The following is a 144,179-nucleotide window of genomic DNA, read 5'->3' on the forward strand; positions in this document are numbered from 1 at the left end:
GTGCCCCCTTCAGTGACTTGCTCTGAAATCTGCTTTAAGGGATGAGCAAACAAAACTTGCTGTGAAGCAGTGTTGGAGCTGTACCTCACTAGTTGCTCCACAGAAGATGCCTGTGGCATAGGTGAGTCTGTGGTAAACAGAAGGTGACTTATATGCCCTTGAAACCCTCCCTGGGGATGCACAGACTGAAAATCAAGCCGCAAATCTGTTGTATTTCTCTTGCCTGATGATGGTCACCAGAGCTGAAGAACCGTAGAAGGGGCTTTCAGCCTTCTCAGCCCCTGGGAAGAATGATACAAAGGTTTATCTCTGGCTTGACAAGCAGTCAAGCTGTGACACCAAAAGTTGCATCCTCACACACAGTACTTTGTCCGGAGCTTGGTCTTACCTAAAGTGATAAGCAGTAACCAAAGCTTGCTCTTCAGATAACTCCCTGTTGGAGAGCATCTGCTGCTGGGGTCAGGCCAGTTCTGATGTTGTGCCCATCCACAGTTCTTGGCAAAGAGCAAACTGAAAGCAGCAGAGAGCATGTTTCAATGGCCCTCAGGGGCAGCCTTGCACTGATCACTATTTGGACCTCTCGGTTTTGTCCACATCCTGGTGGAGGTCCCTGTGTTATTGGGTTGTACCCATAGGCGCTGTTTCTGTTAATGTATTCACAGATGTACACATATATCTCAGTATATAGATATTTAAAAGCATGATCTAACTAAATGCTGTGGATGTTGCACACCTTGACTTTAGTAAGGCATTTGACACTGCTTCCCACAGCGTTCTCTCAAACTGTCTGCTCTTGTCTTGGATGGGTATACACTTTCCTGGGTGAAAAACTTGGTTAGATGGTCAGGTCCCAATTGTGTCCTCCAGGGCTCAGTACTGGGGCCACTACTGTTTATTAATGGTGTGGATGAGGGGATAGAGTGCACTCTTAGTAAGTTTGCAGATGACACCAAGCTGAGCGGAAGTGTCGATCTGCTTGAGGCTAGGGAAGCTTTACAGAGAGATCTGGATAGGCTGGATGGCTGGGCCAAGGCCAATGCCATGAGGTTCAACAAGGCCAAGTGCTGAGTCCTGCACTTGGGCCACAACCCCCAGCAGCGCTACAGGCTTGGGGAAGAGTGGCTGGAAAGCTGCCAGGCAGAGAAGGATCTGGCAGTGTTGGTTGGTAGCAGCTGAACATGAGCCAGCAGTGTGCCCAGGTGGCCAAGAAGGCCAATGGCATCCTGGCCTGGATCAGGAACAGTGCTGTCAGCAGGAGCAGGGAGGTGATCATTTCCCTGCACTCAGCTTTGGTGAGGCCACATCTCGAATACTGTGTCCAGTTTTGGGCTTCTCTCTACAAGGAGATGAAGCTGCTGGAGAGGATCCAGAAGTGTGCTGTCAAGCTAGGAAAGGATTTGGAGCACATCTCATATACGGAACGGCTGAGGGATCTGGGGCTGTTTAGCCTGGAGAAAAGAAGGCTCAGGGGAGACCTTATCACTCTCTACGACTACCTGAAAGGAAGCTGTAGTGAGGTGAGGGTTGTCAGTTAGTTGCCCCTAATAACAAGCAAGAGGAAACAGCCTCAACTTGTGCCAGGGGAGGTTTAGGCTGGATATGAGGAGGCATTTCCTTACTGAAAGGGTTGTCAGGCATTGGAATGGGCTGCCCAGGGAGGTGGTAGAGTCAGCATGTGGAAGTGTTTAAGAGACAGGTGGATGTTGTACTTAGGGAAATAGTCTAGTGGTTGACAGGGTTAGGTCAAAAGCTGGACTCGATGATCTTCAAGGTCTCTTCCAGGCAAAACCATTCTATGAATCTAAATAAGGCTTCCACAGATTGCTTGCCCAAGGCTGACCCCTACTGAGCTACTCGCAGTAGTGCCCAGCGTTTCACAGTATGGCCACCTCCTTAGCCACTAAAAGGCTTAACGCTTGCATGCCAAGGGAGTCCTGGAAAACAACAGGCAGAGCTCTCTGTGACAACCAACACAAACCACATCACCTTCCAAGGAGACAGGCTCTGAGGCATAGGCCCTAGGCAGAAAAACACCTAATGGCTACTTTTCCCTGGGGGACCAGTACCTCCTCTGTTTGCTTCAACATATGATGAAGCACTTCTGGCCCAGGGACAGGGGACATCTGATTCTGTTTTGCACAAGCAGCAGTCACTTCAGAGCAGCAGGTGCAAAATACAGAAAATAACCCACTTAATCCTCACTCACTGAAATAATTTTGAAAGCAGCAAGGCAGTGGAAAGTCAATTTCCGGCTCCCTCCCCCCCTTTTTTTTTTGCCCCACAGCAGTTACAACACTTGGTCTGAATGAATCAAAGAAATAAGATTTTGGTGGAAGTTGCTGGGGCTGGGGTTTGGTGCAACTGAATTCACAATGGGTTCAACTGCTGATGCAATGTCACCATCAACTCGGAGAAAGATGAGTGAGAAAAGGCTAGATGAAATACTTCTACCCATATAACAAAGGAAACAGTGAGACAGGAAGGTTTTCAAAAGCCAGGGTGGCTCAAAACTGTCCTCAAATTTGTCTGATCTTTGTTAAGGCTGTAGGAATGGCTTTCCTCTTAAATGAATAGTTATCAACCTTTGGAAACTGTTACAGTCAGTCAAGAAAAAACCAAAAAGAACCAAACCCAAAAACCCTCAGACCATGCTTTTATTTTTTTTTTGTCAGTAATAGATGTTTGCCTCTTGACAGACAGATGTGCAAAAATCAAACAAAGTCAAACCCAAAACCAACTGATAAAGTCCCTCAACTGAGACACAGAGGAGCCACTAATAGAGCATGGGGTGCCTCAGACTAGAGGCTTGGGAAGGAGCATTCCACTGAAGAGGACTATAACTAGTAAATCGAAAACCAGCATCTGTCTTAAGAAAAAAAATCGTTATCTTTTTCATTTCAGCACTCTCTTGTTTCTGCTGTGACATCCACAGCGCTACTGAAAGGGCAGCTTGGGGATATGAACAGAAACGTGCTCTGTTCGTACAAATCCTGGCTTTCTTGCTGCTTCTCTGCCCCTGCCATGTACTACCTCTTCCAGTCTTATCCCCTTTTTATAGCTATGACCTTACATGTACAGCTGGCACATTTGAGATACCTGTCTTTGGGAAAGGTCATTGCTAGCACTGGATGGCAGCTCCATGTTCAGTGGCAGACCGCCTCACATTGTGAGAGTTAGAAGTGAGAGCCAAGACATCCCCAGAGGCACCACTGGTATGGGAACTGCTCAAGAGTCAACATATTCAACTGGTGTATGATGAGCATACAAGATCGCAAGGTATCACTCTCCTTGCTAAAGGAGAGACTCCAAAAGCTGCTGCAGCACATGGTTACTATGTGGTTTCTTAAGCCTGAGGTATTTTGTTTAACTTTCATGAAAAACATTTGTTGCCAAGATGTATTTTGTTCTTAATAGGGTAGTCAGAATCCTTTGGGTATCCCCGATCAACATTTCCGTTTTCCCTTGCAACCACAGAAAGCCATTTCATCTTGCTTCATCTATCATTAGCCACAGGCCAGGAAATTTTACTTCAAGGTTTGTGAAAAACTGAGTTTTACAAAAAAGAGACATTTCTGACTACAGGAAAAATCACTGCTAAAATGAGCAGGAGCTCCAATGGGATATACATTTCCAAACAGGTTCTGCACAAAACTCTGTGGTTAACTGATTCAGGAAAACTAGAATTGTTTTTTATGCTAGGTGGAGCAAATTGTGTTAAAACTCCTCTTCAGCTTGTCTGGAGCGAGAGCATTTCAGCTCCAGCAGTCTCTCCACGGTGTCTGCAATCGTACGCTCACCATGCACCTTGTTGTCCCGGGTGCGGATGTTGACTGTTCCACTTGCCTTCTCCTTCTCACCAACAACTAGAAACAAACAAGATGCAAAGGAATTAACATTTGGCAAGCTCTTCTCACTCCCATCCCATTCTCCTAAAACTTTGGCATATTAAACAAAAATCCCAAAAAGGTTACCAACTGTTGAACCAAATCCTTCTTTGCCCTCCTCCCAGCTTTTCCCCTTAGATGTCTAACAGGTAATACCTTTATTGAATCTCATTTAATAGGTTTGTGTATGTTACAAACAGTAATCCAGCAAAAAATAGGCCAAGAGAAAAGTAAACTTAATAAATCAGCTTGACTTCTTACTGGAGAGAATCCAGTCAAAATGAGAAATAAACATGGGTACTCCACAGGCAAAGATTAGGAAGACAACTTGATTGTAAACAACCACTAGCTATTTGTTTTCTTCATAGAGACAGAAAGTTTATTGGAAAATGGCAAAGCTATTTTACTTCAAGACTGAGATACCAAGATAATGCATGTGTGTCTCATGACTAACACAGATTTTATACAATATACTTCAAGGTAGCTTCAAAGATTGGATTTCTCTGTTACCCAATCCACATTCAGTGGTACAAACTTTAAACATATCTTTTTCTCCCCTGATGTGCCGATCATTTGTTTGTGTTGTTGAAGGTAAAATGTGCTTGTATCTTATCTGTATCATATCCTTACAGTTTTAAAGAACATCATTATTAATATTTCCACCAATTACAATAAGGGTAGAGTTTATCCATCTAAGGCTTCTTCTATTCCAGTGTATCCCAGATAAGTCTTATGGTCAATGCTAGAGCCTCAGGGTCAGTTTCTGATTTCAGGGTTGGTTTCTAATTGTCTCTGCATCACTCTCATGGAAGAGTCTTCTCAGGTGCATGCACGTACAGCTCAGCAGCTCACCAAAGCCGAAGACAGTGAAACATGGTACTTTCATTACCAGAAACTTTTGTTACCCTTGAAACCAGAGCATGAATTATTGGGGAAAAAAAATATCACTCAACTGACTGACAAAGGGCAGTCTCTCCACATTGCTGACCTGAAGCAGCAAAAACTTTTTCCTAAAGTAGCAGTAATGCTCCGGGCCACAGCTACCTCCTTTCAGTGACAATCACTCAAACCAAGAATGCCTGTCACACTGGCAGGGGAGGCTCTCTAGATGAGATATCCTTCAGAGTGACCTGAAACACAGGCTACCACTCTCTACCTTGCTCACCACCAAAGGAAGACTAAATCCTACAAAGAACCCAAGAAAAGCCAACCACGATAAGGTAAAAAATGCACTATACATTACCTAAAATGAAGTTATACTGCGCAAGCTGAGCATTTCTGATCTTCTTGTTCAGCGTGCACCCAGGATCTACATCAACATCTGCCATTAATCCAGCATCGTGGAAGTGCTGCCTGACCTAGAAGAAACATTTAAACTCTTATTATAGGACATTTGTAACAATTAACTATTTATGACTGGTAGATTTAAGCCAGTCAAGCTTATCTAACACCTAAAGGAAAGACACTGTCGTCAGCTCAGGAGTTGGAAGCAAGTTCAAGTCAAGAAATGCAAACAGGTCAGCTATCATGGAAGGACGTACACACTAAATCACTAAGCAGTGACGTGAGCATTTAATGTTTTAGACTCAACAGTGATTTGGGTTTGGCATGGTGAAAGATGTCAGGATGCTGGAGCTCTCCGATTAGAAGATTTTTTTTTTTTACATTTTGCTGACTGCAGTGGTTTTGCCTGGGCCAGGTTTTGGTAGCAGGGGGAGCTACAGGGGAAAGAGCTACCAGAAGCTTCCCCTGTAGCTGACAGGGCTAATGCCGGTCAATTCTAAGATGGACCTGCAGCTGACCCAGGCCTGGCCAATTAGACTGAGGTAACACCTCTGTGAATAACGTGGTGGAGAAGGGGAAGAAGTTGCTGGGCAGTTGCTGAACTGCAGTAGCAGCAGAAGGAAGTGAGAATGTGAAAACATCTCTGCAGACACCAAGGTCTGTGGAAAAGAAGAAGGGTGCTTTGGCTCTGAAAGAAAGACTACTCTGGGACCTGTGGTGAAGACCATGGTGAGACAGTGGAGGAGAGATCCACTCACAGCCCATGGAAGAGGCTGTGACTCCATGGAAGCCCACACTGGAGCAAGTTGCTGGGCAGGACCTGGGAGTCCATGGGGAGAGAGAAGCCCAAGCCAGAGCAGGTTTGCTGTCAGGATTTGTGATCCTGCGAGGGACTCAGGCTGGAGCAGTTGGTACCTGAAGGATTGTTCTCCCCGTGGATGACCCAGGGGAGGGTGTGAAGAGCTGCCCCTGTGGGAGGCCCCATGCTGGAGCAATTCATGAGGAGCTGCAGCCCATGGGAAGAACCCACACTGGAGAGGTTAGTGAGAGGCTGTCTCCTGTGGGGAGGGACCCCACAATGTAGCAGTGGGAAGTGTGAGGAGGCCTCCCCCTGAGAAGCAGCAGTGGCAAAGTCCATCTGTAATGAACCGACCACAACCCCCATCCCCTGTGCCACTGGCAGGGGAAGGAGGGAGAGTCCTGGAAAGACAGAGGGGTGCAGGAAGGTGTTTTAAGATTCCGTTTTATTTCTCATCTCCCTGTTCTGGTGGTTTATTAATAAATCATGCCTTTTAATTTTTATCTCCCCCAGTTGAACCTGTTTAGCCCGTGACACTAATCATTGAGTGATCTCTCCGTCCTTATTTCGACTCACAAACTGCTCGTTACATTTCTCTCTCCCCTGTCCACTTTATCAGGAGTAATAGAACAACTTGGTGGGCACCTGATACCCAGCCAGGGCTAAACCATCAGTTTTATTTAGGTATAACGTGCCTGAAGGAAATATAGGAGAAGGTTTGCTGCATGCTAAATATGTAAAGACCCATTTTTGTCTTTCTCACTGCTTTTGCATAGGAACACGGGAGACTAGAACCTGAAAAGTAAGATAGCTTTTGAGCCAGAGAGAAAAACTATAAAGTTTTCAAAAAATAAAAAGCCTCAAGAGGTCAGCACTTGTTTCAAATGTGTTTTAAGACACATCTACAACTTCAGCAGGTAACTGTCATTGCAATATAAAAATTACACTATGTAATAGGCAAATAGTAAAAACATTTATCTGGGATAAATACTGTTAATCATTAATAACCAAATATCTCAACTAAATAAATTATATTGATGATATATAAATTATATCAATGAAAAAGCCCCAAAACCATATACATCACCTTTTGAGCATAGTCATCACAGGTGGGTCCCACTGGTACCACCATTACTTGCTGTGGGGACAGCCATAATGGCCTTCAATAAAGAAAAAAAAAAGTTTATACAGCATTCAGTATATTTTAGTATGACAAATCCTAACAGATAAGGCTAAAATTTACACAAGAGATTCATAAAGACAGTTGTTTAGACTGATTCTATGGGTTCAGAGGTGATGTCAGACTTACACCCACTACAAGTTGTCTCCCCAAAAGAACTGTCAAAAAGAATTGCTAGTGTGGATAACATGTGGATAGAAATGTAGATAATGACCTGAAGATTCAAGCTGCGTTTTGCAACAGGCAACAAGCTAAAACTGAATTTTTGAGCTTAACTAATAACTAGTCATGGGAAAACATTTACTTCTGAGTTATAATCAGAGGGGTTATCCCCATCATGTATTACACTGCAGCAGGTAAAGGAGATGTCCCACATAAACGACTCTCAAGTCTGCCCAGCTACAAAGGCAAAGTTGAGAGAATCACACCTTGGGCAGACAAGCTGATGCTGTACCTGCACAACTGCCATCCATACATGTACAGCCTCCCATATCTAGAATATTTAGTATCCAAAGGAAAGCAGTTCAGAAGGAACTGCCCTGTGGTACACCTATGGCATATTTCTGTAGCAAGAACAAACTCCTGATTTTTGCATGCTGGGGCTAGTTTCTCTTGTACATAAAGCATTTGCTTAAACTGGAGTAGTAAATCTACTTTTCACCATTACCATTTGCCTCCGTAGTTTTCGGTTAGAATGGCGATCATTCTCTCCACTGATCCCAAAATGGCCCGGTGAATGATAACTGGTCTGGTCTTGTCGTTACCATCATGGCTGAGAAGAAAGGTGGGCATTTAAATGTAATATGTTTTTTTTCTTCTGGATGAAAACTTCCACGACTGATAGGAAAGTTTGATTATATAGCAATTAGAACCACCATCCTCTGTGCTTACCTGACAAAGGTGAGGTTAAATCTGACTGGCAGCTGGAAGTCAAGCTGGATTGTAGCACATTGATGGTAGCGGCCAATGGCATCCTTAATCTGAATGTCAATCTTACAAACCAAGAGACACAAGCTTTTACAACCAGTTTTAATATACAAGCATGCCTCTCTGAAATCAAAACCAATGTTTTAAAGATGGAAGGTTTCACTCAATGCACAGAAACTACGCGTGCTTTTAGACAATACACATTTACTTCAACCTACATTAGGACTTGAATGATTTGCAGGTTCTGATGCAGAAATAATTAAGAGCTAGAAACAAGGTGAGCCAAGTAGACATACATTGCTTCAGGAGGGAACTGTTTTTAATAGCTCAGACATTTTTGTGTTTCAATCTGTGCCTTTTCACTGAATGAATTCAGCAGCACAGGTCACACCAAAAATGACTTTTCTTCATCCTCAGTCTGGCAAACTCAAGCTCCTTTATTATGCAGTATTTGAACACCGTAACTTATGTTACAAATTCAGGTCATGAAGATAGGATGAGAACCCTGCTGCTAAATAGTCCACTTACCAGGAGGGATTATATTAATCAATGATACTTGCTCTGACTTTGAGTAGTTACAAATCAAGCCTATTAAAATATTAAAATATTGCATCTTACACTTCAATCCTGAGTACACTTATGATACAGGTTAGACAGAGACTTGTTCAACACCTTCATCAACGACCTGGATGAGGGGACAGAGTGTACCCTCAGCAAGTTGGCTGATGACACCAAACTGGGAGGACTGGCTGATTCCCCAGAGGCTGTGCTGCCATTCAGTAGGACCTCGACCGGCTTGAGAGTTGGGCAGAGAGGAACCTCTTGAGGTTCAACAAGGACAAGTGCAAGAGTCCTGCACCTGGGAAGGAACAACCCCACGCACAAGCACAGGCTGGGGGTCGAACTGCTGGAGAGTAGCTCTGCAGAGAGAGACCTGGGAGTGCTGATTGATAATAAGCTAACCATGAGCCAGCAATGTGCCCTGTGGCCAAGAAGGCCTATGACAGCCTGGGATGCATCAAGAGTGTGGCCAGCAGGTCGAGGGAGGTTCTGCTCCCCCTCTCCTTTGCCCTGGTGAGGCTTCATCTGGAGTCCTGTGTCCAGTTCTGGGCTCCCCAGCTCAAAAGGGACAGAGAACTGCTGGAGAGAGTCCAGTGCAGGGCCACCAAGATGATCAGGGGACCAGAGCATCTTCCTTATGAGGAAAGGCTGCGGGAACTGGGGCTGTTTAGTCTAGAAAAGAAGAGACTGAGGGTGGATCTTAATATTTACAAATGTCTAAATGGTAGGTGTCAGGAGGTTGGGACATCCCTTTTCTCTGTTGTATCTAGCAACAGGACAAGGGGTAATGTGATGAAGCTGGAACACAAAAAGTTCCATTTAAATATTAGAAAAAACTATTTCACTGTTCAGGTGAGGGAGCCCTGGCACAGGCTGCCCAGAGGGGCTGTAGAGGCTCCTTCCTTGGAGGTCTTCAAGACCTGCCTGGACATATTCCTATGCAACCTGATCTAGAGGGGCCTGCTTCTGCAGGAGGTTTGGACTAGATGATCTCCAAAGGTCCCTTCTAACCCCTCCGATTCTATGATTCTATTTATTAATCATATTGTTCTCTTTTTCACTTTTACCAGCAGCCTACATGTTCGGGCTAAGTGTCTTGTTTTAACTTATATGTCAAACACAGAGATGAGTGGTTTATTACCTAAAGTTATGTCTTCCAATTTTCTACCAAAAGAAGTAATTTACAACCTTCTTTCATTTCAAATCCCTCAGTAACAGAACTAAAAAGTAATCCAAGTAGTTTAAAGGTACTCTAGACATAGAGCTTAAAACGTAACTTCAACTAGTTTCCATGAGCATCAGTGCAAAATGCTACATGTTTGCTCACATTACTTGGCTAGAGTGTATTAGGAGCAAGTATGAGGTTAATTAAGATTAACAAAGGTTCCTGTAGATATTTGCCTTCTTTCAAATCAAATGACGAAATTACTAAATCTTGTTTGCATTTCACATGATGAATGATTACTGGCTATTACACATTTCACCTGCAACCCATAAAACCAAATTGATTCAATTACTACACAAAGAGAGAAATCAGAACCAGTTTAGTAGGTGACTGAATATAGACATAAACGTAGCATAGGTTTATTAGGAAAAGATTTACAAGTAATTCTGTAAGACCCTCTGTCCTTATGCTCATAGATGTGAGAAATTTCCAGAAAGCCCTACTTAATCTGTACAAGCTGAAGAGACAGATTTTAAAAAACCCTACAGACCACAAAATCAAAACAAGGTGTTTTAAAATACCCACATCCACCATCAACTCAATGCAGCTACAGAATTGTGCCAGTAAAAGTAGTATTTATCCCAACTTTGGTTTTTCTCATGACTTACCACCCAAAGGTGTATTTCTATTGCAGCAACTGCTGTGGTAATACAGATCTTAGAGTGCCACCTTCTGTTCATGTCTCCCACTAAACCAATCAGCTTTATTTAAGCAGAGTTTATACACGTAAACTAGGTTTAATTAATGAAATGAGTGCTAAAAGCTGTACGAAAACCAGGCTCACAGAGTACCATGGTGCTTAGGGACACAGTTTGGTGGCAGACATGGCAGTGCTGGGCTAGATTTAATTTAAAGGGCTTTTCCAACCTAAATGGTTTTATGATTATTTCTCAAGTATGTCAGAGTTTATATATCTGCAAATCCACAAAACTTCAGACATATAACATTTTTAAATGGTATTAGATAACTACAAACAAAAAAAATCCCCTCTTTCTAATTCCAGCTCTTAAGAATCTCAGCTTGTACCAGGTTGTCAAATTTAACAATAATTTTTTTTCTATGTCCTCCAACCAAACATAAACAGCACCAGTAGTTTAGAAATACACAGTGATACTGAAAAATCTAGTTATGTTACACTGGAAGGGAATGTGTAGGATAACAAGTGAAAAATAAAAGTTGTGTTTACCAAGATCATGAATAAACCCAAAGAGCATCAGCATACTACTTTTTCCCTCCCTGCTCATAAGATGATATAAACTCTATTATTTATGTATTAACAGCACTCAGCATCCATCTGTATGTGTTCAATTTAACTTAGAGCAGAATGTCAACTAGATGGAGACTTAAGTCTTGGTCAGGTATATAGCTGAAGTCATTTGGCAAACATTTTGCACAAACAGATGCCCAACACTTGTCTTTCTGGGCAAAGTGACACTTAGCATCATTTTGTAAACTCATGAAGACTTTCATGTCTTTTCCTGCTTATCTGCTACACTGCAAAGAACAGTATTTGCATGCTAGCCCTAGTGCCCAGATTACAGTAGTAGGGAGGAACTGTGTAACTTCCATCTGCCTCACTCAAAAGAATTAAAAGCCTAATCCAGACAGATAAATTATTAACATACTAACCTTAGGTCCATAGAAAGCTCCATCACCAGGGTTTAACTCCCACTTCTCACCAAAGTCATTGAGGCTGTTCTCAAGTTGCTGGAGATAAAGGACACAAACACTCAGTTCTTCTCAATAATTTGCTATCTTTCCATGTTACAACATCAAATTGTTACAGGTATGTAACACTATCAGTTCTCAGAACTTCCCAGTTACTGCTGAAACTCATTTATTTTCTGAAGAAGGAAAGTTTCAGAAGAGCTGCAGATAAAAATAACTTAGTACAAATTTAAACAAAATGAATGCATTCGTTTTGGAAGAGGCCAAACAAGCAGCAATAGCTAAGATGCAAGAAAGTTTTTGCAAGATTCAAAGTCTGTAGGTAGTATCAAGAGGGGGGACACCTAATCCCTATTCCTTCTCTATTCTCTCCCCAGCACTGCACCTGCAGGGGCTAACCCCATTCCTTCAACCACGAAGGCAACCTGGCTTTTGGAAGATGGCTCTAAGTCTTAATACAGAGGTAGCTAGAATTGGTTCTTTTCCCTTTTTTGTTCTTTTTTTTTTTTAATTATGAAAACAATACAAGGAGGGAGAGGAGACAGAATTAATTCAACTCTGACATGGAGATGGCTTTTGTATGGACAGTAAGCTATTTACACTAGTCAGACTAAATTGAAGACAGTTATTAAAAGTTTTATTGGTCATGTCCAGCTGTCACTGTAGCTCCCAGAAGGCTGTACGTTCTTACGGGACTTCCAGTTGCAGCCTTACTTTCATATAAACAAGTAATAAAGCTACTCGTTACCTTTTCAGCTTGATTCCACACTTCAATATCTCCCAGGTACTTTTCAGGACGAGTAGAGAGATTCAGTTTAAAGGAAAATCCAAAGACATCATATACAGTACGTAAGAACTGCAGGCAACTCTTTATCTCCTCTTCAATCTTTATGAGAATAGAAATAAGGTCTCAAATATGAATAAAACCACAATTAACCTGATTTTGAAGCCCAGCTTCATTTAACAGTGGTACATACCTGCTCCATAGCACAGAATATGTGAGCATCATCCTGCTGGAACCGACGGACTCGCGTGAGTCCTGTAAGAGCTCCTGACAGCTCATTGCGATGCAGAACACCAAAATCAGCCAGCCGCAATGGCAGCTCACGCCATGACCTCGGACGATGGTCAAACATAAGGCTGAGAAAAAATTTTATTAGTTGAAGAATCAAAATTCTGCAAAGAACAGCCAATAAAAAGCAGCCAGTATCTAAGCAGAAGCCCATAATGCAAATGATGTAATCTCAATACAATCATTCACCTCTAGTTTTATCAGGAAAACAAATGCAGATATGCTTTTATAGCTGGTTGGCTTCCCTCATCTCACAGAGAGAAGATAAAACAGCTTCTGAAACTGAATTAGCATTAAAATCTGAATGCTTAACTTGCCACAAAATTGACAATGCCCCACTATCTACTTTGGATATCCAGCTTCAGGTCTAAACACAGTCACTGTAACAATGGAAAAATGACACCTTGCAGTGTCTAAGAGAAGAGAGAATGTAAACAACAAGATGCATAGTTATATCACTCCTGACAGCATGTCACATCTAGACACCTGAAGATAGCCATCTTTACATTTAATTGGTCAAAAGAAACAGGGATAGTTTACTTGTTTCAAATCAGCACCATCTTTGGTAAACTGGATTTGCTATGTATTTACCAGTGTCCTGGGCAGTTCATGGGCTTCAGAGCAAAGACTTCTTTCTCCACTTCAAAGGAAAACATGTTGTCACTGTAATGCTGCCAATGCCCTGAAGTCATCCATAGTTTGCTGTTGAAAACATTTGGAGTGACAACCTCCTGGAATCCACGTTTTCTGTACTCACTCTAAAACAACAGAGCCAGCACACAAAGTAACTAATGAAGCAAAGTAAAGTAATAGTACCCAGCTTTCTATCTGCAGCTGTAAAGATAAGACAAATGCTGCCCTTAAAAAAACAAAACAAACCCACAACTCAAGGAGAGAAGAGAAACAAGAGAGAAAAACTGAAGCTGGACATGCCAGGATACATCCCTTCCACCAACACCACCCTTCCCCCAGACAATTTTTCTGCAGTGAGCAAGAAGAACGAGTTTCCTCCCTGCAAGCAAAGCAGTAGTCTGTAATTATTCAATGACACTTGATAGTACATTGCAGCCCAAATGGACAATAATAAGACAGACTTTAAATATTACAACAGGAAGACCTAGATTTTTTTCCTACTTGTAACTTCATAACAAATAGTTCTAAAAGGCCAATTATAGTAAGTCTATTAAAACAAAATCATATGCTCAGTTGAAGAACCAGTAGTGTGAGCTTAGTTGTACTACTGGATGTCAAAAAATTCATATTATAAAGCACCAGATATAAATCATTAATAAAAATGTAACTTAGCAGTGATTGTGACAAGACCAATTCAAAGGAATCAGGTTTCTTCAGTTCTGTGACTTACAGAACTAAGAGCCTAAACTAACTTGAAATTAAGGTCTGTTAATACTGTTAGACGTAGCACATTGTTATGCATTTTTTTTCAAAATTATGCCATTTCTTCTATATGATTTCCAAAAGACATTACTTACTCGGATGAATTCAATTAATGTGTTATAAATGTAAGCTCCTTTTGGCAAGAAAAAACAGCTACCAGGGCTGAGCTCATGAAAGAAAAACAACTCTTGGTCCTGAAGAAAAATAGTATGTGAGAGATTTATTATCATTATACCAGGTTTTTCTGTTAACATTTACAAATGAATTACTACTAACTGTGCATCACTAACAAAAGTTTTTAAAAGAAACTATAATTACAAAATCAGTACCAACAGAACAGATACATTTTCACTAGTATTTATTATCTCCATCCATACTTATAGGGGAAGGATTTGTTCAGTTTCCCGTTTCATCACTGACACTCCAAAACTTCATGTTTATGTGTAACTCCCCCTCTGCACAGTTACAAACAATGCTTAGCTCTGCTTCTGTGGCTCTCCAATTATTTGCACATTAACTGAATGTATGAAACGTAGTTGTGACAAACTGTGCATACGGTTGAGGATAGCATATAGTGAATTCCACTGCGTATTTTCCTCGTGTCCTAGCAGCAGACCTTCAGAGTCCTGAACACCGTTACAATTTTCTGACCAAAACCCAACCAACCAAAAAACCACAGAAATGCATTAAGGATTCTGAAATCACGCAGGAGAAAAGAATGGCAAGTGAATGGGCTGCACCAAACTGTGTAGGAATGAGCATTGCCTGCAGACTGAAGTATTTGTGTCTTCAGACCAATGTGTTCCTGTTCTGTTCTGACTGATCCATGGGATAGGGATGTCATCATGTTTAGAACCACTTCTCTTCAGACTTTTTGCTATCTGCTTTAGGACTTTAGAAGCTCTTCAAGAGAGAAGTACCTGACTTCGCAACTTGACTGAAAATACAGTTGTGTCATGACTTGGTTGTAGCAGCAAGTGTAAACAGAAAGTATACACTGTCTTCAAGATGCTCCTAGTTAAGGGTTTACATCCACACAGTGTTTGTAAAATACACATTGTGAGAAACTGTCTTACCCGCCCGATTTTTCTGTGATCTCTGTTTTTAGCCTCCTCCTGGAATTTCTCCCATTCCTTCAGCATTTTTGCATCTGGGAATGAAATTCCATAAATCCGCTGGAGGGACTCCATATCAGCCTTGCCTTCCCAATAGGTAGAAGAATTCTGCACACAAAAAATAAATGAAACACTGAAGAAAAGGAAAAATCTCCAAATTTTATCACTACTGTGTGCTATGAAGTGCATACAGTTAATGTAGAACAACTTAGACATAAGGAGTTTGAATCTTAAATTCAGAGCACTGATTGGAAAAATTCAGAAAGAGCAGGTGAATAGGGTATGTAAAAATGGTTTCCAGCTTTCTCATCTCTTTTTAAGCCAATTTGCTCTCTTTGCAGTGTATTCTAATGGTTTATTCACACTCAGCTATAACGATCAGCTGAAAAAAACCTATAAACTCATAACCGATGTGGCCTTAAGCCACATTCACATTCCTACCTGTGCTCGAAGTGCAGGCCCTGGGGACATCTAGTAGAGCTTCACACTGTTTGAGTATCATTCTTGCAAGCAACACTTTCCCAACTTGTTACACTGAAGTTTTGGGACAAGTTGCCCACTTCATGGTACATTCTTGTATAAGCCACACTTGTATTGCCCAAAGACAGTGACATATTTTCAGTGAAAACATTTGTCTAAGGCAATTTCAGCACTCACCTTATGAATTTTTATGGTCTTTATCTTGCCAGTATGTCTGACATGAGGTCCCCTGCATAAATCTATCAAGGGACCACACCTAAGAATAGGAAAACAGTATTTTTATTATACTTGGTCCTAGAAAGATATATCCAGTAATATTATGATGCATGCATAATTACCTGTATACTGTTGTAGTTGGAGTATTGACTTTTTCATTCAGGATGCGACATTTGAACTTATTGTACTGAGAAGAAAAGCAGCACACGTATTTGTTAACTTCCTTGTTAAGCAAAAGAACTGATCAGGAGTTTAAATTACTTGCAAACCTGATGCTATGCTACATCAAAAGAAAATTTTATAAAAAACAGAGAGAAAGATAGTAAATTAGCAGAGCAAGCTGCCTAGAGAGCAAGTTGTACAATCTCAGTCCTTAGAGGTTTTGAAGGCTCAATTGGACAAGCTGTCAGAACTTTACTTCAGTGCTGACAACATGCCTTCTGCATTAGACTGGACTGGAGAGCCCTGCTTCCAACCTGAATGACACTATGATTCTCCTGGTGTATTGACAGTGAAAACTGAGTAAGCTCTATCTCAGGAATGCCAGAAAATTATCTGCAGCCAGGCATCAAAGAGAAATGATCAGCTTTCAGTGTTACTTGGACTTAAAAGTCCTCAATCTAAAAAATGCTTTATGAAGCTTCCTGAATCATCATCACATGCAGTTACAGAACCACCACAGCGTTTTACTAATGGACAATATAAATATAGGCATATAACATAACTGCCTTACACTGTGAATTTACATCTGTAAGTTTACATTTTCAACAAATGAAGAATGTGGCTTCAAAGATTTTGCCAGGATCATCCAGGGGAAGAATGAGACAACATATCACCTTAAAAAGTTAATTTGATAGATCTTCCTCTAATGCTAATAGAACATGCAGATAAAGTGACAAATACTTTAGTATTTGAAGAGTAAGTTTACAGAGCTAGAAACAATCTTCCAAAACATCTTACTTTAAACATTTCAAGTAGGGTTTCCTTCTTGACTTCCAGTCTTTCAAAGGGTTGTTTTTCCTTCATTATTTTTTTGCATAACGTTTCCAAAGCAGAGAAGTCATTACTTGATACACCCCTAAAATAAACACACACGAGAAGGTGAATCATTCTTGCTTTCACTTGCAATTTCTGATCCAGTTGCACTGCATTAGCCCATGGACAGGACACACTGTAAAGAACAAAGGGATCTGCAGTAGTGCAGATGACTTTGTCCTGGGAACAAGCAGGTAACAGAAATTTTGCTGTGACAGCCACCCCTCACACCTAAAAAAAGAAAAATAAGAAGCCTACCCTTCCTCGAGGAACATGTCATAATAAAATCCATTTTCTATCGGTGGGCCATAGCACAAACAGCCACCATAGACTCGTTCCATAGCTTCACCCATTATGTGAGCACTTGAGTGCCAGTATACCTAATGGGAATCAAAAAAGAGGAGATTGGTCCAAATACACACAATGTATTTCTGAGTATTTTAACTAAAACCTTTACTGAAATGCTTGCTTTCAAGGATACTTGATGTAGAACTTATATTACAGAAGCCTGTAGAAGCACCCACCAATGCTCTCATCTTAAGAATCAGTATTTCCAAAAGTTGACACTGAAAAACTGATAGCAAGTGATTCTTATTTCCAGCTATTACCAAAATGATTCAATCACTGTGAATATCTCAGGAAACTTGTTTATTCTAAAAACTTCAATCAGATCTGCACAAAGACCAAAAAGTATGCCTTCATCATAATAAAGCTCTGGTCCTAATCCAAAGAAATCCCGCACTGAAGTAGAACAGCTCATCAAGTTAAAAATTATACTCCATCTTGTAGTACACCTGAAGATTTGACAAATTAAAACCAAGCCTTTAATGCTTTAGTCTGCTTTTACATGAACAGACTAGAAAACATAAATTTCACAGGAGTCACCATTTAGCCAGTGTGAAAACCCTACATTTGAATGAAACATCTCTGTGATGTGTTTGACAGCTTCTGGTATCAAATGTATTTTACTAAAGACAGTATTTACAAATTTACTGGTTATTCACATTTTTTCTGACTAAGGAGCCAAAATAGAGTACATTTGCATATAAAACGTTAAAGAGCTGCCTACTCAGTACTTTTGTGATTGTGCTTAGATGGTATTTTTGTACTCACTACTGTTTCCAAAGTCAGCATGGAGACGTCTTTTGAATTGACCTACTTTACACTAACATGAAGGTTACAAATACAAAATTTTCATGAAAACAGACTTGACAGAAAATGCAACAACTGCTAGCAGACTTGGCTGCATATACACAGCAGAAGGTACATTACCTGAAGCACTGAAACACCCTGGTAAGGAACTACTAGAAAATGCAGATGTATCTACACAGCAAACCTGTTCGCTTCTCCTTATCTCTGAGCGCAGTAAAGATGCAAATAAATACTCGAGACTGAATTTAATGCAAATCCAAGAGCAAACAAATTTTGGTAGAAGATACTCACTGCTTGAGCCTCTTCATCGTCAAACTTGAGCAGTTCCAGGGTACAATCCTCCTCCAAAGGACGATCGAGATCCCAAACCATCTTGTTCACTTTAGCAATGACAGTGTTGTCAGCTAAACCCTGACTGCAAAATAAATAGACAATATATCATCTTTCAAAATCCACAAGTTTCTCAAATTTGCCTTCCATGTTGAATGGAAGTGGGTACATCATCTTAATTAAATTCCAAATAAAAAAGCAGTTTAGCTGGTCTTGACTGTTCATGAAAATCTAATTAAAGACATCTGTGCTGTATACTCAACATTCACCTATTCATTAACACATGTGACCTAGAGGCAGGCACCTAAAACTACTAATCTGACTTCAAAATCCTGTTGTAATAAAAGATAAAGAGTTTGTCTTTTAAAAATTATCAAATACCATTTCAGATATAGTAACTCTAGTCTTGCTTCTGCTAGTCATAAATCCCTTTCCTGAGTCCAAATCACAAAAGCAAAGAAGGTTCCAATGACAAGTCAATTAAGCACAAAAAATTAAAAAAAAGGGCATTTCACCTCTAGGAAACAGTTTTTGTAATGTTAACTGCCAGTGTCAAAATTATTCAGATATACTCTGCTGCAAGTTTGAGCAACATAGAGATGTGCAATGCTCTTTTTGATGGATATATCCTATGTAAGTAAAACAGTAGGTAAGTGAAATATACTCAGACTGTTAACTCTCTCTGAAATCAAGTGAAACATCACTCAGCGGCCATCTTCCACAGGTCAATCCAGCTGGCTTGAATGTGCTAACATGCAATTTAATAGAGCAACTTTATTAGAAAATAAGTTCCTAATGCAACAATAGTACTTGCATGGAAAAAACACGAGTAATATGTGCCTAAAAGATCTCAGTTTCACCCTTATTTAATTTTAGAAACTGTATCTTCTTAAGGCAAAGAAAGAGTACACTACAAAAGTTAAAACCCTACTGGCTAGATCCAGTTTGTCAAGTAAAAAAATTACTTGAGAAGAGCTGATATAAATATAAGAAATTATACGTTACCCCCTCACAGCCACAACCTGCAGACATAGTGGTGTCTGAAAATTACTGTGTGTGTCACAGAACAGAATTGTACCTAATTCCACAAGCAATTTGATAAGGAGTAGTCTTCCAAGATTCAGCATCAACTTGCTTGCCATCGGGTAATGTAACTTTAATAGCTTTGCTGTCATTTGCAGCTCTTTCTGCAAGGAGTGCATCATGTTCAGCTTTAAGTTTATTGTACATCTCCAAACGCTCATTGATAAATGCAGGCCAGGGATTCAGCTACATGTAATCAATGAAGACAAAGGAAAAAAAAATCAATAGAGTAATCTAGAATGACATTATGTCAAGAATGCAAACAGAATGGACATACTTCTCACAGGCAGCTATGTGACATATAGCTATGTGCTGTAACAAATAATCACAGTTACTACTGATTATATAAAATCTATATAGTAATAGGATTTCAACTTAATCACAATTGTTTCTTTGAAATGTACCATTGTAAACCTGTTTAATAAGCTACACATTAATAAGCTACTACATAGTTTACTGAGCACCTGTTTAATAAACTATAAAAGGTAAAAAATGAATTTAAAAAATGAATTTGAAAGACTGTAGAAGTTCAACATAAACTCTTTTTTGCTTATTAGGTCAAAAAACCCTATGGGAACAGCTCTACTCTGAGCCACCTGCACAGGAACCGACTCCAGCCTACACGTTATACAATGATGTCAGGACTATTAGCTTGGGCATAACCAAGGTTATATAGCTATGCATTTGGCTCAAGATGAGTGCTGGCTAGCAGCTGTCTCTCTCTGTGCAGGTTCAGAGGGATCTGCTTTTACCCACTGTGAAGACTGAAAAGACAGAGCACCTTTTACAGGTTTCTCTCATTCCAGAGATCCACTGCCCCCCTCCTGGTGCAAACAGGAGCAGAGTAACTATGGAAAAACGAGATGCTCTCCCACTACACCAGATCATGAAATGAATGAAAGATCTCTGTGATGAGTTAGTAAATAACAAAGCCAGTTCACGACAAGCTTTGGGAAACGAGAGAGAGTGGGAAAACGAGTCAACTGTAATTCCAGATAATGTACTTCAGAGGGGTGAACTGCAGTAATGTCAGCAATAACTCAAGACAGCAAATAGGAAACTGTAGCTTTCAACCCCCCGCGGCCCAAGGGCTGCTCACCTCCGTCCGCCCTCCGTCGCCAGCCCCTTCCTTCAGTTTCTTCTTTCCGCAGTCTGATTTTTTTTCTTCTACAGCATTTCCCTGAGAAGGACACGCGCCGTTTCCTCATTACCCAGCAGACACTCACACCCACAGGGCTTTAATCCCCCTCAGCCCCACACACAAGGGAAGAGACGCGACTTCTTCGCCCTGGGAAACCCCGACCCAGCTCCCTGGTAAATCCCACCGCCTTCCGACCCTTCTCCCTCGGAACGCGGGACAGCGGCCTAGGTCTCTCCTGCTGCCAGCACCCGTTCTCCTGGGAGAGCCACCTGCCCCGCGTCAGGCCTGAGGCGAGGGGAAGGTACCGGCCCACCTCAGGACACCCCCGCCGGGCGGTGCGGTGGGGGCCGACCCTGGGGAGCAAGCCGGTGCTGACAGCGCGAGCCGCGCCGCCGTGCCGAGCCCACCTGGCTGTCAGCGCCCGCCATGGCCGCAACGCGGAGCGCCCCGGCGCAGACGGGAAGGGGCGGGAACGGCACGGCGCAGGCGCCTCTCGGCCGCCGCAGCTGATGCAACCGGGCGCGGCCGCAACGCGGCGGCCCGGTCCAACCCGATGGGAGTGGCTGCGGCGGGGACGGTGAGACCGGTGGCCACGAGGTGGCGGCGCGGTGGAAGTGGAGGCGGCCCGTGAGGGTTCTCGGTAACTCAAGTGGCCAAGGATGCCTGTGAGGGCGTGAAGCTGGGGTACTGAGCTTGTCTTCCCACCCACCTCCTCCCCTCGCTCCTGCGAGGAGAAGCATAACCAGCCGTCCCACGTCAGTACGGCCGTAAGGCCCCACGAGAGTGGGAAAGGGCTGAGGGACGGGGTGGCACTCGGGGAGACCTATAGTTAACGAAAAAGTCCATTCTTTATAAAGAACCCTCTAACGCTTTAGTTTTTACGGCGACTTTTTTCTATTTGTAGAGTTCTCATGGTTCTTATCTTGATCTTTCTGAGTTTCCCCCTGAAGACGTCCCAGATACGTTTGCAATTTTACCTGAGTTTCCTTGTAACAACTATGAATTAATCCACATGGCTTGTTTCTTACCCACCTGTGCATACAAAACCTGTGCATACAAAACCGTTCCAAAAATCACCACGAAAGACCTAGCAGATTTTGCAATCTTTCAGCCTTTGTTCAAGGCATTGAACCATTCCTCTGAGGCAGAGATTAATTAAAAATCAACTACTGTGAGCGCTCTTTACAAAGGAGGCTAAAATAAAATAAAATGTGGTTTGACTGTTGTCTGATTTCCTGGTGGAAATGATGTGAAAGTGATTCCCCGGGGCTTTCCTTGGACCTGGACTGTGGGTGTGCAGCAGTTTTGCTTAGCCTTGCCCTAACTGGAGGCTCAGCGTTGACATCTCTAAGTAAAAAATCTGATACTCTGACAGAGGTTTTTGCTTTTTAACCTTTCTCTCCTTCTCTCCCTACTGTTGTTTTTATAAAATAGTAATATTTTCATTTAAGAAAGTTAATTTCTTTCTACACATTCTCACGGTGGCTGTGGACTCCCAGAATGGTCAATCCCAAGGCCTTAGCTGTGTTTGGTGAACTCATTCAGTAGCAGAGTTTAAGAAATGTGTTTATTACAAGTTCTCATGTTTTCAAGAAATCCTAGCAAAGCATCTTTACTTTGAAGAGTCTTAAGTGAGGGTTCAGGGTTATGGCTTGGCTTGGACTTCTGTGGCTTGCAGAGCACATGACACAACTTCGGCTTCCTATCATGGCTGCTTCCTCTTCATCTGCAGCATTGGTCTGGGATTTTACTATTTCAGTCAGATAAAATATGCTCAGATGGACACTGGAGCACCTCAGATTCCTTGGTCTTAAGTGCTATAAGAAAAAAGTTCAGGAAAAATAAGCATCACCACATTATTTCACCATGAAGTCAGCAGCCTAAAGAATAATGGAAACATTTTTCTATTTAAATAAAAAATATATGTATATTTAAATGGGAACCTTTACTCTAAATATGACCTTAAAGAGAGAATGAGGCCTAGACCTGAATAATTTTTTCTTTTTTGTCTAAAAGTACAACATAAGCAGCCTAAATATTGACAGAAGCACTTCTTAAACAGCAACATTTAATGATATATGTCTGGTGGTAGGTAGCAATACCATGCTTACTAATACAAAATCCCAAATCTCTTTGTGTGCACGAATTGCAGCTTGCTAAGAGGCATCCCATGGCAAATTTTATAAATTACCTAATGCCAAAATTAACTGTATTGATACTATTAAAGCGAAAAGAGAACTTAAGTTCAAAAGCAATCCGGACAAGTGCAGGAGAACCGTCCCCTTTGCCAGGAGATGGCAGCAGCGAAACATGCTGTGCTAGTGAGAAACTAATTCTGCAGGAGAACCTGCTCGCCGCTGTTGGCTTTAGGTGACAGGTTGCGTTGGGTTAAATACAAAACTAAACGGCAGTTTTGCCAGCTTCACTCTTAAGCAGCTTAATTAAAGACGTGTGATTGAATAAACTGGACTCTACGCCAATGCAAATTTATTTCAGTGTACTTTAGTGATTGTCACCGAGTGAATGAATGGATCTTTTTGCTTCATTTGAAGTTTGCTAAAAAACTGTGGTTGGAAAGCGCAGTTGGAATTGCAATGTCATTTAGGAAAATGAATAATCAAAACGGAATTAAAAGGAAATTTTTTAAAAATAAATCAAAATTGAAGACAAAATATTTGTAAAAAGCTAATAAAAGTTTTTAAAAGGAAAAGAGTAAGAAAGGATGAGAAACAAAAGGTAAATGAACATACAAGGAACTGAGATGATATTTTAAGACAAATATTTCACAACCTGTAACACATCTGGACTGTTTACTTGCTCCTGCTGCTGTAGAGAAACTTCCTGAACTTGTGATACAGCTCTGGCCTTACTGTGAAGTGTCTGGCTTTGTTCATCTTTGGTGTACATTAAGTCAACTCTGTTCACTTAAGAGTATTTACTAACTTGACAAACTCCCAGTGAATTTGAATATCAAATTGTATGAAAGACACCCACTTATTTCCAGGGTTCAAAACAGATGATTTGAATTCAAGGCCTAAAGGATTTCCATAAGCCCACATAAATGAAGTGCTGTGAACTCCCATTACAAAATCTTGCAAATACGGGAATCTCAGCATTGAGAACTGAAATATTTTTGTGCAGTTTTCCACTGTAATAATTTCACCTGGGCTGATACACTAAAGCAGTACACTTCTTAGAAGTCCACTGTAGTAAGCTTAGAAATGTACAGAAATTGAACAACACATGAAGTTAAATAAAAAATTAAGTTGGTAATGAATTAAAATACCGGTGAAAATAACTGAAGTCCTGATTCAAATTGGAACTAGGAAAGTGGTATCTAAGTCTCGGCTTTTGGTATTTTCTAAACTTTTGTAGCCTGATTATCTTTTAGGAGGATAAGAAGAATAATCGGTACTTGATAAAAAGAAGGAGACCAAGTTTATTTTTACACTCACGATGGCTGCATGTGTAGTCCAGTCATCTTCATGGTGCCAAGAGGTTTTCCACATCTACCAGGCTTTTTTTTTTGCTTCTTCCAGGAGTGATGTGTGCTTATGCTTGCTAGGTAGAGGATCCTTACTAAAAGCAGAAATCTTACTGGCCTTTTGTAGACTGGAAGCAAGCTGCACAGGAACAGCCTTGTCCCACCTATATCCAGTGGGCAGGTCCTCTGCAATTGTCCCTCTTGTCAACATTTCTTCATACCTACAACTATGGAGATGCTGCATTCAGGTTACTCAGGTTCATTTTGTTCTCTACCACCAGGCGGGTTTTTTTAGTAAGACACAGTACAGTTATGTTTGGTCAAATGTAGTTTCAATGCTCATAGTTACAGACAGTAGAAATTACAAGTCACAAATTCTAGGTGAAACTTAAAAGTAGATTCACTCTTTGACATCACACAAGCATCAGACTCTTACTTGGGCCTTCTAAAGAAGCGAGGTGCTGGGTGAGTTTTTTGTGTAATAAAATTAGGTTTTGCTTTCTGCTTCCTTGTAGCAAAGATACCAATGATAACTTATTTCTCGTATTTATCACAGAATCACAGGGTATCAAGGCTTGTATCCTCCATCTCAGATTCATCCCTGCGTCGCTTGGCTAAAAAGTTTTAGCATACTTATAATCATGTCAATAGTATTTTGTCATCTCACATCATGAAAACTAGTAGATGTGCACACATTCAATTAAACTCAGATCTTTCCCTTGTTATTTTCATAGAGCTCATACATGTAATTTTGAAGGGCATGTTATTAAACCAAATGATATATCTAGGATTAAGATATTTTCCAAACCTTAGCCTTTAGGATAAACTGCATTTCCCACCATCCCCCTTGGCATGTCATGTCATCCCTTGCCCACCCCTAACCCGCTTCCCCTACCAGTGTCTATTTTCCAACATAATTTGCATTTAAAAACATAAAGCCATTGTTTGTTTTTCATTTAGAATCTGGTTTGGTCTCATAAGATGTGCTGTGCTGCAGTTGTGTAGATCTGTGACTCCCACTTTGGTCTGCACTCTCAGTCTCCTGACTTGGGTGTGAGGTGGAGATTCAGAGCTCCTGCCCTCCGTTTCTTGTTCTTTGGTTAAGATAAAACAAGGTGGCAGCAGTCATTTGAAAAGGCAAATCAAATGTTAGCAAATTCATATGCTGTGGAGGAGGGGTGAAAAAGCTGAAAAAATTAAAATCACATGTCCTGAACTGTCCTTAATCACAACTTAAACTGCTACAACGAACTAATGTTAAAAATTCAACTGATACAACGTTTTTTCCAAACTTCTGTCTCTTAGGCACACCCTTGGATTTTGTACCTAAATTTAAACTGGCTTTTACTATAACTGAGCATCATCAAACTAGTCTACTACATAAAACTTTTTTCCTCATATAAGGTATTTTCCAGAACTCAAAATAGTTTTGTGGTAACCTTTTTTTTTTCCCTAACAAAAAACTATTACGGCTTGTTTTAGTGTGTATTTCAGAATATGAAGTCTGTGAGTGTGGCTTGTTTCAGATATTTTAGTAATAATGGAATTTCAAATTCTGAATAGCTCTTTCTCAGTATAGATTTTTTCCCCCTGAAATAGTCTTTTCTATGCCTACGACAGCAGACCACACATATATTTACCTAATGCATAATCAATAAAGAGTTAAATTTTGTAATTTAGGAAATTACAAAGATAATTAGCATAAAAGATAATTGGCCTGATAAGACACCGTTCCTAATACTCTTACCAGAAAAAGAAAGTAGTGATTTCCACACTGCAGAGACGAAACTGTTCCTTCATATTCCTTGTGAGCAGAGTCCTGCATGTGACGGCACGATGTAGCACATGCAGAAATTTCCTACACAATGCAATTAGAAGCAAGAAATGCATTTCTGAGTCTTTCTCTTGGTACAGCCTATAACCATCAGTTTTCCAACTTCAGTTCCTTACTCCATCATACTCCATAATACTGGAAATTATCTCCAAATACCAAATACCACAGGACAAAAAGTTATAGCATTAGTTTCACCTGCAAATGCTCCATCAGACAATTTTTTTTGGAAATGGCAAATAACACAGAGAAAGCAGATGTTGCATTCAGAGGTTTTGTTTCCTTTGACCGTATTTTGCACTGCAGTTATGACTTTATTTCACACATCTCCAGTGAATTTGATTTTATTTGAAAAGTGTGTTCTCAGTTTCTCTTTTTAGCCATGACTCAAATGTTCTGTTGATCTTTTCATTAACATCCCTTTTTAATGATGTTTCATGGACAAAATCCACTAACATTGCTTCAAATAAAGAAACACATGAAAGCTGATGAAAACAGGAACATCTTAACTGTGAATTTTGTCAGACCTCTTGTGACAAGTTCTATAAAGACTTTTTTCTTTGTGTCCTTTTCACTGGGAAGTATTTGGCATCTTACTACAAATAACACTGAACTAGTAAATCATTTCAAGGTATTATAACTACAGAAATAGAGGACAGAAAAGTCTCCTTAGTTAGCAGTAGCTGCCAGCAGATGGATTCCTGAGGGACTCCATTGTTAGATGCTGATGAGAGGAAACAGCTATTCCAAAGAGAGATACAAAGTTTTATTTATTCAGTTTACCTGGAAAAATGGGACTGGAGTCTTGGCACAGACAAAAATCAAGTGATCACTATCTTTAAAACATGTGCTCCATATGGAAGGACCACAACATCTCTTTTCAGTCTTTTCTAGACTAAGCAAACTTAACTTTTGAACCTGTCTCAGAGGGATGTGCTTCCAGACTCATTCTTACCTTCTGAACTCTCCAGTTTGTCTGTGTTTCATTCAAAACAATATTGCTCAAAGCAAACATAATCCTGGAGACTGGAGAGGACTATTGCTCAGATTTGACATACAGCACTTCAGCTAATATAACTGCCTTGTATTGTTCACTCACCAGATATCCTGCTTTTTTGTACACTTTCCTGAAGGGCAAAGCATTGGAAATTATTAAATTGATTGTTTGACTTCAAACCACCTCTCCAATTTGTGATGATCATGCAAATTTTGAAATATTTGTCCACCCTCTCTCACCTTCACTTATGTACTCTTTCCTCCTTCATTACACTTTTTGGACAAGAACCAAACACAATAGAATTGCCTTGAAAGATCCTTCTGGTTTAAGCACAGTTTCATCGAATTATGCAACGGGTCAGTAAGTAATGCAATCTATATTAATACAGACTTTGTTTCATTAAGGCAATTATTGTCATGAGTAGCTGCATGTCTGATGTCTCTCCGTTTGTTTGACATGATTCTGGCTCTGGTTTCACACAGTTCTCCCAGACATGAAAAGCACTGCAGTGTTGTGTAGAAGATACTCAGCCTGTGCTACTAGGCTCTGAATGTAAAGCCTTCCTTTCACAACCATCAATCACCCCTTTAAACAATGATATTGTTTAGTAGTGCCACCAGGGCTAAACCACAGGAGAACGAAAGATGGTAAATTAAAAAAATGAAAAAAAAATTGTCCAAATGTATGTTTATTTTATCTTCTAGATCACCTGAGCCAAATATGCCATGTTGGGTGCAGCTGCCCTGGGGTAAGAAATTTGTTGTTGTAGCTTACCTGGGGCTGTTTTCTCCACCACACCAGAAATTATCACCCCCTCCCAGTCTGTTGGCATTCCTTCATGTGGAGCCACTCCCTAGCCCAGTTCTGTCAAATGACCTAGTTTTGCAGAAACACCTTTTACACTCAAATCATACTGACAGAATGAGGGTAAGTAGCAATTACACATGCAGTTGTCCTGGCACATCTGGAAGGTCAGTTAACTCTGGCAGCAGGACCCAACCAGCTAGACAGCAGCTGGAGATCCATCCCCAAAGTCTCTTCTTTCAGATGAGTTACTGCCCAAAGGAGTGTGACCTCAAGTCAATTAAACCCCCCACCCCATTTATTTTTTTTGTTTCACGGCAGTCTAATTTATTTCAGCATGAACAGTTGTACACAAAAAACAGAACAGTCTCATTTCAGCCACAAATTACATTGAGGTCTTGCTCTACTCTGCCCTACCTTGGACTAGCTCCCAGCTGCTTATGAGAGAACAAAGATGGCCAAACTCATCTTCTTACGAAGATCCGTCTGGTATTAAAAAGAATGGTATGACAAAGTTGAACAAGAAAACAATTAAAACCTGATATTTTCTGTGTTTGTTTTCTTATGTGAAAGCTGACTAGAAAATAAAGAGGAGAAGTGTAAAACCGCTTAGTTTGTCAGAAAGAAGTCTAATTCCTGCTAATATTTCCACAATTGCACATGTTTGCTCTTTCTGTCTGCTTTGGCAGCAAAAGACATGGAGGAAGTATTTTTTTTAAAATACAAATATAAGGAATGTTTCTGTCCTTTTCACCTTAGTCTACAAGTGCATATACAAGAGAATGAGTTAAAGGGGTTTTTTTTTGGGAGGCAGTGGGAAGGGAATATGTATGTCACAAAAACATTTACTTGTACCGTCAGCAAAAGCAAAATACATAACTAAAGGAAAGAACAAGTAGAGTCTTAGGAAATTCATGGTAAAGTTCATGTAAAGAAGATGTTGATTTCTACAAGTCTCTGTTGGACTGTCTCTCTTTGCAGAGAGGATGACAACACCTCTATTTTCTCCTCTTCTGCTTCTGGTAGCTTGAAGGAGTGATCTATTCTGCACTCCTGAGTTCCTGTCTTCTAGCAGGAACCTGTGAATCTCTGTGCATTTTGTTTGTTGTTGACTTGTTATCCATCTCCATCAAATCAAATGACATTAACTATTGTATGAAATGGCCAGTTCCTCATTAAGTGTAAGATCTCTTCTTTTGACTTGCTTTGGTTCTTCTTACTTGCTTCCCTACTCCTACCTCACTCTTCTCAGTGTTTTCATTATTCTGACATGTCTTCCTCTATTCACCCATCTGTTGTTGGAGTCTTTGTTTTTCTCAGTAATCTTGATGTCCTTTATGTACAGAAGGACAAGCCCTTCCCTAGTACTGCTGGCTATACTACTTCTGATATAAGCCAGCATGCTGTTGGTCTTCTTGGCCACCTGGGCACACTGCTGGCTCATGTTCAGCTGTCTATCGATTAATACCCCCAGGTCCTTTTCCTCTGGGCAGCTTTCCAGCCACTCATCCCCAAGGCTGTAGCTTTGCCTGGGGTTCTTGTGGCCCAAGCGCAGGACCTGGCACTTGGCCTTGTTGAACCTCATACAATTGTCCATTGATCCAGCCCATGCAGGTCCCTCTGAAGGGCCTTCCTGCCCTCCAGCAGATGGACACTGGTACCCAGCTTGGTGTTGTCTGCAAACTTACTGGGGTCTATCTCCAGGGAGCAGGAAAAAGAAGGAGTCATGAGGCACCCTGGGGCACAAGTGGCCCAACCCAGACTAGCCATTGCACTCCAACCCTAAACTCAGCACACACAAAATAGTAATTTTGATGGCTGCTCAGCTCACACACACACCACACATACAGCCTGTGCTTTTGCAAGTCCAACTCTGGTGGTGATGGAATTAATGTCTAGGCTATAGCAACATTCATAGAATCATAGAATCACAGAATGGTAGGGGTTGGAAGGGACCTTTAGAGATCATCTAGTGCAACCCCCCTGCAGAAGCAGGATCACCTAGATCAGGTCACATAGGAACATGTCCTCTGAAAGCACTTGGAAAAACAGGAGTGTGGGGACACTTTGTTGTATTTGAAAATAGATACAAAACCATTCTCCTTCTTAGAAGTAAAAGTTATCTTGAAGAGTTTATTGTCAAATGACAATCAATATATTCTTCTATAGGCTTCAGTGGAATGATGCGTGTGCTGTAGAGGACTAACGACTTATTTAAATAACATTTGCTGTGTATAAATCTGCATTTTGTTACAGTTGTATGTTGTCTGAAGTGGTAGGCAGCAGGCAAGAAATATTATTTCTCTTTGACAGCCATGGAAAGAAGTTTAATCTTTACTATTTATGAACAGGAAAGATAACTTTCACTCTGTGAAAACTGAACACTTTAAGGAGGAGGAATAACCTTGTAGAGCTCAAATAAGTGTCTCTGTGGTTTCTGGGAAATGTATCTGTGGAGATATAGTTTGTACACCAGAGGCACCTCCTTCCAGTTTTTAAGGATATTGGTCCCTTTTTGCACAGAATGACCGTATGCGTCCTGCTGCACACTGCATTTTGCTGTTGTTTAGGGATTTTTTAGAGGAGAAGATAAAGCATATACTTTTTCACCTAGCAATAGGAACTAGACAAGATTTCATTAGAAATGTAAAGCGGTAATTCATCATTGCTCTCAAACTTTGAGGCATAGCTCTTAGTCAGTGGTCCCATAAACAAGGAGCTTTTTTCACAAAGATTTTCAAGATATTTTTCATCTTTTGGATTTGATGTTTTTTTTTAAATTTTAATATTGCTGAAAAAAGTTGGAACTCCACCATATTGAGTGTTTTTGGAATGAGTTTCCTTTCTTCCTTAACTTCAGCTGATGAAAAATCACTTCATCAGGCATAGTTTTCCAGTGGTAGTAGTACGTTAAGTATTTTCAAGAGATAAAGCAAACCAAAATCCTGAACTTTATTACTGGTTGTACTTGGATTACACTTACTGCTTTTACTATTTTCACAAGTAATTCCCATATAAATACAGAAGAATACTCTATTGATCAACATCTGGGAGTGTCTCAAAAGAACTCCGTTTTACAGACCCTGATAAATGTTTTCAACACCACTGCAAAACAACATTCACAGTACAGCATTGTGTTACTCATAGGTGTGCAATAAACCCAAAAGAGCACTGGTTCTTCTTTGTATGTGGTACAGAAATGACACCTGCACCACATCAATAACTGTGCTAAACAACCAGTACACCTTTCCATATGTGGATTTATGAGTAACACCATACTCCATTGCATGTGAGACCCAACCTTCTCATTTCCACATGTGACCTAAGTTTTGCTCAGCTTGATAGTCATTTACTCTTTTGTCTTTCAGGTAAAGTCACAAGCAATGCACTGCTCCTGAGTGTTTGTCCACATTGTCTGGCTCCATGTTTGGCACTGCCTCAACACTGTGCAAGGTCTCCTGTAGCAATCCCTGCTACCTCCCCAGCCCGCCCCCCTCACATGCCTACACATGCACCACTGCCGAATTTTATGATGAGGATGTAGTGACTTGCATCTGAGTGAGTGTTCTTGGCTTTTACTGGCAGTTAATCACCTTCAAAGTCAATGCTAGCAGTTCATAATCAGCTGGTTCTTTTTAATAAGGCCATGTTAACAAATAAGTCCATGATTTCTGGTTAGCCTTTGAACTCTTACATTTTTACTTGCTCTGCTAATTGCTGGCAGTGTAAGTTCAAAAGCTATAGTTTTCAGATGCCAGATTGAGATTGAATTCCATAGATACACATCTACACATAATAATAAGACTAGGATTGTTCCCTAGAACAATTTTATAATTAAAATGCCATGCAATTGTTAACATACTTTCTTGTTATTAATCAGAAACATTGTAAAGATTGGTCCAAATTGAATGTTGCCCAAACTGAATATAAAAGTTAAGAATCAGTTCCTGCTACCTGGGGTGTCTTGTTTCTGGGGTGTTTTGAAATGCCTTGTGAAGTCTGTGGTAGGACACAGACAGGAATCATTGTGCTCACCTGTCCCCACAGAATTGCCAGTGCTGTGATGTCTTGCAGGAGGAGGCAGAAGGATCAACCCAGCTTTCCCCTGGTCTACACAAAGAAATGAGGGCTCCAAGTGTTATTTCTGGTACACTCATCCAGCAGCTTTGGCCCAGAGTGTATTCATCCCTGTAGTCCTGTGTCACATTGGGTCACTTGTTTGGTACAGGATTTGCTGGGGATGGACAGTGCATGTACAACACGATAAATAAGTTGAAAGGGGATGATGCTGAAGTTAAAATAAGAACAACAACAAAAAATGCCATGGTAGACACAAATTCTGAAAACTTGAACTGTACATGTTAATACTCAATTAAAATGATAAGTGACTGAAAACAGTGTCAGTGTATATATAATGGCTGTCTGTAAATCCATTATGTAAAGGCCAATATCAAGCAGTCTAGAGTAGGTAGAGCTAACAACACTGTAATAGATAATTCCTTCTTTTGCTATGTTTTGTGAAAGTTATGAATCTTTTCTTTTTTAACTCAATTTCATTTTGGGAATGAAGACCATAGTTTTGGCAAAGTTACTGTTTCAGTTATAGATGTGCCTTGACTGCAGAAGTAGATGTAATTATTTTTTGATTAATAGTGGTCATAGGGACAGAAAGAAAATTGTGCTTTGTAATAATCCCTAGAGCAACTACTTTGACTGGGAAGTGATAGGACTGCTGAAATTAACTTCAAATAGAAATATAATCTTGTGCACACGGTTCTTAATCTAAAACACTTCAAAAGATGATTTTGACTGTCCCTTGTAGAACTTGCAGTGTTTCTTCCTGCAGTTATCAGAGAATTACCTTCCTGACACAGCTAATGAGCTTTTGGAAACTGAAAAAATGCTGCATAGGTTTTGTGACAATTTTAGTGGCATCATGGAGATTAAAACTTATTTCTCCATATTTTAAAATTAACATCAATCTGAATGAAGCCTCTATTTCCTTGGCAATGTATCATTTATTTAGGCACGCTCATTACTAAGGTGGAGAGTTTATTTTTGACAAAGACTAGGGCACACATTGGAAGGGAAATATGGAATATAATTTAGACATGTTGTCTTGACAGGCTGTCACTGTAAAATAGGGTTATTCTAACAACTTCATAAGCAAATCTATTGCTTATCTTCAGTTTTTCTTACATCAAATATGTCAGAGCTTATTATTCCCACTATAATTACAGATGGATTTATCTGAAAAGGAAGGGGAGAAGAAATGAGCTGACTGAAAGTGTATCATGGAACAGCTAATGAGACATCTCTACTTTAATGTTGTTCCTGCATGACCGAAGAGCAGTGCTTCAGTGAGACTCTGAGTCCTCTGATGGAAACAAAGGTACAGATCCAGTGCTTTTGCTGTAACTCTATGGGGTGCTGAAATATGACTTACCAGACACATTTGCAGACTGTGATTCCTACCGCCTCAGTCCCAGTGTATTAATTTTGGGCCTTCCTGAATTTGCCTTAACTCTTACCATTATCAACAGTCTGATTTTGAGAAATCAGGGTATGTCCCTATCATGCCTTTTTGTCATAATTCTTCTTATGCCAGCCTAGAGCCTCCTAAAATTGTTCTGAGAGCAGGTTTTTCTGTAAGCCACGGCAGCTTTCCTACACTTTGCGTTGAATGCAGCCTTTCCTTGCATGAAAGATGTTCCATAACCCTGATCATCTTGGTGGCCCTACGCTAGACTCTCTTCAGCACTTCCTTGTCCCTCTTGAGCTGAGGAGCCCAGAACTGGGCACAGGACTCCAGATGAGGCCTCACCAGGGCAGAGGAGAGGGGGAGAAGAACCTCCCTCGACCTGCTGGCCACACTCTTCTTGATGCATCCCAGGCTGCCATTGGCCTTCTTGGCCAACAGGGCACAGTGCTGGCTCATATTCAGCTTATTATCAATCAAGACTCCCAGGTCTCTCTCTGCAGAGCTGCTCTTCAGCAGTTTGAGCCCCAGCCAGTACTGGTGGGTGGGCTTGATCCTTCCCAGATGTAGGATTCTGCACTTGCCCTTGTTGAACCTCATGAGGTTCCTCTCTGCCCAGCTCTCAAGCCGGTCGAGGTCCCGCTGAATGGCAGCACAGCCTCTGGGGAATCAGCCAGTCCTCCTAGTTTGGTGTCACCAGCCACCTTGCTGAGGGTACACTCTGTCCCCTCATCCAGGTCATTGATGAAGATGTTTAACAAGACTGGCCGCAGAACCAATCCCTGTGGAACTCCACTGGCTACAGGCCTCCAACTCGACTCTGTGCCATTGATCACCACCCTCTGGGCTCTGCCATTCAGCCAGCTCTCGATCCACTTCACTGCCCAATCATCTAAGCTACACTGCTTGAGCTTTCTGATGAGGATGTTATGGGAGACAGTGTCAAAAGCCTTGCTGAAGTCAAGGTAGATGACATTGACTGCTCTCCCCTCATCTAGCCAGCCGGTTATGTGCTCATAGAAGGCTATCAGGTTGGTCAGACAGGATTTCCCCTTGGTGAAGCCATGTTGACTCCTCCTGATAACCACTTTTTCCTTCATATGTTCAGTGATACCATTCAGGATGAGTTGTTCCATCACTTTTCCAGGGATGGAGGTGAGGCTGACCGGCCTGTAGTTTCCTGGGTCATCCTTCTTGCCCTTTTTGAAGACTGGCGTGACATTGGCCTTTCTCCAGTCCTCAGGCACCTCACCTGTCCTCCATGTTTGTTCAAAAATGATGGAGAGAGGCTTATCAATCACATCAGCCAGCTTCCTCAGCACTCTAGGATGCATCCCATCAGGACCCATTGACTTATGAGCCTTAAGCTTGGCCAACAAGTCTTTCACCTCTTCCTCTTCCACCCAGGGCAAGTCCTCTGCTGTCCTGGCCATCCTGTTATCTTTGCTGGACTGGGCTTCCTGAGGGTCAGCCTTGGCTGTAAAGACTGAAGCAAAGAAGGCATTCAGTACTTTGGCCTTTTCTGCATCCTGAGACACCAGGGCACCCTCAGCATTTAGCAGCGGGCCCACATTCCCCCTCACCATCCTTCTGCTGCTGATGTACTTGAAAAATGCCTTATCACTGTCCTTAACATCCCTGGCTAAATTGAATTGTAGAAGGGCTCTAGCCTTCCTAGTTGCACCCCTGCATGCCCTGGCAATGTTCCTATACTCTTCCCAAGAAGCCAGCCCCTGTTTCCACCTCTCATAGATGGCTGCTTTCTGCCTGAGTTGCACCAGCACATCCTTGCTCATCCATGGAGGCCTCCTACCTCCTTTTCCTCCTTTCTTGCGCATTGGGACACACTGATCCTGGGCTTGGAGGAATTGGTGCTTGAAGATTGACCAGCTCTCATTGGCACTTCTGTCTTCTAGAATCATAGGCCATGAGATCCATCCAAGTAGATCTTTGAAGAGGCCAAAGTCAGCTGGCCTGAAATCCAGGGTCACAGTCCTGCTTTGTGTTCTGCCTCTTCCACACAGGATCTTGAGCTCTACCATCTCATGGTCACTGCAGCTGAGGTTGCCTCCACCTCCACCTTTCACATCCCCAACCAGGCCCTCCTTATTTGTCAGTACCAGGTCCAGCAGCACAACCCTCCTTGTTGGTTCCTCAATCATCTGCGATAGGAAGTTGTCATCAGCAATCTGTAGGAACCTCCTGGACTGCGTGTGCTTGGCTGTGTGGCTGTCCCAGCAAATATCAGGGTGGTTGAAGTCCCCCATGAGGACCAGGGACTGTGATCGTGAGGCAGCTCTCAGCTGTTCATAGAAGGCCTCATCCACATCCTCCTCCTGATCAGGTGGCCTGTAACAGACTCCTACAACAATATCACCTGCCTTGCCCTGCCCATTAATTTTTACCCATAAGCACTCCACCCACTCCTCATTCCCACCCAGGCACAGTTGGGTACACATTAATTGCTCCCTCACATAGAGAGCAACTCCACCTCCACGCCTTGTCAGTCTGTCTTTCCTGAACAATACATAGCCCTCCATGGCTGTGCTCCAGTCATGGCAGCTGTCCCACGTCTCTGTGACCACAATGAGGTCGTAGCCCTGCATCCGCACCCACATCTCCAGTTCCTCCTGCTTATTCCCCAGGCTGCGTGCATTGGTGTAGAGGCAGCGCAGGGGCTTACTCAAACACGCAGGTTTCCCTGGATGGGTGCAGGAGGTTCCTCCCTGGTTTGGCTCTTTCTGAGGGTGATCAGCCTTCCGTATCTCAGCCCAGTGTGCAGATAAAGGGCACTTATCATTGCATTCCCTGTCCTGCCCTGTTTCCCAGCCAGAGGGAACAGCTTGTTCTGTTTTGCTTCTCTCCCCACCCCCCAAGTCCCAAGTATCTGTGGTTTTGTCATCTCATAGTTCTTGTACACATATCTACACAGAAGTTGGTGCCAATTAAAAGAACAATTAATTATACCCCCTTTCCATTTATTTTTTTTTAGCACCACATCTGCTTATCTTGAGTTTTTATTCTGCAGTATTTTCACCTAAAAGCCATGTTGCTTTTCTTACATGAGTATACAAAGGTAAGACCGCAAAATGATGGGAAGAGAAAGCCAACACATCATGTTGCAGTAAGACATCCCTTAGGGGGTGTTCCAAATTCCTTGAAATAAAAAGAGAATGGATTTCTGAAAAAAAACGAGGAAAGAATCTGGAAGACTGAACGGCAGGTTGTATTTGCAGCACAGATGATATTAGAGCATTTCACCTTTTTAGCCTCTAGGGGGGACTATGTTTTCAGCGAACCTGCCTGTGAAGAAGACCTCACTGCAGCAGGCCGTTCAGACTGTTGCTAATGCTGGCTGGAGCGAGGCAAGTGATTCTTGATCTTTTTAAGAGTTATTTCTGGGGGGGAAATAGCCTATGCCTGAAATTACTTCAGTCTTAAAGGGCCAGCCTGAAATCTGTGCTCTTGCTGCAGCCCATGGGCATTCTGCCTGCTACTGATTCACAGCTTTGGGATTTGTTTCTATTAAAAAGCATTTATGTAGCTGAAAAAACCCCAATGTCTGTGGAGAAATGTTGAATTTATAGCTATGGAAAATACTGTAAGTGAGCTAATGATGAGGCGGATTAAGTGATATTTTGAATCAGGATTAGCAAGTAAATTCTCATGCATATATATGGGCTCAGAAAAATAAATCAATCTCCTACATAAAAGTGCTTAAAGGGCAACAATGGAAATGTTCATGACTCTTTCAGCTTGCAGAGACACTGTGACTCCCATAAGGCCAAGTGCAATTGCTCAGGCAAGTAAGGACCTCGTACTGTGGCTCAAATCTTTTTTCTGAAACCATCAAAATCAGTCTTTAAGGCTATTAGTGTTATACAGTACTGTCTAGATATCTCTTGTTTCTTTTTCCACTCACACTGGCCTTGCTTCTCCCACTTTTATTCATTTCCAGCAGTGCTTTACCTCACAAGCAGCAGCCAGTGTGAAGGGATGGCAGCCCTGATTTATGGGCTTACTATCTCTTCCGTTGTGTTTACACAGCTTATGCTTAAATAAGACAGCTAGCAGAGTATGGACCTCATATGTAAAATGAAAAAGATATTCTGCCAGGGGAAGGAGGGAATCAAGAGAGATCCGTCCAGATTTTGGTGTTGTAAACACATCTGTAGGGTCACCATAAAACAGTGACTACAAAGGTCAGCATTTCAAAATGTGTCTTAAGAAAATGTTTTTGCAAGCTTTGTGGTGAAGATGGCTGGTGTGTTGTATATTGTAACATTCTGCTTAATCTCTGCTCTGTTATACGGAGTCATTTACAACAAAAAATGCCTGACATAACTTACAGTACAGGAACATACAAAACCAGCTTCACCAGGGTGGATGTTTATGTAATCTTCAAGAACACTCTGAAGTTCCATTCAGTAATCAAATAAAACTACATGAAAGGCACATTTCTCAGAGATGTTACCTATCTTTGAATTTCTGAGCTTCTTTATTTTACCGGGCCCCATTAGATAAATGCTTCTGAAAGACAAAAAAAAAAAAAAGGAGATTTAAAAAAAAATGATTATTTCTGTTCATCATGTTATGTCCTGTTTTCATTCCCCTTCTCTGTTGTAATTGCACAAGCACTTCCAGTTTTCTTTTCTTTTTTGATGGAGGCATCTTAAAGGTGAGCAGATGGTCACCCCAGGAGTGCAGCTTTCTCATTCATAGACTGCACAGTGCAGGCAGCAACAAAAGTAAGTTTACACATACTGCCCTGACAACGACCTCTGTGCTGAACTAAACAAACCCCTTCTGTAAAGCCCGGAGTGTTTCACTCACCTTCTGAATGCAAACCTGGCACTCTCTGAGTAACCATAAAACATCAAACTGTGCAGCCCTGCCCAGGGTTTGGGGATGTATGCTGTTACTGGGCACAGAAAACTCCAGAGACAGACATCCTTTAGGAATTTGCTGTCAAAAAGTATCAGATACTTCAAAGCTTCCTTCACGAAACATTTTGCACATTTCGCATTGACTTCATTCCAGAACATGGGTGTCCATTTTCAGTGGACACTAACAAAATCTTAACAGCTTTATGGCCAGCAAGTACAGCAGAACATCGATACATGTAATATGCTCGGACTAGGCAGTGTTGTCTAGATAATTTTAAAAGTTATTTTTCTATTTTTTTTTCCCAAGAAAATAACGTCAGAATGGGACTTGTCTCCTTCACTGAGGAAACCTCCGCTGCTTGGGGCATGAAATTGTGTTTGACACACAGTATGAGGAAAAAACTGCATCTTGAGAACCTCTTGCCATGAGCTTTTCAAAAAGACCAGATGTCCCAGGGATAGAGGCGGGGATCAGGGATCAGTGAGAGTTCCCCCATTGAGTTATGCACGGGCACCTTTCTGGATGAAGCGATGGGAGCAGAGCAGCCCGGCTTGTACCCTGCCGCAGTACCCTTAGGGTGCTGCCTTCATCCCCCAGTGCTGACACTGCACTGCCCCGCTTTCCCCAAATCGCCCAGTCCTGCCGAGCACGGACCCCCGAGCCCTCGGTGCGGGTGAGGGGAGTCAAACGTTTCCTTACGCACAAAAGTGCAGTTTAACTAGGCTGAAGCAACACGAAAGAAGTATTTATATAAAAGAAAGCGCAATGGGATCCTTTGCTCTCTTGTCCCTGATCGCAGGGACTCGCTTGGCGGGGAGGGCAACATCAGAGCAGCAAGGTACAGGAATATAGACAGATGGGTGTGAGAGTCGCGATCGGGACCGTCACCCCGCGCAGCGCTGGCGGCCTCCGGGCGCGCAGCTCGCCCGCAGCCCCGCAGAGGTGTGCGGGCTCGGGGGTGCGGCGGAGGGGGCGGGCGGGGGGCCGGGGCTCCTCCCTGCGCACAAACCCGCCCGCCCGCGCCGCGCCGGGTCGGGCGTGCCGAGGCGCCGCCGCCGCTCCCGCCCTACTTAAGCGGGGAGGGCGCAGCCCGGCAGCCCCGCGGGGGGATCCGGCGGGGGGGCGGGCGGGGGGGTGCGGCAAGTAGTAATTATAATGATGATAATAAGCTATCTATAAGAAAACAAGAAAAGCAGAGCCGAGATGCTCCGTCTGTAACCCGCTGGCAGGGGGGCAGGTTGTGAACTCGCCAAACACCTGAGAAATAAAAAGCACGACCGAACAATTTCGAGGCGGGCGGGGAAGGAAGGCGGGCGGGGGTGGAAAAGGCGTGCGGAAAGTTTGCCGGAGCTCGGGCGTCTCGTGGGGGGCGGGCGCGATGCCGCCCTGGCTGCTCGGCAGCCTCTGCTGCGTGCTGGCGGCGCGGGCGGCGCTGGGCGGCGGCCCCGCGGGCGCGGAGGCGACGGCGGCGGCGGCGGAGGAGGAGAAGCTGATCCGGGTGCTGGTGCTGCTGCCGCGGGACGACGCTTACCTCTTCTCGCTGGGGCGGGTGCGTCCGGCCATCGAGTACGCGGTGCGGAGCCTGCGGGAGAGCGGCGCGGGTCTGCCGCCCGGTTACGCCTTCCAGCTCACCTACGAGGACTCTGCGTGCGGCAACCGCGCCCTCTTCAGCTTGGTGGACATGGTGGCCCTGCAGCGCCGCCGGCCCGACCTGCTGCTGGGGCCCGTCTGCGAGTACGCGGCGGCGCCGGTGGCGCGGCTGGCGGCGCACTGGGACGTGCCCATGCTGTCGGCGGGGGCGCTGGCCGCCGGCTTCGGCGCCAAGGCCGGCGAGTACTCGCACCTCACCCGCGTCGCCCCCGCGTACGCCAAGATGGGTGAGATGCTGCTGGCCCTCTTCCGCCACCACCAGTGGAGCCGGGCCACGCTGCTTTACAGCGACAGCAACCCCGAGCGCAGCTGCTACTTCGCCATGGAGGGCGTCCATGTGGTCTTCCAGGAGGAGGCCTTCCACATGGCCGTGCACAGCTTCGACGAGAACAGCCGACACCTCGACCTCGACGATGTGGTCCGCGCCCTCCAGACCGGCGAGAGGGGTGAGTGGTGGCAGGGTCGGGCTCCTCGGCGGTGTTTGGTGGCGGCCAGAGTCAGGGACGGGGCGCGGGGGCAGTGGGAGCAGGTACTGTGGAAGGGGATGGTCATGTCCTGTCCCCCACCGGTGGACAAACCTGTGTGTGGTCCCCACCCGTGTAGGAAATTCAGGTTGTATCCCGCCCCCACTGGGGCAGAAACTTGTGTACTATACTCACTAGTAGGAAACTTGAGTCCCGTTCCCACCAGCTCAGAACCCATCCTGTACCCACTGGTGTGTGAATCTTGGGTTCTGACCCATCTCCACTGATGAGGAAATGTGTACTGTCCCCGGTGGTGAGGGGAGCTGGGGTCCTGCCCTGTCCCCACCCCGTGAAAGCTCTGCTCCTATCCCATCTCCACTGGTGGAGAAACTTGTGTATTGTCTCTACCAGTGTGGGAAACTTACGTCCCATCCCATCCCCATGGGTGGGGAAACTTAGGCCCTATCCCAACCTGACTGGGAGCTCACTGTGATGCTGTGCTGGCGTCCGCAGGCCAAGCAACCCCTGATGGATGGGGAGTAGCTGCCCTGAGCAAAAGCTGTGCCCATTGAACTTCATTTGAGCTTTGCTTCCTGCAGTGAGGAGGGAGGCTTGCCCTCGGTGGCAGTGCTGGGAGGATTCTCAGGCATAGTAAGGAATCAGCTTTCTGCTGGCAGCCTGGGTTACCGAAAATCACCCGCATCTGCAGCAGAGCAGCAAATCTGTTGCTTATTCTCTGAGATTTTTTGCAGTGACTCTCTGTAAGTTCAGAGACTAAGCAAAGATGTTTTCTTCTCACCCTGCTGTGTCTTGCAGCAGGGATCATTTTCCCCACTGTTGGAAGCCCCATTGAGTTCCTCATAAGTAACAAATGCGTTTAGGGGAAGCGGTCATGTCGGAGGATGTGTGGCTGTGAAACCCGTGAGTGCGTGCAGTAATATTGCCACCAACTGTTAGCAAAACACCATGGAGATAAATGGCTTGTCAAACGTCTTGGAAAGTCACCTCCGGGCTGGATGAACTGGCTTTGGATTATGAAGTAGTAAAACACTCAGAGTGCTTTGGGACATGCAAACTTGTAGTTAGCTGTGTTGTAAAGTGAGATCTTGCCAATACACATACTTATCAAAAAGGCATTTTCTGAGAGAGGCTTTTACCTGCCATAGGCTTCCACAGTAAGTTACTGCAAAGATAAAAAAGATGTATTAGCTGAATGGACTGCAGGATTAAGTTAAAGATTAAGTCCTCAGCACTTCTCCAAAAGAAGCATAGATATACACAGTGTTTTGTACAGATTTTACATCCCTGGAATATTAAGGTAGCATCAAAATTGGAACAATAAAGGTCATGCCATGCATGACTGGTGTGACTGCTGTGGGCTGTGGAAGAGCAGCTTTGCATGACTGGTGTTATTTCTCTGCTGTGAAATCCTTAATGGTCCTCAGGACGATGTGTGAAAAAATGAAGGTCTGATAGCATACAGCTTTTTATTCACTGAAGCAGGTGCTTAAAATAGAGCTTTCCTAGGAGACTCTGTTTGAGTAAATATACTGACTGGAGAGAAGGAAATGTGTAACTGCTAGAGGAAACTCCTGTGTGAGAAAAGATGCTTTTTGTAATCTGTGCAAATTGTGTGTGTTTGTGTGTGTGTTCAGCTTTTGTGGTGCTATGAGTGTTATGGCAGGAGAAGCGTAGGGAGCTGTGGCTATGCTGTGGGAATATGACTGATGGCTAAAGACAGCCTCACTCCTCAGACCACAACAACAATAACGGAAGAGAGCATTACCTTCAGCCTGGGCTTAAATGCTTTGCTGGGCAGCTGTCTGCCTTACTTCTTTCCCCTTGTTGTGCCCTGTGGGATCTCCCCCCCTGTCTCACCTCTTCATTTGTCCTCTGGGTCATGCTGCTACTGCAAAATGAAGCAAGTGGGGCTCTTCAGATTCCGCTGTTGCGTTTCTGACTTTTAAGACTGACCACAGGACCCTGCTGTCACATTCATTTGGGCCTGAGGGGTGGTCTTGCTGCTCACAATATCTTTTCAGGTTGTCACAATATTATTAAAGTCATATATCCTGTGAAGGATGAACCATGTGCCTTAGTTGACCAGATGAGGTCTTGATTTCTCCTGGAGACTCTTTGGAGGTCCACCCAATGGGGCAGCAGGGCTTGTGAGTGACAGACCGTTGTCCAAGGCACTTTTAGAAATGTTTTTGTTGGGCTGGTTTTCTCGCAAGCTTTTAAGGGCTACTGTCACACTGACCATGACACAATGTCCTGAGCTCTCACTCTGCACCTCCCCTGTTTTCAGAGATTATTGGTGGTCTCACCTGAGTGGCTGGGCTTCCTTGGGCTGCTTGAGTGGGAGTGGGTTTTCAAGCAGGTACAGTATACCTGCTTGAAACACTCCAAGGGCTGAGAAATAAGCTGCCCTACCAGCTGGCCATGGGGACCTGGTGCAGCAGCTGGCCCCAAGGGTTAGGTTTCCACTGGTTGTGGGTTTCCACAGAGCTCTTGGGGATCCAGGAGGCAGAAGTACACTCAGCCATGCGTGTGTTTGCCACTAGCTGCCCTCTCAGTCCCTGGAGATGCTTCAAAAGACTCAAGTCTTGGAGCCACAGTGAAAATCCTGATGAAAAAAATAGTATGGTAAACATTAACCACTTGTCTTTAGTGCACTTCATTAGTAGCTGAGGCTCTCTTGTAGGCCTAGTTAGCAGCACTGCAGACTTGCTGCTCGAGGCTCAGGTTTACTAGTTACAAACCTGTGAGTGTGCTTAAATTCATTCTGCTTAAGCTCATATAGTCCAAGGGATGTGTGTGGCAAAGGAAGTGTTTCCTCCTTTAACTGGTGTTAAACTCTCAGTATTTGCAGGATGAGACGGTAATCCTAGTCAGTAAGTTCTGAGTATTAGAATTACTGTGGTCTATGTGTATGATACTGGAGGGCGAACACTTTGTGTGTGTTTGCACCTACACATTTGTGTGTACACAGTAGTAAGATATACAGGTGCAGATTAAAGATGCCTAATTTGCATGTTTGGAAGATTGAGAGACATGCCTGTAGTTTATTTGCTTCAAAGTCTTGAAATATGTAATCTTTGCTCTCCTGCTGGGTTAAAACCCACATCCAAATAGTTAATATTACTTCTCTTACTTTCCTTTAGAGGCTTACAAAATGTGATTTAATGCATTTTAAAGTAGAGGTTTTTTTTCCCCTCAGTCTTCTTTTTATTCTCTTTGCTCAAGGTCTCTTACTGGTGGTGTGAGAATCTCTTTGATTCCATCTAGAGATTACGATATTGTGGTAGATGTGAATTACAAGGACAAAGTCGGGAAAAACTGGGAGGGCAGCAAGGAGACGCTTCAAAAGGGAATCTCTCACCTATACTGAAATTAGGAACAGTGAGGCAAATTTGTTCCTGATGTGCATCTGGAAAAGATTTGATACAAGTTTTATTGTAAAAAACCTTTTTTTTTTTTTTCTTCTTTTCCTTCATGCTAATATACTTCACAATGGTAATGAAATGTGTTGTGCTCCATTGCTCTGGAAATTATTATATTGCTGTGCTACAATCAGTAGGGCAGAGCTATGCATGGTATAACTCTGCTGAAGCGTAGGGATGTACTGAACGTGACTCACCCCGGCAGTGCATCTGGGGCTTTGTGCCTGTGATGGCAACCAACCAGAAAATCGATGGGAGAAGATTCATTGTGTGCGAAAAGATTTGGCCTGTTTGGCCTTTTCGTTTCTTATAATAGCAAACACTTCTACCCAGAAAAGCCGAATGTGGTTTTGATTCAGTTTTATTGTTGGGGTGAAAATATTTGCGTACATTATTGTAGCTTTTGAGCCCTGCCATGCGTGACGGCGTTCTTGGAAGTGTGCGTGCGGCTGGTTTTGAATCCTCGTCCCAACAGGATCTCTTATGACGTTGCTGTAGGATATAGCCCCGAAGCACGCACTGGCACTGCTCTCTCTGATCAGTAGCTTCATATCTGTAGTCTTGTGAACCTAGGCAAAACTTTAGTGTAACATGCTAGGCATGGGAGGTGTCTCCCCATTGCTGAAGATCTCGCCTGAGGGGGAATAGTTCCCCCTACCTGGCAGGTTGGAGAAGAGAACTCTTGGCTGCAGTTGTCACAGCATGGATCATGCCTGCACAGAGCTCACTCTGCAGGCTGTGGGTTCCATTGTGACAGCAGAGCCCCTGCTTAGCTCGTGCTCCGTGGCAAATGAGACTCTGTGGTGTTGAAACCTGTAACAGCTTTTAATCTTTACCCTGCTTTTCCTATCCCTGAATATTAAGTGTCCCATTAAAAGTCACTACCTAGGCTTATTGTATAGTCTTTGGAAAGAAAGTCACATTCTGGAGAGATTTGTACCACTGTCCCTAGGCAGCTGCAAAGATGCTGTTCTCTGTTAACTGTAAAGAGTCAACAAATTCTGAACCAGATAGCTGATGTGGAGGTGAGATGAATCTCCACCAAACTGTTCGACAGAGTTGAAATTAAAATGGTAAAGTCACTGTATCACCTCAATTCTTCATCTTCAGGTTGTGTTATGTCAATAAGACACATAGAAGTAACCTAGAAGTAATGACAGAAGCTTATGTTTGCAATTGACTCTACAAATCTACGCAGCTGAAGCAATTTGAAGCCAGAACTTACCACGTGTTGCAGGAGTAAAAAAAACCTCAGATGGCACATGGGCTGTGTTTAGTTATTTTCAGAGAAGGCAAGGGAGGAGGAAGACTCTCTGTTTGGTACCTGTCTTCTGCCAGCTGTTTGGGAAATGAGCTTTGTTTGCCATTTGCCTTGTGTTTGTTGCAATACTGGGAGGACAGCTGGGGTCACTGTCTCTGGCAGTGTTCATGCTTAACAGGCCGTTCCCTGAAGTTCTTGAACTGCTTCTTATCTGTGTTTTTCATTTTGTTCCACCAGTTGTAATCATGTGTGCCAGCGGTGACACAATCAGGAACATCATGTTGGCTGCTCATCGTCAGGGAATGACCAATGGGGACTACGCTTTCTTCAATATTGAACTCTTCAACAGCTCATCATATGGTAATGTTTTTCCTGCCCAAGTATGTTGCAAAGTCTCTTGTAAGCCTGGTAATATTTTTAGATTTGTTAGCCTCAAAATATGCAGTGCGAGTCCCAGAATACACCCGTCTTTCCCCATTTGTTGCAGTTATCTTCCACCTGGGATATGGTATTGCAGGAAATAAAATGGACCTCCTGGCTTTGATTGCCACTGGGGATCTCAAGATGCCAAATACACTCTCAGAGTTACTTAGTTACTAGTAGGGGAAGCAGCACCAGATGGAGGCCTTGTTTATAGCTGTGTGCTAGTTTAACCCTGGCTGAGTGCCAGGTACCCACTAGGTTTTTTTTTATCACTCCCCCTCCTCAGCTGGTCAGGAGAGAAAGAGATATAACCAAGGGCCCCTGAGTCAATATAAGAACAGGGACATCACTCAGCAATTAGATTCATGGGCAAAACAGACTCAACTTGGGGAGAAATAGTTTGATTTATTAATGAACAATCAGAACAGAGTAGGGAAGTAAGAAATCAAAGAGAATCTTAAAACATCTGCCCCCACCCTTCTTTTATTCCCGAGTTTCTACCTCTTCCACCATAGCACTGCAGGGGATGGGGGATGAGTGTTGCAGTCAATTCATTACAGATGGACTTTGCTGCTGCTGCTTCTCAGGGGGAGGCCTCCTCACGTTTCCCATTGCTACAGTGTGGGGTTCTTCCCACAGGAGATAGTCTTCCATGAACGTGGAAGACTATCTCCTGTGGGTCCTTCCCACAGGCCACAGTTCTTCACAAACTGCCCCAACATGGGTCATCCACCAGGGAAACAGTCCTTGTGGAGCAGACTGCTCCAGTGTGGCTCCCCCATGGGGTCACAAGTCCTGACAGAAAACTTGATCCTGGTGGAGCTCCTCTCTCCCCATCACAGCTCCCAGGTCCTGCCAGGAACTTGCTCCAGGTTGGACTTCTCATGGAGTCACAGCCTCCTTCAGGCATCCACCCGCTCCGGCGTGGGCTCCTCCATGGGCTGCAGGGGGACGTCTCTCCCTCATGATCCTCCATGGACTGCAGGGGCACAGCTGTCTCATGATGGGCTGCACCACAGGGCACAGGGGAGTCTTTCTTCCAGTGCCAGAGCACCTCCTTCCCCTCCTCCACTCTGAGAGCAGGGGTATTCCTGGCTGCCTGGTGGACTGCAGTCTGTGCAGATGGCTGGAATGAGGAACTAACAACAGCCAGAGCCATGGGCAGCTGCAGAGCCTGGTTCTCCAGAAGTCACCTCTGTCCTGGGGGATCCAGATGTTTAATTTATTTCAGCTTTTGATTAGAAACTGTATCTGCAAAAGTGCTCAGCAGTATTCTGTTGAACAAAAAGGATGGAGGGGACACAGCCAGTCCAAATTCACTGGAGTGAGGTGGATAAAGTGACTGATTCCATTCCTAAGTAAAAAGGATCAGATTCATCAAATTAAATCATGACTTTAAAATGGAAGTCCTCCTTGCAGGCTGCCTTAACTAGTCTCCTACAGTAACAAGTTCATTTCAAATTGTGAACCAAGTAAGAGATAAGGAAGAAGGAAAACTTGGGTTTTTTCTTTCAATCTTTCAAGCCTCAAAAAGCTGACCAACAGGAACAACCAAATTCACAAGAGAGTGGTGTATTTTGCTTACTAAAACAGTTAATCATAAGTTAAACTCTTTTGCATAAACTTTTTGTTATCCATCTACCACCTCTGAGATTATTTGGTAGTAAAAAGTGCTGTTTGTTGAAAAGCCCTGTAATGCATGTATGTGGCTGTTTAAATTGAGAGATGTAGATGCATACAGGAGTACACATACTGCTACGTGTATCATCTAAGTTAGCTAAAGAAGCTTTACCAGGTAATAAGGAAGTCACTTTGATAATTGAAAGATAAAGTTGCAGAACAAGATCAAAGCCAATGGTTCCAATGAAGGTTTTCTTTTTGCTCAGTCGAATTTGGAGTGACTGTATCCCTTGTGGCATGAGCTAAAACTTTTGGTATTGCAGCCTTAGTCAGGACCAGAGCTAAAAGCTGAGGGTTTACCCATATGGGCAGTCATAATCACCTGCCTTTGGCTCTTCTGTAGACCCTAAGAGCTTTACAGGCTTGGCTTTACTAGAAACTACTGGCCAAATAAGTCCTGTGGCTGCTGGTGATGGATGGTTGGTTACTGCTGTGCTACTGCTGCATTTAGTCTAAAGGAGCACATCTGCATGAGAAGTGATTAGTCTGGCTGGTAGGTACAAGTCAGTGTGTGAGCTGGGCTCCTTTTGAAGTCACAGAAGAGAGGTATGCACCGTGGGAGAGCAATTTGCCTCACCCTTAGGTGTCCAAAGGGCTCAGATGAATCATCTCCTACAACTGACTGGTTTCCTTGCCTTGGCTGAGGTGAGTGCAGGGTAACTACCCTGCACCTCCAGGAGGAGAGGTGATGGGGACAATATCCTTTTGCCTTAGCACCTTCCTCATTTGAATCACAGATAATCCAACCTCCTTGTAGCTTTTCCAAGAGTTTAATGAAAGCTGTTTGTCTTCCGATGTAGTGTAGTTAGAATGTGTCAATTCCTGACATTTCTAGGTAATGATTCTTTTAAACAGAATTTTCTGTTTCTTTGTGGATGTGTTTCTGTGAAGAGTGAAATGACTGTGCATCACAAGTCCATTTTGTGCAGATGGTCATCACATGTGGAAAGCAAGCATAAAAGAGAAATGTAGAGAAATTTCACCCCAGTTCTTTCTTCCCAGCTCCTGGAAATAATTGGTTTTGTCCCTTATAAAAGATACAAAATCTAAGAGTGGGTACAGCTGGCAAATTGGCACTTTGCCTTAAAGTTCAGATGACCATGTTGCAGTTTCTTGTTGCCCTGTGTTCTGAATATTTTTAGTTTTTCAGAGGAGCAAACGTATTAAATGCCAAGGCTGCAATAATTGCCTGTTAAGTGCTGTGGCAAGACAACCTCCTGCAAAATAATCCATGAAGGAGTTTAAATATGTAAATCATTCCAGGAACGCTGTTATGCAAGTATGCGTTCCCTGCTCCCAATGTCAGGATTTTTAAAAATAAATACATGTTACTCACATTGTACCAGCACTACTATTTTTAGGGGGGTCTAAAGTCTCACTCTTCAGTCATCTCCATCTAGAAATGCAAAGCTAGAGAGAAGCCCTCAGTACTGCAATCTCTGCTGTACCTCTTGAATACTGCACTTCTGAAATGCAGGTACTCAGCTGAGGCAGAGACTTTTCAACTTCTGTCAGGGCTTGTACCTTCTTTTAGGGAAGCTAGGAAGATGTACTAGCTTACCATTGCCAGGTGTGTATTTCTTTCTTTTAGAAAACAGTAAAACAGACAGAGTGCAGGCACTAAAGGGAAGAGTGCTACCTCTGAGGGCAAAACTAGATGGTGGGATGTTAATTGCTTTCCAGAGTTTCCATGAGATATGATTAAGAGTGTCCTGGCATAAGTAATTTTGACTGGTGAAACTGTGTATTGTGAAAGAAATCCCTAAACCACTGTAGAGATGCCATCCTGAGAGAATCAAATAACTTCTAAAAAAATCAATAAATTAAGCACTAGCAAGGTTGATGATATTCATAAAGATTGCAGTCCTAGCTGGTGCTGAGCTGTGGTAAATTGAGGCTTTCCTGGGGTAGAAGAGAGAGGTAAAAGGGCCTGTGCCACACACTTTGTGCTGGGAGTGACAGAATCATGCAGTTGTTTGTTTTGAAAAGACCTTTAAGATGATCGAATTGCACCACTAACGTAACATTGCCAAGCCTAGCACTAAGCCATGTCCCTTAGCACTTCATCTACACAGCTTTTAAATGTCTGCAGGGATGGTGACTCCATCACCTCCCTGGGCAGCCTATGCCAATGTCTTAACAGCCTTCTCACTGAAAAAATTCTTCCTAATCTCCAATCTAAGCCTCCCCTGACTGTTTCCTCTTGTCCTATCACTCCTAACTTGAGAGAAGAGACCAACTCCCATCTTGCCACAACCTCCTTTCAGGTAATTGTAGAGAGTGATCATGTCTCCCTCAGCCTCCTCTTCTCCAGGTCCCTCAGCTGCTTCTCATGAGTTTTGTGCCCTAGAGCCAAAAGCAGCAGAAGGACAGACTTTCCCTCCAGAGAAGTGCAGATCCTTCATTCCTTCTGCTGTGCTCTCTGAGGCAACAAACCAGTTCTCCAGTTGTATTTACTGGGGTACTGGAGGACAAAATGTAGGCTCTGTGTTCATCTGCTGCAGAAAGACTGAAGTGATCTGTCCATGAATATGCTCTTGCAGGCATGTGAAGCAGCTGGTAGTGCTGTGCAAGTTGCACCATGGGTTTGTTGCCTGGACTCTATCTCTGCTTCCTTCTTTTGGTCCAAATGACTCCATGGCCTTGACCCAAATATAGCAACCACAGTGTCTCTCATCTCAGGGTCTTATATGCCTCCAGGTCAACTTTGGGAGCTTAGTGTTAGTCTGGACTAATAAAGCCACAATGAAGTTTGTTACTGTTGTTTGAAAAATAAAACAGCGGTCTGGCTTTTGATTATTTGTAGGCATTTAAAGACACACTGCTTAAGGCTAACACTGTTCCCTCTAGGCTTCTTTTAGTTAACATTTATGTAGAATAGCACAAAACCCGATCCAGGTCAATTTGATTGTCTCCTTTGGTTTTGGGAAGCTTTGGATCCGGGTCTCAGGACCTGCTAAAGTCAGGATCTGTTAGGCAGAAGGACTCCTCTGCTAGTTAGTGACCAGTCAGCTGTCCTGTGTTTTAAACATCTGATGACTTTACTGGTGGTCTGAGTTAACAGAACACATGTGAGTACAGCGTAGACTCAGCATCCCAGTTTATGTCTAAGTGTTTCTTTTCCATTAAGAGCAGGTTGGTCTGGCAGCCACTGCACACATGGTTTTCTCCTTGACCACAGCAGGAGAGCAATGGGAGAAGCCATTGTACCATCTGCCTCCCATTCGAGATGGTGATCATACTATTGACTTTACTGCTGCCTTTCTGACTCTCCAAGAGTGTCGCTGGTGGAGTGATGTGTAACAAAAACTTTGTGGTCAAATCCTCCCTCACTTGTTCTGACTTAAATATCTCTGTGTTTGAGATCTGGCGCATGTGTTTTGATCCGAGATGTCTTCTCACGCTTAGACTTTATCCCACCCTTTAAAAATAAGCAAGCTCGGTATGGGAGTAAAGTTGTCCTTCTGTTTGCACGTTTACTTCCCACCATCCGTTCCTCCCTGCCTGGCTTCCTGAACATCTTGGAGCAGGTTCAGTTCTCTTTTGTGCTTTGCCATTTCCCCAAGCTGTGGGAGAGGGGACTTCTGGGTAGAAAATGAAGGCAATCCTGTAACAGCACCTCATTTGGACTTGTACATATGCTTGTTTCTTCTTAGGAAATGGCTCTTGGAGAAGAGGAGACAAACATGACCTTGAAGCCAAGAAGGCATACTCATACCTCCAAACCATCACTCTGCTGAGGACCGTGAAGCCTGAATTTGAGAAGTTTTCACTGGAGGTGAAAAGTTCTGTTCAGAAGCAAGGTCTGCAGGAGGATGACTATGTAAGTACTTAATGACTGGCTTTATGTTTTTAGCATCTTCAAAACTATGCTCCTAATTAAAACAGAAGTAGCAGTGACACCTTCCTCACCAGGACAGAATTGCCCGGATTTAGCTGCAAACTTGCGCTGTTGCTTATGTAATCTCTTCCTCCTGCTCTGGGCTTTTTTTGGTGTGTGTGTATCACACAGATAGTGAGAATAGACCTGGTCTAGGTGCATTATGTCTGTGTATCATCCATTATCTGCGACCAGCTGTCCTGTGCTCGTCCCCTTGTTCATCAGCACAAAGGTTGGGGAAAGCCAGATGGCCAGGTCTCTCTGCTTCTCCCACCCAAAACTTGTCTTTTTTTTAATTCACAGAGAACCTATATTTTTCCTTTTTTTTTTTTTTCTCATAATCTTTTTTTGTGGTAGAATGAAATCTCAAAGTTCCACTGTCTGTATTGAATCTGATGAAGTTTTTTGTGGTGTGACTGAGAAAAGTGGTCTTATTTCCCATCTAAGAGTATTTAGATTGTTGCTGTTGTTTATTTTAAGCTCTCTAAAATATCAGTACAGTCCTGGTGAGTTTTTTCAAGCCTAGGGGCATGCTACTGTCCTCCAAAGATGGATATGGGAAAGTATGTCTTTAATCTCTCCAAATGTAGGAGGAAGATGCCTCTGAGCTACTGCCACTGCTTAGCTCTGATGCTAAGCAAGTTCATTTGGCATCTTCATAGAAGAATCTTCTGTGAAAGCAAGAATGTGTAGCACATACCTATAGGGACTTCTACATGCTGGTACAAGTACTTCCCAGACAGTCAGCCTTCCCCATGATGGGGAGTAAGTTTTCCACAGATGCTTATAACGAGAAGAGGGCTTTAGAGAGTCAGGTCAGTCTTCCGCTGTAGGAGATGAAAGCTAGGAGTTTATGCCTTAAACTCGAGAAAGCAACCCAATCCTTCCATTGTCCAGCTCACACTTAGGCACCTCGTCTCTTTGTTTTAAGCATTGTGTCTCTCAGAGGTGGAGGCATAATCTTTAGTTTGAAGCACAGGCTGATGAACTTGAGTGTTGTGGCGATAAATGACCTTTCCTGCAGTTTCTCACATAACTTCAGTTCTCTTTTAGAACTTTGGCTTCTTAAAACTTTAATAAATGCTGTTTAAATATTTGTCTTGACATTTTGAGTTGCATCAGTTGCTTATATTTTTCTTTTGAAGCTTTCAGTCTAGGCAGACAGAAATAGTCTTATGTTGGCATTCTTTGCCTTGAGTTAGTGGAGAAGGCCCACCTGTTGAGTTCAAGGTGCTGCTGTATGAATAACCTGTGACATGAGTTTTGAAGAAGGCATGGGATTGTAATTTGTGCTCTTCCTCCCTTTCCCTCCATCTGCCCTTTTGCAGGTGTCACTTAGCAAGTTATGTACGTTGAAAATCTACCATATGCTTTTGGTTGTGGTTGCTGAGAAATGTGATTTTGAGTATTACAGATGCAGTCATCCGCAGTACTGTGGCTTTTTTGGTCTGAGCAACGGGGCGTTTCCCCAGATGATAAAAATGTTTGAGCTGCTGAGAGCTCAGGGTGCTGTTCATGGGTGGTTTGTAGGCAGGAGAGGTGGTGCTTCACTGTTCTTTAGGATGGGGACCCACTGCAACCCCTATACAAGCTCAGCATTGATAGGTGCTACACCCTGTTATGGTCAAGCAGAAGCAGACCCTGGAGAGAGCAAATCCCCCTGTGCCAGCAGGAGGGAGATTTTGCAGGCTGAAGTGTTTGTTGGGGAGATTCCTTGCAGAGCTACATGCCCACTGCCAGAAGTCCTCTTTTCTCTTTGCTAATGCCATGGCTGTTTGTGCAGTCAGCCATCTGTGCTGACAGTGTTCCTGGCTGTTCCAGGGCAGCTGTGCGAGTGCCTGGCTCCCTACCTTGTCCTAGACTACCTTCTGCCTAGCTCTCAGAGCTGCCTCTCTCTATCTCCCGTTCCCACCTGTGATCCAGAGATTTTCATCTTGCTTCAAGCACTCCCTCACTCCAAAAATGTCAGCCTTTGCTGGGGCTGTGCAGTGGCTGACACTGCCTCTCCTACTCTCCTTCCTGCTCCTCCTTTCCCTCCTGGCTTTCTGCATGCTTCACAATCTCTTCTTGTCATGGCAGAGAGGAGACTTGTGATCTACGTACATCTGGCACAGCTTCCTGACATCCGAAACATCAGTCCTTGAGTCAGGACTCGGGAAGCTTGTGGTGGAGACTACAGTGGTCTGGGGCACCCTGTGGAGGATCTGTAGATCATGGTTAATGGGGAAGGACGTTTGGTTTCAAATACAGAGTGTGCTGGTATTACAGAGATGCTTAACTTACCTAGATCTCAGCAGAGAGTTCCCTACCTGCTTTCTCACAGCCTCCTAACTCAATAGGAAATAAAACTTTAAGAGGAGTAGCCTTGAGTTGAGCATAGCAAAACGTGTTAGCTATGTTACTTTATTAACATTGTGTGGATTTAACTATTTGGCTTGTTCTTCATCGTTTATGATGAGTTTTGTGTTTCCTCACTTCAGACAGTGGACTTGAAGTCAGTGTTTCTGCTTCTCTCTCTGGATTTTTTCCAGTGTCATGGGAAAATGAGGCCCTGGGTTCACTGTCTAAATTATCTTTCAGTGATCCTAACTCAAACAAAAGTCCCTAGTGCTGCCATTTTGTCCTGGCCTTGTGCCAGCACTAATCCTAAAGGCATTATTATCTACCAAAAAATAATATAATAAAAAATGGAAAATAAGCAGCTGACAGAAGGAAAGATAAAGGAGATGGAAATGGCAAAGTCCTAAAGCAGCAGCTGTGCAGTTGCCAGATGGAGAACACATACGGCCCTTGGAGGAGTAACAGGTCAAAGAGTGTTGGCCTTCTTCATCTCCAGTTGTGAAATCACACAGAAAAGAGAAAAATGTGTTCTGGGTGCATGTTTCTCAGGTTAGAAATTGCCATTATTTCTGCACAGGTCTTATGCTGGAGAAATGGGAAAAGTGGTGGAATGTGTGTCTTGTTGATGAGCAAGGAGGTATGCAAAAGGCATTTCTTAGACTCCTTCGGGAATCTCTTTTGTTAAGGAAGAAGCTTCCTTAAGCATCTTTTTAACTAGACAGCCTCAAAAGTAAGAATAGCAGAGAGGTTTTGAGAAAGCATCTTAGAAGTATTTAGATAGGTAGTAGTTGCATAGGGTGGGACTGAAAAATGATGTTCTGTCTGCAACATCCCGTTGCAACATCCCATTGCAACAGCTGCCTGAGTCCGTTAGCAAATGTTATTAGTCTGCTTGGTTACCCCTTCCAGAGTCTGAAAGCAGTTACTGTCATGTTAATGTAATCTGGAGAGCTGTGTGCTGAAGCATTGGATCTGCTCAGCTCTCATTTCAGTGTTCCATAATGTCATGATTTTTGTTTTTTCCAAGACACATCCTGTAGTTCTGAGAAAGCCTGATCATTTTATTTCATACCTGCCTGGAGACTGACTTCTCTGATAAAACAGCCAAAAAGTGAGATTTTTTTTTTTCCAAAAATGTCAAGTTCAGTCATAAGGACAATTGAATCTACTGCTGCTGCACAAATTACAGCGGTTTTCTCACTTATGTGATATTAATGCACTACCAGGACGTTAACATCAACGTATCCTAGTGTCTATAAACCAGTTGAGATCCTTGGTTGAGTTGCAAAACAGAGGACAAGCTCTGCCTGCAGACCTATGGCCTAGGAGAGGCAGACAGCAATGGGAATTGCATGCATTTACTTGAAGGAAGAATTTGAAACCCTCTGAACTGGTGTGTGAATAACTCCCGACAGATACTGTAGTTAAAACATATTTATGTATAAATAGTGTTTCAGGCAAAGTATATGCATAAGCCGTTCTCATTAAATAATGCCCAAAACTTAATGAATTGGTGGAAGGCTACAGTTTGGAAGTTCTTAATGCACCTTCTGTTCCTGAGTCAGGCCCAGAATGCAATAAATGCTTTTTGTATGCCCAATCCAGTATTCTGAGCTGGGATGATTTTACAGGGATATTTGCTCTTCTGAGGTCACAGACCACCCATGGCTTGTTTTTTTCTTCTCATTTAAAAGATGAAAATGTAACTAATTAAACAAATAGTTCTGCTGTGTTCAGTACATGGCAGCATTGTTTGTGACGTGAATGTGTGGGCTTTCTGCTACCCACAGCCCTTTTCACATTGAAAGTGAGCAACAGGAGAAGGAAACTGGAGCCCGATCTGCCTGTAAAGTTATCTCAGTGAAAGAATGAGCTAAGTAGTTGAATTAGATCAGTGAGATGCAACTACCTATTAGAAAGGTCAAGTCTGGTTTATGTTACGTTTTCAACCCTCTGGAGTGAGAAACAGCCCGCATAAGAGCAACTGTTCAAGCACCAACAGTTAACTACAAAAGCTACGTGGGAGGTAGCTGTGCTCATAAAGTTTTATCATCTCATCCATAATATCCATGCCAGACTCTTCCCCGTGTGTATTCTTTACGTCAGCCTCTTAATTAGGATTGTACACCAGCTAAGATAAGAGTTGGGAGAAGCAAGCAATTCAATCATGACACTGAGAGAGACACTGAAAATGTAGCATATTCAGCAGTGTAAGTCCCACTTGCCTTTTCAGGCACAGGCAAGATTAATGACAGGCTGGCTTTTGTATCTCTTCTAACTACACCAGGACTGAAAAGAGGTTGGGGGTGATTTTTGTTTAAAAAAAAAAAAAAAAACCCACAAAACCAACCCAACCCTGCCAGGGAGTAATTTGTTCAAATGAATGAGTCTATTCAGCTGCTGGAGTACTTTGCTAATTGTGTTCAAGAGAATAAAAGCAAACCACCAGCTGCTTTCAGCAGCCAGAAAAAATGGGTTCACATGCCAGCTTATTAATGAGATTAATTCTGTTAGTAAAACATATTTAGGATTTTCGTGACCAACCCTTTACCCCTTAGAATTAATGAGAGTTCCTTCAGTTTCTGTAAGAGCAGTGTTGAACTAAATTTCATGAATACAGCAGCCAAGTTTTTTTTTTGCTGAAGTTAATGCTTTCTCAGTGATATGAAAGATTTGTGTCATCTGAGTTGATATCTTAGACAAAACTGCGGCAAAATAATATGTTATTGGCCATTAACAGGTGTCATAAAAGACAGCAAAATACGTAATTTTTATTCCCTCTTCCAGTGAATTTCTGATTTTACTTTTCCTAGCCTTTCTAAGCATATTTTTGAAACTTAAACCATGGAGGGGATAGTATAAAACTGAAGGTATATCTGAAAATAGCAACTTCTGAACTCTTTGGGAATGCAGGTGTTTAGAATTGATCTTCATGTATATGTTTGTTTTCCATAGCTCCATGTTTTCACTTGCCTTTCGCAGATACTCATGTTCCACTTTACTGAACAGACACCCAAATGTTTATGGGCAAGAAGTACTTGCTAGAAATACACCCTATTTTACGCTAATAAAGTATGAAAAATATGTCTTCCAGCAAAGTTCATAACCTGGTTTTGGTTTTAGTGCCTCTCTGTGCCATTTGCATTGCTAATAATCCAAAGCTAATTTGTCCCCTTGAAGTGTTGTTTTTCTGTACATTCATAGGATTTTTTTATACTAGTATTAAATGGTCCTCAGGTTTGGCTCTGAGGTGTTTCAGTGACGGCAGGGAAAGACCATATATCTTAATTTGCACAAAATAACACTTAAGAAATGAAAGACCTGTGTTAACTGACTTTCTATGAGCAAATAACTTCTTGTTCTCTGAGTAGCTTATGAAAAGAACACTTGGATCAAACCTGACTGAGACAAACAGTTCAAACAATTGGAGAATTTGATAGTAGCGTGGCAGGGGTTGGAGGGAAGGAGATGTGTTTTGGTTTCTTGAGGGGCATAAAGGAAGGACAACTCTTTAAGGTGAGAAATGCATATTCCTTGTTTGAGAGCTCCAGAAATGGTTCAGGAAAGTTTTTCTGTACTCATTTGAGCTACTCATAGGGTGAAAATGATAGAGCAAGGCCCTAACTTCATGATGTTGAAGTGACAAGCCTTCCTGAAAGAACAGTAGAGATGCCAATCAGTAACACAAGTTTGTGATCTCTTGCAGCTTTAGCACATTAATTTCTTACAGCAGAGTGCTAGTAGGATAAGCACCCTAAACCTGGAACAACTCTTTTAATGCTGAACCCACGGCTGAGGCAAGCCACCCAGGTGTGTGAGTGTTGGCAGAGGTGGCATGGCAGAGCATGGGGGTGGCAGGGCTTGGATGTACTCTGCTTGGGCAGAGAGAGATAATAAGTGCACCATGCTGACAGCTCTGTTTTTTTTTTTTTTTCTTTTTCAATGGCTATTAAGCAGTTTCTCTAATGTGGAGGAGTTGGTGAAGTTGGCCTGTAGGGACGGGCTGCGTAAGGGCAGCAGTGTTCTGGTGTGTGCAAGGAGCCATAGGAGCCCACAGGAGGATACTCCCAGCCTTCCTTCTCTTTTTAGTAGATTTCTGTTTTTCATTAGGAAGAAAAGCCTGACACAAAAGTCAAAAGGTTTAGTCTGCTCTGAGAAGAACTAATATATCAAAGATAGATTGAAAAGACAAGAACTGTCTGTGCCCCAGAGCATGCGAATAAGAAGGCCATGAGAAAGGGATGCGGGATGATGGGAGGAGGGTAGGTGAGAAGCTCCGGGCACCCTTCATTCATAGGCTAGGAACAAGGTGATATTCAGTAGGTAGGAGGACATTTATGTTTGATGGAACACACATTTGTGTCATGTGTCCAGTTAGCTCGCCAGACTGCAAAGTACTAAATACCTTAGAAAGCAAAGTCAAGCAGGATCACAGGGATCAGGCAGACAATAATAAAGCAAGAAGGTAAGAGATTTTAACCTTACAAAGAGGCTCTAAATCCTCAGCTTTTGAGGTGTTAACTACCATGCTGTTGGGGGAGGGTGGGAGCACACATTCCAGGTGTGTAGCTGGAACGTTTCTGCCTGCTGACAGGTACACATAAGTATCTTTTAAAATATCTGCTGTATGTCTGCTTTCCTATGCTTGTGGGATCCTTGTAGGTGTGCTGACAAAGGGAGGATGGTTAATCAACCAGCTGCACATACTTCATCAGATAGCCAGTATCTGAAAGAAACAAAACCAAGTAATTATTTTTTAAATGATTTGGAATGTAAGCGTGATTAATAGCAGCCTGAGGGTTTGCGTTAGTTCTGTGCCATTAAGGTTTACAAGTTCATGTGCCCGTTTATCCTGGTATTTAATAAAAGGATCATTTGTCATAGCAACCTCAGCCTCAGGTGGGCTCTTCTGGCAAATGATTTACTTCCAGCCCAGAGGTACCCGAGGTGTTGGCAGGTCATCCCTCTACTCCTGGATTTCAGCCCCAGAGTGCAGATCCCAGGACGCCCTGCAGACGGGGCAGGGGAAGGGTGAAGTTCAAGTTCCCTCAATGCAGGGGTTTGATCCTGAATTTCTCTCATGCTAGCACAGCAGTTGTAGCCATGGGGCTTTGAGATGAAAGGGGCAGGAGATTTGAAAACTCTGACTCCCTGTGGGGTTTTTTGACTGCATCTCCATGCAGCAGCAGTTTATTTCCTGCCCCTGTGAAAGTAACAGGTCATATCTATCCCTCATTCCCCACTTCCTCTGCTGGCAAGGGTGAGACAGGGTGCTGGTGCTTATGAATCCTGGTTTTGTGTGCCTAATTTTTGCCTGGTACTGAATAAGGAGCTTAGATGACTAATCCCAAATCGGAGCATAGTTTTGAGCTAAGCACCACTTTTGGCTGAGCCTCTAAACGATCTGTATTTATCCAGCCCTTAAGATTGTATTTAAAGAAAATGCTCTGCTGGGGAGCCTTTGCTGTAAAGCAGAAATCAGATAGTCCTTTCATCAGAAAGCTTTTTGCCCCATCGAAGACTTCAGCAGCCCACCCTTATACTATTTATTCACCAGCTAGTGTAGCACAGGTAAATTTGGTTTGAATGTGTGAGTTTTCTCAACAGTGATAAAGAGATTTTTCTCTGAGTTTTGCATGAGAATTGATGTAATCTTGACAGTTCTTATTATAGAAATTAAAATATTTCTCTGGTTTTTGTGGTTTGGTGATAGTGTTAGAAATGCAGAACTCAGAACAATTGCACATTGTACAAGTATAAACATTTAACAAAAAATGTCTTTCCTGTTTGTCCTAGCTCTGCATTTATTTAAACCAGTTAGCTTATTTTAGCAAGTGGAACTGATTTTTTCAGATGAGTGACTGTCACCCTGAAAACTGAAATAGGTTCCTGCTTGAAAAACAAAGTTGCCTCCTGACCTTTAAAACTTCAATATCTAATGAAAGGAATGTGATTCTTTCTTCTTTTTTTTTTTTGTTTTATTTTGTTTAGTATTTGTTTGTCTGCAGTTAAAATGTCCCAACAGTTGCATAATGCTAACTTAAAATGTAAGCATTCATTGCAACTGTTTAACAGGTTCTCATCACACTACCAATGGAATTCGTAGAAAAATCTACTTAAAACAAATGTGTTTTAATTTCTGTGTGTTTTCGGCTGAAAAGAGTAATTTCTTTAATCTCTCATCTGTTTCACTGCTGTCATTAGAAGTATGATTTCCAAACATAGTTTTGTAACTCATCATGTGAATGGCTGCACAGTTTGTTAGATGGCACTAAATCTTAGAATAGTAGAATGATTAATTTTTAATTGGCAGCTATACCTTTTACATTGAGATCCCTTTCATAATCAAGCAAGGATGATATAGTGCTGCATGCTACAGAGATCCTTTGCATTTTTCTTGAGTTAGAGTTGTGTTATGAACATGGGGAGGTGGATTTCACTTTTACTACAGACACATTAGTACATTCTCGGACTCTGTTCTGTTCCTTGATTAGTAGCCTGAAGCCCTTTAGAGCTAAGTGATGTAGGTGAATAGTACGTGTTTAAAGTTTACATAAACGAAAATTTCCCTAAATGATTGGTCTGTAGGTAGTTCACCTCTAATACAAAACAATATTGCTTCTTAGCTATGTCTATTGCACTGCTTTGAGACCAATACTAAATAGTAATACACAAACAAAATCCACAGAGGGGTAAAAAGACTGGTGCCAGCTTGCAAAAGGAATCAGTGAGTGCTTTGGATAGAGCCAGGAATAAATCCCACAGGTTTGCAGGGCAAAATCTGGTCTCAGAGCTGCTCCCCTCCTGGTTCCTGGAGCAGGGTGTTTTTCAGCACATCCCAGTCCTTTTGCTGCGCTGTTGGAGATCTGAGGGAATCTGAGACCCAGTGGTGTCAGGCCATGGTTTTAATCCAAAGTTTGTGCAAATCAGTGATGGTAAGAGTCTTTTGACCTGACCTGAGTGTGAGTAAGGTTCTAAACCTGATTGTGTGGCAGGTCCTGTGTCCGTGTTTAACGGAAGGAGCAAGTTTTGTCCGTGTCTTGAAAGTCTTTTGCCTGGCCCATTGACAGCAGGCGCTGGGGGTTTAAAACTGTCTTCTAGGTAGACACAGGAGAGTGTTGCAAGCAATAAATGAGGAATGAACAGCTCAGTGGGGTGGAGGGGTTCCTACATGCTCTTGTATCTCAGTTGTTGCTGTGCCCTGTCATGTTTTAGCTGATGTTTCACAGTGCAGCTCGCTTGCAGCCTGAGACTGAATGAGTTTCTGCTTCAATTATCCACTGAGACAAAAGAGCATCTTGTGGCTGCACCAGACAGATGATAGTGTATAAATCTACCAGTTTTTCAAGAATGGGGGATTAAGAAAAACAAGAGGGAGAGCATGTAAAGCGAGAATAGGATAGAAGAGCAAAAGAGCTGACTTTGTGGTTAATTTTCTTCCCTTAGCAAGAAAATAACCTTCACTGACGGAATCCCTTAACTCTCTGAACTTGAGAACATTTTTAAAGAAAATCTCAGATATTGGTGGTTAATTTATTTTTATTTTCTTCTGGTTAATTTATTTTATTTCAGCCAAACCTTTTTCTGGAACAAAGGGCTGGCTTCTGATCCACAGCTGGCTTTAAAGTGGGTGGGAGTTTGTCACTGATGGTATTTCAGTCCTGTTGGTGTAAGCATCCTCTTCTCTAGGTGGAGCAATGGTTTGTCATGCACAGGGTGCACAGCAGCTTCTGTACCCCTGGATGTGTGGCTGAAGGGTACAGGCAGGCAAAGTCATGGTCTCACCCTGAGGGAAAAGGTCTTGGCTTTGACAGAGCACCTTTGTGCCCAAATAAAACCGAAAGTGCAGTGAAGGCAGGGATCTTCGTATACATCTTGTTTCTCAATTGGTACTTCCAGGCTTTTTCATGATGGAGGTGGGCAACTGACGGGCAGTGACAACTGCTTGCTCCCAAGACTTGAACTTGCACTTTGATTGCAGTCCTAAACCTGGGGCCACGTCAACCGGCATGCAGAGGGCTTAGGAGATGACTCCATCTCCTCTGCTCTCAGCATTACTGCTGTACTGATACATACTGGCAAGGAAATGGACACAAGCAGGCAGCCTTCTTGGAAAAACCCTCCTTAAAGTTAAAAGGGAAGTGAGTTCTTGTTCAACAGTGCTGGATTTTTACACTAGAATTTTAAAGCAGAGTGTAAGTCTTAGTTTGCAGAATTAACATAATAAAATCTTGTGCTCTCCTACAAGAAATCTCTCATATGGGTTTCCACAAACACGCTGTGCTTCTGTGAAAGGATAAATTGATGCAACAGAGTTTGAATAATTTTCCTTTAAATATGCACAAGGTTTTATTGTTTGACATCTCCTTACACTGTGGAATGCTCACCCTTTTTATGTAGGGAGAAGTATAGGTTCCAGCTCCAAATAATAAATGAGAGTTGGGTCAGTTATCTGTCTTTTAGAAAACGAAGTCCTGAGCTCTGGCCTCATGTGTTCTTGAGCAGGTGCCAGCTTACGCATTTATGTATTTATAGAGAGTTGATATCAGTGAGTGCAGTGAGAGGCTGTCCTTGACTACAGCTGCCTTGCCCAGAATTTGGCATAACACCATATGTTCTTTTTCAGTTGTGAATTAAATATTGAGGAAATGGCCTTCTCTGGAGAAGACATGTGTTTCTATTATTTTTTTCTTTCCCTTCCTGTTTCTTTGAACCCCTAAAGTCCAGCTCCACTAGGGAGCCAGCCTGATTGCTCAAGCAAACAATCTGTGTATTTGGTGTCAGGCATCTAAACTTGCAGCTTTGATTAACTGTTTTACAGCTTTTTCCTTCTTTCTGGTTACTGTGCTGCTTTCGCAGTGACGTGGTCTCTGTGGAAACACATCAGATCATATCTCTTCGTCTGTAGACACCCCAACATATGCTCGTTATGACTTTGCATTTGTTGTACTTGGGAGTCCTTGAAATCCCAACCCTGATGCATGGGAGTATCTGTTATCTGTAGGTGAGATTTAGGAGCTCTATGAGTTTCTGTTGCGTAGTGGTGTTAAGAAATCACTTGAGGATCTGAGAAGATGAATAGTGAGTTAATGGGAGCCGTGATAATCCTGTTGGTAGTATGAAGGATGATGTGCCATAATGTCATGGCAGTAAGACTAAAAATTACTGCAAAGCTGAAACTGGATGTGACATTACAACATTGAGAGTTGGGCGAAGAGAAACCTAATGAGGTTCAACATGGGCAAGTGCAGAGTCCTGCACCTGTGGAGGAACAATGCACCAGCACAGGCTGGGCATTGACCTGCTGGAGAGCAGCTCTGCAGAGAGAGACCTGGGAGTGCTGGTTAATAATAAACTAAACATGAGAGATGGCATTTAGAGCCCAGTTCACACCTGCAATTAAAAAAAAAAAGTAGTATAAATCAAAATGGAAAACATTATAATAAAAAAATTCTGCTTTGTATTAGAGCTCAACTTAAAGAATTGTTAATTGCCTACAAGATTAACAGATCTTTAATTACTTTTTTGATTGATTTGGTTTTATCCTGAGGGCTGTCCAATGTTGAACCACACATTAATTACCAGGGAAACCTTCAAACAACCTGTGGAGACATCTTCACGTTTCATCTCTATTTGAAACATTCATGGAACGTATACTCCTTCTATCCCTTTTTAACCCTTTCGCTGTAGCAAAGGAAGGATGGGGCTGTTTTTGTATCTTATTTACTTTTACCGTCAGGTATTCTAAAATTCAAATAAACACAGGCCAAACAATGTAAAACCCAGATGTCAGTGTGTTTCATAATGTCTGATAGGGAGCTGGTTTATTACATCTGATCAGACTGAATGTAGAACAGAAGCTGTGCTAAAATAATTTTAAAAAAGAAGAAAGAAAATCCTTCACACCCACGAAGTACATGAGATGTCATTAACAGAGTTAAATGTTGTCCAGAGAGAAAGTCTTGGGACTGTATGGCTTGGCATGCTGTTCTGATAAATGAGGAGTGGTATTACATGGAAGAAATTCTGTACTCTTTTATTACTCAAAGGATCTGTTTTAGATAGTCATAGGCAACAGGGCTGCAAAATAAACCTGAGTGAGCTCCAGATAGATGGAAAATTGAACGAAGAGCAATCCCTTCAAAATTTTCTGCAGCCATTTTGTTGCACTGTAATATTCCCCCCCATCTCTGATGTTTTCTGCTTTCTGGGTCAGAGCAGCCCTACACATCATGCAACATCTTTGCACATTGAGCAAGATGATAAGCAGGAAACTTCACGCCCTTTATGGCATCCCGTATTGCCTTTTGAAAACTGATGCTTGAACATATTCTTGGAATAATATGAGTAGTAGCCAATGTGCCCAAGATACAGTTTGTCTGGGGAGTGTAGCTGCAGTCTCACCTGCAAACAGTAAATATTCCTCTTATAGAAGAAGACTTGAAATGGCATAAATTACCATCAGGTTCACTGTCTTTGACAAGATTTGTGCATGAGGAGCTGCAAGGTGGCACAGATGATTCTAAACATTTTCTAATGTGGTTTTTTGGTACATGCTCTCAGGGCTTTTGGCCAAGAGTGGAGGCAAGGAGCTGTGGCAGTGAGCTCCCAGACTGCCAAGTGAGTTTTGACAGGACTTATCTGGCAAATCTGCAGTTTCCACCGGAGAATTTTCAGGCTGGTGGCATGGGTAGATTTCAGATTGAGCAAATTAGCTGCCAAAATGTATTTTGAAGGTTGCTGTGTTACACTGAGAAGTCTTTGCCATGACCGAAGGAAGTGACAAATAGCTTTCTTTGAAACAGATGCCAGCCACAAGCTGTAAATCGACCAGTAGGGAGGTAAGGCAACTGGAGAGACTTAATTTCTCTCCTGAGAGAATGAGTGTCACATCAAGAAAACCCATGTTTGATCACCCACAGGCTGCTTGGACTCTGGTTCTGGCACAGAGCAGTTGTTGAGCTTTGTGGTTTCTTGATTTGGGGTTTTTCTTTTTCAATTCTGAAAAATTACCCCCCCACACCGGCAAAGCCTGTCCTAGTGTGCACTCTCTCCATCAGCTCTTGTTATTCTACACAAAGCCTGTCTTTCACCTCTTCTTTCATGCTTTCTTCTTAAGTCAAAATAACTACATCAGCTCTTTACTGTTTGGCTGTCAGACTGAGCAGAGTTCTCCTGTGCCTTCTGTAGCACTGTGGGCTGTTCCCCAAAACTGGTGGCACATTTTTCTTAATGAAACATAGGTTGAAGTTATCTGAAAGTCCAATTTTAGATGTCAGAGTAGTGTAAGCTTTTGTATTATCAGTAAATGATTTTGAAGTTCTTACTGTTGGCAACTGGTTTAGGAGTGAAGGAATGTCTTGTATGTAATTACATTATCGGGGTCTTGGTTAGTTTGCTTAGCCAATAAACTTTGTAATGTTTTTTATCTATGGAGCAGCTATTTACTTAACTGGCTACGTAATTTTATCTGTTAACTCTCTTAATGTCCAGCTAAAACTATGAGAGTTAGAATAGCACTTTATTTCCCAACACTTTAAATGGTTTAGATACACTGAAATGGAAGATAAGCTAAATGTTTCTGTCCAGGAGAATATTTGTGGAGATGGATTTTTAACTGGAAATAGCAACAAGAGACTACATAATGTGGTGTAATCCTTGATTACACCTTTGCTAGGATGTCGACAGCTTTTCCATTGTAATGAAACTGTAAGTGAATGGAACGATTGCAGCTGAAAAGGTAATTCATTCTGAATTATTGTGCATCGAGCCAGGGTAAGTTACACCACTGAGATATGAATTGCTGCTTACAGAAAAGGAATGCCTGTGCAGCTCAAGCCATGTGTATCTGGTTCTGCTGATGGGTCTCCATTAGAACTCGGCTGAAGCACACCAGACTCCTGTGAACAAATCTGTAACATTTCTGCATCACTCTGCTTTTAACTGCTGTTGCTACTCACAGTGATTTAGCCCAAAAGTTATATGTAGACTTGTGGGAGGCAGAACTGGTTGGCAGCAGTCTGCTTTTACATTAGGGTTAGAAAGGAACCTGTTAGTTTGTTTCAAGTCACTGAAAAAAACTGTAAGGGATCGAAAACTCTTCTACTGGCAGTTGCAGAGAATGCATTACTGTAGAGTGTATATAGTCTCCTCCATTGCTCGTTTGCCAGTGGAGAGATGCTTAGCTGAATGGGGGCCAGAAATGGAAGAGGTAATTGTTAAACAAGCAAATCCACCAATTGTGCTTTCCAAAAAAAATCGTGACAGAACACACTTCCCAGACCTGAATGTTCTCTGGCAACAGGGAGGAGGGCATACTCGTGCCGTGGGTGAGGGTGCTCAGCACTAATCTCATGTAGTCAGCAACAGAACTTGTGTGTCTGGGCATGGAAACTCTGATCTGCAAATTTCTCCCCTATCTGCAGAGCTATTCAGACACAACATTAAAGTGTGGTTCAAATGTCCAAAATAGCAGATAGTAGTTAACTGTTTACAAAAATGGGCGAAAAGTTGCCATTTTCCCCCTGAGTCTTTTTGAGACACATTCATTTATGTTCCAGCAGTTGAGAAAACAACCCTTCAAATTAGTAATGCTAGTTAATTTGGAGATTCCCCCTAGTTGATCAATTCCATAGGAGATAAATTTTTTTCATGTGTCAATTGCTATTGTCTTTTTTTTCTTTTTTTTTAGGTGAACATGTTTGTGGAAGGATTCCATGATGCTATTCTTCTTTATGCTCTAGCTTTACAGGAAGTCCTGAAGTTTGGTTTCAGTAAGAAAGACGGGGAAAAAATAGTTCAGCAAACACGGAATAGAACATACGAAGGTAAGAGTTAAAGATGAAATTCCAGCTTTCAGAGTTAAAAAAAATTAAGTCTTTGTTGTGTGCAGAGTAAGGACTGTGCCTCTTCCACTCTTGACTGAAAAGGGAGTGTAACCATATGAAACCATATACATCCTTAAAGCTGGCTCATGTACCTCACCAGTCTGACTTTTGTTTGCACCAGCCCTTGAGGTCTTAGCTCAGAAAACTCCTAGCAATTTAATGACCCTCACTGATGTCATAAAGAAATACCAATAATTTTCTCAGACTCCTTCTTTGTTTTTGAAAAGATTACAGCTGCTGGCTTTGCTTGTGTGCATCTATGAGAGATTGCCTCATTTTTTCCATTTGATTATCTGAAAAGCCTGAGAATGGATAAAAGCAAGCAGGTGCCAGGGTTGGTTGGGCTTTGGGTTTTTTTTTGTTTCTTACTGAGGCTCCTTTGGGTCCTGGAAGGATTTTCTTCCAACCTCTTTTCAGGAGCTGTGCATGTTATCTCAGAGGCAGCAGCTTCTGTGCCTTTCTGTGCCTAGTCCTGTAGGTTGCAATTCCACAGTGCAGCTGGCACTTGCTGATATCAAGTGATACAATTTCTTTTGCCATGTAGGCAAAATAAAGAAACCGAATTATTGGATTCATCTGTCATCTGATTTAATATTCCTACCCATCTCTTTATAATATTCCCATACATTTCTTACAATACTCTAATCTTTTGGTATGGGATTGTAAGATTTCGTGTAGAAATGCCTAAGAGAAGAAAACATTTCCCTTAGATAAAAAGCAAATGATTAATTTGAATGTGTAGAAAAAAAATTAGTGGCCAGGTTCTCTGCTCTAAGAACAGACTGGGCATAGTGGAGGAAGGCAAAGAGGACGGCAGTCCTGAACCTCTTTTCTGTTCTCAAGTCATGGCCTGAACACAAGGTAGGACGGTCCCCTGAGCATCGTAAGGCAACATGAGGATTCCTTTAAATTGCCTATTGCAGTCGTCCTATAAAGAGCCTTGCACCAGCTGGAGATTATGCTTGATATCCCACTGTTTTAACAGAAGGAATCTGGTGTCTTGTCTGTTTGGTTATCCTGTGTATGAACAGATGCCTCAGCACAGCCTTGTCTGTGTTTTTTGTGCTCCAGGAAGCCACCAGCTGGTGTGCACATGCAAGACTTTTATAGCACCATGTGCTCTGCGCTGGTTATACAGTTGATTCTCACACCTTTCTTGTAAAACCAACCAGGAGGAAAAAGTGTTCTCTTTCTCCACTTGTGAAAACTAGATTGTTGCTGGCTGACCTGTCCCATCTGTCCTGAAAACGTAGCTGTCAAGTTGAGCTGTAAGAGAAGGTCAAAATGCCATGTAAGTCATGTGCCATCTCGTCTCTGTTGCAGTACTTTGCTGGACATTACAAGGATGATTCAAACTAATTTTAAAAGAGGCCTTCAAGTTTATGTCTTGTATGGCAGACTTTTTAGGAAAATCACATCCCTGTAAGCCCCCTTCTGAAGTGGATGCAGGATCACAGAGTACAGTCCATACACACACCCACCAGGCCAGTACTGCAGGACTGAAGCTTTATAGTTCATTTAACTTGTGTAGGCCTTGATGATGAGAACTCCAGTTTCATTAATGACATTAATTTAACTGCTGACATCTAGGTATGTAGTTGCCTGGGTAACCTCATTTTAGAGCCTGCTCTGAGTAGGTGACCCATGAGAACTCCAACGGGGTGTGGATACTGTTTCCTGCAGCATCCGTAGTCTGGCAGCCACGATGTGTCCTAAGCACAGATGACATCATGTGAGGTGATGAACAGATCTCTTATTGCTTGTGTTGTTAGAAACACCCTGGTATGACTGCAGGGCACATTTTGTGGAGAATGTTTTCTGTTCATTGGCATTTCCTCTGAAAAAGTAACAAAAACTTCTGTAAGTGGATATCTAACACAGTAGAACAAGAAGAGCGTCCAGATAGACCTTCCACCTTCATGCAGACACAGTTTTTCATCAAGGCTCTTTCAGAATTTACTAAATATGTTTCTGAACATTGTAGGAAATGTCAACGTTACAACTCCTGGTTTTCTTTCAGGTGAAAAGTTAAAAAATAGTCTTTCCTGTTAAAAAGAAAATCCCACAGGAACTCTGAATTTCATCAAAGTTTAGTACCTACTTCCAAAAACTGAGTTTTGTCTTTCTTGGACCAGGAAGATGTCTGTTCCAATTAACACTTCTATCAGATTCTGAATCCAAATGGCCATGTAGAAAAGGATGTTGCAGCTCTTTGTAGCAGCCACTTCCTGTACTTTCACAGCCAAGTGGTTCTGTACCCATTCTGTTTTCCTCCAGTAAGCACGTTGACAGTTGTTTGATTACTGTATAGTTATAATGAAACAGATGCTCAATAATAATCTTCTGATGACCACTACATGTTTTGGAAATTACAGTAAGTTTGGACATTTCTGTCAGCACTAAATGGGAACAGAGATGAGATAAATGGAGGTGTGTTAATCTGTTGCACGATTACTATGGTTAGGTATGTTGAGTACAATTTATACTCTGGCTGAATATCCCACTTCTCTCTTCCAAATTACAGTCCCTGAGAACCTGATTCTTTACTGCTTTGTGCCTGGTGTAGTCATGTAGTGGTGTAACATGGATGTGTATTAATAGAAGTCCATCCTTGGAGCTTTCGAAGACCAAATAAAACCCTGAGCATCTTCCTGTTGTGACCTCCTGGCTGACCCTTCTCTAAGCAGGAGGTTGAACTCTAGGTCTACTGAAGCCCCATCAAATTTGAGTTGCCCTATAAGTCTATGATTCTCAGTTTCCCTAAAGTTTCCTAGAACTTGTTAAGGAAGCAAGTGAGCTGAGGGTCTAAAAACGGAGAACAAACAGCAATATGTTATGTGATTGATCGCATGTAAATGAATGCAGGACTTATGCTTTGCATGTGATGCCCCTTGTTCTTTCCCCCGTCCAGTATCCCATCAGATGAAAATAACACTGGACTGCTTGTACAACCAGCTCCCTCATTCTGCCTCTGCATCCTCTGCACTACATGAGCTGGACTCATTAGTTATTAGTTAGTTATTTCAGGGTTAGACTCTATGTAAATAATTACTGTTAAATACATTTGTGTGTTTTTCCTGCGTGCTGGCTTTCAGATTAGATTTTTCTCACGTATTCCCCAAACAGTCTCACACGTTTGATGTTTAAAAAGGAGAAATGTTAAGAATTCAGGAATGCAGACACCGAGATGAAATTACAATTTCTTTTGGAATGCCAACAAAAATGCTGGGAGACTGATGAGATTTCCTGTCATATCGGTCTGTAAAAACCTGTCCACTGTTTTCTTGTTTTCCTTGGAAAGGCTTGGAATTTTAGCTAATTAATTTTCTAATTCTTCACATGCCATTCCTTAGGCATTGCAGGGCAGGTGTCCATTGATGCCAATGGAGACAGATATGGGGATTTCTCTGTGATTGGAATGACTGACCCAGAGACAGGCACCCAAGAGGTAAGTAAACAAAACACCATTACAATTGCCCACTTAGTGAACATCTGTTTTTTTATTATACACATTAAGATGGTAATTCAGGCAGTTTGGATTAGATGAGTGGATGGTGAGATGGATCGAGAGCTGGCTGAATGACAGAGCCCAGAGGGTGGTGATCAATGGCACAGAATCGAGTTGGAGGCCTGTGGCCAGTGGAGTTCCACAGGGATTGGTTCTGGGGCCAGTCTTGTTCAATATCTTCATCAATGACCTGGATGAGGGGACAGAGTGTACCCTCAGCAAGGTGGCTGATGACACCAAACTGGGAGGACTGGCTGATTCCCCAGAAGGCTGTGCTGCCATTCAGTGAGATCTTGACTGACTTGAGAGTTGAGCAGAGAGGAACCTCATGAGGTTCAACAAGGGCAAGTGCACAGTCCTGCATCTTGGGAGGAACAACCCCATGCACCAGCACAGGCTGAGGATTGACCTGCTGGAGAGCAGCTCTGCAGAGAGAGACCTGGGAGTCCTGATTGATAATAACCTAAATATGAGCCAGCAATGTGCCCTCGTGGCCAAGAAGGCCAATGGCTTCAAGAAAAGTGTGGCCAGTAGGTCGAGGGAGGTTCTGCTCCCCGTCTTCTCTGCCCTGGTGAGGCCTCATCTGGAGTCCTGGGCTCCCCAGTTCAAGAGGGACAGAGAACTTTTGGAGAGAGTCCAGCACAGGGCCACCAAGGTGATCAGGGAACTGAGCATCTTCCTTATGAGGAAAGGCTGTGGAAACTGGGGCTGTTCAGCCTGGAGAAGAAACGACTGAGGGAGGACCTCATTAACACTTACAAGTATTTAAAAGGTGTCTGTCAAGGGGATGGGTCAACACTGCAGTGTCCAGTGGTAGGGCACAGGTAATGGACAAAAGCTGGAACACAAAAAGTTCCACTTAAGCAAAAACTTTCCTGTTCAGGTGAGGGAGCCCTGGCACAGGCTGCCCAGGGAGGGTGTGGAATCTCATTCTCTGGAGGTTTTCAGAACTCACCTGAACGTTCCTATGTGATCTGATCTGGGTGGACCTGCTTAAGCAGGGAGTTTGGAGTAGGTGATCTCTAGACGTCCCTTCCAACCCCTACCATTCTGTGCTTCTGTGATAGCTGTTCAACCTGCAGACCGAATCCTTGTCATAAAATAATTATCTTGAAGGGTTTTCTTAACTTTCTTCTTTTCTTCAACAGTACATCTTTTTCCACATGATGCTGGAGTCTTTAAAATTAAAAGGGTGAAATCTCACAAGCCAGCAAAGCAGTGATCATTTCTTAAAATGAGAAATTGTTTAAAATGAGCAAAGCCTTTCATTGATTAAGAGGAAGGATTAATCTTACAGCAACAGGGATGCACAAGTTACAGTGTTGTATAAGCCCAGTGAGTACAGATGTTTTAATCTTACCCTGTGGTCAGCCACAGGCAGACTGCAGACTTTGCCTCACCTTGTTTATCTGGCAGTAAGACCCGAGTGCCTTATTTTCTATGTTTAAGAGACATTTTAATCAGACAGCTCCATATACACCACAGGGATTATTCCACTGGACACAGCAGGAGTGGAACCATCCAGACTGTGAAAAACAGTCTATGAGTAATTGCACCAGTCTATGAGTAATAGCACCAGCTGCACATGGAGAATAGCATGACTGGGTTGAGTTTATTAATACATAGATTTCCCTAACTCCAACTGCAGTGTAAAGCTTCTCTTGCAAAGTCAGTATCAGCCTGAGCTATGCTGACTTCCTCTGTTTCATCAAGCTAAGATGTACAGCAGCAGTAAATCTGAGCTGTGCATTTCCTCGTGTCCATTTGGATATGGTGCAGTTACGTTGTTCTTTTCAGTACTGCAGCAGGGATAAATTCAAGCAGCCTTTTTAAAAGCCTGAGGATGTCTAATGTGTTTTGATGTGTAAAACTGACTGAAAACTACAGCAGTAAACTGCACACATTCCCAGGGGAAGAAGTAATCATCGTTAGTTGCTGCAAAGAGTACAAATTGCTTGTAATAATGTTGGCTTGAGAGACTTGTATCTCTTCTGTTTTTTTAGTCTATTCATTAGTGTTTTACCTCATTTATCAATTGAATTCTCTTCTCCTACTCTTCCTTCCATTGCTTTTTCACATGCATTTTAAACTATATTTTATTTCTTTGATGTTATCTTTTTCCTTTTAGCATATTTCTCATTTTAATTTCTCTCTGCTTTATAAGGTATATAAATGTACATACGCTTAATATATTTTACATGTGATTACTTGTTACTTTCTACCCTTATGCCTCACTGTAAAAACATTGTTTCTTTGATACCCTATTCATAGAGTTCAAAGCTACAACAAAACACCAGATTACCTAATTTGACCTTTGCTGTGTTATAGAATCATAGAATGGCAAGGGTTGGAAGGGACCTTTAGAGATCATCTAGCCCCACCCCCGTTCAGAAGCAAATTCATCTAAATCAGGCCACACAGGAATGTGTCCAGGCAGGTCTTGAAGACCTCCAAGGAAGGAGATTCCACACCCTCCCTGAGAAGCCTGTGCCAGGGCTCCCTCACCTGAAGAGTGAAATAGTTTTTTTCTTATGTTTTAAATGGAACTTTTTGTGTTCCAGCTTCATCCTATTACTACTTGTCTTGTTGCTAGATAGCAAGCAGCTTGCTAGATTACAAGCAGATAGATTTCTTACCCTGGTATGAAGCCCTGTAGCTTACATGTGATTAAAGCTCACACTGCAACAGGCATTCTTTTTCATTTGGAGATACTGAAGAGCAAGGACTGCCTTGCTTGCTTCCTCAGTGTTAGTTCCCCTGTTTAACCACATTGTACCTTAAAAATCTATATCCTGCTTCTGATCCGAATCCATTTGGTTGCTCCTTACAGCTGTTTGTTCTTTTTAAGCCTTCTGATGGCTTTCATATTTAGTAAGCCCTGATGGTAGAGGACTCTCCCATTCTTATTTGATAAATTAAAGTCTCTATGGATAGTCTGCTGCCTTCACATGGTCTCTGAGTTTTCTTTCCCCCTCTACTTTTTTCATTCTACTGAGTTTGCTTTAATTTTTGGAAAAAATGTTTTAAAAAGGTCTTTTTTCCAAGGATTCACCTCCCTGGGAAAGAAATCAGCTCCTTTAGTTAGTTCTAAATCTACCTTTGTATGTTTATCTAGTGCAAATGTTATCTTTAAGCCTTTTCTCGCTAACATGAACTTTAGATGAAAGATTGGAACAGGCTGTCAGTGGCTTGAATTCTAAGCCTAGTGTATTAATATTTTTTTTTAGTCAAGATAGGACAAATACATCTGTTGTTGTACTTTTGCCATTGCTTCTGACTGCTTCAGTGTTGTGATATTTGGCCTTTATTACTGCATATAGATTTTTTTTTTGATCTGTTTTCAGATGAATGGCCTGCTGCTGTTAGCACAGTTTAGTCCTGCAGCATTGCAGTACTTCCAACATATGTAGTCTTGGTTAAAATCTGTTTACTTTTGAGGACAGCATGGAAACTCTAAAGTATCTTGATGAATTAGTCCATGCTACTGGACCAACAAACATGTGAAAGACTCATTCTGCGTAAATATCTACAACTGCAGAAGTACAAGTGGAGGATGATAGGCTCTGCTGTAGTTTTTCAGAGAATTTGAAGATTTTAGCTGAACATGGTCAAGTACCTTCAGTTCTTTGCAAAAACAGATAAATCCAGCCTGGAGTGTGTAGCTGGGAGCCTCAGCACTCAAGGTACTTGAAATGATGCTTTTGCTCATCTGGGTGACAGTCCTGAGCACTTCACAGGATCACAGAATCTTAAGGGTTGGAAGGGACCTTGATACTGGAAAAAGTGTAGGGAGAACAGGAGGGAGATTTGGAGGGTTAAAAAAACTTGTGTGAGGAGAAGCCAGCAGCAGACCATTCAAGGCCTTGTGAATATGTAAAGTTTTCTTCAGAAAGGGAGAGTCTCTATGTCTGATAAGTAGTGATGGATGATTATACAGTAAGGGAGATTTAGGTTAGTCAGAAAACCTCTGACTGTAAGGATAGCTAAATTCCAGAATAATTGCTTAAAGGAATTGTCAAGTCTCCATCTTTGGAAACTTTTAAGAACAGGTTAGATAAACATCTGTCAGGAATGCTTTTGTTCAGCTGATCCAGCCCTGGGGCAGGGCATGCACTACATAACCTCCCACAGCCCAATTCGGTGTTATTCAACATCCTACCACAGGAGCCCAAGTGAGTGATGCTGCTCTCCTGTTTGTTTTACTTCCCTGCATTGATAGGAAAATCTTTTAATTCCTTTCTCCTTTTTTTTGCATAGGTGATTGGGGACTACTACGGAAAGCAGGGGCGTTTTGAAATTCGATCAAACGTGAAGTATCCTTGGAATCATGGCAGGCTGCGACTAGACGAAAGCCGAGTTTCAGAGCACACAAACAATACACCCTGTAAATCATGTAAGTTTAGTGACTTAATGCTTCTACTCGGGCTATCAGAGAGAGGAATCCATGTGGTGATGCAATGTAACGGGCCATATTAAATTGCTTACGCTGTTGTCCAACTGAGACATCCTGACTGCGTCTCTCTGCTGACTGCTAGGGAAGTTAAGGTCTGGCAGCTGTGGATAGTATGTGGTCTAAATCACTTCCCTAAAGTTAAACATGACAGATATCAGGGCCCTGGAGGCTTTAGGGCTTCCCAGGGGCTAAAAGGTAAAATCTCCTTTAGCCAGAAAGAAGGATATAACTGAAACTCTGAAGAAAGAGTAATTGTATTGTTAATTAGCAGCTGGGGAGGACAGTGCTGATGGGAGCAGTGTTCCTCCAGTGCAGAATGGTTTTCATTGCTATGAGAAGGCCTTGCAAGTGTCCAACCAGACTGAGAATAATTGAAGTCAGATGAATGGGGCAAGATGTGTGAATCCAGAAGGCTGGGACTACCCTCCACAACTTGCTTTCCAGTGAACTGACTTTGCAGACCATGTTGTAGTGAGCAAGACATTGCAAGGAGGTTAAGAGTGGGAAGATACTCGTGCCTCAGTAGTAAAGTGTGGTTTTAGCTTTTCACAGGAAACAAATTGCTGGTCCTGAAGTGAAAATGTGTTTGCAGGTTGATAAATCTTTGATCCCTGGAAAACTTGTGTGTACACACACCAGAGACTGTTTCCAGGCCACACACTCTATGCTCAGCATGGGGTAGCTATGGATTTTCTTCCTTCCACACATCCTGATGTACAGACAAGATCTCTTCAAAGAGTAAAAGATAAGAAAGAGCAGCTTAATTTCCTTAATGTTTCTTTGTTCCTTTCCGTAAACCCTAGTAGATGTGGAAAAGGGAGCAGGCTGTACCCCATGGAAATGTCATTGTTCTTCAGCTGACCTGCCCTTAGCAGAGTGACAGTCCCTACCTGGGCTCTACTTCAGCTGTGTTCCTGCTCTGCCTCCATTGAGATTTGGAGCAAGGCAAAGCTCACACAGCTTTAACTTGAAACAGCACAGGTTCAGAAAAAAAAATTAAAATTGAGAAGCTCTTGGGCAATCATATATGTATTTTAATAAACTTGGGTTATAGGGGGTATGATGTTAATTGAGGTGAAATAAGGTTGTTACAATGACTTGGGGCACATTCAATGCTGATTCCTATTATGTGCGTCATTGTAATTCCAGTCTGTATTATGGTTCAGACCAAGCCATTGAGAACAGTTTCTTAACAACAGTCCTGTATATCACATCTCTAGAGTTTTGTCTTCATCTGACAATGATCTTGGGGAGTTTAACCCCAAAGAAAGCAAGGCCAAAAGGTAGGCATGGAGCAACTGGAACAAAGGAAAAGGTTTCCCTGGAGTTTGGAGCTCTGAAAGGGTTTAGTTATTTTCTGGTGTTGGTCACTCATTTCCTAGTTGTGTGTATTTTCCAATATGTGAATGCAAATAGTTCTCTGTGTGAACCCTAATTGTTTATCTTTTCCCTCTTCAAGCAGGTGGTCTAGGAGAATCAGCAGTTACAGGGATAGTTGTGGGTGCCTTACTTGGAGCGGGATTGCTAATGGCTTTCTACTTTTTCAGGTTAGTCCAATTCATTGAAAGCTCTGTAACTCTTTACTCGCACTTAAACGGATCAGGTCCTGGGAGCACATCCTTGATGGGAGACAGAGAGGCCCCGTAATAATCTGTGTTAACATGCCCACCTAAGACAGTTTTGATTGTCCTTTTTGTGTATATCTCCATCATTTTGTTGGTTCAGGGCCTTATCCCTGTAACCACTTAGATCTCTGAGTAACTTAACTCATGGGAGTAATTCCAGTGAATTCCAGTCATTCAAAGTTGCTTTATTGAAAGCCCTCTGGCCTTGAAAGCCTTCTTTGTTTCACTCTCTTTTCAAGCATGATTGTGCAGTCTGTGATCATGCAAGAGATTTATATCACTTGTCTAGTACCATGCTTAGTTTTTGAGTGTTGAGTGGAATTGTACTGGAACCTAGAAAGAGATTTCTGTTTTGATATAAGAGAGCATTTCGTTTTCAAAGCTGTGCATTTAACTTAATAAGCTGAGATCAGTGCAGGGTGATCAGTGTTTTGTTCCTACTTAAGTAAAATAATTCTTGCACTGCTAGTCTGCAAATCTAAAGTCTTGAGAGTTGATCCTACACTGACAGAATAAATAAGTTATATATATTCATCATCTTACATATACTATAATGTATCCTCTGGTGCTATGGAAGGAAAAAGGCAAGTGGGAGAACAGAATTAACCTCTGCATGTAAGAACCAAATAATCCTATCCGATAAAAATATCTGTTCATTAAAAGATGTTAGCAAAATGAAACAAGCAAAAATCATGTAAATTCAACAGCCCACTTCCAGGGTTTCAAAAGGTCCCAGTACCAGAATTATTCATTATGTGCCTACAACTGAAATTCTTCAATGTGATTTTATTTTTGCATGTGCTGGGTGCTTATACAATACCTGGTTTAGGTCTGAGACAAGATAAGTTGGCTGGACCAATTAAAGAGTGCCTTTAAAATGAGCACTTTGTTTTGGTGCAGTTCCTGTCATCCTCATGTAAAAGCTAAACCAGATCAGAAGAACACCTCTTAGAGATGTCTTTTTCCCTCCATTGGCTGACAGAAGCTGCAAGTACTCTGTCAAGTGGATCTGAATATTGGAGACATCTAAACACACGCAAATTATCACAAATAAGCATGCAAACACAGTTTGAATGTGCATACAGACCATTAAAAGATCTAGTGCTGTATGTAACCGTTAAAGGATTTAAAGAGTTGCATTACCAAAATGTGGACCTGTCCTTGTGAGTGAGCTACTACTGTGCATGCTGTGACCTGTGGAAGGATCCAACTTAAAAATACATAAATGAAGCAAACAATAGAGGTTTCCCAAGTTATTTTGGAGCCTATTGATACAGACATAAATGTTTAAGGAATCTTTTCAAATTTCTATTCTTTTAATTTTCCATTAGGCCATGTTACCCAAATTAAAACCTTGATGTTTTGAAAATAATTTTTCCCCCACGACAAATGTATCTCTGACTCCTTCTACATATTCAAGTGGAGCAGAGCTTTCCTTGGCATACAAGTTTCTTGTCATGCATCTACACAAACAGTACCATATGTATATGAGGCTGGACTAATGCCCTTCTGAAGAAATGGTCCTGAAAATAAGCAGAAGCAGAAATGAATAAAACACAAAGTGGATTTTATTATTGTTTAACAGAGAACTTTAGATACTAAAGAGGAAATCAAAAGGCAGTCAGAGGGCTTATTTGACGTATGAAGTAACATAACAGAATTCTTCAAAAGGCCCTAGAGGAAGACACACAGGAAAAACTGAGTCTGATGCATGAGCAATTTATTTCTTATCTATCCTCTGCATCCCTCTTAATTCATCATACTACCTCCTCTGACATTACAAACATAGTAGCTTTCTCAAAGGGAGATAGATGGTTGGAATAGTTAGTTTCAGCGAGAAACATTAACTGAATAAAGAGTCAGATCTGTTACTTAAGCTCTGCAGAAGGTGCCTCCCCCTTCTGTATACTGGAAAGAAATTTGGCTTTGATCAATGTAAAGCAGTGATGTGACATAGTTCACATGACACTTCACAAAAACTTCATAGTCACTTAGATCAGAAATTTTCAAAGAACAAGTGTCTTAGTGCTTTGAGCCTGCCGTGTAGAAATTCACAGGCATTCTTGAGCTTGGGTAAAAAGTTTTGAGACAAACCACTTTAATCTTTGACCAGGCTTTCACAGTCTGCCACATTTCAATTTTCAATTGGCACCCAGCTGTCCCCTACAGGCATTCTTTATAAGGGAAGTCCTGTTATCCTGTAGCTGGAGAACTTTCTCACTCTGTTGCTCTCCTTTCATGCAGAAAGAAATACAGAATAACTATTGAGAGACGAACTCGACAGGAGGACTGTAACATGGGGAAACATCGTCAGTTACGTGAAGACTCCATTAGATCTCATTTTTCTGCTGCATAAAGAAGAAGAAAAAGAATCCCATTCTTCCAGGGGAAAGAAAAAAGAATTAGGGAAAAGGACACAACCAAAGACATCAGTGTAAAAAGAAGAGGCTCTTGAAGAACTCTCTCTTTTAAGCAGTAATTTTGTCTTAATTTCCTTCAGAAGCTCAGGAATTATTTACTAATCACATTATGCCGCAAGGCCTTTCATCTCATGAAAAAAGAAAATGATGCAGTTTGATGTTATAGGACATACTTAATATGTAAAGATGGTATTTCTTAAGGCATATATTAAGGGCAGCAGATCTGGGTTTAGTTGATGGGGAATGCCTCATTCTGTTTCCTTTTTTTCTTTTTAGCTCCTACCACCGTCTCCTTTAATTAGGTTCCACCCATGGGTATCAAATATTATTTCACAGGCACAGGTGCTGGTGGCTGTCAAAAGGAGAAAAGGTTTTTATTTGGGGTATGATCCCATATTACTGAATCATTGCTATTGATTAAAGGGGATACAAGACTGGATACGGAGTTTAGTTCTGGGAGGGAGCTGGCACTTGGATGTAATTTACTACACTGGGATGTAATTAACTCCACTGAGAAAGTCAGGCAGGTGGAGACACAGACAAACCATTCTTTCCTTGTTTGTGTAGCATCACAATCAAAAGCACCGATTCTCCCTCTTAGGGGCTGGGAGTTTGGAAAAACTCCAGGTCAGGATGAGGAGTTGCACTGGCATGAAGCAGTGAGAGAGAAGACAATCAGGTCTGTCGAGAGGACTGGCTAATTCCTCAGTCTCAAATGTATTTTATCATGCTCTTTTCTCTCCACTGCTGTGACTTTTCAGAGAGGCAAATAAAGTTCATGTAGAGCCTGCTCCTGCTCCCAGTGGAGTCAATGGCAAAATCCCATTAACTTCAGTGAGCACAGGACTGCATCCAAAGTTGTAAATATGAAAGTGTTTGTATAGCTGAGGCAACTCAAAAGGGGATCTTTTTTTTTTTTGTGTAAAAATGACATTCCATGCTACCATTTTATTTTTAGGATGTTTTTTATCTTGTATTTTTCTATTAAAGTATCTATTTTTGCTTTGGTAGGATTAAAAATTAAGGGAGAGGATGTTTTAAAGACGTATTTTTTACGGTAGGAGTAACATGCAAGGAAAGTCGACAGCTGTAAATACATTTTAGAACCAGTATTTAGGGGAGGAAAAGTGCATTTATGGATAGTACAAACTTTTTCACCCACATTCTTCTCCAGGCATGTGCAACATTCAAATAGTTATTTAAACAATATAAATGCAGTTATTGTATTGGCTCTGTGATGATGGCTCTGATCCTTAAAATAATGAACGTTTCATGTGTTAAATAGTCTTACTTTAATCAGTGAAACTGATTATTCATGTGTGTACAATTAAACATATAAGGAACTGCCTTCAGGAATTTGGGTGGTAAAACACTATTCTGGGGCTGACATTAATCCTGCTGCCATCAGCATCCCTGGGACTTCTGCCATTGACTTTACCAGGAGTAAAACTGATTCTGATGAATTAGCTGCTGACAGGTTATTTTGTACGAGACAAAGGAGAGCTCTGTGCTTTTTAGTCAACAAATGGAAATGAACAGTACAAATTATAAATGTGAAGGAGACCCATAAAAATGTCGTTTGTGGGAAAATGCAGCTATGACTGTATTTCTAGTGCATGAAATGTTTTGGTTTGATACTCTTCTGATTTCATAAGCATAACTTTCTGGTCTTTGCAGTCATAGTCAGACTTGAAACTATGAAAGTTAGTCTCAAACCTGAAGCCTGTGTTCTACAAAACTTCTAGGCCCCGAGAAGCCAGCAGGCCTACTCAAAGAAACCAATTTTGGGGTAACTGGAAGTGAGTAGGGTGGAAGCTGTCTCTGTCCTCTTTCTGTTGCTTTTTATTTCTTGTTAGGGAAATATCCCTTGGATGTTTTTGTGGGTTTTTTTCTTATGTTTTGCTTTTCTCTTAACATATGCAGGGTTTCATAACCTTTGCTTGTGAAATATTGTCTAGTGTCCCGGGTTGCCAGAGGGCAGGGCTTCCTGACCGTCAGGGCATCTCCAGTAGAGGTGGTGGACGTAAACCAGGTAGATTTGGCATCTTTAGGACTCACAGTAGCAGCAGTTGTTCACATGGTAGATTTCCATCATCCTGTTTCCCAGTCTGGGCCTGTATGACACCAGAGAAGGATATAGGCTCGAACGGCATTGTGGAGTTAGGGGGGAAAAAAAAAGGTAATGAGATGAAAGTGGAACACAAAGTTCCACTTAAACATAAGAAAAAACTATTTCACTGTTCAGGTGAGGGAGCCCTGGCACAGGCTGCCCGGAGGGGTTGTGGAGTCTCCTCCTTGGAGGTCTTCAAGACCCGCCTGGACATGTTCCTATGCGACCTGATCTAGGTGACCCTGCTTCTGCAAGGGGATTGGACTGGATGATCTCTAAAGGTCCCTTCCAACCCCTACCATTCTATGATCGGTTTTTGGGATTTTTTTTGAGCAGTTGAGTTTGCCTAGCTGCTGGGCATAGTTAAGTTTTGGGAATTTTTAAATAATTTCCAAGAGAATTTTGATTTAATTCTTGTTTTGTAAATAGGCCTTTTCAATATTTTTATTTTCTCCTGAATACTTTGCCACAGAAAAAGTGTGGAAGGAATGTAGAGGAAAAAGGGTAGATTTGATGATAAAACTGGGTTTTTAAATGATGTTTGTTGTTACATGCCTTGCAATGGGAACTAGTAATCAAACAGTCACTAGTTAGGGAGCAAGACCAGTAGTGTAGATCTGCCCTTTTCCTGTGTCATGCTGAGTCAGGTCAGACCAGAGAGTCTGAGACAGGAGATCTATCTGGGACAATAAATTGTTAAGACAGCCTTTTTATTGTATCATCTTACTATAAACATATTAAGAAAGTACAGTGAAAAGTCACTTTTAAATTAAAAAGATAATTGCTCTGATCCACAATTTAATGTGGAGTTTTTAATCTTGACCTCAAGGAGCATTCTTATGAAGTTTCTGTTGATGAAGCCTAGCCACAACTTTATATCACAGCACCTCCCAAGAAAGGTGAACCTTTCTTGCACATTAGAACATTTTAGGTCAGTGGACTTTAATTTTTCTCCATTGGTGCACATTCACCCGTGCATTTTTCCCATGGAAGTGTGGAGATCATGTAAGGTGTTTCATATAAGTAGATTCCTGTATAGCGTAAACAAACTTGCTCTTCTTAGCTGCCTTTGACAAGCTGCCTGCTAATAGTTCCCAGGTCTTCTGTGAACGATAGATCAAAAACTATCTTGAGTTAAGATTATTCAGCAGAGAGATTCTTTACCAGCTAATTCACTTTTCCTTTCTGGTTCATCTGCATTAGCTCAGTGCCAGAATGTTTAGGCTTCAAACGTTCTAACGGAATGTCTAATCAAAATAATAATAATTGATTATCAAATGAGTTTTCAAAAACTACATTTTTTACTTTAACAAATTGCCTGTATTATAAACATACTTCTGTGTTACAGAACAGCCCAAGGAGGCCTTAACTCAGCTCAGCACTTCAGAACACACTTCAAATATGCTCAACTTCATCTTCTAAGTGCGTTACTTACTTGGAATCAAAGGATATGATCCTGGCCATGGCTGAAACAAAGTGAGTCTTGCCATGTGCTTGAATTGGAGAAAGGTTGGCTCTGTAGGCTATATGTTTATTGCTAAATCTTACAGTTGTGCCTGTTAAATTGAAATTGACCTAGTGTCTACATACTTTTTGTTTGTCAATGTTTGACAAATTAATCTCATTTAACATTTTTAAATTACCAAACATTGGTCAACTAAACAGCTGTTTCACCTTAGAGTCCTCCTCTTAGGGATTCTGTGGACAAATTACCTGACTTCCACCCTCTTATTCTCCTCACTTATTATCCACTGCAAGTTGAGAAAGATGAAGCAAAATTTTAGGTATTACTAGTGAATTAGTATGCTAAGACATTCCACTTTCGAGTCAGTTGCCTGCATGCTTTGTTCTGGACCATTGGTGGTTCTGGAAGTTTTATTTATGGACAGTTTATTTCTTGAGTTGGCTGTGACTACCACCATCACCAGTTAAATTACCAGTTCCTTCTATGATGTGCTTCACTGAAGACCAAACCCAGATAAATCCTGAAAACATTCGGTCATTGCTAAAACTTTTGATTGAGAGCACTGTATGTCTTGATGAAGATTGTGGCCAGAATTCACTTTATTGAAGAATTATGTTCACTGAATTCTGAAAATAAATTTTATTAATCTATTTTCAATGATTTTAAGAAATGCTTTATTGTGTTATTAAAAGTATTTTGTTCTTTTTTTTTTTATGGAGAATTATTAAGGTGTAGCTAATGCTTTGAAGACATTTGTGCTGGACAAAAGAAGTGTGCTCCCTGACAGCAAGTTTTACTGGGGGGTTGATCTCTGATTCATTCTTTGGCTTGGAGATGCAGTCACACTCCTGTTATAGTGATGAAAAAACCTCTCATTGATTCAGTGGAAGTGAACTCAGTGAAGTGCCTTCAGGCTTAAAACTCAGCATCTTGAAGCAGTTCAGAGTGAATTTCTCAGCTTTGCAGTAGAACAGGCTGCATCAGCCTTAGCTGACCTTGGCTCCAGCATGATTTTCACCTCATGAATGCCATAATACTCCTGGAAAGCCAAGAATAGACATCAAAGACAGGAAGCTAATAGTCCTGGTCATAAATTTCTTTGGCAATTCAGTCCACCTTTTCCGGAGCTCAAGACAGTTCCACATCCTTTACTACCCTCCTCTGTACTTCAGAGTAGCCGTGTAGCTGTTCTGTTTCTTTCAGTAAAGCAGTTGAGGTTATTTTCCCCTCATTTTCTCCCAGGGAATACTGAACACTCTTGAATTCCCCATTTTTTTGATGCTCTTTTCTCTAGCTTCAGAAGAACTTGGAAAAGAGACAGCCATTTTTCAGCCCTTAGTCAGAAGAGCTCCCTCTTCATCGAGAGGTGACTTTTATATAATTGCAGCTGTTGTTCATTGCTGCTGTGCTGCTCAGCTGCCACCACACCTCGTGTTGGCCCGTGGCCACACCAGTCAGTTTTGGAGATCTAGACCCACAATTGTCAGATGTTGCTTGTCTCCTAACCACACCAAGTTTAAAAATCAGTTTGACCAAAAACTTTCTGAAGTTTAATCTGAATTTGGCAGCTGGCATCTTTTCCTTTTAAAAGCATTCAAGGCTGACATCATAAACTGTGGTTGTAGAAGCAGTCCATTAAAGCTAAAATAATTACCAGGTGCCAGTGGGCTCACAGAAAATGCACTAGTCCAGGCAGGGTGAGATGATGTCAGGTGATGTCAGACAGTTGTTTTTTTTTTCCAACCCTGATTGTTTTTACTATGACATCAAGTCTAGTGACCACCCTCCCCATAGCAGGGCATATGGAACAGAAATACAAGTTTCTTGTGATACATTACCTTTTCTGTTGGTCAGCAACATGCCCCAGTAACTTGTCTCACAACAGTGAGCGGTGAAGGGACAATTTCCACAAAGTGCACGTTTTGTAGGAGACAATTTTATCCTCTTTTAGAAACAAATAAATGCAAAAAATAAAGTTATTGTAATAAATTTGTAAGGGCATTCTAGAAAAAGTTTTGCCCTCAGATGTGCTGTGTGTGTCTCTGATCCTCCCCGCCTTTCTTTCTTGCTGTTGAAAGCACAAAAAGTTTTATGTGTGTTTGTGAAACCTTTCAAGTGGAAGAATGGGAGTGTTCTCACTGTGCATATCCCTGCTTGGAGGCAGAAATGAATTCAAGTGGCTTGAGGCCTGTATTTTTTCCATTCTTAGATGCCTTTTAACATCTCAGCTCTGAGACTGATGGAAAATGATTGTTGAAATTGAAACAAATAGCTGTTTGTGAGAGACATTGGACCTGTCTGTTTGCAGGGGTCAGCAAGCTGTGCAGCAGACTTTGATAGTGTCTCTTGTCTTCTAGAGAATGATGGGAAGCCTAAGCACTGTAGTTTGCCTCAGTGAAGCCTTAAGTCTGGCATAAGTGGAGCTCTCCCTTTATCTCACCCGGAGAGGAAGAAAGGATAAAGGTTAATGGTGGTGGTTTTATGAGGTTACTGCTGGGTTTGATCAAGAAGATAATGCTTCCACCACTTTGAGGCTTTCTTGGGGTAATGTTTAATTATGTTCAGAGTATCAGTACATGGGCTGTTTCATCATGCTATTACTTCTTCCTAAATTTACCTCTCAAAATGACTCCTAACTAACATGCTCGAAATTTGCAGCATGCAAAACTAGCTTTTGAAAGGCGAGGTTTAGAATTCATTAAAAATCTCTCACTAACCACTAAATTCTGCATCAAATAGTCTAAGTAACTTGACACTGTTGAAGTTTGTATGTTAAGCTATAGTACTTCAGAAATTTTGTGTGGATTCATTAGATGTTAAATCTTTGGAAGGCTAAAATCCACTGTGTGTGAACTGTTGCTTGGTGTTTCTGTCATGTGAAAGTTTCTAGAGGACACTTGAGCAAGTGAAAAAAAAATGTGCCAAAAAGATATTTAAAAATAATCTTCTTGTAATGGTTTCTTCTGTAGTCTCAACTGGTATGCATAAGGAGCACAAAATTCTTCCCCACAAACTATGAACAGAGGGTTTGTTAAGGTTACACTGAACTCTCAGCAGACAGAACGAGCACAGCTATGTCAGTTTGTGCTTGCTGGTGATCTGGACTACTCTGGATTGCATGTGCAGCGTGACAGAGAAGGAAGCAGCCACTGAAAAGACACTATCACAGTTACTAATCAGTGGTCATTTATCTTGGTGTGAAGTGAGATGATAAATGTTTCCACCCTTGCTTAGTATCTCCCTGATGTAGCTTTCTGGCAGATGTTGTGATGATTTCTGCAAGGGGTGAAAAGGGGTGTTGAGAATATGGAGAAAATACATGAAGAAGAGGAAAAGTGCTCAGGGATTGATTATACTCCCATAATGATACTATGAGCTGTATGGAAGATGAGATCAAGCACTTTCTGCACAGTATACTGTCTTTATTGTTCAATATCTACTCTCCTAGAGACTCAGCAGAAAGCTTATTCACTTTTTAAATCTCACATAGCCTCCTTAATTAAAAATTAAACAGGATTTAAGTGATACGTAAGACCTGCTCAGGGTGTACCATGCCCTTATGTCAAGTATCTGCCTAGTAACAATGTCAGCTTTACTGAACAGGTCTAGAAGTGCTGAGAAGACTTGGGCAGAGTGGCAGGATGAAGGCAATGGCTAGAGTTTGCTGTGCTTCTTGTGCATAGGCTGTAATTATCACAAATCTGAGAGGACTTGGTATAGACACTGTGGACATTACCTTTGTCCTCTATTTTCAGTGATACTGTTATTATTAATGTAAAAATGCTAGACACCAGAGAAACCTAGTACCAGTCTAGTAGAAAACAAATGGAAAGCTGCACATATGTTGTACTGATGTAAGTAGAACTATCTGCATATAATGTGATTTTATTTATTGTTGTTTTTTTTGTAGAGTATGTATTCATGACTGTGGATATAACCTTTTATTATTTGTATAATGTATTTTATTTCTTTTATGACCTGGTCATTTAAAATATCTACATTCATTGATGTCTTCTGACTTTATTCTGTGCTTTTTCTTTCACACGTTTTAAAAAATGCGAGAGTATCACATAACCTAAATTGTAACAGAATGTTTCCATTAAAGACATAGGAGTATGTTGTCACCTGTTTTTGTGGTGTCTTTTGTCACCCGTTTACTACGTTCTTGGTCTGTTTCATATGGAAGATCCTATCAGCTGGTGTGGAGTTAATAGCAGGAGGGTTATTCTGGGATCTAAGACACGATGCAAACCCCTGATTTTAGTGATGATTACTAACTCATTTAATGAGGCATCAATCTTACCTTTCTTTGAGAAGAAAGTGCTCCCTGGTCTTTAAAGGACTGGGAAAGATTTTAATCAGTATAAACAAATTTGAGATATTTTTCTATTTAGCCTCAGTCCTCCAGAAACACAATTAAATAGCAACCAAATTATTTAAATACATTGGAATCTTAACAAGTAAGCATTAATCTTTACAGCCTGTAGAGAGGCAAAACTTAGACATATTACTAAGCTACAAGTTCATTTATTCACAGCAATCTTATCAAATTGGGGGGACTTAATTCTGTGTCTTTTCTGTGCTATTAAATATAGCCTTCAAACTATCCCATTTTCTCTAGGCTTCTGCTCTCTGTATGCGTGTGTCTGTTGTAGCAATGTTGCCAAATCTATGATTTGTGCTGAGAGTATGCCAGGCCTTTATAATCTGAAGTAACTTGAAAATGAGTGTGAGAAAGAAATATCTGATCACACTCAGATCAAAACTGCAAGTACCAGAAGTTCAGTGGAGCATTGTTAGAGAGATGGAAACATCCTCTCCGTTAACTCCTGACCTAAAATTTTTCTGCAGCCCAGGAAGGAAAAAAGCAAAGGGTAAAAATGCAGGCTTAGAGAGGCCTGTTCAGTTAGGATAGGGTTGAACTACTTCCCTTCCTGCAGTTCCTTTTAGTAGTAAATCTATAAATATGCCACTAAATGTAATTAACAGTGCCAACAAGGAAATCAATATTACCAGTTTGTACAGCTGATTAAAGGCTCAAAGAGAGTAACTTTCTGAAATTGTAGGTGATATACCTAGTGTATATTAGAATTGAGATGATTTTAAAACTACCTCCTTAGAGATACTCCTGTAATTGTCTAAATGTTGTACAGATAGGAATTATTATTTCTTTTGCTTTTGCTTGATCATTATGTCCTTATGCCTTCATCCCGTTGCAAACAGGAATTCTCTGGAAGTAAGTAGTGATTTGCCAGTATTTCTGTATAAATCATGGTAGAAGATATTGTACAAGTAGTGTTTTTTGTTCCTGGTAACTGCAGTAATCATTAAAGGTGTTGTGTGATCTTTTCAAAAGTTCATGTTTTACATGACTCGCCTCCAATCTCTTCTAGCAACTAGTGAGGATAAACTAAAGATGAATTCACTAGTGTTCACTGATATTCTAAGTTGGCTAGAACTGAGATCAATAACAATATATGCTGAATTGTAAGCATACATCATCAGGGAAGACATCAAGAGAAACTTTCAACATTTTGCCTTCATTGACAGCAATGGACAAAAATCTCATCAATTTCAATAGCACAAAATTTTCATTCAGGCTTGGGAGTATGGCATGAGAGATTATTGACTGAGTTGATGTTCAGAGTATGGCCCTCAGGCTACTAGTGCACATCCAACATGTCATTACTGTCACAGTGGCAGGATTTTCTTCAGCTGTCCCTATAATAGCTTATCCTTCAAAATGAGTGCTTGAGATTTGTGTGATGAATTGTGTACACATATACATACGTCAGTATTTATTAAACAATTCATCCAAATGTGCCTGGCTTCTTTTTGTTAGAGAGCATCTTCCAGTCTGCCAGCTGAAAAATTTGATTTGGTGGAATTACTTACAGCAATTGATCTGCAGTGGTAGCAGCTTTTGGATATCATACTAGATATGCTGTAACCTAACTGGACACATTTTTGTGGCTTTCTTAGGAAACTATTTCTTGAGGAACATTCATCACATTTCTGAAAAATTATGGTGGCATTTCAGCCAAATCTTGGTCTTGAACCTCAGCCAATGTTTTCTTGAGTTGAAGGAGCAGTGCCAATAAAAAAGTAATTGTGTAACTGACAGAACCTCTTTTGTTGCCTCCTAGCAGTAACTATGATTTACAGCCTATAATACCAAAAAGGGTCTCCCTATGTACATATGCTACTCTTGGTAAATTTTCCTGAGTCATCTTAGGGTTGGTTTGATGCTCTTCAGTCCTCTGGCTCAGAGAAAAAACAAAATAGTATTTCTCAGAGTAATTACTCTGTCCAGCTATTTGTTCTGGCAGTGAAGTATTATTATCAGTGTCTGTTATTTCTTGACATTCCCAGTCCCTTCCTTTTGAATTTTAGATACAGGTACATACAGTTTAGAAACTAGCTGATGGAAAAAATTGTAACCATGGATTTATCTTTGTCCTGGACGGGGGATGTAGGAGGCGCATGTCTGTGGACATCTTGTTCTCCCACCTGTATTTCTACAATAGCAAAGCAGACAATTTCCCCAGCCTACTCTATTCCTAGTACATGTGAACAACCACCAAAGACAACTACGACTGTGCTGCATGAACCAGCAGGCTTCACAACTGGGTATTTCTCCTGTCTCGCTTTTGGGGTGTAGCAGATTAGTAGTATATTTAAACCATACAAAACATACAGGAAAAGCAGTGCTTCTGTCTCTTCTTACTACTTTCTGCCTCGTGTTAAGAGTAGTTGTGGCATGATGGGGAAAACCAGTGTCCTGGCTTTGAATCAGGGGTAGAACTGCTGTTTTTATGCCTCCTAAGGGGATAATCTAAATGTGAATGCAATTTGTGAACGAGCATCTTGCTGACCTCATTTTACTGTTATATAATAAATGAAAATGCCTCAAGTAAAGGCATTTAGAAATATTTTTGTTCCCCATAATCTGAATGCCTGGACTACTGGACTACAGGAGGCATTTCTCTCTTATTTCTCTTGCTGCAGCAGAACAATTTTTTAATTGGTATTTAGCCTTCAAAGGGAAAGAATGAGAAGATTTGATGCCTGCAGTCAACAACTGGGCTAATGTCTCTGACAAGGAGAAAACTTCTCCCATGAATAACTTTAGATAGTGAGAAAATTCTGACAGCACTGTCATTGAACTTTCACGCAGGTATAATATGGCCCTGCTGAAAAGGACTGCTAGTAACAATTATGTTTAACTATTGCTTGAGCAGCCTTAAAATGTAGGGATCCTCAGCAGTACTTGTCTCCATGAGCAAGATGTAGAGTTTAGAGGAAGAATTCACAGCTTCCGATTGAATCCTTCCATGCAAGATTGCCTTAGAACAAGGGAAGGGACACAGCTTGCTCCCATTTGATTGTATCAGTGTTTGTGGGATATATACTGGAATAACAGCTTAAGAAATACCTTTCAGTCTTAAGAAGTACAATTTGTGCTCAGTCATCAAAGGAAAAGGTCCAATGAAAAGGGACTAGTAAACCTCCACAGTTAGGTCTGGGAGAACAAAAAGCACAGCAGCAACCTGCTAAGTAGAGGAAGTTAAACTGGAAGAATTAGGCTACTGAGTAATGACTAGAAAGAAACATGTTATGGATTGAGGAGATCAGGTCTTTAGTCTCTATTCTCAGAAGAGTTTTATCAGAGCAGAGAACTAGCTGGTATCTAGCCTCCAAACTTCCTGAGATAGAGAGAAATAAGGCTTTCTACTAGGTCCTGGGCAGTTTCAGAGAACAAATAACAGAAGCTGTCATGAAGGCACCAAAAGGTTTAAAGAATGTGGGCTAGTCTCTGCCTTTTTGCATGCCTTCTTAAACAGAAATAAACCTCAGAACCACCTGGGATTCTCCCAGCACCATTTATAAATAGGAATAACGGACTAAAGACATCAGACAAAGGAAAATGTAGGCTATGTATCAGGAAAAATTGCATAAGAGTGTGATCTATTAGCTCTCAGGCACCTTTCCCAAAGGGGGTGGAGGTGGAATTTCTGTTGCTCAAAGCATTAAAACCCCAAGCCCTTGGGAGGGTACTGCAGGAAGAATCTTGCACTGGTTGGAGGGAAGATGAGGTGATTTAACTGGTGGTCATTTCCACCTCCAAATCCCTTTTATGTAGATGCCAGGATGCCTTTAGTGACAATCTGTAGTTCAATGCCAGAGCTGAACACGGCCTGGACATAGCTCGAAAGCGTGATTCAGTAGACAGGAAAGGAGGTATAGAAAGAGGGGTGGGGGGCATTAGTTTAGCTGAGACAAGCCAAAGTCCATAAAAAATTTTCCAGTTCAGTTTGGGATAGGAACTGAGGCTGAAACTAAGAAAGAAAGGTTAAGCGATCCCGTCATTCCTTGCATATTTATAATTACATGTCACACATCAGTGGCAAGTATGTTAAAGCCTCATTAACGTTGCTTCCCTTAGCCAAGGCCTGACAAATTAATACATGTGCTAAGGGCTTCTGCCTCCAACATGGATAGCACTGCTCTGTAAGCCCTCACCTGGGTCTGAGCAAGCGAAGTACTTCCCCTGCCTGAACTGCAGCTGAAACAAAAGTTTCCATCAACACTAACACCAAACACTTAATTTCCTCCTCCCTACAGTTTCCCTGTCTCTGCCAAGAAAATAAAAATGAAGGAGAAATAACCTTTCCTAATTGTGAATGTCTGCATAAGAGATCATGTTTTATTTCACTCCTTCACATTGTCAGTCCTTTCTATAGTTCCTCCTCCCATCATTTGTTTTCACTTTTTTCCCCCCGTTTTCTCCACTGTCCTCTCTAGTCCTTCTGCTCCATTCTTCCTTCCTTCCACCTGACAGTTTTCCTAAGTGCTTGCTTTCTGTTTCTTTAAAGCTATTTTAAAAGTTGTTGTCCTATAAAGTTCACCTGAACTTCCTACTCATGGAGAAAAATTCTCCGCCAGGCCATCAGCGTGAGGCAATAAATCTCGGGCCTGGAGGCCTTTTCTTTGAGTCCACCAGGCTGTGCTGAGGCTTGCTGCATTCTGCTCCTTTGTCCCCGATCTGCTCCCTAGCATTACTTTATCCTCTTACTGCTGGAGGGACTGCTACTGAGGAAGAACATACCTTTCTCTAATGCTGTGTGGCTCTCATTTTATTCCTGGCACACAGCAGAAATATAAATATCCATAAACAACTGCATTCCTTCAGATACATTGCTTATGTCACCTGTCCATTAGCAAATACCACACTGTGTCACGATTATTTTTTTCACAAAAGATAACACAGCTTTCCTTAGGACATTTTGAATTTTTTTAATTTTGGGGTTTTGGGGGTGGGTATTTTTTTTGGTAGAAATAACTGGCTTCTCTCTGGTTTCTCAGAACTCCCAGACTTGAAGAATGATCAAAATCCAATTGCAGTGTTGCAGTCTTCAATCCCATACAGACCACCTGTTGAAAATAAAGTTTATTGTCTGTCAAACAAACATTATTAGAAGTCTGTGTTCTGCTAGAACATCATGTACCTAACTTGGAAGACTAATGTTAACAGGATAGTGTCATTGTAGAGGGAGGAGGCAAAGACACACCCGTACGTATCCCATGGTGCCAGCACAATTCTTCCTATTCCTACAGGCATGTAAAATTTGAAGCTGACTGTGATATCTGTAGACCTACAGTCCTGTGTATAAGCAGCAAAAAGAGCTACATTGCAGGAGAAGATCTTTGAACGCTGATAGTAACCTGCTTCACAAGAGTAAGACAGTCCTATGGAAGCATTAACTGACAAACACCACGTGGCATTTATAATAGGCAGTGCTGCTTCTCGAAGACTGTTTTAATGTTCTGGCTGAATGCCAGCTCAGCTTCCCTTGTAGAATAAGATCTTTGACTGAAACTCTATGTGAATGGATATGTGCCATGATGGAGCAGGCATCTGATGCAGCCCTTGCATTGCAGGTGTTAATTTGGCTAAACTTTGAACTTGACTATGGGGCAAACATGGTAACTAACTTGCATCAGAATAGGCTGGTTGTATTAAAATACTTCCACATGCAGCAGTGAGGCTGGCAGTTTTAAATTTCTCAGTTCAATGCCTAATTTCAGGTCTACTACTACTAGTCCTACTTTGATGTCATTCAACTTTTCAAGTGGCAAAACCTTACTCTGAGAAAATCAGATCTATTTTAGATTGACTCAAATAGGCCCATACATAAACATGCATTAAAAAAAACATTAATCACTTGGAAAAGAGAAGTATTCAAACAAAACAAAAGTCAGCCTCCAAATCCTCTTTAACCCTCAAAGCCTTAGTTACTACACTAAAAACCTGACTGTTACATCCTGTTTTTGGTAGTTGGTTTCTTCTCATTAATAGTTTTGCAAATGCACCTCTGGGGAAAATACTGAAAACTGCAAGAAAATGGTATAGAAGAGTCTGGTACATTGGAAAAAAACAAACAAAACAAAACAGAAATTATTTTTAGCAACATTAAATGCTATTATAGAAACTTATATACTCCTTTCATTAGAAAATAAAGAAATATCTTTTTTTTTTTTTGCTTTTTGAGGTTGAGCTTTAACAGGAGTATCACCTGGAACTCCAGAAGCCATGCCAATCCAATGGATGTAACAAACCTGAAGTCATTGATTGACTGACACAGGTATTCAAAATGCAATCTGAATCATAACTTGCAGTCAGAAACATCATCCTTTGGGTCTGCATCTCTGGTAATTTTAAATGCCCTTGTATTTGCATTTTATTTACACTACTCCACTGCTCTTTGTTTCACATGTTGCCTAGGCTCCTTTGTGGTTACAGAACTAACTGGATTGAAGGTTAGTGTCCTACTTGGGAGGCAGGAAACTGGGCAGTTTTGCAAACTGTCCATCTTGTTCTGCTAATGGAGCAAATTTTTCCCCATTGTGGTTATTGTTATAAAATCAAGGAGGGAATTGTATACTAACTAAATACTGCACTAACTTCCTAAATCTGGGCATATTGTATCAATGAATTCTCATGCATGGCACATTGTTTTCTGTTAAATGGTGCCACATATACTGAAAATACTTAGTATTTATTAAATACATAGTAGAAACAGAGAGAGACAGTGTATCTGTGTATAATTTTCAGAGAGAATTAAATGTTCTGTATGACATTAAAACCATGCCTTTTTTGTAGATATACACATTTCTCTCCAACGTTTTGACAGAAATTTTTTAGGAGACTGCTGGGGGATCTCATTAATATTTACAAATATCTAAATGGTGGATGTCAGGAGGTTGGGATATCCCTTTTTTTCTGTTGTATCAACGACTGTTGAACCCTGCTTGTAGTACTCTTTCCTTCAAAATCTTTATAAGACTGTTGCATCCTCTTGAACTAAAAACCCCAACTTTTTATCAGTCTTTAAAAAATGTAAATCAGTATTTTCTGCAAGAAGGATAGTCCTTTTCCCTTTTATCCAAAACAACTCTAATTTCAAGCATTTAACTAAAGAAATTACTTAAAGTTTAGGTGTACACATTAAGTAGCATTACCTTCAACCTTTTTTTTTTTTTACAGAAAAAGCCTCAAAGATTCAAGCCAGAATTTTGTAGCAAAGTAAAACTTAAAGGAAAGGGTTTCTATAATTAAGGGCCTCATTATGCCTTCCCCTGTGTTTGCCTGGTTTACCAAAGGAATGAGATTTTTGCGCTCTAAAAAGTTTATCTATCAACAGCGAGTTTTAAAACAGCTGTCTAATTTCAGCTACATTTGATACAGAGTTGCAGGGATATGAAAGATATATGGGGTCCAGAGAATTCATGAAAACGGATAAATAATTACAGGGAGGCTGTACGAGTGAGCAGGAGTGAGTTCTTTGCTGATGGAAGGAATCAAACTTGAGTTCAGCGTTTTTCACCTCTGTTGGCCCAATGCTAGCCAACATAAATCCATGCAAGCAATCAAGTGTGTTGTCTCAGATCCATTTCACAATAACAGTTTTGAATGGTAGTATAAGTTGGAGTAATTAGTTTTCATTTGGCATTGAAATAAACAGAGGAAAAGGACAAGGAAAAGGAAGGATAAATATTTTCGCAAAACACATCTAAAACGCTAGCGGACATTAAATCATTTCTACAGGAGTTTGAAAATCAAAGGAAACAAGGAAGAAACCCTCCTAAGTTTGTTAAATTGAGCACAGCTACGTTTTTGGTTTTCTACCTTTATTTGGAATTTTCCTTCTTCCTAACATGATCATTACATTTAAGCCTATGCTAAGTGTGATTTAACACAGGAGACAGAAAACCAGAGAGGTCTGGTTTTCAGTATCAGAGGTGTCTTTGTTGTGGAAAGTTGTCAACTCCCAAATGTTGTCTACACTGCATAGATCTGTGTACTTTGGCAGGTTTATAGCTCAGAATCTAACTCCCCAGGGGCTTGCTGCAACTTGTAAACCCATACGGAATTTTTCAGGCCAGTTCTATATCCTGATTCACTCACTTATGAGAACAGATCCATTATAAGATTTTTGTAAAGGCATTTTCACATACTTGCTTTTCTTTGTCACTCTCGCAGTAACAGTGATTTGAAACATTGGAAAAGATGTCAGCTGAGCTTCTTGTACCAGGCAGCTAGCTTTCTGGATTTCAAGGTAGAATTCCTAAAGCTTTGGTTTTGTTGTCTGAAACACAGAAAATGGTATAGGACAGAAAGCATTTTGGCATTTGTTCAAGCTTTTTACTTGGATTTATTTCTAAATGTACTGCTTGCCCTCTAGGTCAAATGCCTGTATCAGCTGTGCAGCTGGATAAAATACTTTCAGCTGAACAGGGGAGAAAAACCAAACCAAATAATCATCAAATGAAACTTTTAATTTTTTGTTAAGCAGTGGAGTTCAGATAATTTGAAACTTTTTAAAGTTTTCATTTCATTTTTATCTGAATCTGTTACTATCTCTGCAGATATTTTCATCTTATTTTATTAAACAATAATAAGGAGAAAGCATGAATTGGACTGTATATTACAAAATTGTTTAATCCTATCCTCTCATTAAACGTCTAAAGTGTTCTAATTTTTTCAGAAAAAGAAATCAGCTTCTTTTTAAACTAGATATTATTTAGAAGCTTCCAATGTGGCTCAGTAAATTATGTTTTGTCACAGGTTTATAGCTTCTTTGACTACCTGAATTACTTAGCTTAGATATTTATCTTCTTTTTTCCACATCAGTGGTTCTCAGTTTTCTCCTCTTACTATTTCAGGTTTACTCTGTTATTGCCATCCTGTATAACCTTTTCTTTGTACTATTAAATTACAAATAGAAATACATATACAATTTTTTAAAAAAAAACTCACCAAAACTTGACTCATTCTTGAATGCCAAGAGAATATTGCAATTGATTTCAGGCACCATTCTGAAAGGGCCATTCAGCACAGAGATGGGGTTTGCATTCGCAGAGTAAGATGTACACCAAGACAGAAAGAGGATGGCCAAACCTTTACTGTACTCTTAACTATCTGCCTAAGAGATGGCCTAAAGAGAAGCTACGGCAACTAGAAACAGCTCAAAGCCCTGCTAGATCCTGCACGGTGTCTCTATCCCCTAAGGAAACTGTTCTCACTCTAAGGTGAGAGATGATGGAGGTAATTTACCAATGCAGCTGATCCCTTCGCTTCCTCGCAGAACCCCAGCACATCGGCAGTGCTGCCTCACTGCGACTGTGGTGGACCAGGAGCAACTATGAAATTAGCCTCTGGAGGACTGACTGACAAATGATTCAAACAGTATTGTGTAAAAGCACATTTCTGATAAAGTATTTACATGCCAGTTTATAGTGTTTTCATGTAACCCCCATTTCCTCCTATTCTGTTCTACTGCACTTACCCAGTCCACAATTCGAGTGTGTGAGAGAGTTCAGAGAGGGTGTGATTACATCTGTTTTATCAATACACACCATTCTGTGGAAATGGGACCAGCAATTAAAATGAAATTATGCTGCTTTTCCCCTTTGAAATGATTGATAAAAAAATAATCTGAAAATATTATCTTAACCTTTTGCTAATATCACTGTGAACCTTTGGTTTAAGGTCTCTTTAGACTGTTTAAAAGAGGAAGTGATAGCAAACATTTCAAGTAACATTGTTCCCAAAGACGTAGGAACTCTGTCTCCAAGCAAATACTTCACCACTTCTTGTTTACAAGAGGTATTTTCTGATGTTCTTTTCTAATCTAAAAAGGTCTAAAACTTACACCACGAACGAAAGACAACTATCATTTTTGCACTCACAAATAAAACCCCCCACTTGCATTCTAGTTGGTCTGATACAGAAATGGAAGAGAAGACAGGAAAAGCAGCAAGCAATGACTTTTCCCATAGGATTACCCTGTGAAGCATTTAAGCTTCACATAAGCTTTAAGTGAAGCTAATAGAATTTAGCCACATAAAATTGCAGAAAAATTAGACCCTTCTGTAATTGAGAAAATCTTTATTTGGCTGATGTTTGTAACAGAGACTTTAAAAATTGAATTACATAAATAAATCAATGCTGAAAAATACTTGTTACATTGTTAACTAAGTTAACTTCTTTAATTAAGAAATAAACTACACATATTTATAACTAGGGTTTTTCCCCCATAATGCTGAGTGCTACTTTTATCTATCTCCCTCAATGAAATTGATAGAGCTTACCAGGAGTAAAAGTGTCATGTTAGAGGGATGTTCACTTTTGTTTTAATTTTCTTATCAAGGAACCTGCACATTCGGGAGATTTTGATCAGCAATCTTTGGCTACAAAAATAGCACTGTTGCGATCAGAGGAGACTCAGCAAGTGCCTCCTGGGCTTGCTCAGTCTGTGGAGTGCTAAAAGGACTCAGCACTTCTGGAAGTCATAGAGCTTAAGAAACTGTAAGTATTACCAGTTGAAACAATTTTTAGAATTTATGTTGCTGACGTGGAGACCATAACCTGGCCTGCAAAATTCAGTGGCTTCGTCAGTTTTCTGCAGCTGTCTTGGACAGTTGCTGGATCTGGTCTCTGATGGGAATTCTCTGTTGAATGCTTTCTGACAAGTGGACAGAAAGACCCTTGTTTAGTTGTTTGCCTCCTTGCAATGGAAAGAAAACTCACTCTACCAGCTAGTTTGAAGAAATCTTGAGATTGGGGTGGAGAGGGGTGGAAAAAAAGGGAAAACTTTTAAAGAAGGCAATATTTAGCATTTTTAAAGGTGAGGAAAACATGCCAGCCAAAATGTCTAACCACTGGTATTCAGCATCAAAGACAAAACTAGGGAACGTTAATTTGTCTGGGGTTTCAGTTCTTCCCTTGTAGAAGACATTGAGAGTAATTACAGTGAAGTCAATAAGATCACTCAATTGACTTGAAACAAGGTTTCATTTTTAAGGTGAATGTGGATGTTGGGTTGATATCAAAGCATTCTGTATTTCTGCAGTGATCAGGTAGTTTAAAGAAAGCTGAGAAAAATCTCAATAGATAAAGTCTTGACAGAGGAAGAATTTTTTCCCCAATTTATATTAATTAGGGATTTTTTTTGTGTCCTGAAGCAAAGGATTCATACATAAACATAAGTCAAATGCCTATATTAATACCAGATTCCTATTTGAACTTATGCAGCTCTGTGTCTGTGAAAAAAATACCATTTTTTAATGGTAAGTTTCCAGAATACTTCCATAAGATATTCCTGTGCCTTAAGCACTTTTGAAAAGCAAATTTGAAGCTATTATGTAGTCAATCTGTGAAAATGGGCCACAACACAACTGAAAAATGGGATCTCTGGGCTTTTTTTTCTAGGCTAAAACACCATAGTGTGTGATCCAAGTGAAAGTTGCATGCTACATTGCACATGTAACACAAAGAATGATAAAAGGAAAATTGCAGGTTGTATGTACCTTTTACAACCTTCCTGAGAGAGGTACTTAACAGTGTAACAACCACAGTTGTGAACCCAGCAATAGCCATGACTCTGAAGAGTTGTAGCTGGAGACTGGAATACTGAAGGACTATTGCTAACTGGAATTGAATTTCTGAAATATCTACGTTGCCTGCAAAATCTCTTGCAATTTCTTTTTCCTCATACTACTTTATCTCAGCATGGTGAGAACCACTTCTGCAATTTAATTGAGAGACAGAGCTGAATACAGAGATGCAAAGTCTGACTGGTAAAGAATGCTTTCCTCACATAGATAAAAATACTTGGTTTTAAGCCAGATGTATAGAGCTTTCACAAGAGTACATGGACATGAAGCAATGCATCTCGAATTTTGCCAGCATCTTGTGTCATAAGAAATCTGTGTGTCCATTCCAGGAGGAATTTTGGAGTTGACTCTCTCTCACATAATTTTGAAATTATTCTCACTTCCATGTGAGTAGAAGGAAAATGATAGGACAGCAAGCCATGCAACAGAAAGTTGACCCTGATGGTCTATGCTTAATCAAGCTGTAGTGCTAACCACTTCTCACAGAAATTATTTCCTGTCTGCTGGATGTATTCCCACAGCGCTAATCCAGGGCTGGTATATTACTCTTATTGAAAAAGCTAAAGTTACCTAGGAGGCTTGCTCTGTATAAAATACAATACAGAACATTTGCTATCAGCAGAAAATACAGATGTTAATCCAACCATGTCTATGTTTCTTTCAGTTTTAGTTTTTAAAATTGTTTCATGAATGGAAGAACTAATAAATGCTGGTTGCAATACGCTGCATGCTGTGCTACAGTTTTAATAACCCTGACTCCTTGACTTTCACAAAATAACTTTTTGCTCTCTCATATTTTCATTAAAGTCTCTAATTCACTTTCCCCAGTAGTTCATCTCTTTCCCACCTTGTCTAATACCTACTACTCCCTTCTCTAATGCAGAAATTAATGACTACTGTAATGTGTTCAAATCCAAACAGGTACTGCCCTGCAACCATTCTCTTGGCAGTGGCAGTACTAATCCACTGATTTTCAGCTAATGAAGAGGAAAGTAATCTCTATCCCCTTACGTAATGGGCTTGAAATCAACTGGCAATTCAAAAGCTGTTAGCGGAGTGTCAGATGGGCTGTCAGACAGACGTTATGGATGGTTAATAAATGAGAATGAAAGACCAAGGCTGGAGAAATAGTGCAAACATTGTACACTCCTAATGTTAGGAGTGTGATAATTACATTGAGTGCACAACATAAATGCATAGATCTGTTGAGGAAGGACAGGCCTTTTTAAAAAAATGAATATTTACACATATAAATACCTGCATCTAAATACATATGAGTTACTTTCATATTTAGCAAGAGTACATGGAAATCATCCAGGCACCAGCTATGGCATACAGACTTCAGTGTACAGCTGTTTATCGAATCTGCTGTGTATTTATTCACTAGTATTTGAAATACATTTTATAGCAATTAGGTAGGCCTATCTGCTTTTACCAGTACTGATATAAATTAAGCCTAGAGCTAAAATTTATTTAAAGAAATGCTAATTCTTCCTCATGCAGATTTATTGAGTACTTGTCAAAAGTTGTTACCCTACTGTGCAACCAGAAATTCCCTGTATTAGGTAGTACAAAACTGACAATACATTTCCATATTTTCAAACATCCTTTGAATTTCATATTAAAAATTGAAGGAAAAAACCAACCAGGATGATGTGACTTAAGCAAAGTGTGTGTTCTCAGGAAACTGATCCAGCCATCCGTTTTGAACTGAGAATAACGAAATGATTATTTTGTTCCTCCTTCTGATTCTGTTTCCTAATCACCATTTTCTGAGAGCTGAAAGCTTATGGTCCCTGAGTTTAAACATGGTGATCAGTGCAGCAGCCACAGATACCCCAGTGTCTTAGCATAACCCTTCACAGAGTTCCCTTTCGCAGGAAGTCTGACTTACAGTTCATGTCTTCAGGGACACATGATGGTGGAAGCAGACAGCCATAGGCCTTGAAAAAGATCCAAATCTATTAATCTTTACTTCTGGTAGCATAAGTGATATCCAAACCTACACAAACAATAAGCCATCTGTATATATTTGCCTGCTTCAGTTTCCTCATACTTAAGAATTCTTTGAGGTTAAGTCACTCTTCTAACAAGTTAAGCATTTTTTACTTCCTACTGCGCTTTGATTTTTCCTTCAAAGCACAGAATTAACACAAGCTCTTCTCAAAACTATTCTAACACGTCAACCAGAAAGAAAATACATTTTCTGTTATAACTTACTTTATCTTTGTTTAATTTCTGTGCCTTGGGGAACTCAAACAGGGAGAACTAGTTTGTCTTGAGCAGTAGTTCTCTATTTGAATACATAATCATTAAAAAAGTTTAATGTATTACCATTATTATCCCTGTAACCAGAGCAAGATTTTTTTCTTGACATTGCTGCTGAGGTTTAACTTAATAAGAAGGAAAAGACAGTAGCGAAAGCAATTGAGGTCCACCTCCAAAATAAATGTTGCAAGCTGACAAAGTCATGTGCATATATAGAGCTCATTTCACATGGACGTTTTCAGTGACCTTTTTTGCTACCCTATTGCAGAAGTGATATTCTGCAATAACTGTGTCCTCATGGCCAGCTGTTTCCTACTTAATTTCTACAACAATGTCATAAAGACAGCAGGGGCTTATTTCAAAGTAAGCACATAGCATTCTGGGCAGGAATCCTATGGTGATTTTTTTCCAGATGGTGCGCTAGCTGTGTTCTGGATCCTTTCTTGTGAAGTGTTGTGATGATATAGCAGAGACGGCTGGAATGAGCCAGAATTGCAGGACTTGTGGTCAAACTACACATTTCCACTGATTCAACAACTTTCTCTGTTCCAAAGCATTTTCAAGTTGCTGTCAGCTAGCATGAAGGCAATTTTTCTGTCTGCCATGGACCTAGGTGTCTTTCATACAAAGAGGCTGGTGGTCAACAAAGAAAGTAGTGATCAATGGAGTTGAGTCAGGTTGGAGGCCTGTGGCCATGAGGTTCCACAGGGGTCAGTTCTGGGGCCAGTCTGATTCAACATCCTCATCTGGATGAGGGGACAGAGTGTACCCTCAGCAAGTTCCCTGATGACACCAAACTGGGAGGACTGGCTGATTTCCCAGAGGCTGTGCTGCTATTCAGCGGGATCTCGACCAGCTTGAGAGTTGGGCAGAGAGGAACCTCATGAGGTTCAACAGGGAGAGGAGCAACCCCATGCATCAGTACAGGCTGGGGATTGACCTGCTGGAGAGCAGCTCTGCAGAGAGACCTGGGAGTGCTGATTATTAATAAACTGACCATGAGCCAGCAATGTGCCCTCATGGGCAAGAAGGCCAATGGCAGCCTGGGATGCATCAAGAAGTGCGTGGTCAGCAGGTTGAAGGAGGTTCTTCTCCCCCTCTCCTCTGCCCTGGTGAGACCTCATCTGGAGTACTGTGCCCAGTTCTGGTCTGCTCAGCTCAAGAGGGACAGCGAACTGCTAAAGAGTTCCAGCACAGGGCCACAAAGGTGATCACGGAACTGGAACATCTTATGAGGGAAGGTTGAGGGAACTGAGGCTGTTCAGCCTGGAGGAGACTGAGAGAGGATCTCATTAACCCTTACAAGTATTTGAAAGGTGGATGTCAAGGGTATGGGGCAACACTTTTTTTCTTTAGTGTCCAGTGGTAGGACAAGAGATAATGAACAAAAGCTGGAACACAAAAAGTTCCACTTAAACTTAAGGAAAAACTTATTTGAGGGAGGCCTGGCTGCTCAGGGAGGGTGTGAAGTCTCCTTCCTTGGAGGTCTTCAAGACCCTCCTGGACACATTCCTTTGTGACCTGATCTAGGTGGACCTGCTTCTGCAGGGGAGTTGGACTAGATGATCACTAGAGTTACCTTCCAATCCTTACCTTTCTGCAATTCTGTGATCTCCATGTCAAATGGATTTATCTATAGAAAGCACACACCATTTTAACAAGTCATTTAGAAGCTCAAATGAGGTGATGGTACCAGGAGGAAGATGAGAGTAATAACCAGGAATGAACTGTTTCTGAAATAAGTTCATTTTCTAAGAACAGGAAAAAGACAGAACATGCTGGGAAACCATTCTGCTGCAGATTTGTCATGCTTAACAGAGACATTAAAATAAGCACTATGATGATCTCTGCCATGCCAATCTTACAGCTGTAGCAGCAGCACAGCAGTGCAGGTCATAAAACAAAGAAGGCGTAAGAGATTCTTTGTGGCTTTACCTGCTTCTTCCCATGTGATATTTATGTATTATTGACACCTGTGCACCCATACTTTGCCTGTTGCACCAGGATGAAACATTCTAAATAACTATGATTCACTCATGTGAAGACATAGAAAACAGGGACATTGCTTCAAAAACCATGGGAGATGTTTAAGTTGTTGCTATTGTTTTGGAAACAATCAACCTACCTGCTGTTATTCTTGCCCTTGAAGTCTTTCAGGAAGAGTCCTGCACAGTAAGATGTAGCGTTTCCCCGAGAAGCTACAGGTTACCAGTGGAGTCTAGGTTTAAGGGAACAAGCAGGAAAAGGTTGCTTAAGCAGATGACTTTGAACGAACACTACCTCTCTTGTGAGTGCTAGCTTGCTTGCTATACTTTCAATTAATTCTACTTGATAAGAACAAAAGAAAGCATTTTTTGGGACAGGATGTGTCACCTAAGGCAACCTGCAAAGACGACAAATCCAGAAAGGATTTGTGTTCCTACATGAAATACGAAAACAAGGAGACTTTATTCACTGTGTCTTCTAAGCATGGGAATTCTGCTTTCTTGGAAGAGTCTTTTCACAGAATGGTGTATGACAGGCAAAAACACTATATATAATATTTTGATAACGTATGTGAAGGCTGATGCTTTTATCAGCCATTCATTGTGCCCTCACTCAGCCTGAGGTACTTTGCCTTACAAGAATCAAATCAGTTGTTAACAAAAATGTTCTTATGAAACAGACAAAATCTACTTACTATCATCCGACCACTGCACAAGATAAAAGATCTGGTAATGGCCAGACTTTCTACCAGTCTCTCATGATGAGTTGATCAATGTGCCCAGAACCTCACTTTGAAGCTAAAGGTCACGGTCCTTTGCCAGCAGCTATGTTTCCCCTGACAGGTGCTGGCAATACATAAATTAAGGTGCAGCATAGACAATTTCTCCTCTGAGCAGAGGAGAAATTCTCAATGACTCACATATATGACTGGATCACTGCACTGCCTGAGGCTCCTGTGGTCTCTGAAACAAACAAGAGTAATAGCATGCACTTGTGCAAAATCATTTGTCTATTCATCAACTCCAAGAGCTGCCTTTGTCTGCCTCTGGCCTTTGGGTACTATTGTGGGGTAGGTAAATTATTTCTCATCTCAGAACTATGCTGCTTAATGTGAAAACAAGTCATCAGATAAATGCTTAACTGTCTTTCTTTCCTCCTGAGCAACATCTCATCTGCTTTCACCTTCTGTGAATTTGATAGGTTTCTGGCCCATCTTCTTTCTTCTTCCCCCTTCTCGTTAGGCCAGCAGCTGGCAGATGATAACAAGCCCCACCTTCAATGTCTTTGCATTTTGTTTATTTTAGTCGTAGAAAATGTAAAAAAAAAAAAAAGCCCTTTCCTCTGGATATTAACTTTTCCTTACTCAGACTCCATCAGTTTGCACAAATTGTGCTTTCACTGTGACAAATTACCATCTTGATGCAGTGAACCACATACTGCTACTCGTCGTGTGACTGTGATCCAGATCAGTGAACAACAGCATTCGACTTTAGAATGTGCAGTGGAGCATGTTTAGCACTCCAACACTGAAGCAGGCACAGGTCTTGAGTTTGAGGCAAGGGAGAGTAGATTGAATGGGAGCAGATCAGCAATTGCACCCTCAGATAGACCTTACAATACTGGATAGTAAATTTTGGTTTTGAAGATATTAGATTATCCACAAGGCAATGCAGATTGAAGAAATACACAAAGATGCTGAACCAGGTAAACTCCTCAAAGATCTGGATGGATTGGAAATACCTCATGTGCCTCATTGCTCTCGAGTTCTGCCATGCAGTGCATCTTCTGCACTGACACAGCACATCCCTCTGGTTGTTCAGAAGGCTGAAGATCCATTCATCCTGCACATCTACCTAGATGTCCTGATATGGGACAGTTACTGTGTCAGCAAGAAATCCTGGCTTTCAAGGAGGAGCTCCTCATTGGTAACAAGGACATGTCTCACCAGTCTCTCAGTGTTGTCCTCCACAATTCTGGATGCTGAAAAAACACCCCAGGCATGGAAAAGTAGAAGAATCATTAGGATGTACATAGTTAACCAAGTAGGAAGGTAGCAGATAATGTGAAAGCACTGGGAGACTGTGAAGCACAGGTACATACATGCAAACATAGTCATCAAAAGCCAGTCAGCAAAACACAAGAAACTGGATACGTTTTCAATGCAGACCGGAAAAGTTACCTCAACTGGCAAGCAAATCCATGAAGAAAAATCCATCAAGTAAGGCAGCAAGAGTAAATGTGGCAAGTAGTCTGATGCAGGCATGTTCACAGATGCTGAAATAAGGTTCCAAATGTGAAAGATCCATGAACCATGCAAAAATTTATCTCAGTATTAAATATGAAGCCATTTGTCTAGTTTCTATGTGTAAGCACTATATAAGCTGCAGCTGAGGCTCATAGGTTCAAAAAAATCAATGCAATTAAGCTCACTAATCAGGCGTGAAAAATTTAATTCTAGATATTTGCATATAGCCTTGTGTAAATAGCTGATTTCCCAGGGGGCTAGGCCAGAATTTCTTTTTTATTTCACTTGAGTGAACAAAAGAGATCCAGGCTTCTCATTAGCATGGAAAGGAGGAACATCTCATAGCTTTCATACCTCAAATACTCCTGTGAAAAACACAGAGGAGATCTACACCTTGATACAGTTATAGTAAGAGGTAAGGTTTCGTTAATCATATTAAGACTTTGTTTGTTTTTAAATTTAAAATTATGCTTTTAGTTTTGGAAAAATGTTAGGTTGTTGATGTTTGATGTAAATTATCTGGGGGAAGATATGAATGTGTGTAGTCTTTAATATGTCCAAATAAGACCAATTTTTTAACATAAAAAATGGACTAAAAGCTGTTTTCATATTTAGGTCAATATGTACAAGTCATTGTGTTCAACAGCAAGAACAGTTACAGAGATAAAGTGAGTTACACCAACACACACATAGATTCCACATCACTGATATCTCCTGCAATAAAAAGCCAACAACTCCTGCCATAGACATCTGTTACCACACAATGAAAGTGGGGCAATACGTAAAAACACCACTTCTTTTTTGGTTTAAACAAAACCACCCAGGATAGCAAATGTAAGTGTCCAGATGTGCACCAGGAAAGGAAGTGAAAAAGTACACTGTTCATCATTAACTATGAGGAAACCATTTTAATGCATATGGTGACATCCATTCTCAGATATGATCTGAATATCAAGGTCATTATGCTGACTTTTGAGAAAAGGCTTATGCTTAGCATTAGACTGGGTAAATCTTTGTGGTTTGGTCCAATTTTTCATATGAACATTTGTTCAAGGTTCAGTTTGCATCTACACAAAACAGATAATTTCACAAAAAGCTTTTGAAATGAGACATGTAGGTAGTTGACATGGGTGGAAATCTGCAGCCTGAAATTTGTTTAAAAGAAATCATATTGACCTGATTTTTGAGATCACAGAGGGAATCCAGGGCTTGTGCCAAGTGCAAGGCAGAAGGGATTAAAGTGTTTGCCAGTCTCTGCATTGTGCCTATAAATCCAGTTTAGCTGTACTTTCATATGTATGGGAATGAAGCTAACATACACATCAAACTTCTATGCTATCTAGAAATGTTCCTTGAGATTGACCAAATTCACATCTGCATGACTTTTAACTGTAACATATACTGAGTGGAATTGTAGATTTATATATGTTAAAACCAGAAAGGACTGGTGTGAGCATCAGCTCTGGCATCCATAATAAAGGATGGTTAGGTTGTGATGATCTGACTCAGAGTCACATGAGCATTAAAAGAAAAGGACCACTGACCTTAGTGAGCTGATATATTTTTAGCAAATATAGTTGGTCACTTTTTACTGTCAAATATTCATGGAAAATGTCTTCATTAATGAAGAGCTCTTGAATTTCAGGAATTGTTTGCTGAATTTAGGCCAGGAACAGACCCAGCACAGTGGATTGCTGGCATGACAAAATGGTTTACCTTTCCAGTGCTGTAGGAGCTGGAACATCCCAGTTGCCAGAGGTGAGTGCCAGAGCTCATGGGGAAGCAGCTGCACTGAGGAAACTGCTGCCATTTCTCAGCAATGACAGCCATTCTGTAGCCTCTCAACTTCATGGCAGGAGCCTCAAACCCTAAGCCTTCTGCTTTATTCCCTCTCATCATTCCTTTTCCACAATGTGAACAGCTTCATCTACGTCAGAATCAAGTGAAACTCTCACCTACAATACAGAGAAAACCAATACAGCCTCTGCTGCTAAGAAGCCTTCAGTCAGCTCTGTCAGGAATATTATACTTGGATGCTTGAATTTATTAAAGTGTGTCTTTAGATTACTGACAGGATCCCCTGGACTTTGTATTAATCATTATTCATTAATAATCCTAAACTAAAGTCTGTAAAAACAATCTCATTTTTAATCCTCAGAAAGAAATGTCAGTCAGTCAGGTTTCCAGTATACATGGTATTTTGCTTCCCAATGCCCTTAGGTGAAGCATGAAAGGACAGGGATCACTCATTTCACCAACCAAAGGACACAGAGGACCTCTTTAGCTCATTGCTAGTGCATAGAGTAAACCACAGTTCTACAATGCTATACATATGAGGCCTTTGAATTTATACTGTGTTGTAAAGCAAATTCAGACATGAAGATTCTACCATGTAATTTCATGAGCTATTTCTCTCATGCACGAGTGTCCTTGTTGAGGATTTCACCCAAAGGGTCTGTTGGTCTTGGTGGATGATATTTCTACACATAGCTCTTCTAAATGAATGTGTGTTCTGATGCATATAGTGTAAAAGCCAACTTTTTACCCAAGGCATATATTTCTAGGTATAATCTGTGGTTTGGAGATACTGTGGGCTACATGCTGGAAGGGAGGCCTGGTTTCTGTGGCATGGTGCCACATCTTTTTTGATTAGGAAACTAATGGCTGGATAACTTCTGAAAACAGGAAGGTATGACAGCAAAACTTTATTTCGATTAAATAGCTCCCATATAAACACAGGAATTCCACTGTCATCCCCACTCCTTATCCTCAGCAGATTTTGCAAGGCCAGACTGGCTGGCTGACAGGTCCAGAGACTCTATGCAGGCCACAGGTCACGGCAAGCAGGTCACCTACTTAGTTCAGCTGGTAGCCAAAAGAAATTCTCTGAAAAGCCACAACACAGACAATGTTAGTAGGCTTTACTACTCCTCTTTGGTTCTAGTGAATTTAAATTTTTTCCAAGGACACCTAAGGGCAAGCTTCCAACACATTAACCATCTCGTACACAAAATGGCTGCCACCTCCCCTTACTGACAATGGTTTGGAAGCCAACAAAATGTCCACCTTGTCTCCTCACAGTGTGTGAGCAGAACAAGTAGAAGTGAAACTCACACAGATAGAGGAGGAGGCAGCCAAAGGCTGAGGTCTGCAAGTGGCTACAGGTGAAGATGGGATGCACAAGCTGGGTTGGCAACCCTTCTTCCTATGAGCAGCATGGAGGAAGACCATCGCAATGGTGCTACATGCATATTCAGGGTTAGATCTTAACCTTAGAATTCTGTCAATGGACACTTTGATGATATGTTCTGCCATAAGCACAATTCTGTCAGGAAAACGAAAAGACATAAAACCAGATTAATTTGTCATATCAGCAGTGACAGTCTGTTTTTGTGTGTGCTAGAGGCCTCGCTAATACTCTTGGGCTGCAGAGGTCAACAGTTATGAGCAAGGCTATTTTGAACGCTGGTGGCTGCTTTACAAGTATGATTTTTCTGAATCATTTTTGATGTACTTCAAACATTATTAAAAAAATGCCTTTGGAATTTAAAAAAAACTCTTTTGTGTTCTGGTTTCTAGTGTCTGAATTATTTTATCTCTCTTCACACAGGCTAGCAACAAGTATTTTGGTAAAGGATTATGTTTGTCAAAAGACACCAAGTTAGCTGCTGCAGGGAAGCTGAGTAAAGGGAAACGGAAAGTGATTTGAAGATCTCTGAACGGAGGTAAGGGAAGCTGCAAATGGTAGAAGCTTTCATACCAAGGGTGTTTTTGAAAGGTTGGAGAACTTCAGGAGAGTTGAGTTGAGCTGTGGAGATCTCCAATCACTGAGTAGAAAACAGCCAGGAGGTAGTTTAGACCAAGGTAGATTGGGAGGGGGCAGTGGGGCACAACGGGGGGAGAATTTTATAGAGTACAGAAGTTTAATATTAATGAATGTACAAAGGGCTAGTAAAAAGATCTTTGTTAAATAAAGAAAACTAAACTTAGAAATGCAATTTCTTAGAAGGCTGGATAAGTTAAATTTAACTTAAATGACCTGACCCCAATTCCTCCTAAAATTCAATCTTTACTCATGAAAAATGAAGGTGAGTTCTGGATTGACACAGTGTTCTTCACATTAGAAAAAATAAAGTTATTTAACTCTCCTTTTAGTGTTTGAGTTATACTTTCATGTTTGTATACTTACAATGTATTATAGTTTCAACAAACTACTGAGTAGAATTTGGAAATAGTAAGAGTCAAGTAGAATATCAAAACAACATATCAGAATTATTATTTAAGTTCTGCCGCCTCTTGTACAAAGTTTTAGAAAATCAGTGGAAATCTAATATTTTAATCATTTAAATCTTTATGCCTGACATTACCATTTCTTCTGCAGTTCATAAATTAGTGGATGTTAAACTAGGTTCATCATTGCTCCCACAAATAAAAGCTGGACTTTAAGTACAGAAACGCCTGAAAATGTTCTGTAACTCCACCATTGTGGGTCTCATACTTCTGATAGATTCTAAAAAGTACCTCACACTGATAAATTAAAAATCCATCCTCAAAGTTGCCCTTAATTGTCATATATTGTTTAAATATACTGTGCAAACTGTGACTCCTTAGAACAATTACACAGATCAGTTGCCTATATTTCTTTATAAACAATACTGAGATTAATTAGTTGGAATGGCTTCCTTTGCTTCGCCTCTGATGTCATGAAAATGCTATTACTAGCTTTTCCTTGGACAGAATAAACAAGCATATCTGATATGCAAGCTAATATAATGTCCTTTATTTACATGATTCTAAATCCTGTTAGCTCTAAAACAATTTTGAATTTAGGAGAGGGCCAAAAAAGAGAAAAACAAAGGAGAGAAGTGACCTCAGTGATTCCACGCTGACGTATCTTCAGCCTCAGAACTGGCATGGGAAGGTTGTGTTATCAGTTGGCTTGGGAAACCTGAGTGATGGCTCTACCATTCTACCCACGGCAGGATGTAAACAACTATTAACTGTTTCAGGAGTTCATAGTTTTTACCTGTACCTCAGTTAATTTTTCTGTGTAGCACACATAGGATTTCTGACATGTTAAATAGAGATAATCCTTTAAACAGAGCTAAACTGGGATTTTAGGGCATCACTTACTTTGTATTCAAGATCCAATTGTTTTAGGCTTCAAAGGTAACATCTATGATTCCTTTTTTTAATGTGGCTGCACTTTATATTGAAGTTTTTAAAGTATCTAAATGGGGAATCTAACCTCTTTCAAAAAGGGAAATTGCTTCCCCTCTGAAAATATTGCTGCATGGTACATAAATACCATGAAATATCAGATAGTTGGTAGTGTATTTGTATAGGAATGCTGCCCAACTTAAACTCATATTGGTTATCTAAGCACTTTTGCCAGTACATTTTGAAAAATGTAGGCATTCTCCATATTTCCTAATGGTGCCTACTCAAGAATGAGCGTGTCTCATAAAAATGATGAGCATTTAGCATACATTGTCTATTTAAACATATCTTTTCAGCAACATTCCCCACTTCATTGTGAGCTTTTTTTTGTAAGACCAGCTGTTAAAAGTTACCAATAAAGAACCAAGATAAAGCAAGGTCCATAGGACGAATGGCAAAGCTCCCACTTGTTTCAAAGTAACTGACTTTTTCCTTGTAAGCTGATGAGTTTGCCTCAACAGTAGTTGTTGAGAACTTCCCATTCATCCAAATAGAAATTTCTCTTTATCACTCTGTGATACTTTAAATTTACAGAAGAACCCAAATGAGGTAAGGCTAGGAAATTGGAATTGTTTTCAAAGACCGCCATACAGGCTGGTATTTTGAAAGAGCCGACTTATTGTAACTTAACTCATAGTGGTTGCATCATCAGCTACCCAAAAGCACAGAGCAGCCATCTTGCCCAAGATTTATCCAAGCTATCTGCCATCATAAGTGGAGAACAGTAGAAGCATGACAAACATTTCTAAAATTATGCCAGACATTTTCAGTTCAGAAACTTTGTGAATTGCCCTGTCCCCAAACGTAATAATTCCCTAGCCAATGTATAACCTATGAACAGATGCTGAGGCAATATCCCATGTACAGCCCATTAGAGCAAATCTTCTGGCCTACATCCACACCTCATTTATATTAGTCTTATTTCTTTTTAGTCCCTCAGGATGTTTACCCATGCTGCATTCTGTAGCACTTGCATGGTCAACTGTGTTGGGTCTTCTGCATGCATGTTATAAGTGGCTCTGTTCTTGTTCAATAAGTCTAGTCATTTATTGGGAAAGGATATTGACAATTGGGCTCTGTCTGCCTGCCTTACTTGCAAGAGCTGCAAATCACTATCCTTGTAAATGCATTTCCATTCTTTATAGGATCAGTCTTACCTGGGTATATGCAGGAGTCAATGGTTTCCACGATTTGACAATCTTCCTTTCTAAAATGGGCACAATAAAACAATATTAGAAAAAGTACCTGGTTACATCTCAAAAAGAAATCAGACGTAATTTTGATAAAATTATCAAATCCTGTGTTACCTATAAGAATGGATAGAAGTATATACAATTGTATTTAAGATAATTAATGTGCTTAGTGTACATTAAAACTTTGAGAATTCTGCTAAAGTTAGCTGTACTGTGCAAACTGTTTTTAAAGAAGACAGAACATAAGTTGTCTAAGTGCATTTATTACTGTTTCGCTTTGACTTCTATAACAACTGGTTGTTAAATGTGTCCTTTACACTTTTACCTAGTTTAGGCTGTACTGGCAAGTCTGTGTGACACCTCTGTTACCACCTGGTAGGATTCAGAATTGGAGATTCTATAGGTAAAGCCTCTAATGAAATAATGTCTTTCCTGCATTTCCTTGTTTCAGTTAACATTAAATTTGTGGGCATACTATCCCCTCATTTGCCTTAGAGGAGTTTTATCTTTTTAGTTTATCCTAAGCTTTCTGTCTAATTTTCAGAGTCCTGTAAACTCAGCTACAAGGAAAACTGAATGATAGATTCAAATGATTCCTGAATGAGAAAGGAAACAACACTTTAGTTACTATAGTGAGCCCCTTTCCAGACAGCTATCAGTTCCCAGACTTGCTTGTATAGCTTCTTACATTGTGTTCTTGAGAGAATTTTTTTGTCCGTTTATAGCCAATGCAATTGAGTTGCTATTTGTTTCTGTTGATGCCTTTCATAGTATACTCAACAGTATTTATACTCAGCTTCTTCCTTGCTGAAGGAAACCTGTCCATTGTAGTCATTATCTTTGTAAGATTTAGCTTAACACATTATTACTTATTTTGATATTTGAAGGAGATAATAAAATGTATAGGCAGAAAGAAATGAGGAAGTTAATAGAAAATCTTGATGTTTAAAGGAACAATGCTGTTCAAAACAGTGTTCTATTTCACATGCAAAACTGATATTTTTAACAGGATTAAGTTTTCATAATTAGTGTAGGCCATTAGTAATCGGGATGCCCCAGTTCTGCTGGTCTGCTGTCTAACCTAGGACAAGCTTTTTAACTTCTTCAGTCTTGTAGCTCAAAATTGCAAGACTGCAGTTGTCAGTTTCCCTGCAGGAAAAAAACCCCCTCACATTTCTCAGTTTCTTGGTGGTACATCAGCAACAACTTCGTCCCCTCTCCTAGAACATTAGTGGAGAAAAGAGGACAAAACTTAACAATATCAACACTGTTCAGTCAAGACTCTTGGTTAAAGTTGGGCTTATTTTGCTGGGCAAGATCCCTAGTCTCGCTAATTCTCCATATGTCCAAGACAAATAATGTAGTTTTCCTTCTCCCATTTTCTTGCAGTTGTTGATTATTTATACCATAATGTTTTATCGATCTATTTTACTACACGCATGTATAATTTCATAGCTCTGACACTAAATGCAGCTTTGACTTTCTAAACATTGCTTGAGTTTTTGAAGGTTTTTTTTTTCTCTGCAGAATCTATTGCAAAATCTACCTTCACTTGGTTATTAGATTTCTAAGATTATCAGCTCTTCTGTCCAGAATGTGTCACTCTAGAGTCTGGTATCTTCTGATGAAAGTAGATATTCTGCTACTCCATCTGTTTAGAAATGTGAGTAAGCGACTATTTACACCCAACATGACTGCTGTACTTTGCCAATGTCAAACCTATGGCTTTCGTTCTTTTAAGCTACTGGTAGTGCAAATATTTTCTAACTGCAAGGCAGTCTGTGTCAATGACACAGACACCACAGACATGAAACAATATGATTTCATTGCTATTTATATTTTTGTTGTTATGATAAATACAGCGGTGAGATCAGGAGAGAGTTATGTTTGACAACAGCTCTTTTTGTGTTCTGGTAGAGTATAGAAGCATGGTAAATTACGACTTTTTCAGTGACACCCACTGTCAGTAAGGGATGAAGAGTGGGATATTCAGTTATGAAACAGGATGTAAGATTAGGATGAAAAAACAATGACAAGGGATTTTACATGGCATTCTTCATCTTTGAACGGTACATTTCTAAGCTGTTTTTTAAAACCTGTTTCTCTACTACTATAAACTACTTTAAATGATACTTGGATTGTACTATGTCACATTCCTGCAAAGACGCCAGTAGCTGAGTTGGTTGTTCATCACTATTTAAGGAATATTACTTAACTCCTTTTGATTTCTTCATCCATCTTCCCATCTTCTTCTTTCTTGTGCCTGATTTTTTTCATTGCGTGATTTTAGCAATAAAATCATGCTATAGCACAATTTATGCTATAATTTCAGAAAATTCAGCGTATAGAAGGGTGATGTTGGATGCTGAAGATTTGACCTGTAAAGACTGGGAAGGTGATGAAGTTTAATACATTTCAAATTTGGGCCTTAAGGCGATTGAAGGCCAGGTAGCATGCAGTCACAACTCACAGAAGTGTGCTTGTGGGTAGCTGAAAGCTGCTTTGAGCTGTACTGATCTGAGGGTTGCTTTGCAAATGGCCAGCTCTGACACACTGTGAGAGCATTGAGAGAGCCCCGTAAATGCCACGACAGTCACATTCTGATCTGTTTGAGGTGAGCAGTGAAAAAGAATGACCAGGGCAGCACTATTTACAGTCTTCCAGGGACAATCTTACAAGCTTATACCAGAGAAAGTCATATATGCATTCAGGTTACTAGTGCTGGTACTACCTGATGAAAGTAATATGCACCATGTTTTTGGAAACCATCCTTGATATGTTCTTGAGATAGCCGTAATTGTTACAAGGCAACCTTATCTATAACCATTCTGCCTCATTTGTTATGTTCAGGATATACATATACGTATATCTCTGTAAACACTAAATAGCCATCTGCATTTTCTGTCCTAAAGTAAATTTTTGACTCATTTATTATCAAATTCTTTAGCTGCACCAGTAAAACCTCTGATCCATTTTATAAAATTTTTCAAAGAACTGCAGCTACTCATGACGCTTCTGAACAAATTAGCCTGGAGGGGACAGACTTGCCAACTTTCCCCTGTAAGAGTACCGTGGCCTACAGTCTTAACCTTTCTTCACAGGGAAAGGTTGCAGATCTAGTGTCAGTCCAAGTTAACACTGAAGATTGTAGATACTTGCAAGCAATTTTTCAGTAATCGTCGAGTGCATTTTGGGAACTGGACTGGACAACAAGGGAACTCATCCCCTTTTTCCGTCCTAACATTTCTTCTTTCACTCTGTGGCCACCTTTGACTAACTTCCTCATTTCCATCAGGTGAAATCTAAAACTAATTGAAGGAAGAGAAAAGAAAAATACATTTCCAGAAACTGTCAGTGTGAAGGAGGATTGGTTTAGGACTATGCAGCACCACAGTAAAGAAAGGAGAATCTGACAGCAATGAATCCAATGAAAGAATCTCTTTTATTTCCCACATAGTGAAAAACCTTACCCCTAACTTTTAGAAATGACGATTCAGGTGCCAGATGAAGCCACAATAACCCCTGGACAGAGATGGCCATTAGTTTTAGTTCTTGCATTCAATCCCATCATGGTGCTAACTAGCTTAGAAAAAAAAAATACCGTTTTTTAGACTCATTCTCAGAGGTCATTTGAGGCTTCAAGAGCCTCCCAGAATCCCAAGTACTAGCATTGTTTCTGAAAATGGGCAGGAAATGATTTAGAAAATATCAGTCTTCCTCACAGAATTTATGCCTGGAATTGAAACAGGAAGACAGTTGCAGTTCTTCCAGTGTTTCCATCGTTGTCATTCTAGCAGCTTGGATAACTCATCTTTCTGAGTTATCATTTTCTGCATGTCTCTGTGGATTAGTGCCTGGTGTGTGGGAGTTCATTTATTAGAAAGATAGGGAATTTCTGTAAAATATTTTTTCAAAAGGTAAGAGGACAATACATGTTTACTTAAAGATTTGCTCAGTTTCTTTGTGAGCTACCTTTTATCTTTTACCCTTGAAGAGCTTCTAACATGTTTGATAAATGGCATGCTTCCAGCTCTCTCAGATAGACCACCCACCCTTCACAGTGACGTCAAGGAAGTCCCCGAGTTTGCATTATTCAATGGCAAGGAAGCCTTTGCTATCTTTGCCTACACAGATGGTGAGCAAAAGGATGAGAACCTTGGATTGGACTGCATCCCTTCACTGTGATTTGTTTTCTCTTCTCAATACAGCCCCTCTGTAATAAAGAAATCTTCTGGTTTGTGCACTTGCAGTGAGAAAAACATGTTCCAATCAATGACAAGTGCTTCCAACTGATATCAAAATGTGTCACACTGCTAGAAGAAAAACCTCAGCTGAAACATGCATGGAACCGTATAAAGCCTTTCACAAGTCCTCCTGTACAGTCACCAGGAATGTGCTTTACTGAGCTGTGCTCAGTCAAGTGCTCAGTGCACAGAACTGGATGCTCTGTCTCTTACCTTTTTACTCTGATTCTCTTTTCTAGTGTTGAAGTCTGTGTCCATGTGAACAGATTCAGAAGAGCATCTGTCAGACCTAATGTCAGGAGAAGCTACTAGCATTCTGATTTTCTTCTTTGTACTCTGTATCCTCTGCCATCTGCACTTGATCTCTTCCTGATGTTTTTATGTTGCAAAACAGTTTGAGACAGGATGTTTTCCTTTTTGTTAAGGACCTAGTGTAGAGTAATGATAAACAGGAGTCTGAGGCTATGATGAATATTGAGTTGCTGTAGTTTCCTGACATTGTGGAATGTGTCAGTTACTCAGGTGTGTGGAGCTAATGCAGGCAAGGATGAGAATGGCTCCTCATAGCCAAATATCAGCTAATACTTTAGAGTGATAATGATACTAAAACTCTTAAGATTTTATGATTTTGTATCCAGATATCGGCTTATTTTCATTTAAGAAAAGTCAAGACTTAAAAATTCAGATTAAAGTCTTCTGAAAAGTGAAGGATTTAAAATATTCTTGTAGAGGAAGAATAAAGAATGGAAAGAGTTTATTTTCCATTGTTAAGCCAAGGTGAGAGACTTCAGTTGAGTCAAAATTTGCCTTCGTTCAAACTTAAAAGCCCTAAAATGTGTAATACAGCCTTTGCCTTCCCCCCAAACTCAAATATGGAAGGTATGGGAGGCCCAATGATCAAGACATGGATCAGGCTTACCTACAAAACTCTTCTGTGAAACCCCAAAGGCAGATAAGGAGCTTCAACTTGTATTTTTCATCTGATACCAGAGGCTTCCCCTTAGTGGAGGGGGAAGAAAGCAAGAGAACTGTTTGGTTAAACTTCAGATTCAGTCAGCTGCCACGTCTCAGCTGAGACATATGCCTGGCTACAGTCATGTTTAGGAGGAGTAAGTTCAGTCACTAGGCCAAAAGCCAGGGGCTCAAGACCAAACTTAACTTGCAAGGTGCTCACCATCTTAAATAGGGAAGGCTAATGGAAATGTATGAATAAATCAAGCAAGCCACATTCCTCTGTCAGGGTTGGAAAGGTTCTAGGGAGAAATAGACCTTTTCGTGGTATTATGTTTCAGCTAATGAACAGTCACTTTCTGTTGAGTCACTACATACTCCTATTGAGTGGCACCAATAGCTGCAGAATACAGCTGCAGAACATTGAACAATTAGTAGTTAGTGCAAAAGGCTATAGCCTAGGAAGAGGAAAATTGCAAACGTAAAAGTTAAAGTCAGTTGAAATATTAAGCTAGAGTTGTGGGAATATATGAAGAGGGAACAGGTGGGAACTTAAGATAAAGCTATCAAGACACAGCTTGTCAGGTGGTTTGTTAGAAGCAATATACTAAGCGCAAGAACTCCGCTGATGGATGTGTCCTGACGTATCTCAGACTTGACTCCTTTTCATGAAAATTGAATTGTAAAAGTATAATTGATAGAATTTTTCTCTAGGAGTATGACAACTTTCAAGATAATTTGCCTCATATGACACAGAAAATTTGTAAGAAACTAGGAGTCGTTATTTACTTTTTATATTCCACTCATTAACACATGCTTTATCTTCTTGGAGCAAATATGAAGAATTATTGAAACCTGTTACATCAAGTAGACATAAATTAGGGAAATATTGCTTCCAAAGATAGAAATAGAGATAATTTACTTGAAAGTTTCTTTAACAACTTTTGTATCATAAACATTTGTAAGTAGAAGTATCATGGTTTACAAGGGGAAGTAATGTTTATGATTGTACCTTGGACAGATCTAAGTTTCAATATGCATGAGGAAACATGATTTACATATACAGATAAATAGGTGTTGTAGTTTAAATGGCATTGCCTGAAGGAACACTGAAAAAATCCCAAAAGCTACCCTTAAACAAACACACAACAAAATTTAAGTGTAAGAATTCTAAAACTAGCATCTTTACCAAATTTAGTTTCCAATACGAACTGCATAGAGAAAAGAAGTGTAGGGGGAATAGGTTCAGTGGTATAATAAAACCATGTAGGCATGGATTCATTCCCCTTAACTTTAAGTGGTTATTGGAGTTGCCTAATAAAACACCTTTTTACTCTGTTATATGATCAATAGAAAGAAAGGTGCTATAACTCAGCCACTTTTTAACCATAATTGTCCTTGAAAGTCATTTAGCTATCCATTAAATCAAGAGAGAATTTAAAGCAAATGAGCTGGTAACTTAGACATCTTACAGATAACCCAAAAGTCAGAGCAATGAACCCAACCTGGATGTGAATGTGGTAACAAACCTGGACAAGAAATTTGCTTTTCCTTTTCCCAGATTCAAAAGCAAGAAGAGAACACCACTCAATCTTCTAAAAATGTTCCAACCTTCTTTTTCGGAGCTACAATCTATTGTTCAGTTCTGCAGGAATGCAGTTTTACATTACAGTCTGTGGTGACACAAGTGGATGTGATGTCACGTTCCACCTTTCTACTTTGATTTATGGTTATATATCTGCTAATCAGAAAAAGGCTCGAGAAACAACTAAGTGAGAGAAAAAATCTGAAAAATGCCATAAGCATAATTCTATACTGTTCATAGAACATATTTCAAGTTCTGGTGAAACTTGGATCTTTCCACCAATTTAAAATTATTTTTCACAAACAGAGTAATCCCATCTTTTAAGGAATCTCTATTTTGGAATTTTTCTATTTTATGAACAAAAAAATGTGGGAGGAGATCCAATGCTGACAGTTTTGAATTTATTTATTTCCACTGGATTGAGTTAAAAATCAAATATGACATACTTTGTATGTTTCTTCCAAAGAATTAGCAACTCTTTCCAAACTGAGAACTGAAGCACTTATTGTGCCTCCCCTAGAAAACTGAAATAAATACTTCTGAACCCTGGCTGAATGGCATTTCCTGTCACTTGAAACAACAGATCAACTTGTTCATTGAGTTACTGTCAGGCAACCATTTACGTTCTTAAAACTCAGCAAGATATAATTCAAATCTTGTCTTTTTTCTATCCTCTCACTCTTGTGGCTGAAGTAGCAATGTTCCCCATTTTTTGTTAAGCAGTCTTTTTTCTTTGTACTTGTCTGCCAACCATGTAAACGCAGCATGGAGCAGATGAGCTGGAGGTAGTTTAGCAATTGTTCTTGATATATCCATGGGAACTACTTTGGTGTAAAACCAACATTGATGCAAATTGCACAATTTCTAATGTGCTTTCAGTGGAATGTGAAAGTACACTCGCTGATTAGAAACTAAAGCATGCGAACTGGGAAATCTAACTGGAAAGACTTCCTCAGGCCCAATCTTGGGCCCTTCAGGCTTCCTCCTTTTAGTTTCTCAAGTGTCTGTTTGGACAACCACAAAGAGCAATGGCCTGGACTGTGCAAGGGATTAACATCTCCTGTCTTTGTATCAGTTGCTCTTTTGGAGCAGAACCTGTTTCTCAGCCAGAGGAATTGCACGACCAATGAACAGGTGTCAAGGTTGCGCTTTGGTTTCAGTAGAAGAGTAAAAGGATCTCAAGAAACTGGAACTCAAGTTTCCATTTTAAGAGACATATCAGTGGCTGCCATAGCAAAGAAATGCATAATGTAGCAGGATGGCCATTCTTTCAGCTACTGTTTTGACATAGGTCTGCCCACAGCTGCTACAAAATGGGGAACAAATTACATTCCTTTTTGTTTTGGAATTCAATCAGACAAAGATATTATCTTTCTACAAAACGTGTTACTGGTTCGTTTCTCCTTGAGTCATTTCTTGCATCTGTGCTGGCTAAATAATAAATTGCTACTGTTCAAATTTGGTTGAAATTACATTTAGACTGCCAGAAGCAGTAGCAAACCAAATAGATCAGGTTTGTGTTTCATTTATCCCCAAGCAACCCTGGTGGGTTCAGCAGGTTCATAGGGAGGTGATTAAGAACCATATTCACAATTTGTCTTTTTTACTGCTTTATGTGCCATCTGTCACACATGCTTCTCTTTTTTTCACACAGTTGGTCTTTGTATTACACTTCTGCATTGCATTCATTTCAGTTTAGCCATGAACACCAGCTGAGAAGAAAAATTCTCCAGGGAGTTTGTTGCTCACTCTCTCCTGATACGATCTGTACTGTGCCCAGGTTGAATGTTTGTTTAGTTTTGCTCTGCTCGTCTCTGATAGGCATAAACAAGTTGCTAACCACTTATTCATGAAAAAATGGTTAACAGAAAAGCCTGTAAACCAGTTATCCTAGGTTGTATTTATTAATTCTTAAAAATTTATGCTCTTCCTTCTTTTCCAGCCATTGGCTTGTTGCTTTGTCAGGGGAAGTTTATCAGTTTTGTTTTCAAAAGACGCAAGTTTGAGCTGGAGAGATATTTTCTTAACCTTAAGTAGGAAGACAGCAGAACTCAGAAGTCAGAACCTCACATGACAAAAACTGATACATTTGATAAGAATGGTTTGTAATAGACAAGGATGTAGAACAGCGTCAGAACAGACAACGTAACACAATTTGATGCAAGGAATCATTCAGTAACATATGAAGCAAGGAAACTTCAGTTCTTCATCACCAGGGAGCTGGCATGCATGGTTTCTTCTAAATTAAACCTTAGACTATCCTTGACCCTGAGTTTTTCAGTCAAAGGTCAGAGTCGAGTGTCTATGGGTAGGAATCTGGGGGAAGGACAACAAGGGGGATGTAGTGGTAGGAGTCTTATAGACTGGCAGCCAGGATAAGGAGGTAGATGAGAGGTTCTTTAGGCAGCTGGGAAAACTCTTGGTATTGCTGGCCCTCATGGAGCACTTCAACCTATTGGATGTCTGCTGGGAAAACGGCACAACAGAGAGGAGACTGTCCACAAGGTTCCTGGAGTGTGTGGAAGGTAACTCCCTTCATGCAGCTGGTGAGAGACCCAATGAGGGAAGGCATCCTTGCTGGATCTGGTGTTTGCAAACAAAGAAGGTCTGGCACAGGCCATGATGATTAGAGGTCTCCTAGGGCATAGTGATCATCAAGTTCTCAATCCTCAAAGAAGAAAGGAGGGAGATCAGCAGAACTGCCACCTTAGATTTCCAGAGTAGCCAGTGTACCTTGGGAGACAGTCCTGGAGGGCAAAGGATCCCAGGAAGGCTGGACATTCTTCAACAAGGAAATCTTGACATACAGGATCAAACTGTCCCCATGTGCAAGAGGATGAGCTAACAGGGCAGAAGACCACCCTGGCTAAGCAGGGAGCTTGCTGGAGCTCAGGAGGAAAAAAGAGAATCTGTGATCCCTGAAAGGAAGTTCAGGCAGCCTAGGAGAACTACAAGGCTGTGGTGACATCATGTAGGGAGAAAATTAGAAGCACCAAGGCTCAACTGAACTTAAGCTGTCCACTACTGTAAAACACAATTTTAAAAGTTTCTACAAATATATTACCATCAAAAGGAGGCCTAAGGGGGAATCTTTCCCCCTTCGTCCACTGAAAGGGGAAACCTAGTGACCAAGGATGAGGAAAAGGCTGAGGTACTTAATGCCTTTTTTGCTTAAGTTTTCAATACTAAAACCAGCACTTCTCTGGACAGTCATCCACCAGAGTTGGAAGACAGGGACAGAGAACAGGCTAAAGCCTTAGTGTGAGGGAAAATGGTGTGTGATCTGCTGTTCAGCCTCAACACACATAAGTCAAAGGGGTTAGATGGAATCCACTTGAGGAAGGTGAAGGAGCTCGCAGAAGTGCTTGCTGAGCCACTCTCCATCATCTACCAGCAGTCCTGGCTCACCAGGGAGGTCCCAGCAGACTGGAAGGTGGTAAATGTGACACTCATCTACAAGAAGGGCCAGAAGGAGGATCCTGGGAACTACAGGCCTATCAGCCTGACCTCAGTGCCAGGGAAGGTTATAGAACAGATTATCCTGAGCGCTATCCTGAGGCACATACAGGATAATCAAGCCAACATGGTCCAGCCAACATGGCTTTATTAATGATAAGTCCTGTTTGACCAATTTGATCTCCTTCTATGACAAGATGACCCACTTAGTAGATGAGAGAAAAGCTGTGGATGTGGTCTTCCTGGACTTCAGTAAGGCTCTTGACACAGTCTTTCACAGCATCCTCCTGGAGGAAATGGCTGCCCATGGCTTGGATGGACCTACGCTGCAATGGGTGAAAAACTGACTGGATGGCCAGGCCCAGAGAGTTTTAGTGAATAGAGTTAAGTCCAGTTGGTGGCTGGTCACAAGTGATGTTACTCAGGGCTCAGTGCTGGGGCTTGTTTTGTTTAACATCTTTATCAATGATCTGGATGAGGGAATCAAATGCATCCTCATTAAATTTGCAGATGACAAAAAGCTGGGAGGGAGCATAAACCTGAGTACAGGAAGGCCCTTCAGAGGAACCTGGACAGGCTGGATAGATGGGCCAAAGCCAATTGCATGAGGTTCAACAGGGCTAAGTGCTGGGTCCTGCACTTGGTTCACAACCCCAGGCAATGCTACAGGCTTGGGACAGAGTGGCTGGAAAGATGTCTTGTGGCAAAGGACCTGGGGCTGTTGATCAACAGCCATCTGAACATGAGCCAGCAGTGTGTCTGGGTGGCCAAGAAGGCCAATGACACCCTGGATTGTATCAGAAATAGTGTGACCAGCAGGACCAAGGAGGTGATTGTCCCCCTATACTCAGCACTGATGAGGCCACACCTCGAATACTGTGATCAGTTCTGGGCCCCTCACTACAAGAAGGGCATTGAGGTGCTGGAGCATGCCCAGAGAAGGGCAATGAACCTGGCAAAGGGTCTGGAGCATGAGTCTGATGAACAGCTGAGGGAGCTGGGGACATTTAGTCTGGAGAGGAAGAGGCTGAGAGAAGATATGAGCACTATCTATAACTACTGGAAGCGGAGCTGTAGGGAGGTCGATCTCTTTACTCCAGTAATAAATGATAGGACATGAGGAAATGGACTCAGGCTGTGCCAGAGGAGGTTTAGGTTGGACATTAGGAAGAACTTTTTCACTAAGAGGTTTATTAAGCATTGGAACAGGCTGCCCAGGGACACAGTGGAGTCACCATCCCTAAAGATATTCAAAAGATGCAGAGATGAAGTGCTGAGGGATATGGTGTAGTTTAGTGATGGGCTTGGCAGTGTGAGGTTAGTGGTTGGACTTGATGAACTTAAAGGTCTTTTCCAACTGTAACAATTCTATAAAACATGCATTAGGATGTTTCCACCTGTTCATTATGTATCTTTCTGTAATCTTTTATATGCCATAATATCAAATTCTACATAACCAGAATGTTGTACCTGGTAGTGCTTAAAATGCACAGGAAATATGCTGAAAGTGGAAAATTTATTTAGATATTTTAAATATTTGGCTTAAAATATGTTGACCAAAGCAATACTCCTATGAAAGTACTGAGTGGCATTTAACAGCTGCAAATTACCTGCTTTCAAAGTTGCCTTTTCAGTTGCCTTCTCTAGGCAAGACATTCATTTCTTCTGTCCCATCATATTCTCTATTTTAAATGTCTGTTTCTTGAATTCCATTATGTGATCCTAATACAAATGACAGTTTACATTGCTAGTAACTGAAAATGTGGAAATCAGTGGAAGTTCTTCATTGCAACAACATGAAGTTCCTTGAAAGTTTTCCAGTACCATATATTCTAATAGAGTAGTAATCACTTCATAAGTATGTGCTCATCCTTCTCTGTGGTTGTTCCTACAGAAACGTTTCTCAGCTCCTGTTTTAGATTTGTCTTAGGAGTTATGATAACAGTTATAAACAGTTACAGTGAACAAATTACTTGCTCCAGTCCTCCTTGATAGATAGTGTTGATTTTTTAGATTTCATTTGGAGAGTATTTATTTAGGTATTACACTAAATCTATAGGAAGATTTAGATGGTTAAAGCAAGACTTTAGGTGATAGAATTTAGATGTCTCAATGGCAAACCACAAAATGCCATATTACTAGAGCTCGTGAAGCTGTGTGAAGTCTACAGGCAGTTAGAGTTATAGAAGAAATTTCTGTTGGTGTCTAAATCCTGCTGGGCCTGGTGATTGTGAATAGTTCCTCCTTAACTTTCGACCACAACCTGTTGGGATCCACCAGCTAGGCATTATTCATTCTCCTTCAGCCCTGCATGTAGGGTGCAGTTTGAGAGCATTCTGAAGGTGAGCCTATTGCGACCAGTCCCATTTAAAATCTCCTAGCCCTGTGGGCATACTTCATGACAACTGAATTTCCCTTTCTAGTCTCCTTTTTAGGCCAAACACAAACTTTTCTCCAGACTGTGTCTGCCTTTTCTTTAGACTCACAAATATCTTTTTCTCAGTGTAGATTCTTCCACAGTCCTCTAAACAAATAGTTACATTTCAGATAAATGCTAAATATTTTCTGAAATACTAGTGCTGCCTTTGGCCTTTCTCATGAAAACTTCTTTTACTCAAAGTCCTGTTGTAAATTGCCATGTAGAAACTTGGATCTGATTCGATACTGGTTCATTTGCTCTTTTCTCACAGCCCGGCTCCTCAGTGAAAAGCCAGTGATATTCTGCAGTATTATCTCCAATGCAGCTGCATAAAACAATTCAATTATCTATGATGGTCTGAGCACAATGTAAGAATTTATTACAAATATAATTCCAGCAATAAATCAGAAAAGTTACAAAAATAACAAAATTACATTGACTAGAAATCATTTTAGTAATCTCCCAGAAGAAAATTTCGATTAATGATTCTTTCCAAGAATCTGTCTGATATGATCTTTTTTTAACTAAAGAGTGGGTTTTCCAAAGCAATGGAAACGTTATCAAGAAATATATCATGAAGGCTCATGCATGTGTACAGATAGAAAATTAATTTTTGTAGTAAAAATACAGATGTTAATAAAAGCCAAGGTAGTTTTTATAAACTTTGATAAACAGGAGCAAAGTAAGATCTAGTTTTTATGTTTCATTCTGAGTATTATTGTAGTGTCAGGTGGATTTTTTTCAATCTCAGAAACTAAAATTTTAAGAAAAATGACCAAGAGAAGTATCCTTGGACCAGGAATTATATTCAGTATCATAAAACATGCCAAAGACAGAGAATACTTACCAATTAAGCTGTAGACAAACTTCAGCAGTTGAGAGACCTAAATTCTTTACAACAACAGTACACTAGGGGGACTAGTTTTACTCTTTCTACAATCCTGGACATATGTCACAGTCACAGAAGAGAGTGCAGCTTCAGGGAATTAGTACTTTCGGCACTGCTAATAGTGGATCCCACACATAGCAGGCTAAATGTCATTACTGTAACTCCTCTAAAATCAGGAAAGTAACTAATACGTGCAATTTATTTGCCCTGCAAATTTTGTTCCCTCTTCAGTTCAGACATACATTTCTCTGTCAGAGAACTGTTAAATAAATTGTTAAATATGAATGTGTCAAGAAAGAAGAAATAAATCATACTGTGGAAACTGATAACTCCAGATATCATTAAGCAGACTAGACTGAACACTCTTCTAAGTGTAAATTTGCAGTGTTTCCACTACATAAAATGGACTTCCTTCAGAAAAAGTGCTACCCAGCTTCTGGCTGATTTTGTGTAGTATAACTAGGAAAGATGAGTTTTGTGCCACAGAACATGTTTAAATTCTGGTTTAAATAGGAAATTTAATTAGTTCCTTAAATACATATCACTTATTTATCTGAATAGGTGAATAGAATTTAATACCAAAGTAAAATATACTTAGATATTTTGTGTTTAGCAGAATCGTGGTAAGAGTAAAGTGAGTAACTCCTGACTTCTCTGGTATTGCCTCTAGTCTCCTTCAGGAAAACAGAGTATGTCTCACCTTTATTTCCCCCATAATTTTTATCTAATCTTTGGTGTATGAGCAATTCAAAATATCTTTAGGATACTCTCAAGGACCTGTACTGTGAGGATCAGACTTTCAAGAAATCAGCACTCAAATCACAGAATGGTAAGGTTTGGAATGTTCCCGTTTACCTACAAACACAACCGATATAAAACTAGACCTGGATTTTTCCACTGAACTGTCATTCCTAGCAAGATCCGTATTTGTGGTGGAAATCTTTTCTTACATATGTAAGGTTCTTAAATTTTCTTTGATTTTAGATACCCCTTTGTGTCACTAATAAAGTGCTAGGGCTAGAAAGGTTATATTAAAGGGTGATGACTGCCTAGTATTCAACTTTTAGAAGATCATGTTCTTTATAGGGTTGTTCTTCAGAGTGTGTCACCTGCACAGTTTATGGAAATCTTCCATTATGTTATCTCAAACAACTTCTTTTGGAGTGCAAGGCTATTTGAGTTAAGAACTTCTTACTACAGCCTAACCTAAACTTTTCCTTCCTTAGTTCCAGGCTATTGTTCCATTGTGGTTGTAAATATTTCCCTTCCTTCATTTAAGATAAACTTTGAAAGAAAACATGAAGAAAAAAAATTAATCTTCTCTTCTTTATAAGCAAAGAAATGCCACAGTGCAGTTCAACTGTGAGTAGCTTTTAGTATTTGTGCAAGACAGCAGTCCATCTGGAAATTCATAACTTGAAAATAACCTCACATGACATTATAAAGGCTCTTGGCCTGAGCAACTGAAAAACTCCCAGAGAGAAAACTGTCTTATAATCAGAGATTTCCAAATGAAAGTTCATGCTGCATATACTCGTAGTATGTGGAGAGATGATCCTCTCACATGTATATGGCCTCAACTCTGACATTTACACCTGGCCACCAAATTAATATGAATGCAATACAGCTCAACTTTTGTAAAACTTTTTGCTCACTAGCTTTTGGTGTTTTGGTTAAGGAAGGAGAAAAATTAAAATGTCAATATTGAACATAGTAAATAAAATAGTGGCAGATTAATTCTTAAAATACAAATGCAAATAGAGAATCACCAATGATCTGGCATTTTGTTTACTGAGATCCTGAAAGCCCTCTTCCTGGTTCATTTTATAAATGTCCTGGAAGAAAATTACAGATGTCTACTGACCAATTGTACGTATAACACAAAGTTTATGTAAGTAATGCAATTAGTGAAAAGGACTGTTTAGACTAATAGAATAATTTCTTAAGAAAGTCATAAACAAACTCATGGAGTCATAGGATTGTGAGATGGTGAAGTTGAGGACCTTTTGCAATAGGAACAGAATACCAAGCAGCAACACAACCCTGGATTTTGTCATTCTCCAACCTTCGGCTTTTCAAACAATTGCTAGGGGACAACTCGTGTCATAGTTTAGCAAGGAGCAGCTTTTGCTTGGTAACAAGGGGGAGAGGGTTGCAGTGAAGACCTGGTAAAGAGGTTTTGGACTCTCTCCCGGCTCCTGGGTTCACACCCACCTCCAGCCTGGCTGGGCCAATCTGGCGCCTCTGTGATCACTATTTAGGGGACAGGAATTTGAAGTGCTGGCAGGAGGTGTAAGAGTGATACAAGATGGAGGCGACCACGTGAACCCCACAGTCAGAGAAGGAAGAAGGAAGGAGGAGCACTAGATCAGAGACCCCTCTGCAAGCCATAGCGAGAATACAGGGTGTACGCCTGCAACCTATGGAGACCCATGGCAGGACTGAGAGCCACCAGCAGCTCTGTGTGAGTGCACCTGGATGGGCAGAGGCTGTGTGAGGACGTGGCCATGGAGCCTGCAGGCTGCAGAGCAGACCCAAACGAGAGGCAGAGAGGAGCTGCAGCCTTTGGAATAAGTGCGCGTCGGAGCAGCCCGTGCAGGGCTGCCGGGTGTGAGGGACCCCACAGAGGTACAGGGAGGACTGGTGTGGAGCCCACCTGCCCTGAGGAGGGACAAATGGCAGAAGCTATTGGAAATAGACTGACTGAAATCCCCACTCCCTGCCCCTCTGGACCGTTCAGTGGGGGAGGAGGTAAAAACACCAGGATCAGGACTCTGAGCCAGGGAAGAGGGGAGGTGTGGCAAGAAGGTGGTCTTAAAGGGCTGGTCGGACTCTTCATTGTTGTATCACTCCGTGTTGTTTCACTTTGGTTATGTTTTGGGGTTTTATGGTTATGCTTCAGTTGGTGTTGCATTAAATTATTTTCTGTTTTCTTCCCCAAGCCCAGTGGCCTGGTCTGGTTTGTCCTGAACCTTGAGAGGCAATCAAGCTTTCCCTGCCCTTTGGCAATCCTCAGGTCTTTGGTACTTGAGGCTAATCGTGGTCTTTTTTTCCCTTATGGGCCTAAACCACCCACACCATGGGACAGGGTACTAGAAGGTAAAGGGGCCCAAGATGGTCTATATTCAAGGATCACTTTTTCCAAGCTCAGGATCAGAGCATCCCAGAAAGGGAGCAAGGAGATCCACATGGTTAAACACAGAACTGCTGAGTGAACTCAAGTGGGAGAAGAGATGGACACTTGGTATGAATATAAGGCTGTCATCAGAGGATATAGGGAGGCAACTAGGAAAGCTAAAGCCTTGTTGGAGTTGTACCTTGCAAGGTAGGTCAAAGACAAGAAGAAGGGCTTCCTCAAATACATTGCAGATAAGACTAACCCTAGAGGAAACCTAGACCCAGTGCTGAATGAGGCGGGTGTCCTGGTAACAGAGGATACAGAGAAGGGACAGTTACTGAATGTCTTCTTTGCCTCTGTCTGTGTTGTTGGAGACTGTCCTCAGGAGCCCCAGACCCTAGAGGAAGTCAGGTTAAAGGAGTTTTGTTTGGTTGATGAGGACTGGGTTAAGGATCAGTTGAGCAGTTTGGATGTACAGAAATCCATGGGCCCCAATGAGATGCACCTGCAGATGCAGAGGGAGCTGGTGGAAGTCACTGCTAAACCACTCTCCATCATCTCCAGTAAGTCATGGAGAACAGGAGAAGTGTCTGAGGACTGGAGGAGAGCAAATGACAGTCCAGTCTTCAAAAAGGGTGGGAAGGAGGAGCCAGGTAACTACAGGCTGGTCAGCCTCACCTCCATCCCTGGAAAGGTGATGAAATAACTTATCCTGGGTACTGCCTTCAGACATTTAAAGGACAAGAGGGTCGCTGGGAGCAGTTAACATACCTTTACCAAGGGGAAGACAGGCTTGGCCACCTTGAAAGCCTTTTATGCTGATGTAACCAGGTAGATAGATGGTGATAGTGCAGTGGATGTGGTTTATCTTGATTTCAGGAAAGCATTGGACACCATCTCCCACCACATCCTGGCAGCAAAACTGAGACAGTGTGGGCTGAGTGATCAAGTAGTGAGGTGGACTGTTCAGTGGTTGAAGGGAAGATGGCAGAGAGCTGTGATCGGTCGGGCAGGGTCTGGTTGGAGGCCTGTATCTAGTGGAGTCCCTCAGGGGTTGGTGCTGGGATCAGTACTGTTCAATCTGTTCATTATTGACCTTGGTGAGGGAATAGAAGGCACTGTCATCAAGTTTGATGATGATACTAAACTGAGGCGAGTGGCTGACACACCAGAAGGCTGTGCTGCCATTCAAGGAGACCTGGACAGGCTGGAAGGTTGGACAGAGAGAAATCTAATGAAATTCAACAAGGGTAAGCGTAGAGTCTTGTATCTGGGAAAGAATAACCTCATGTTACCAGCACCACTTGGGGAATGAACTGTTAAGAGAGTAGTGTAGGGGAAAGGGACCTGGGGGTCTTGGTACACATGAGCATGAGCCAGCAATGTGCCCTCATGGCCAAGAAGGCCAATGGCATCCTGGGGTTTTTTAGAAGGGCTATGAGCAGTAGGTTGAGAGAGATTCTCCTCCCCCTCTACCCTGCCCTCATGAGACCACATCTGGAATATTGTGTCCAGTTGTGAGCCCTTCAGTTCAGGAACGACAGAGAGCTGATGGAGACAGTTCAGTGCAGGGCCACAAAGATGATGGAGTGGAGCATCTCTCATTAATGTTTACAAATACAGTAAGTTTGAGTTTTAGGAGGATGGAGACAGGCTCTTCTCAACGATGTCCAATGATAGGACAAGGAGCAATGGGTACAAGATGGAACATAAGAGGTTCCAAAGAAACATAAGGAAAACCTTCTTCACTATGAGGGTGATGAAGCACTGGAACATGCTTCCCAGATGGGTTGTGGAGTCTCCTCTGGACACATTCAAAACCCACCTGGATGAGTTCCTGTGTCACCTAGTCTAGGAGGTCCTGCTCTATCTGGGGAGTTGAACTAGATGGTTTTTCAAGGTCCCTTCTAACCCTTAAGATTCTGTGATTTTGTGTATATGTCTAGATAGGCAGTCCTATACCTAGAAACACTCTTCATGATGGGTTGGCTTTCCTGGGCAAGAGTAAATTAGGGTTCATGGCACACAACTGACTTGGATATATATTACCATTAAAATGCCACTTCCAAAAGTGCTATCATAATCCTTGGATAAATAAAAGAGAATATTGACTGTAGATAGTGAAGACATACATTAGCTCTGTATTTGGTTCTGCAAGTAGGAAGATTCTGTTCAGCTCTCCTGCCCAGGACTGAACAGTTTTTTATCTGTGTGTTGATAGGTTAGAGCAAGCTCAGACCAAGGCTATAAAATTCTAGCTGAGGTGAGTGATGTCACCAGCCATAGGAATAGTTTCCCAAAGTGCAGCACTGAAGTAAAACTGCTTTTCCTTTGCTTGCACTTCTTGCTGCAGTAACAACTGCTGAACAGCACTCACCTGAGCTGAGATTTATGCAAGAAATCTAGAAAGCTATTTTATATAATGTGTTTTATAATGTTGAGAAATGCTCCACATATTCAGTTTGGAGGTGAGGTTCCTGTACTTAGTTGAAGAAAATAAGGAAACATTAATATGTGTTGAGAAAGGCAAGAAGGTGCTACCCTTTTTTGCTTGTGTGGAAAAGAATAGTGCTAATAGGAAAAAACAGAAGGAATAGATAAGAGCGCAGTGGTTTTCATAACATATCTGTGAGCCCAAGGCTACAGATCAACCTGTCCTTACCAACTGTATTGGCTCACTGCAACGTTAGAGCTCCAGTACCTCTTCCTGCAGCTCATTTGGGGCAATCAGGTGGAAAACAGAGCAAGCTTTAAGTAGACCTCAGTTTGCTCACTCAAGCAAAATTATGGGGTTCCAGAGAAAAGACAAGTGTTGCCCTTTACCTGGTAGCAGAGGATATTAGTAACAGGAAGGGAAGAGCTGCATGAGCATGAAGTCAAAAAACATAAGATAAGTCTAACCAATGGTCTGTGCCTCACTTTTTTGCCAAGGAGGGGATGTTACTGTTGCTCTTCCTCCCAAGAACGCTGGTATAGAAATTATCATAGTAATGCACTATTGTGAGACTCTAAAAAAAGCAATTGGTAAGAATGAAGAATTATTCAGAATTAATGGATATCTCACAGTACTAATTTTAAGCAAGAGTTTGATGTTACAGAGGAATCTGTGATTACAGACTGGAACTGAGTCCTTTGAGGAGAACATGAACATTTGTCTTGTGGAAAGGACAAAATACAGAGTACATTGTGTGCTTATTTCGAAGTGCGATCACCTTGTATCTCAAATGAGTACAAAAAGCACGTGAGACTTGCACATGCTTCTTTGGCATACAAGCTATAGCTCAGAATCTCAAGAGCAATTCTTTTTTCTCAGTATTGGCCCAGAGTTTCAGCTTCACCTCTTCGTAGGTCTGTCAAATTTGTATAGTAGGATCTCACTGGACACCGGATGTCCTAGCAATATCCACCCTCCTCCTCTTCCCCTCCTACTTTCATGACTTGGGGCAACTTGGGGTAATGCAGACGGGCTTGCAGAAACACTCATTATGTCTTGTTCCTCAGCTAGACAGCACGTTCATTTTAGATAATGTTACTCCTTCAGAGAATGTCAAAGAGTTTCATGGTGCTTATGTCTTCATAAACACAAGATTTACTGACTAGATATAAAGCAAATGGAAGGTGAAATCATACATCACAGAAATTAGAGTTAAAATAAAAACAAATACATTTATTCATCTTTCTCCCAAAATCCTGAAAAATTACTTCTGTGCCAAAAACCTTGGCCATTTCTTTTACAGCTACCCTAGCTAGTCTAATGAGAGAGATTAAGCCACAAATTACCTCCTTTTATCTCTGTCCAAGGCAGGAATTTTGTTCATAGGTGTGCACAAAGGCAGTATTTAGATGTATATTTGCTATTGATTTATGAATACCTTTTGGCCCATATCTCAAAAAGCATCCCACTACACTCCCCCCCCCCCCCCACCTTATACCTAATTTTTTAAATGAAAACATTGAAATTGAAAATCATGTTTGGTATCCTATACACAAGAGTCAATGCTCCTATTAGATGACTGTCAAGAGTAGGTGATAAGTATGGGATGGCTGTTGTGAGAGTTAGATTTAAAAGTCTGTGTCATTTTTCATTTTGGAAGACAACAATTTACGATAAGTTGAGATCTCTCTGTAGAAGGACAGAGATATCCCACCGTGTGATCAGTATACTGCTCATGCCTACACAGGCAGTTACTCTCAGGTTATGTACTACCTGTTTTCATGCAGGTGGAGATTTAAGCTCCATAGTACTTTTTAAGGGTGAAAATCCAAATAACACTTGTGCAGTCATTATTTGAACGGATTAGGTCTGGAAATGACCAAGGACTCTACACAGTCCACTAGGAGACAGTTGGCATTCATTGCTTTGGAAGTAGTACACTTACTGTGAGCATGTATGACCCCTGTGCTAGAAGCAGCAGGATGGATGGAGAACGTGAGCTATTACATCGAATCTCACATAGGACCTTATTATTACTCTCACTGAAAGTCCATGTGTTGCAGAGCCTATGGTCAAAATAAGTAATAAACAATAGCAGAGCTGCACAAGGACTTTGAAAAAAAACTGTCAGGAAGGTATTTTGGCAACCAGAAGAACTGGCAAGTGCAGAAGAACTCCTTGTGTTGCATTAACTCATGGGACTTGGCTAGTATTGGGTTGCACTGGAGAGAGAAGAATGAGATGCGTAGTGGTTCCCCACTGAAGTGTGGCTTTGGTGCTCTGGGAAAATGGGAAGCTGTGATGTCACATGGAACTGGGGACACACAAACTGTCAACTTTGTAGCAGGAGCCCAGGAGATTGAATCAAGGTTCTTAAAACCTTTCCCGTGCGGTCAGTATGTATTCTGAGGGATCACAGTGACTGCAATTTGGCAGTATTGGGAAAAAGTGATCTATATGAGCATGATCTTAAATGTCCAATGTGAACTGTCAGCTCTAAAGAGCAAAGTCCATGAAATTTTACACTGTTAAGTCCAGTGTGCTCAGTCTGGACTGCTTGATTTTATTGTAACTTGGGAATCTCTGTACTCTGTAGAAGTGCAGCTGTGCTATCACAGATGTCAGTGACGGATTATTTTCTATATTTAAATGTTGTACATTTTTTCCCTCAAGATTTTTCATGAAAGCAATTACTATAAGCTTTTCTAAGACAGCACACTAATATTGGGCTCACTTTTTTGACGTTTTTCTTTCTACTTTAGCATTAATTTCTGAACTACAAAGGCCAAGTAATACTGAGGCACAAGAACAGATTCACTGTTCATCCTTAGTTTTGTGAACACTCTCTAAATACCTAATATGTTTGAAGATAATTTGATTTATTCGAGAACGACTTGTGATCCAGAGAAAGGGAAAGGTAACCCAAGCACCCTATGAATGTACAGATTAAGTTTCTAAACAAACGTTCAAGACTATTTATCAATACTCTATATCATTTCTAGTGAATGCATCTGACAGGGAAAGAAACTGTCAAAACAATAATAGTTCCCATGTGTACTTCTATACTGAGCCATGAGAGTTCATACATATTGCCCAGTGGATATGAAGAAATGAGTTTCTGCAGTCAGGGAAACCTTGTAAGGGTTACAGTCATGTTGCAGAAGTGAGATGAACAAAACAAACATACACAAAATTAATGTAATTTTTCTAATTCAATCTGACAGGGCTGTTGCCAGTAGCTGCAGAGTGTGGAAGTGGCAGGTTTTCCAACTGAAAGGGCAATGAGCACTGCATGGAATGGTATGGTCTGAATTTGGTCTTTCTAAAAAGATGTGAAAGTTCTTCATGGGAGGGAGCACAAATAAAAGTAAAGTCTGTGCTTATTCTGTAGGGTCACTTTATATCTAGAGAGAGCACAAACAGCCAGGTAGAAAGATACTCACTCCTTTAGTGTAACATAGCCAAAAATCCGGGCAATCAGTGTATTTCAGAAAAAAACCTTGAATTATGAAGCAGAGGCTGTTTTATTGAATGTTAAAGAATTTTACAGGACATTTATGTTCTGTTTGTATAGCATCACACCAGTAACAACAGGTATTTCTTCCAAATGAGAAGGCTACAGGAGAAGAAAATATGCTCCACACAATGGTTTTGAGATAGATAACGTAGGAACGGTGGCTGCATGTAATTGCTCACTCCTTTTAATCTTCAACAATTAGAAGAAAAGAGTATGTTGTGGAGGCTCAAATTCACCTCAGCTGAAGAAGCTTTCGGCTGCTTAAACTCAAGAGAGTTGCATTACCCTATACATAGATGCATGATCTACATAGACTGCCCAGCATGACAGTGGAGATGGGAGAACACTAGAGAAACTGAGTCTTCACCAATGGGCCAATGTCTCTCTCTAGACATTTCAGAAAAAATAAACATAATTATTCTTATGGAAAAGCCATTTAATGTCACTAACTTCCACAAAATCTTAACTGTTCTACATTTATTGCATGGTATACAGACACAGATATTTAGCACTTCCACTGTTTCCCTTGCTATGACTGCAACATAGCCTCCACATCATTTGCAGTCCTTTTGAAATACCAGCACAGCTTCAACAGATATCATGTAGAAATTTCCCACACCTAACTTTAGGAGTCTTCAGTGAAAACTCTGTATTCTGAGATGACTGCCTAGGTTCCCTTTTTACCTAAAGCAGAGAAACATGCACTTAAGAGCGATAGCCATGGAACTCACATGGACATCCTCCTGCAGATGGCTTCTGCAGTAGAACTATTCTTTGCTCTCCATCATCTGTAAAGGAAACATGGAGGACTGGCCTAAGTGTATTCTGCTGCACAGTAGAAGACTATGTTTGGACATATGTCCCAGTTATCAGGAACTGATACTCTAGTCTTTTTCATGAATATGTCAGCCACACTTTCCTCTGAATGACTTCTCAGCTCCTCCCTATAATCTTCCTTACTAGAGCATCCCCAGGTCTGGGTCATTGTGGCCCCAGTGTCTGGGTGTGGACTCATTGCCAAACATTCTGGATAGATAATACTGCTACCAAGTCTGGCTCTGCCTTTCTGCCAGCTCTCGTGATCTTCTCCATTGTTGTCCTGGTTTAGCAAGGAGCAGCTTTTGCTTGGTAACAGGAGGAGCAGGTTGCGCTGAAGACCTGGTAAAGAGTTTGTGGACTCTCCCACGGCTCCGGGGTTCACAGCCACCTCCGGCCCAGCTGGGCCAATCTGGCGCCTCTTCGATCACTATTTAGGGACGGGAATTTGAAGTGCTGGCAGGAGGTGTGAGAGTGATACAAGATGGAGGCGACCACGCAGACCCTTCAGCCAGAGAAGGAGGAAGGAAGAAGCGATAGAACAGAGACTCCTCTGCAAGCCATAGCGAGAATGCAGAGTGTACGTCTGCAACCTATGGAGATCCGTGGCAGGACTGAGAGTTACCAGCAGCTCCATGTGAGTGAGCCCGGATGGGCGAGGGACTGTGTGGGGAGACGGCCATGGCCCAGGCTGTGTTGGAGAGCCTGCACGTCACAGAGCAGCCCCACACGAGAGGCAGAGAGGAGCTGCAGCCTTTGGATTAAGTGAGCGTCGGAGCAGCCTGGGCAGAGCTGCCGTGTGTGTGAGAGGTACCCCACAGAGGTACAGGGAAGACTGGTGTGGAGCCCACCTGCCCTGAGGAGGGACAAATGGCAGAAGCTATTGGGAATAGACTGACTGAAACCCCCACTCCCTGCCCCTCTGGACCGTTCAGTGGGGGAGGAGGTAAAAACACCAGGATCAGGACTCTGAGCCAGGGAAGAGGGGAGGTGTGGCAAGAAGGTGGTCTTAAAAAGCTGGTAGGACTCTTCATTGTTGTAACACTCTGTGTTGTTTCACTTTGGTTATGTTTTGGGGCTTTATGGTTATGCTTCAGTTGGTGTTGCATTAAATTATTTTCTGTTCTCTTCCCCAAGCCCAGTAGCCTGGTCTGTTTTGTCCTGAACCTTGAGAGGCAATCAAGCTCAGGTCTTTGGTACTTGAGGCTAATCATGGTCTTTTGTTCTCTTATGGGCCAAAACCATGACAACTGTCCATCATCAATCAGAGATTTTGAAATTCTTGAGCTGAACAGACTTGATTCCAATTCTAACTTCATGAGTTTGTGTGTCAGTCTCCTGAGGTGAAAGTTTTCATCTCAATACTCCTTGAAATCCACAACAATCCTGAACAAAAAAACAAAAGAAACAGAACACACTGTTTATACATCATAATCCCTTAGGAAATGTATGTTGAACTGATAATATCTGATCAAGACCAAAACCACTATCTCTCACATCTTGCAATTATTCTGAATTGTCACAAATCCCACTGCATTCAGACTAGTTTCTTTGAGCCCAGTCTGTGTGAGGACTACAACTTGGTAACAAGCACATAACTGTCTTTATGGAAGGAGTTCCTCAGGGTTCTGTGGAATAGATTGGTCTAAGCCAGAGGAAGATTACACCTTGTATTTTTTATATCTGTTCCAATAATCTGTTTGTCCAGAGTAGTTACTTTCATAAATTAATAGATCAGCTCTACTCTTCAGTTTATAGAAAGATAATTTAGTGTTTTCTAAGCTGGCGCAGAAATAAAATTAATAGTTTATTTATTTCTTTCTATTTTATTGTTTGTTTCGTTTTTTTTACATTTTCATTCTTAATTGGTTCCATTGTGATTTCAGATTTCCCTAGACACTGAAATGTTTCTATATCACATTCACATAAAAGATCCCAAAGTAAATTATCAAAAATAAGTGGAGCCACAAGCATTCTTGGCACAAGATCTGGCTGACATTTGAGGTTATCTATTGTAAAGCACACATGGAAAAATTGTATAATAGGAACTTTGGAAGAAATGTACAGTTCTCAGTAATCTGTTTTCACAATAGTAAACTTTAATCCTTACTTTGCAAAATATTCTTTGTCTTCTTTCTTTCTTTAATTCAATGTAATATTGAGGTTTTGTGATCTAAAAAAGAACATTTCATTCAGAAACAATAATTATTAGATAAAATTACTATTTGGTTTTTTCATTCTTTTACAAGCTTTTGAAGAATAATTGCCTGGACATTTTAATGAAAAGGACAAAAAGCCTAGAACTGCATGGTCACACCTACTGAAGAGCAAAGAAACCTCGGAAACTAATTCATATTTGAAATTAAATTAGTCACTTAGTATTAAACACAGCTTTTGTTCAGTGCAAGTATCTTAAAGATATAAAATGTGAACCCAAAGGCCTGCCTGCCAAAATGTATCTTATACAAATCAGATTTTGCTGTAGTTTTCACAACTCATGTCTTTGATACACATTTTCTGACAGTAGTTTAGTAGTGTTTTCAACTCAAGCTACGTTTGGTCTGAAATATGAGGGCAGAATTATTTAACTACATGTTCTATGTAGTTTCATTTAATCTTCAAAGGATGTCAGTAGGATTTAAATTTGCAAGTCTGAAGTATGATAAGCATACTTCAGACACAGAACAGGACAGGAGCTGTATCAAAAGTATGCCACAGTCACAGGAGAATAAGCAGGATAATGTGATTGACAGGATTGTAGTTATTATTTAACAGGGAAGAAAATGCATTTTCTTTTAGACTTGATTTATTTATATTTATCTCCTACTTAGAAGACTGAAGTAGTGCTTAGTTCTCATTAAAAACTTCCTTTTATTCACATTCCAATGCTGTCTTTATAATATTACCAACTTTCTACATTCCTACCTACCTCACCCATGCTGTCTTAAAGCATTTAATGGAGCTATAATAGCTCAGTCAGTCGCCTTTACCACTTGCAGACTGCCTGCATCTTCCATAACAGCAATCCCACTGCTAGTTTCACTTGTAATACAACAAGGCAGATTGCTTTTCCTACATAGGATTGGATTTGAATCAGAAAAGAATTCTTTACAATAACCTCTACAAGAGGCTTAGGCCCTATTTATCACTCAGGCTTCTGATCTAAACATTTAAGTTCTTACTGACCAGAGTTTAGATTGCAGTAGGTACCATCTGATTGCTGCTCTAGCTAATGGAGGTTTTTGAGAAAGACCACACTAAAATTTCTTTTCTAAATATCTTTTCACTCTCTGTACTTTAAAAGTTTATCCTTTCAGATCACATCTGTATTATGATCAAGAGTAGCGAACACAAGAGGGTGATTCAGTTGCATGTTGTAGGTACCTACTTGTATTTAGTTGTCTAAACACAGGCATCCACGTGCATGGTGGGTATCAAAGCTCTCATTACTGTCAGTAAGTCTAGAAAGAGATGTAGTTGACCTGATGTAAGTTTTCTTCAGGCAGAGATGAACAGGTCTTAAGATGTGTTTGGCTACAGGGCTCAAAGAAGTGACACAAGATCCATAGGAATTCTCTCCCCTTCTGGATTGACAGCTAGGTGTCTCATGGAAAACCTAAGTATATCCTTAAGTAGCATTTGACAGCAATTTGTGGCAAGGTGGAATGAATCAGTCAACTCCTCTGGCTATACTGGAAGTCTTAGTACTGAGTTCATAGCTACTGTTTGAATTTCATTTCTACTCAGGAAGACATGTAGCAGCAGAGGAGAAAATAGCATCACTTTGCAACCTTAAAAAAGTTTCCTGGATGGGTTTGCAGCAGTGAGAAATTTCATGCTATTGTGATTGTGCTGACCCTGTCATGCAGGCATACCAACCTAAGCTGAATGTGGACATGGTAACAAACTTCCAAAGAACATCTGTTGAAGGAGTCAGAGTCTCATTAAGATTCTCATTTCTTCCTGATGAAAGTAACATCAATAACACTGGCAGAAACTGGATTAGACTTTGACTACAGTACTTTTCTTGTAGATGTTGATATGAGATGAAAGAAACTTGTTTGGTTCTTATGTTTATATGGTATCATTGTCACTTCACCTGATATTAAGCTTCCTGACATACTGCTGTGAATTGTATTACTATTCCTATTTTGTGGAAGGAAAGTTGAAATACAGTGGATACAATGGCTTTCACAAACTCACAAAATAGTCCACAGAAGAAAGAATGAACGAACCCACATCCCTGGAACGTTTGGTGTCTTAAATTGCACAATCTTCCTTTTTTATACGTGTAGGAAAATGTTCTCAATTGATGCCTTTTCTCCACAGCAACAAAAAAAATAAAGTAGCCAGAGGTTCAGCCTGCATTGTGCAGAATCATAAACTGACAAGAAGAGCTTCACAACAAACATGAAAAAAATCCATTTTGGCTCTTCCATTTATGTAATCTTATTCTAAAACAACAGCTGTTCTTAAGAACATGCATTAGTCATTAGGTTTGAGGGAGTTTTTTAAGTGTGTGCAAAAAGTTGTAGTGCAAACTCCTCCTGCTTATTCTAGTAAGAACTCAGTTCTGTTAAGTTCAGTGAACGCAACTGAATACGATAACTTGTAAATTTTTTGGTGTATGTTTTTGCGGGAAGCATGGGCTCTTAGCCAGTGAAATTCTAGACATGAGGTTGGTCAAGACAGAGTCTCAAGGTCTGCAGTATTAGTTTTATTGCTTTTAATAGGTGCTCCAATATCAGGATAATTGAATAAGTGGAGAAAAGAAACTTTGTAACTTTAGCTATGAATTTTAAGCTATGAAACAGCTTAAAGTCAGGAGAGGCCTAAGAAAATAGCAAAAGAAAGCAAATAACTTACACTGTTATTGGTTAAAATGAGTATGATTGCAATAAGTTTAAATACACAGTGATAAATGGAAGTATCTAAGACGATAAAACAGATTACAAAGGCAAATTCAGCTTGTCTCCTGATAGAAATCTAGGAAGCAAGTACAACAAAATACCAGGTTTAATTTAGTTTGCTGCAAGCTTGACCCAGATCTCAACCATTGCTTTTATTTAAAAATAAAAGAGCTTCACTGGGGTTTGGACATAACAACTCTTCTAATAAGGCAAAACTTGTAGGAAGTAGCAATGTTTTTTCAATCTAACTGAACTATAATTTGAAAAAAACAGTTTATCTCCCAGATGCAGTCCTTTATCAGGACTGCAATTGAAGCAGCAGTACTAAATAATATAACTCAGATGACTTGGGATAAAATATCAGTAACATAGGAAAGATGTTAGCAATGAAGCTATCATTGATGCAGTAAACCCAGTGTCTTTTGACTCTGTATTGAAACATCCAGTTACTGTGAAAGAATGCTATCCACAAAACAATTATTACAACTGTGACTTCTCACTCATTTACCTTTGTTCTCAGCGCCAACTTCAAGAGGACAGTCAATCTTCCGAAGAAAGTTCTGTTAGGTGCTATAAGGCACATGTTGGTTGCAGACATTGGTTCCCTGACACCAGATATATTACAATGCCTCCAGTCATCCACCTGCTGTTCCATGACCTGGATGTCTCTTCGGTCTTGTTGCAGACAACTATCACCTCTCTCCCCACTTACACTACCAACACCATTTCTTTCCAATCATCTGCTTAGCACAAGTTAAAATTAGACCGATTGTTCTCAGCATCTACTATTGCTTAGAAATTTTTGGTTTCGTTTATGAATTTTCATGTCCAATGCCTTGACTGTTTCTTTTACTAGTTAAAGTTGCTCTTATAAAAAATATTATCTTCTAAAACCACGGCTGCCATCAGTCATCCACTACAGCATACTGGGTAAAGATAATGGAAATTATCTTTAGATAAATGAGCAAAAATTCTTTCCAGTCTCGTCAATTGTTTTAGGACATTACTACATTTTCTGATCAGTAAAGCTTATACATTAATTGCATTGTCAAAACCTGCTGTCACAATTCAAAACTCTTATTTTATTCTGTCGGAATACTTTACTTATTTGTATAAACAAAAGCCAGGACAAGAGAGCAATTATCTGCAATAGATACACAATCCTTCAATAACTTGAAGAGAACCTATGCATTTTTTCATGGTTCCTATGGCTTCAAACAAAGCATCTTTCCACCCAAATGTTTACCAGCATAGCTATCAATCATATCTTGCTAGTCATAAATATTTTTAAATATATTTATAAAGATCATACCCAAATGAGTCATAAACATCAATTAGGAAGAATGTTTTAATAGGACTAGAAAGTTTTGGTTGTTTAGTTGGCGTTTAAGGTAACTGAAAGTCATATTTTAGTGGACTTTGTTGAGCCTCTGATACTTTTTAAGAACGTAGCTTGATCCTTTCATTGGCTCCTGTAGCTGTTTTCTTTAATGAGTTTCACTTTCTGTAAACAAAGTTATAAAAGCCACCGCATACAGTGGTATACTGAGGGCATAAAATAAGACTTGTCTCGTATCATTTTCTCTCTGACACACACATCTGGAAAAGGTACAAAATAGAAACATTCTAATTATAATCTTTTTTATTTAGGTACAAGGGACCACAAGAATTCTTGCAAGTGTTTTGACAAAGATATAAATGTTACTATATTCACATTTGACATAACTCCTTTACTATCAGAAAACAACAAAGAAATGTCTCAACTTTCAGAAAACAGTTTTCTGATCTTATTTGAAGATTTACACTATAGATTTCAACTGAGGTAGAATAGATAGGTTCAGGAAGGTGCATAGTTGCAGCCTAAACATTCTCCTCACACTGTTTAAGCTTTTGGAATATTTCTATCTTTTTTTTTTCCTGTTTAAGTAAAGAAAAGACAGAGGCACTCACTTTTTTACATAGTTCATCAAAGACAAAAAAGATACAGATGTTCTGGTCTTTCATGGAAAGTTTTCATTGTTCCTTACTTTGTTGCTTTAATCAAAAATCAAAATTATGTTAATTGAAGGCATATGAGAGTTCTTTGTACAGAAAAAAAAGTAACATTCTAGGAACAAAAGGACTGGATATTTTGCAGTTTAAAAAAAGAAAAAAAGAGAAAAAAAGGCTTCCTGACAAGGTATGTGGCTGTTTTACAGATTTACAGAATTTTGCTCTTTCAGGTACCTTGGAAAGGCATTTGAAATTTCTGATGAACTCCGTAACTGAATTTGATCATGATTCTTTGAGGTCACTCCCCGCAATTGAACTCAAGTAACACAGCACTATCTGTCCACAGTTGTTACACAGGTTCTGTCCCTCTTCATGAATTGCCATTGAAAACAGGGAGTAGAATACAATATGTGTATGCTCGCATTTTTGGAGCGGAAGAAAAACTCTAAGGCAATTGGTAGTTTGCTTAATTTAAAGCCTCTAAGAAAAATGGTAGTTTGCATAATTTAAAGCCAAAATTTTACATTGGCCAACAACTAGCATTTGCAAATAGGCCACTTCAGGAAAGGAGGAGATAGTTGTGTGTAAACTAGCTCAGGGAACAGACAGAAAAATCTCTTGAGAAAGACAACTATAACTCAAAATGCAATCAAGCAGTTTATATATTAAAAAAAAATCTACCTTGATCCTTCCATATGTCATGCTGATCTACCATACTAACATGTGTTACTCTGAAATGAAAGGCATACTGCATGCCCTCTGTCTCTTTTCTTATTCTACTGAATTATGGAAATATTTCTTCCTTGTTACTAAGGCCAAATTAGGCAAATTCAATCACAACTTCTTTTTGCCACTTTTTACAAAAATACACAAAATAAGATTCTAGATAAAAATAAGATAGACTATTAAAAGTAATACTATCTGTATATATTTGCTGATACTGATACCACTTTACTTATAAAAGATTATTTTAACTAAACATTTACAAGAAGACCTTTGTTTGAAATGTTATTGATGTAAGAGACTGATCATATTCTCAATGAAGTCAAAACTTTGCCTCTGGACATTTTATGAACCAGGATTCTATCATAACACCTTAGTCAAATTATTTACTTAATAAATACAATGTCTTGGTAACCAAAAGTGAGTATGTGGCACGTCCATTGGCTTCAAGTTATATAGTATACTAGCATTTTTTCCATGATATTTTGCTGTTAGCCACTACAGGCTTATTTCTCTAGCTGTGGAAAGCTATGTAGAATTCAAGGCTTCTCTAGTGACTTGTAAAAAACCCAAATCACAGAAGTAAGTTCCCTGATGGATTGTTCAGTTAGAGTATGATTTGCAATGGAAATGGCCTCAGTGACTGAATAAACAAAGGGGAGAATTTTAAAAGAATAGTTGATGGCATCCTGTTTTCCTATCAAAGAACCTATAGTAAAGTTAATGTATGGTCTAGACTTCAAAGTTTTGCTGGCTTATTGAATTGGCTAGGAAGTAACAAAATCTGCTGGGAAAAATTCGAACTGTGAATGTCTCAGTTTGCATCAGCATTGTCATCTGGTTGATGGCATTAGAAGTCCCCTTCAACAGTCACTCTTGGCATTTCTGAATGAGACAAATAGTCATTTGGGAATTGTCTTAAATACTAGACGTGTATTAGGACATTGTCACAGCTATACTAGAAATATTCAGAGTCTTTCTTCTATTTGTTTTCACAACACCTCCTTGCATGAAAATATGCTGCTTCATAATCTATTAATTAATGAATGTGAATAATTCAATGATAAAGTGGCTGAAATTATAATCCCAAATTTTGTCCCATTAGCTAAAGCTTTCATTGCTGTTATTTTCTCCTTCTCCTTCAAGTTCTTTTAAACTTTTCTCATCCCTAGAGAAAGGAAAATCTCTTCAAGGACATTAATCATCTGTACCATACTGTTCTAACATCAGGTTTACAGTAGTCATGAATGTGAAAAAATAACAAACTCTAACAAGGCCTGAAAAATCATGATGTACACCAATCTGTGCCAATAAAAGGAGCTTCTTTATGTTATTCATGGAGGAGAGACATCCTTACCATCTGTAAATGCCCTTTAGAGAATATAATACTGCATGTTGCTACCAGCACCACTTATAAACTCAGATTTTTCCATATTTACTCAAGTGAAGCAGTAGCAAGGTCCTCAAATATTGTGCAGAAGAAATTCTGATCATGTCTAAAAGAAGCAGAATTCAGTTCTGCTGATTTTATTTCTTTTGAGCAGTATCTACACTATCTTCTGAGCTTTGTAAAAGGTCTACACCTTTGACTGCTTGAGGATTGCACAAGTACTAATTTTCGGCATTCTTGTGAATAGATGACATGAGTTTGTATACTGGCGACAAATCAGTTTGGCATCCCAGCAGTGCAAGTGGTCGATAATGATAACAGAGTAACCTTCCTAAGCAAAAAAGTTTAACATCAGTACAACTGGAGTAATTCAGACCAAAAAGACCTCTATCCAGCAGCTCATCTCAACCAGTACTGTGCAGACAAGGAAAAGAGTTTTTTAAGAGGTATTAAAAAGCTGCTTCTGTGTTATGCCTTTTTTCCTTTTGGTAACTGGGACCTCATAGAGTGTCTGAGCTAGGATTTTCATCTGAATCACCAAATTTATTTACTTTCTGGAAGGACAGTAGATTTAGCTAGTCCTGACAGGAAGAACTACAAATGTATTTTTGAGAACTGCTTGTACATTAACATAGTACGATGATACTGCTGTATGGAAAGCTATGCCAAATGTACTCTATCTTTTACAGTCTTTTTTTACAGTCTTCTTTTACATGACTTCTAAGATGTTTTGTGATTCATTCACTTGAAACATTTTATCAAAAATTAAGTGCTTGCAGAAAATTTGTCATAACAGCTACCCAAACTCTCCTGAATTCTAGACAGCTTCAAAACTCTCATAAAGAAACAGCAGTTTCAATCTTAAGTGGAAAATAGATTGAAAGTATTGCCTGAAAACATATGTAAGTATCAAAGGCTGAAAAGTAACTTAAGAGATTGTTAGAACCAGATACTTCCTCATAGCAGAACTGCAAAAGAGTGACAGCAGTGAAATCCAGTTCTTAAAGGAAGCAAATCTCCTAAGGAAGCAGCAGTAATAAAAAGTCATATGTACAGTTCAGTTAAATATTGACAAATAAGTGTTGACATACCAGACAAGATTTTCTTTTTTTGTGTTTTCCTTCATGCAAAAAAAAATATGTGGAGCTGCTCTCTTTAAAACACTTCTTAAAAACACTTTTTTACTTTAATATATGTCTGTATTTCTTGTAAGTTGGTTCTGATT

At 40.8% G+C, this 144,179-nt stretch overlaps 2 protein-coding genes and 1 long non-coding RNA gene across 4 annotated transcripts; 1 reads left to right on the top strand and 2 right to left on the bottom strand.

The window, feature by feature from the left end:
- Positions 1-2,639: 2,639 nt before the first annotated feature.
- Positions 2,640-21,032, bottom strand: TARS1 (threonyl-tRNA synthetase 1). Its single transcript, XM_062018571.1, has 19 exons — positions 20,955-21,032; positions 20,506-20,586; positions 19,402-19,592; positions 18,285-18,408; positions 17,100-17,221; positions 16,767-16,884; positions 15,929-15,993; positions 15,768-15,846; positions 15,072-15,218; positions 14,091-14,189; positions 13,192-13,358; positions 12,506-12,668; positions 12,277-12,414; positions 11,490-11,567; positions 8,039-8,139; positions 7,815-7,919; positions 7,055-7,127; positions 5,128-5,242; positions 2,640-3,863 (listed from the first exon to the last, which is right to left on the bottom strand). The coding sequence occupies exons 1-19, from the start codon at positions 20,973-20,975 to the stop codon at positions 3,715-3,717; spliced, it is 2,136 nt and encodes a 711-aa protein (XP_061874555.1). The 5' UTR covers positions 20,976-21,032; the 3' UTR covers positions 2,640-3,714.
- A 1,124-nt stretch (positions 21,033-22,156) lies between these two features.
- LOC133628822 (uncharacterized) lies at positions 22,157-33,866 on the bottom strand. The gene is made up of 5 exons (XR_009820868.1): positions 31,699-33,866; positions 28,081-28,149; positions 25,779-25,889; positions 24,003-24,258; positions 22,157-22,364 (listed from the first exon to the last, which is right to left on the bottom strand). It is a non-coding gene; the product is annotated as an uncharacterized LOC133628822 (long non-coding RNA).
- Positions 33,867-39,149: 5,283 nt separating this feature from the next.
- Positions 39,150-85,762, top strand: NPR3 (natriuretic peptide receptor 3). Of its 2 annotated transcripts, none has more exons than XM_062018572.1 (8): positions 39,150-40,125; positions 45,085-45,207; positions 50,607-50,773; positions 65,862-65,997; positions 69,411-69,505; positions 73,823-73,958; positions 75,478-75,565; positions 77,888-85,762. In XM_062018572.1, the coding sequence occupies exons 1-8, from the start codon at positions 39,408-39,410 to the stop codon at positions 77,997-77,999; spliced, it is 1,575 nt and encodes a 524-aa protein (XP_061874556.1). In that variant the 5' UTR covers positions 39,150-39,407; the 3' UTR covers positions 78,000-85,762. The 2 variants fall into 2 exon arrangements, with proteins under 2 accessions (XP_061874556.1, XP_061874557.1); XM_062018573.1 differs by having other exon boundaries at positions 75,481-75,565.
- Positions 85,763-144,179: the final 58,417 nt, after the last annotated feature.

This window comes from Colius striatus, chromosome Z (assembly GCF_028858725.1).
Source record: "Colius striatus isolate bColStr4 chromosome Z, bColStr4.1.hap1, whole genome shotgun sequence".
NCBI lineage: Eukaryota > Metazoa > Chordata > Aves > Coliiformes > Coliidae > Colius > Colius striatus.

Bases quoted from the DNA above. Each gene is read 5' to 3' on its own strand.
- NPR3 (XM_062018572.1), top strand. From the start codon at position 39,408: ATGCCGCCCTGGCTGCTCGGCAGCCTCTGCTGCGTGCTGGCGGCGCGG. The intron at 45,208-50,606 runs GTAATGTTTTTC...GTTTCTTCTTAG, and splicing joins CTTCAACAGCTCATCATATG to GAAATGGCTCTTGGAGAAGA. The intron at 73,959-75,477 runs GTAAGTTTAGTG...TCCCTCTTCAAG, and splicing joins CAATACACCCTGTAAATCAT to CAGGTGGTCTAGGAGAATCA.
- TARS1 (XM_062018571.1), bottom strand. From the start codon at position 20,975: ATGGCGGGCGCTGACAGCCAG. The intron at 15,994-16,766 runs GTAAGATGTTTT...TTTTCTTCTCAG, and splicing joins CCCTACTTGAAATGTTTAAA to TACAATAAGTTCAAATGTCG. The intron at 14,190-15,071 runs GTAAGACAGTTT...ATTTTTCTTCAG, and splicing joins ATCACAGAAAAATCGGGCGG to GACCAAGAGTTGTTTTTCTT.